Source organism: Culex pipiens, chromosome 3 (genome assembly GCF_016801865.2).
Source record: "Culex pipiens pallens isolate TS chromosome 3, TS_CPP_V2, whole genome shotgun sequence".
Classification (NCBI taxonomy): domain Eukaryota; kingdom Metazoa; phylum Arthropoda; class Insecta; order Diptera; family Culicidae; genus Culex; species Culex pipiens.
Window position 1 is genome coordinate 56,584,539 of NC_068939.1, and position 144,179 is coordinate 56,728,717.

The 144,179-nt window shown below is 39.2% G+C and overlaps 4 protein-coding genes across 7 annotated transcripts; 2 read left to right on the plus strand and 2 right to left on the minus strand.

The window, feature by feature from the left end:
• The first annotated feature begins 16,516 nt into the window (after window positions 1-16,516).
• On the plus strand, window positions 16,517-23,577 carry LOC120423596 (leucine-rich repeat-containing protein 15-like). The gene is made up of 3 exons (XM_039587457.2): window positions 16,517-16,604; window positions 16,700-18,628; window positions 22,814-23,577. Exons 1-3 carry the CDS (start codon window positions 16,591-16,593, stop codon window positions 23,001-23,003), a joined length of 2,133 nt encoding a protein of 710 aa, XP_039443391.1. The 5' UTR covers window positions 16,517-16,590; the 3' UTR covers window positions 23,004-23,577.
• Window positions 23,578-24,129: 552 nt separating this feature from the next.
• LOC120423602 (chaoptin-like) lies at window positions 24,130-28,623 on the minus strand. 2 transcript variants are annotated; one of them, XM_039587466.2, is made up of 3 exons: window positions 28,202-28,220; window positions 28,055-28,141; window positions 24,130-27,993 (listed from the first exon to the last, which is right to left on the minus strand). In XM_039587466.2, exons 2-3 carry the CDS (start codon window positions 28,066-28,068, stop codon window positions 24,393-24,395), a joined length of 3,615 nt encoding a protein of 1,204 aa, XP_039443400.1. In that variant the 5' UTR covers window positions 28,069-28,141; window positions 28,202-28,220; the 3' UTR covers window positions 24,130-24,392. The 2 variants fall into 2 exon arrangements, with proteins under 2 accessions (XP_039443400.1, XP_052566610.1); XM_052710650.1 differs by having other exon boundaries at window positions 28,055-28,623.
• Window positions 28,624-28,808: 185 nt separating this feature from the next.
• Window positions 28,809-31,984, minus strand: LOC120423603 (toll-like receptor 6). 2 transcript variants are annotated; one of them, XM_039587467.2, is made up of 2 exons: window positions 31,937-31,984; window positions 28,809-31,881 (listed from the first exon to the last, which is right to left on the minus strand). In XM_039587467.2, exons 1-2 carry the CDS (start codon window positions 31,951-31,953, stop codon window positions 29,058-29,060), a joined length of 2,841 nt encoding a protein of 946 aa, XP_039443401.1. In that variant the 5' UTR covers window positions 31,954-31,984; the 3' UTR covers window positions 28,809-29,057. The 2 variants fall into 2 exon arrangements, with proteins under 2 accessions (XP_039443401.1, XP_039443402.1); XM_039587468.2 differs by having other exon boundaries at window positions 31,940-31,980.
• An 8,693-nt stretch (window positions 31,985-40,677) lies between these two features.
• Window positions 40,678-117,703, plus strand: LOC120423619 (homeotic protein distal-less). Of its 2 annotated transcripts, none has more exons than XM_052710676.1 (7): window positions 40,678-42,780; window positions 58,195-58,367; window positions 70,528-70,718; window positions 110,324-110,468; window positions 110,916-111,013; window positions 111,200-111,399; window positions 116,639-117,703. In XM_052710676.1, the coding sequence occupies exons 1-7, from the start codon at window positions 42,653-42,655 to the stop codon at window positions 116,658-116,660; spliced, it is 957 nt and encodes a 318-aa protein (XP_052566636.1). In that variant the 5' UTR covers window positions 40,678-42,652; the 3' UTR covers window positions 116,661-117,703. The 2 variants fall into 2 exon arrangements, with proteins under 2 accessions (XP_052566636.1, XP_039443423.1); XM_039587489.2 differs by having other exon boundaries at window positions 40,679-42,780; window positions 110,916-111,014; window positions 111,216-111,399.
• The last annotated feature ends 26,476 nt before the right edge of the window (window positions 117,704-144,179 follow it).

Genomic DNA, 144,179 nt, shown 5'->3' on the forward strand with positions numbered 1-144,179 from the left:
GGTTTGTGGATGGTCCCTTAGCCATACATTATTTTCCAAAAAGGATTTTTCAATAATATTGCTAAAAATATGGAGACGCATTTTGTTTTTTGTTTATATTTTTTGCACTAAAAAGAATTACTTAAAATACGTTATAGAATAAAAAAAGCTTTTGTTTCATAACTACCATGTTATACTAATATCCAAAGATGTTGTACCCTTAAAAGAAAGCACATGACAAATTTAAGTGCAATGAGTTTTACTATGTTTTCCAAAACATTCGTCATAATAATTGCTATATAGCATTGCATAAATTATAGCATCATTACCAAATCCATACCAACGGCATCAAAAGATGTTTGCATCAAGCACAGCCGCTCCCAAATCGAGATTTAAAGCAATTATGTTCCTTTCAACGAGAATTAAGCGCAACTTCTTTCTCCAGCGGAAGGTACTCAACTCAGAATTGCGTACGCGAGTGAAACGAGAGGGGGGAGGGAGGCGGTAAAGATTTAATGGCTTTGGGTACCATTCAATGGCCGCGGGAATTTCATTCATAAATTTGGCCAAACTTTACCCAAGGTAAAATCTACCCTTGAATGGGGATAGTGGGGCCAACGGAGTGCGGAAACTACAACTTTCTATCTAGGGGCTTAAGTATGGCTAGACCCAACGGATAGCCCAAGTAGGATGAGGATCGACTTGAATGAATTACGGCGGTGGAGGTCGTGGTGACGGATTGCGCGAGACAAGCAAGATAATTAATCGCACGTCGTTCAGCTGATGATATATGGTCGGGCGAGTTTAAACGTAACGGCTAGGAGCAAGCATGGAGGGTGGGGGCTTAACCACCATGGGCATTGGGATCTAGGTATTAATGATCGTGGTGAGGTTATCGTAGATCAGCGCACGTTGATTGACTGACTGGAAATAAGTCATTCATCATTTTTTTGGTGGACTTGAGAAATGTGGTTTTGTTTTACTCGTTGTACATTGGGCGATTCGTCTCAAAATGATTGTGTCCAAAAATAAAACTTTTGAACTAAATTTCCTGAGCCCAAAAAAAGAGAGAGAAGTATTTGCTTAATGGATTTACTCAGACGGAATAAGATGCGGTGAAGTTGAAGATGATGATTATGATGCTGTTGCTTCTGGATAGAGACACTCTCGTCTCTTTTGCTCGTACCCCAGAAAAATCGTCCGACTGGATACGGATTTCTCCAGCATCCATTATATAATGGCGGAAGGAAATGGGATGTACTTTGGTATTTTAACTTTTTTTCCCCTTTACACACCACACCATTCGTGATCTTCCCCCTTTTGCCCAAACTTGAGAGTCAGTTTCTTACCCGTTTTCTTCCACCGTTAGAATCAGGTAAGGCATTTTGGACGAATCCAGAAAAAAAAATCTCTAAGAGCTAAGCTAAGAGTCAATAAAAATCTGATAAAAAAGTTTTGTGATGGTGTTCCTCTATCCACCTGGGCTGATGGAGTTGCAAGAAGGAGGCATGATGTTTTCTTTTTGACCATCGGTTGAGTACAATGTAAAAATTTGATGTGTAATGGAACAAGAAATCATGGACTCACTGGTTTTACGTTCTACATGAGTCTGCAAAAGTTACAACAAATTTTTGAAGAAGTTTGAATATTAAAGACTGACAGAGTTTAACTGTTTTTCAAAGATTTCAAACACTATTAAGTACCACCTTTGCCATAGTAGATAAGATGTTGTGTAACATGTTATTAATAATTTGTTATAAACTATTACAGTTTAAAATTGCTTTACACGGACGTTGAGACGGTGTTGAAAAGAGGATTTGTTTTGACTTTAATATTCCATATGTTTTCTTTACGACATTAACACTGGCAATTTAAGTTATTTTTCCAAAAAAATTGAGCACAATTCACATTTATAATAACTTTAAGAAATAATTACACGTAGGGGAGAGTGGGGAGACTTCATTCCCGGGGACACTTGTTCCCAAGCCTGTATCTCGTCAGTATGTGGGTAAAACAATTAATTTTGTTCTAGAAAGTTGTGCGAAATTGACTAAAACTCATTGTAGAAAACAAAGGAAAAAATTAAAAAATCTTTGGATTGAGTTACACACATTTTTCTGAGAAGTGCTGCAAAAAACTTCCAAGAGATCTTTTTTCTTTGTTTTGATAAGTATAGAAAACACTCAAAAATTATTCAAAAAAATATTTTTTATACATGAATTGTTTGATAAACATATGAACTCCAAAACCCTTACGCATTTGACGTTAAATTTATCGTCATACTATTTTTACAATCAATTGTTTAAAAAAGTGCGTTAAGGGAGACTTGATCCCTGCATTTTTACAGTCACTGGAATCAGCCTCAAGATTAAATAATTAGGCTGGGTTTTCGTACATAGTTTCCTTTAATATAGTTGTACATAACTAACTGCAGTTTGAACCATTTTTCAAAAGTTTTGTAATCAAAAATTACCACCTTTTGTAAACATGCTCAATTTTGGTCTAAAAAAGAAAATTTTAAGTTTTTAAATATTTTGCACGCTAAACTTGTTATATTTTGAACACAAACGTACAGGTTTAATGTGAAATTGCTGTATCTTATAGAAAATTAAAAGTTTGGATGAATAAGAAACATTTTGCTTAAGATTTCTTCACAATGTTGAAAGGGGGATCAAATTACCCCAACATTTTGAAAATGCCGGTTTAAAATATTTTTTTAAAAGGCTTGGCATTACTCGAAGAGTTTATCTGATGAAATACCCTTATCAGCCAAACATAGTTGAATGTTTAAGCTTTCAATTCATGTAAAAAGATCATAGTTTTGTGAGAAATTGACAGAGTTATGTGCGATACAAAAAAAGGGGATCAAGTCTCCCCACTCTCCCCTAGTGTTTCAGGAACCTCCTCCCAGCATAAATATTTTACGTAACATGTAAATTCCGCAAAACCTTTTCAAAAGGGCGTAAACTTGCTTGATTTTTTTTTCTAAGGTTGCGATTTCTGGAAAAGTTATTGAGGAATTGTCCCCGATGGACATTGGACAACCAAAGGTTTTAAATTTTAACTTTTTGCACATAAATGTAGTTTAATTTGGCTCAGAACCCAGAAACAAGAACTTTTCACTTGCTGAGTCGAATTGCTCTCCAGGTTATCTCTCACAATACATTGAGAACAATGACTTGAACCTGCACCGAGATGGAAAACGGTTAGATCTCGATAAAATAAAAGTCAAAATCAGCGGCAAAAAATCAAATGCTTTTAAAACCATTTGCACGAGATAATTGAATCTTAGACGCTGGCTGGCTGCTGGAGAACCCAACTGACCGGCAAATGCGGCTTCTGGACCTGCGCCCGCGCCGGTTCTTCTCACAGGCCTGTACATCAACGCCGAGTTGGATGGACATCGACGCCAGACGCCGAGCATCTCGCATAGGACCAGCACAAGGAGCAAGGGGCAGGAAATCGAAAACAGCAGAATCACTCTCTACAATGTACAGCCACAGGGCCTCGGATGGCTAAAAGCTCCCGGGACTCGTCGAGTGGACCTCGTGGAGAGCCTAGATGGACGGCAGGCAATCTCGTTTTGACCGCGTGGTGGCGCGACAAACGTCATCGTCATCATCGTCGTCGTCGCCATGGCCGCTGTAAATGGACACTGCGCCAACCTCCAACCTCTCGTCGTCGTCGTCGTCGGAATCCATTAAGAAAGAAGACCTGAAGCCGTTGTCGCGGCCTGATCGAGCGAGAGATACACATTCATTGAGTTGGAGGAGAGCATCACGGTCCTCCACTCTCATTCACGGTTCCATTCATGGAACTGGATGTGGCTCCAACCCGTCAACCAGCACCCAGTGATGCTTTTTACCGTGGAAAACCCGTACGAAGTGGACACCCTGATAATGATGACGATAACGAATTAACCTTGAAATAAGGATGTACCCAGGCTCCGGTTGGACCACGTTGTATCCCGCCGTAAGTTTCTATGCATATTCTCGAAAGGATTGAGAGGTGGGACGCTTAGAGGTGCACACGCTAATTGACAGAAGCTGGATAATTTTCGAGTTTCTTTCGTCGCGGCGTACCGGGACCGTCCGTGGGGTGACTCGACAGGTTTGGAACTCGTCTAACAAAGCACTCGGAGGCTGGGGACTGCTTAGATTCGGGCAAAAGCAGGTTAAGGCGCTTGGTCATCCTAATGGAGTCTCTTTGATTCGATGATGGGAAGATTGTCGAATCATACTCTGATGGTGAATCTCAGATTAATGACAGATGGATGCTACTGAAGTTGACTACTTTTAAGGTTGGATTAAACTTTGTTTGTGGGAATTGGTTCAGATGATTCAACCATAGTAATTTCTTCGGAAAGCACAACTTTGCCATATTCCGTTACTAAAATTTAAATTTTTTTGAATGTGGCATTTCAAGGGAAATTTAATGTGCTTTTCAACTCTGCAACAACCCAGAAGGGTTATTTTCATTTAGAGTAAAATTTTTCATTTTGCAATTTCATCCCAAGTAACATTTTTTTCCAGGAGTTCTACAAGAGCTCTTCAAGATAGCTACAGCATAGCAGTTTGGACCGCGGTAGGATAAAATTCTCTTCAAAACTTCTTTAGGAGTTTGGAAGAGTACTTGAAGAGAGTTTTATCCTACCGCGGTCCAAACTGCTATGCTGTAGCTATCTTGAAGAGCTCTTGTAGAACTCCTGGAAAAAATGTAACTGGGATGTTTGCAGGGTTATTTTTTAGACTGTAACAATGTTGCAATTACAAAAATTATGATATATAAACATTAGAAGTTGGCTTGTAACCATCACGAGTTATCGCGATTTTACGAAAATAAGTTTTGAAAAAGTTTCTTTTGACATTTCTCTTTGTTTCGCCGTCCATGTCTGTCGCGTCTCGCGAGTGACCATGAACGGCCATGATCAACGACGACTAACTTTTTCAAAACTTTTTCGTGATAACTCGTCATGTTTATAAGCAAACTCTTTAATTTTTTTAATTGTCTTCTCTATAACTTTGAAGAACATTGTTACACTCTAAAAAATAACCCTGCCATGTTAGAAAAATTTCCCTTAAAATTACATGTTCCATATTTTTTTTACAGTTGAATTACGGAAAAAGACAGAGTATTTTATTAAACTTTTCTAGTTTTTTTTTGAAGAAAAATAAGTTTTTTTTTTCTGAATTCTGAAGACGCTATCAAATTTGGCCGTCCAATTTAAAATAAAATGTTCCTATGACACCAAATTTCTATCTCATCACCGTTTCAGGCTGCAAATTATTGAAAAACACCTCTTTTTTCGCATGCTCAAAAATGGAAGGGGTCGTACCACCCTTCCGTCACGAGATTTCAAAAAACGGACCTTGGATTCGTGATCAGGGACAAAAGTTACCCCTTTGGACAAAGTTTCATGCAAATCGCAGAGGGATCGGAGCAACTGCTGTGTGAGTTGGCGGAAAATTATCCAATAACAAGTGGTCAGAGAAAATAAATTTTATGGCGATTCAAACAATACACTCAACCCCCGGTGGTTGGTCACCTTTTCGAGCTGTCGCTTTTTACACGGCGCTCACGAACACTATCAACACAAACGTTTGGTAGTGTGTGTGAACTTAAAAGTGGCCCCGTTTGTTTGACAACAGTTGGTGTCAAACCATCGACGTTTTTAAACCAATCATAACACCACGTTTTTTTTAAACAAATTTAAGCTCGCAGGGAAGCAAAAAAGAGTTATTGGTTTAGTTTTTCAAGGAAAAGTTGTTTGGAGTTCAACAAAAATATTTTTGTTTTTTTAGGTATAACATTTAAACTTGAGAGTATTACATATTTTATTTTTAAATGGTGAAATTTACGTTATGCTTTACACGTTTTAAATACATTGTGCATTTTATTCATTGAAAATTTAAATTTTTAGTTAAAAAATCTTGTTTTGGTTGGATCTTTTTTGTATAATTTTAGAAAATTAGAATTTTTTACTGAAAACACAATTTTAAAAAACCTTTAGGCTCACACGTTTTTAACTGTTTTTAAATGAACTTTGAACAAAAATGTAGAAGATAGTGAAAAAAGATATAAAAGTTTCGACATGTGGATTCGAGTTATGATTCTTTTTCTAAATAAATTATGGGGTTTCAATGTTGTGCGTGAAAACGAAAACAAACGGCAAGAAGGAGCAAAATTGTAATCAAAGATTATTTTCATTTTATCAATGCTGTTAATGTTATTAAAGTGTAAATGATGTAAAGTTTTAAATACTACTGATTATTAATAATAAATTACATTTACTTACACAAATTGACAAAAATGACTGCGCAGGTTCAACTTAAGGGGAAGCATGACTACAAAGATCCCCAGAATCATGTAAACTTTGAATTTTCAAAAATATTTATATAGTGCCGAATGCTATTCCTCTCAACTTTGGAATTTTGTTGGGCGATTCTATTACTATCACAGTAAAAAAATCATGGCCATATTACATCTGGGAAGAAGTCATTTTTCATGACTGAAAAAAAAGTTTTTTTTACCTATTTCACTATTTTTTCGGTGTAATGTTACTTTTTCAGTGTAAATTGAGGTAAAATTACATTATAAAATTCGTAATTTTCGTAAATTTTCCATCAATATGGGGTTCAACGATATCCCACCATTTTACTTTGTTCCAAGGACAAGATGCGATGATGTTTTTTTCCTTCAACTTCCAAATATCCACTGCTCACAGTCGGTTCTTCGTTCGCATCCATCTCTGGTATAGCTCTGCTCTGCAGCAGCAGCAGCAGCAGAAGCTTTGAACGATGCCAAGAGGAAATTGAACTTAAGAACGCACCGGAAGAGAAATGTTTTTGATTCAAAAGCCAAAAAAAAAACGTAAATTTTGAGCCGAAAAGCCGGTCAGGCAAGTTTTGGTCTTAAAATGGAGGGTAGCAAAGATGGGGAAGGGGTGAAAAAGAGTAGGCAAAGACATACACCACAAAAGCATGAACTTGAAAATCGAGAAAATTGACTTTTAATTGAACTCAGCTGAGAATTACGTGGATGTGAATGAATCGATGGGCTTTTTTGTGGTGGTGCTTTATGGATGAGCGAAAGAAAATAAAATAAATCGGAAGAAGGCTTTCCGCTTCCGCAGCTTCAACTAAATATTTCGCCGTTTTTTTAGTCTAATGCTAGGGTAGGCTTAATGTTTTGTGCAAGCCCAGATATTTGAACTGTGTGCTGCTGCTAGCCTAAGGGTCGTGTTTGTGTTACATTTGAGCCAAAAAAATCTGAAGGCATAATTTTGGCAGGAAATTACGAAATAGCCCAGAAATGAACTTGATGCATCCTCTGGCAAGGGCTGAATGAGCAGACACGCGTGTGTAGGCAAGTGTACTAAATGAGCGCAGTGGAACGGCAATGAAGGGAATATTTATCGTAAGTAAAGGTTCGGGTGTATGGAAAATGGGTTGATTTTATATCGATTGGAAAGCATTAATGTAGATCGTGTGAATAAGCCCACTGGAAATGGTGCAAGGAAGTTAGGGTTTGAGATCCATATTTTTAAAATTTTGAAACTCTTTCAGCCTTGTGGATCAGGTTATGAGCTTGACCCAAATATTTTAAGTGGAAACATTAAAATTAACATCCTTTATCAAACCTAAAGCAATATGTTCTACAATTATCAAACAATTAATTTATTAGAAAATAGCCTGCAAAAATCTATTTAAATTGAGATTAATAAACGATGAATGAAAATTCATCGATTTTTCACAAAATTTACCCAAAAGAAAATTTCATAGAATTTAAGTTTGAAAACATATTTAACTACAACTTCTTTTTAATTTTCGGTCTATTATTGTGCGTTGAATTAGATTTTTATGGCAATTATGGAATTTTTTTTTAATTATATATAAAAATGAGGTCAAGAATGAGCACTATGTTAAACGTGATTTTAAAATAACTTGAATATCTGATCTCTGATTCAATAACTCTTTAGACTAAATGTTGTTCAGTTTATCAATTTTCATTTTGCGATCCATACCCACCTAAGGGCGGGGCTTTCATCTGAAAAAATGTCAGAATTCGCCTAAAACCCAATTAAAAAATAGAATAAACCCAAATATATTAAATAAAAAATCAACATTTGCATTTGTATTTGAAATTCTTTACAGTCAATCTTCTTTTGCATTGCTAAATGAAAATTTTTGCAATTCATTTTGTTTTTTTTTTTTTAAGGGAGAAGAATAAAGAATAAAAAAAGATAATTCATGTAAGGGTAATTCTCTACCAAATCACACGAAATCGGAAAAAGTTGCCCCGACTTTCCTTCGATTTTCGTGAAATGTTGCTCTAAGGGGTAACTTTGGGCTCTGATCACGAATCCGAGGTCTTTTTTTCGATATCTCGTGGTGGTGGAGCTGTACGACCCCTTTCATTTTTCTAGATTTTTACAATGACACGATTTTTAGTGATTTGTAGCTTGAAACCGTGAAACATAGAAATTTTGTGTCAAAGGGACTTTAATGCAAAATGGAGTGTCCGATTTGATGGAGGGCTCAAAATTCCTAAAAAATGTATTCTTCATAAAAAAAATAATGATAAAATAGCTGCTATTTCCCGTTACTCAACTATCCAAACTAGGAAGACATGTAATTTTATGGAAAATTTAATGTACTTTACAAATTTGAAATTTTTTACGTGTTTTTTTGTAACATTGCAGGGTTATTGTTTAAAGTAAAGCAATGTTCTACAAAGTAGAGCAGACAAAAACAAAAAAAAATTGTCTGTAAATAAGGGTTTTGCTCGTAATCATCACGAGCTGGTGAGATTTACACTTGTTTTGTTTCGGTGATGTGATGGAAAACAGTTTGCCAACTGTGATGGAAATTATTCCGCAGTACTCTACTGAGGTGAAAAGTGCGCAAAATTGACAGTTCTCAGTCCTGCAAAGCAGTGTGATGAAAAAATGTAGGCCTAGCACGATTGACACAAAACTCTAGAAGTTGCTGTATGTATTTTACACGATTTATCAGAATTTAACAAATAGTTTTTTGAAAAGTGATGGTTTTGACCAGTTTTTCGAAACTCAATCGTGTGCTTTTTAAAATATTTGTTTTTCGAAAAGTTCAGCCAAGTTTTTGACATTGTTACAAAAAAAAAGATGACTATTCTGGGCTATTTCAGATTCGAAAAGTACATTTAATTTCGCATAAAATTACATGCCTCACGAGTTTTGACAGATTTTATGATTATTTTTTTGATGAAAAAAAAAAAAAAAATAATTAAAGAAAGTTGAGTACTCCATCAAATCGGGCGTTCAATTTTACACAAAAGTCCCTTTTACACCAAATTTCTATCTCTTCTTGGTCTAGACCTACAAATCACTAAAAAACGTGGCTTGGTAAATATCTAAAAAAAGAGGAATTTAGCAAATACATTTGAAAATTAGTTTTGTTACATTAAAAAAGTGCAATCGGCTTATTCTCAAAGGCAAAATATATATTTTGACACTCAAAGGCAAAATATATATCAAAATCAACAAAAGTGAATTTACTGCAGAAAATGTAACACTTTGTAACATTTTTTTCAGAAAGCCCATAGATCATTTTTGCCCGTGTGTAAACATGTCAGCGATCTGCAGTTCTCACCAACACATATAATGCTGACGCGTCCCCGAGCAACATTTCAAAGAGGAGGATATGTTGGTGCTCAATCACTAGCCATTCATCAAGCGTTAATGGCGCGGTGGTAGCGTGTCGGACCAAGAACCAAGACGTTGATGATTTAATCCTCGTTCTGTAATTTTTTTTTCAATACCAGCAAACAGCAGTCGGTAATGTCGATAATTGACGGTAACGGGCAAAAATGTCATACCCTTGTATCGCAAAAAAATGCATGAGGACAGATTTTATCCAGATTCTGATATACTTCCATGCATCACAATCATGCGATCGCCATTTGGGTGTAGATATTGGGTTTTGCCTTCCTCACCTTACTGAGGAAAGTCTATAAAATCACTCGAAAAATGAACTTCTTAATACGAGCTCCTAGACCCACATTCACGTAAACATATCGACTAAGAATCTGAACAAATGTCTCTGTGTGTGTTTGGATGTGCATGTGTGCACTGAAATATTCCCACTCAATTATCTCAGTACTGGCTAAACCGATTTGGACCGTTTTGGTCTCATTCGATTCGTCTTGGAGTCCCATAAGTCCCTATTGAAAATTATGAAGTTTAGTAAAGCACTTCAAAAGTTATGCTTAAAAACAGATTTTGAAGAAAGTCCGGAAGATCGTCAAAAGGGTGGTTTTTGTAAGAAAACCCGTTATGTTATACATTTTTAGAACGGTGTATAAAAAGCCTTTCCAACGAGCCCAAAACATTGAAGATCTGATAATCCTTTCTAAAATTGATAGTACTTAAGTGTCATTTATACACTTTTTTTTAGGCCGGATCACAGATATTTTCATGAAAACGTTGTCCGGATCTATCAACGAGTCCAAAACTTTGATGATCTGAGAAACCTATCAAAAGTTATGAGTACTTCCAGATCTTAGATATTTTGATAGTAAAAATAAGCGGATCCATCAAGCGACCCATCGTACGATGTGAAATCAAAAGATCTCTCCATCGAGTCTAAAAGATTGAAGATTTGATAATTCTATCAAATTAATATTAATGCAGGCCTGCCCAACGTCCGGCCCGCGGGCCGGATCCGGCCCTTGAAGCCATTTCATCCGACCCGCGACGGCTTTTCAAATTAATTCTATGACCGGCCCAGGCTGTTCATAAAATATTAAATAAATAAATTGATTGTCTGAATTAATAAAATAATCTTAAGATGAAATTTTATAATATTATAACAACATTCTTCATGTTGAATTTAATTCTTGTAATTTCTACATCAATATATCCAAACTGAAAAATTTTGCAAGAAAACAAAATGATCCATTTCGTAAAATTGTGAAATTTATGAAAAAACTTGGATTGTTGTCCAAAAATGTACAAAAAGACACTAAATTTAAATTTCTTTCGGTTTTTACTGTGTTTACTTCAAATCGAAGTTTTTTTTATTTTCTATATTTTTAAATAAATAAGTAAGCAAAAGCTAATGAATTTTTCCAGAACAACTTTTCAAAGATAAAGTTTTTTAAATGAAGCTTAAAAGGGCAAATTATTCATACTGAGAATAGATCGCGGCCAATATTTTAAAAATATAAAAATAATGTCTCAATGGGGCATGAAATAAGGGAGCAAAAATATATTTTTTCATAAACCTTGAATTTGGAAAATAACGAATTAAAAATGATTTAATACATATTTTTTACACTTTTTAAATTTAGCTTGTGTTTAAAATCATTTTAAAATCTTTTTTAAAATATTTGAATAAAGGTACACAAAAACGCAAAAAGTTTGTTTTTTAAAAGGGATATTCGAATCCAAATTTCGTTTGAATAAATTTTATCATGTCTCATTGATATTTTATATCGTAGTGTTAAGGAAATTAAACATAAAAAATTGCAACGACCACTGAAATTTGAATGTTCTTTTTTTTAAATAAAAATTGCAATCGTTAAAAACAATAACAATTTGCAACACTAGATTTTTTTTATTTATTTTCTTTAGAAGAACCCAATAATAAAAATTGAACAAAAATGTGTTAATTTCTTCAACTTTTATCAAATATTAGTTCCGGCCCGCCACTGCTTCAGAAACATCAGATCTGGCCCGCAGGGCCAAAAGGTTGGGCACCCCTGTATTAATGTGAAGGTATCAACCACCTTAAGATGGATAAAGTAACGTTTTTTAATGGATTTTCTATGTTTTCCTTTTGTCGTGCTAGTTCAAAATGTCAATTACGGCTTGATTTTTTAAATTTATTTTTATTTTTGTCAAAAGATTATTTTAAAATTTGAGCAATGCATAGAAATTCATACACGATTTTGTTTTTTTAATAATCGATATTATGCTTTTGTGTGTTGACTCAAAACTTTTAAGCAACATAATTTAAAGAATATTCAATGGTAGTTTCATCTTCCGGTGGAACAATTGGAAGAAAAATCATACCCTTTCTCCTTTTTCCTCAACGCTGGTGATCACTAGTCATGACCCTGTTTTTGGGCTAACAAAGACTTCTTTTCTCTTATTGAGAAGCACACTCATTAAGGCGAATCTTCTTCACACGAGGCAATGCATTGCAGTCTTCAATCCCAGGTGTGGGACAGCAGCTCAAAATTGAAAGCCCACGGAAAACCTCACCCAATGAAAGAGGAAGAAAAAATCAAGTCAATTCCAATTTCGGATTGCACACCCCACAGCTTCCTCTGTTACTCGTGGGAAAATCGTCGAAGCCAGGCAATAAAAAATAGCATCCAGAAGCTCATGTGAGCTCAAAAAATACAAATTACTAACGCACGCGTACTCTTCCACTCGCCGGAGGAAAGCAGAAAACTGCGCCTTCTCCTAAATACTGATTTCCCTCTAATTGAGCTCCAAACTGAATTTTCCGTTACAACGAGGGGTGTTGGGGGGTTCGTCGCCGGAGTCTACGTCTTCGTCGGGCGGACTCACTCCAGCTTACGGTTGTTTTCGGGGCTTTGGGTGGGGGGGCTTCCAGACGCCCCATCAGCAGGGCCAAGCGACGACGAGAAATAGATCCAGCCTAATTGATTGAATTGGTGCAGAAAATCGCTAATAAATAATTCATGACAATTGCGGATTGGCGCTCACACTTGCGAGGAGGGGCGCTGCTGCTGCTGGTCTTTCGTCTTTGGAGCGTTTAGAGAGGTAGGGGAGACTTGGGCAAACTTCACATAGACTAGTTTTGATCAAAGTTCTGTTTCACTGCTATTCTTTTTGAAATTAGGTCTTGTTTAAATCATTAACAGTTTATACATTCCCCAGACAGAAAAAAAAAAACATTTTTGAGAATTTATTTTCCAATGCATTACAAGAATTTTAGTTACCACCTGGTTCACAAAGTTTAATTTAATGCAAAAAAGTATGGTATAATTTAGAAACATTCTGAAATTCCAATGTTGATTCCTTTGACCTAAATAGAGTTGAAAGACATATAACTGGTAGGAAATTTTCAATATATTCAGCTTTTGCAAAAGTTTTTCAAAGTATAGATTACCTCTATTGAAACGTTCCCCCATCGCTTTAGAAATTGGCCTGTTTGATTTTTCGAGATTAATTTCTAGGATTTGAATCCTTACAAAGTTTTTGGGGATTTTGGGGAAGAATGTCTCATTAGTCGTTGAATCTACAAACAAACAAACAAATTATTCTGATACTTGTTTCGAGGACGTCTCAGGGGAGTCAACCTCCCTTACAGCCTGCAGCGCACCATATATGGAATGGCTACCGGGCTTGCTCTTTTGGGGGGGCATGGGACGGGAAGATTCGAATCATCCGAAACGCCCCAAGAAAGAGAAATGGGTGCGAGCGCGCGTATGAATGGAACGAAAGGCCAACACACAGAAGCCAGAATAAAAATCGCTAATTAAATCAATTTTGAAATTGTAGTGAGGAAAAGTTTCTCACGCAGGTTGCTCGAAATTGTTGTCTGCCTGACCGACTGCCGTGAAGCCGTCCGAAACTGCTACCGGGCCTTCTGGACTTTTGCTGGAGGTATCTAGGAACGAGAGCGCAGAAGAGATGCAAATCGTGGCGACTCCATCCTCCAGCTTGATGCCATCTTCTGCCTGGTCTAACTGGAAAAAGGTCTTCCCAAAGTAACCAAAAAAATCAAATCATATACCAAAAAGCGGGACCAGAAAGGCAAAGTCATCCTTCTCCAGAGGGAGAGAGCCTCGAAGTAAATACACTGATTTTGATTTTTCACACGTTCAACTCCAAAACCCGGCTCCCATCCTTTCCATCTGGCCTTGGCGTCTGGAGTCTTGAGCACGGTAGACACTGCCAGGTTGGCCAGGTCGATAAAGCCGTCCAAGACGCGCCTCTTTGTTATAGACGCAGCAGCAGCAGCAGCAGACTCCAGACACAGTTTTCAGGAATCAGGTTCTTACCGATTGACCATTGTAAGAGTTGGCTGCTCAAGTGGCGCTCTGGCGTAAGTGCACGAGAGTCGTAAGAAAACGGTTTTGCGCCACAATCCTGGGATAGACGGCCGAACCGTGGTCGGTCGGTCATCCACTAGAAATAAGGCTTTGATGGCTTCATTTGTTCACTCTGGAGTGGTGGCATGGCTGTCAGATGATGCGCGCGCTGAGTGGCTTGTTGATGAAACAATCGGAGTGAGCGCACTTGATGCTTCAGACTCAATTTGCGTTGAAAATTTAGGATAGGTATTATAGATTAAGCTGTCTTATTAAGCTGTAATGTGAGTCAAAGGGAAAACATTTTCCTTTTATTTCAGAGGTGTCCCCAAGAGCTGCTCCAGTCAGAAGGTCAGAGAACAACGGGATGACCACAGATTGACATATCTTTTAATTTCATGAAGTTTGATATGCAACATGATGGGGTTTCATAAAAAAGTCGAGTTGGCCGTTCATCGGGTGGTATCCGGGAACCGGTTCCAGGTTATCTGGAACTGGCCAGTGACACTCTAGAGTGGTTCTGACAATCGTGTATTGTGTTTTTAGTAAGTTTTATGTATCAATTTCAACTATCGTGAGTGTAATGGTATCGCTTATACGTGAAAAACAGTAAAACATGAACTTTTCGGATATAGAGAAAATCGTGACGTCAGAAATGAACTCAAATCACTCAAAGTTCATTTTGTGAGTGACTTTAACAACTTTGCCTAGTTTGACAGCTACATTGCCGTTCAAGAGCCAAACGACATACGACATCTAGTGTTGAGTAGCAGAACAGAGCGAAGAATGTCGATTGAAATTTTCGCCCTTTGAGGTTATGTATGCGAATTCTGGTTTGTTAAATTCCAGCGTTCAAAACAACTTTTGAGTAGAATTCGAGCTGATACTTTGTTAACTTTTGATGCTCTATCATTTTAAACAGTATTATTTAAAAAAAAAAATTAAATTTTTTTATTGCGTTAATTTATAGAGGGCAAAAAGTTTACAATCGTACTACTTGAATTTTTTTTCAAAAGTTATTCTAAGAGCTGTAAATTCAATTTTAAGTTTGCATTCCTATGTAACCGAACAGCGAAAATTTGGATCGTCATTCTTCGATGCTTTGCGCCATCTATCGGAATTATGGAGCTTTTAATCGCGAATTGTCCCCAATTTTCTGTGGGAGAGAAAAGGAGGCGAATACTTTATGAATATCATGTCTGTCAAAATTCCTAGCCTCATAATTTTGTTGCGAGTTGCTTTTCTCCTTTATTCCGGATATTTGGAACCGGTAAGTCGTCTGGCCCTGATATTAATATGGATGGTCAAAATACAGGTAAATACCTGTCGAATGAAACATGACGCATCCTGATTGGTTAAAATTTGCCGGAGATACTGGTCGTCAAAGTTGGGGTCTCAAAACGGTCTTTTTTTTCGGTTGTAGCAGATTCCGGATGGCCACAGTGACCAAATCCTGTTTTCCAGGTTTGTTTCCGAAAGAAGATATCCTAAGCTTTCAGTTGAGACTAAGAGAACCGGATTTGGTAAAAAAATGGATTTGTTTTGCGATTTTTTAACACTGGTCCATGGATATATAAAAAAAATCAAATTATTCGCTCTATAGCATTGCCTTGGCGTTCTCGATTGCGAGATTCCTACTCGAAACTAGGTGTCCGAAGGCTTGATTGTTGAGGTAATTGCAAGCCTCTTTTTACACTTAGCTTCCATCCACCCCGGAATTCGAACTGACGATCTTTGGATCGTTAGTCCAACTGCCTACTAGCAACTCCACCGAGACAGGACCCAGGGAGACGACTCCTACACCTGGACTGAGCTAACGACCTAACCCTTTAGGTAAGATCGGGACCAACATTCCATGGGATCGAACCCAAGCCGACTGGGTGAGAGGCAACCACGCTTACCCCTACACCACGGTCCCGTCTTGAGATTGTATTGTATTTCTGGAGATTTTCCCAAATTTCCATTTTTTCTTGACACCCTAGTGTATAGTGGATAATACCCTGAAATTCCCTCAAAATTTTGTAACATCCTGGTCCATAAATCAAAAAATGAATCATGCTAAAAAATAGAACAACTTTTTTTTATTGTGCGATGCACAAAAAATCAGTGAGCTCATCTATAGATAAACAAACCATAAAAATACTCCAGGTGAGGTGCACACAATTTTCCTGCTTAGAAATCAGCTGTAAGCAACTCTTATCTTATCAATAAGGTATAGCTCACATCTCGTGACTTGTTTTCTGTGCATGGGTCAGGGTTAGACATTTATTTTGATTTAGATTTATCATGATTGAATTTTTACTTTAATGCCTCAACACTCAACAGGTTTTTTTCTTCAAAAGGTAAAACATTGAAATTTATTTATTTTAAAATCCCTTATTCTCACAAAAAATTGTTACGCTTCACTACTAAACGTGATATTTACCTTTTGTTATCTTATCATTGCATTTGGTGATAATCATAGCTTTGCTCAAGCTTCGGTTGGTTTTGTCTAGTCTTCAGTCTGATTTTAAAAGTGGCTGAGGTAACAAGTACTGCAAAAATTGTCTGTTTCCATGATTCACCATGTATGAATTGAGGTAGGTGAACTATTGATTTTTTTTCGCGATCATTCAAATATCAAATGAAATAAAAGAGTCAGTTTGAATTCTATCTGTTGTGAATTTGTTTTCAGGCCATTTGCAGCTGTAATTCTCACAGTTGTCAGTTTGCTGAGCTATGATGTCACCGCAGATGATAAGATATCAGCTTGTATACAACGAAGTGCGTATGATCCAGAGCAGATTCAACTCACTACCGCTGGAAATGGCACCACTAGCCTTTTGACAATTTCGGACCTTCACGAATCAACCCTACGCAACCATGTTTTCTACTGCGTTTCCAACGTGGATGAACTAACCATCATAAACAACGAGTTTTCGGCGATTGATAAGGATGCCTTCGCGAAGTATCAGCATTTGACGAGCTTAAATATGAGTCAAAATGCCTTCAACACATTGCTGGACGATGGAAAGCCGGTTCTTAGAACACTAAAACAGTTGCTCCGTTTGGACCTTAGTTACAATCAGTTTCGAGTGATTCTACCAGGCAGTTTTGCAGCTTTAACAAATCTGACGCAGTTGATGCTAACCAACAATCTAATCGAATCTATTCAATCTGGCGCATTAGAAGGTCTGCAAGCGTTGGAAGTTCTGGACTTGTCGCGAAATAAAATCAACTATCTACAGTTTGGTGTTCTACGGCATGTGAAGGGTTTGAAATTTGTCTCATTCAGAGGAAACCAGCTGGTGAACTTCAACCGGAGAGTGTTCCATGGATTGCGTCAACTGGAAGAGCTGGACTTGAGTGCTAATCGGATTGTGATCTTGCAGGAGTCTATATTTGAGTCACTGATAAATTTGAAAGTATTGCTTTTGAATGACAATGCACTTGAGATACTTCCGGACAGGCTGTTTAACTCGCTGGAAAAGTTGGAGTACTTGAGTATTGCAAACAATCAGATAAAAAGTTTGCCAGAGAATCTATTCAGTACTTTGACTAGTGTAAAGTTCATCAATGCTCAGTCGAATAAGGTCTCAACAGTATCAGTGGAGTTGTTCAAGTATAACATAAAATTAGAAGAAGTTAGTGTCAGTGATAATTTGATTAATTTTATCCATGAAGATACCTTCAGATACAACAAACAATTGAAAAATGTTGACATCACAAACAACAGGATAAACTCATCGTTTTCGCTCAAGTTGCCCCAAAATAACAGTGTTAATTTATACCTAAGTGGAAATAACTTTGAAAGTTTCAATATTCAAGGAAATGTGTCCCACCTGGCAATGTGTAACAACAGTATAACAGAGGTAAAGGACAGTGATTTCAAGCTGCAGTCACATTTGAATAGCCTTTTTTTGGACCACAACTGGATTAGGTCGATTGCACGAAATGCATTTTCTGATCTTTCACAGCTGGAAGAGTTAAGTTTAAACTGCAATCCGGTTGGGCAACTGGAATCGTCGACATTTGAAAATTTGCATTCGCTTAAAGTTCTTGACATGACGGACATGGATTTGAGGGTAGTTACGGAAGATTTATTTAAATCCCAGAGTCATCTCAACATTCTTAGACTGGGCAGCAATCTGTTGCATGAGATTCCAGAGGACATTTTTTCGTCTAACGTTGAACTGCAATATCTCAGCTTAGAAAACAACAAAATTATCAATCTAAGCAGGAAGTTATTCAAGAATACGTCAAATCTTTCCAGTTTGTACATTCACGATAATGACTTAGAAAAGTTGGAGGATGGCATATTTGATGGGTTGGACAAACTGACTGTATTGGCATTGCAAAATAATCGACTTTTTGAAATTAACAATCGAGTTTTTTCGGGAGTATCCAATCTGGAACGCATCGGTCTCCACAGTAACAGCATCTATAAAATGTCGGAAAAAGCGTTCCGAGGTTTGCTTTTGCTGAAAGTAATTCATTTGTACGACAACCGCATCAAAGAAATTTCGCCAAATCAATTTGAGGATAATTTGCTGCTCGAGGAAATAGTCTTAAGAGATAATCTAATTGATGAGCTGCCACAGAATACATTCCGATCCTTATCAATGTTACGAATTTTGGATCTTTCTGGAAATAATTTGGATAAAATTGATGCTTTAGTGTTTGAAAACTGCGAGAATTTGAAAGAGCTCTGGCTTGGAGAAAACAAAATCAAAACAATTAACAAAATAGCTTTTAAAACGTTGACGAATCTAGAAATGCTAGATTTGAGTGGAAACATAATAACCGAGTTGAAACCAGGACTCCTTGAAAAATTGAGGTCCCTGAAAAGTTTGTATTTAGGTAGCAATAAAATTTTCAACCTTGGCTCGTTTCAATTAGCACCTTTGGTAAATTTGCGAGTTCTGTCTTTGTTTGATAATTATGTCGAAGGAGTTGAAAATAATACATTTAAAAGTTATCATTTGTTGGAAGAGCTATACTTGGATGAAAACAGAATTGACAAAATTTCGTCCCATGCATTTGTTGGTTTAGATAATTTGAAAATTTTATATCTTTCTAAAAATGATATAAATGAACTACCCAATAACGTGTTTAATTCACTAGAATCTCTCGTGGAATTGAAATTAGATCGAAACAATATTCGAGATCTACCAGAAGATATATTCTCTTGGCAAGCCCAGTTGGGATTTTTGTCTCTTTCTGACAACAAAATAACAAAACTTGAGGAAACTATTTTCAGCGTTTGTACAAAGTTGAAAGTTTTAGAGCTCAACGATAACAAACTTGACTCTATTCCTGACAATTTGCTTCACTCCCTAGAAGAGCTGGAAGAACTTTATTTAGAACATAATCGATTTGAAAGACTCCACGAACACATTTTCAACGACAATTGGCGGCTGAAAATTCTCAACCTAGCTGGGAACAATTTGACCGAGTTTGATGTTCAAAAGGCGTCATTTGCAAATAGCTTGGAGATCTTGGACGTGCAGCATAATCGACTTCAAATAATACAGGTTCCTAAATCTTTACAAAAACTGTTCGCTCAAGATAATGAAATCAACAAAGTTTTTGTTGAACAGGCACCTTTCCATAGACTTGAAGTCTTAAATTTGTCCAACAATAATCTTACTCGCTTGGATAAAATATTTAAGCTAGAACGCTTGCGATCACTAGATGTTTCACGAAATAACATCGATGATTTGAATATTGAGCGATTTTACAAACTTCCAGCTTTAGCAAACATAAACATTTCTGCCTCTGGCGTTACGACACTCAGCGGAGTTCTTCACAAAGAACACACTGCGTTGGAAGTTTTTGACTTGAGTCAAAATAGTATTACACAGTTCGATAATTTCATTTTCATCTTTTTCACATCATTGCAAAAGTTGGGAGTTGCCGGAAATCCATTTGTTGATCAAGAGTTTAGTGACAATATGCTTTTGCTTAAAAGTGTCGGTACGTTTCAGGATAGTTTTGAATTGTTGTAATAATTGAATCGGATATAATTTATATTAAAATCAATTGAAGAAACCTAAATATGTTTTTGGTTAGGTAGTATCGCATTACAAATTGAATAAAGTTATACAAAACTGTAACAAACAACGTTTTTATTTTTGCCTTCCTCACTGAGGTAAGGCTATAATCCTGCTCTAAAAATGAACTTTTTATTAAAAGCTCGAAGACCCACCTTCATGTATACATATCGACTCAGAATCGAAAACTGAACAAATGTCTGTGTGTGTGTGTATGTGTGTGTGTGTGTATGTGTGTGTGTGTGTATGTATGTATGTGTTCAAAAATCTTGCCAAGTTTTCTCAGCACTGGCTGAACCGATTTTGGTCAAACCAGTTGCATTCGACTTGGTTAAGGGTCCCATACATCGCTATTGAATTGTTTGAAGTTTCGATAAGTAGTTCAAAAGTTATGTATAAAAATGTGTTTTCACAATTATCCGGATCTCAATTATATGCATGTACACGATGTCCGGTTCCATCATCCAACCCATCGTTGGTTAGGTAATCAAAAGACCTTTCAAACAAGTCCACAACATCGAAGATCTGGCAACCCTGTCTCGAGTTATGACCACTTAAGTGATATTTATGTACTTTTTTGAAGCCGGATCTTACTTAAATGTATGTTAACGATGTCCGGATCCATAATCCAACCCATCATTGGTTAGGTAATCAAGAGACCTTTCCAACGAGTCCACAACATCGAAGATCTGGCAACCCTGTCTCGAGTTATGACCACTTAAGTGGTATTTATGTACTTTTTTGAAGCCGGATCTCACTTAAATGTATGTAAACGATGTCCGGATCTATAATCCGACCCATCATTGGTTAGGTAATCAAGAGACCTTTCCAACGAGTCCTTATAATTGAAGATCTGGCAACCCTGTCTCGAGTTATGACCACTTAAGTGATATTTATGTACTTTTTTGAAGCCGGATCTTACTTAAATGTATGTAAACGATGTCCGGAACCATCATCCGACCCATCGTTGGTTAGGTAATCAAGAGACCTTTCCAATGAGTCCACAACATCGAAGATCTGGCAATCCTGTCTCGAGTTATGACCACTTAAGTGATATTTATGTACTTTTTTGAAGCCGGATCTTACTTAAATGTATGTTAACGATGTCCGGATCCATAATCCAACCCATCATTGGTTAGGTAATCAAGAGACCTTTCCAACGAGTCCACAACATCGAAGATCTGGCAACCCTGTCTCGAGTTATGACCACTTAAGTGATATTTATGTACTTTTTTGAAGCCGGATCTTACTTAAATGTATGTAAACGATGTCCGGAACCATCATCCGACCCATCGTTGGTTAGGTAATCAAGAGACCTTTCCAATGAGTCCACAACATCGAAGATCTGGCAATCCTGTCTCGAGTTATGACCACTTAAGTGATATTTATGTACTTTTTTGAAGCCGGATCTTACTTAAATGTATGTTAACGATGTCCGGATCCATAATCCAACCCATCATTGGTTAGGTAATCAAGAGACCTTTCCAACGAGTCCACAACATCGAAGATCTGGCAACCCTGTCTCGAGTTATGACCACTTAAGTGATATTTATGTACTTTTTTGAAGCCGGATCTTACTTAAATGTATGTTAACGATGTCCGGATCCATAATCCAACCCATCATTGGTTAGGTAATCAAGAGAACTTTCCAACGAGTCCACAACATCGAAGATCTGGCAACCCTGTCTCGAGTTATGACCACTTAAGTGATATTTATGTACTTTTTTGAAGCCGGATCTTACTTAAATGTATGTTAACGATGTCCGGATCCATAATCCAACCCATCATTGGTTAGGTAATCAAGAGACCTTTCCAACGAGTCCACAACATCGAAGATCTGGCAACCCTGTCTCGAGTTATGACCACTTAAGTGGTATTTATGTACTTTTTTGAAGCCGGATCTCACTTAAATGTATGTAAACGATGTCCGGATCCATAATCCGACCCATCATTGGTTAGGTAATCAAGAGACCTTTCCAACGAATCCACAACATTGAAGATCTGGCAACCCTGTCTCGAGTTATGACCACTTAAGTGATATTTATGTACTTTTTTGAAGCCGGATCTCACTTAAATGTATGTAAACGATGTCCGGAACCACCATCCGACCAATCATTGATTAGGTAATCGAGAGACCTTTCTAACGAGTCTACATAATTGAAAATCTGGCATCCCTGTCTCGAGTTATGGTCTCTTAAGTGATATTTATGTACTTTTTTGAAGCCGGATCTCACTTAAATGCATGTAAACGATGTCCGGATCCATCATCCGACCCATCATTGATTAGATAATTGAAAGACCTTACCAACAAGTCCACAACATCGAAGATCTGGCAACCCTGTCTCGAGTTATGACTACTTAAGTAATAATTATGTACTTTTTTGAAGCCGGATCTCACTTAAATGCATGTAAACGATGTCCAGATCCATCATCCGACCCATCGTTGGCTAGATAATCGAGAGACCTTTCCAACGAGTCCACAACATTAAAAATCTGGCAACCCTGTCTCGAGTTATGACAACTTAAGTTATATCTGTGTACTTATTTTTCTGGACCTAAAAAAATAGCTGAAATATGTGTCCAAACCACTCATATTACCCATTGTTGGTAAAAAGTGAGGAAGGCATCAACCACATAGGTGGATTAAGTTTTTATTTTAAAACAAAATGAACTAAAGGTAATTTCTGTAAATTAGAAATAACCTCAACAGTTCGGTTTAGTCCTCCTGCCGCTTTATGTTAATTACTTTCACGCAGCAAAAACAACCGCCAAGAATCTCGGAAAGCCGAGAACTCCCCAGAGTCCAGCGGTGCTGTAGGCAGATTGGGAACCTGCTGCGGAAAGATGGTGGCGGGGTGGCCACTTCGTGCAGTTAAACCATACCAAACCAGACAGCATCAGCAGACACTTGAGAAAAAAAAGTCAGTCGATAATTGCTTGTGGTAATTCTTCCGCTGCCACCGTTTGAGATCGTTACGCTCGGATCCCGCAAGGCCCCAGGGGGTCCACCTCACCGTTTCGTGAAGGCGCGGATTTAAACAGGATGTTCTGGAACTCCCGGGCATCAGCACGGCTGACTGACGGCTGCTGCTGCTGCTGCTGCTGGATGGCCAAAAACAACCCCGAAAAAAAGAAAAAAGAGAAAATCGATTCTTTGCGATACGGGAGCCAAGGAACGTCTAAAAAATGATCATAATTATCCGTTAATAATCGTATAATAAATAGATGAATTATGATCGAATTTAGCTACGCGAGGAATCCACGGTCCAAAATCTAGGCGCAAAGGAAGAGAAAGATACAGGCGCAGACACAGGGGCCAAAAACGGCCAAACGGCACAAGTGGCCAGTGTGGTTACCGGTTAGGGTGGTACCAAATCGTTTTCGACAGACAAATGAAATTTATTCCTCATTACGGTTGAGGAATGGGAGATTGGGTGTGTATTTGTACTTGGAGTTGGAGTTGGCTTAAATTTAGCAACTTTACTTAGATATTTTTGTTGCAGTTGGATTTGGAAGAGTAATGTTCAATAAAAGAAATACAAGAAACTAAAAAATATGTGAACTCATTTATAATTTTTTTGAGAAGGTCTGTAGAAAGATTCAAAATCGTGAACAACCCTAGAGCGTACCCTGCTGGACGCTGGCCAGGCCCCGTGGTCGTGTAGTTTCAGGCTGGTCAAAATCACAGCAGCACACAAGATTCAATTATTTTTCCGAATGGTGGTGTGTGGTGAGCAAAATTGGCTGCTTCATTCATAAAAATTTGGGTACATGTTGGAAGCAGGCTTGCGGGAAAGAGCCGTGAGGTGGTTCCAAGGTGTTGAATGAACCTCCAAGTACCACCGGACCAAACGAAACCCGGGATCCACCAGCAGATTCGGCCCCCACGGTGAAATTTGTAACGCTGGCTGTCTGCTGCTGGGAGGCCCCAAACAACGAAAAATAATGAACATAATTACCCTCGCGCTCCGGATGGTGGCTTCTAGAGTGTGAAGATTTTTTTTTGATTTCTCCCTTTTTCATATTTTGTGTTTGCTGGGATTTCTTTCTATTTCAGAAAACAAGTGAACCATTGATGAGGAACAAAAAATGTTTCTTTTTTTTACCGATAATAAATCAAAGCTACTGGATAGGATTTTTGTGTTTTTCTCGCGAGGAACAATGAAAAGTGTAACCAATCAATCGGTTAAATGTAGGGATTAGATATATGATCTCTTCTATCAGCAGGTTTTTTTTTATCAACTGTGGAACAGCAACTCTTAAATCAATCATGAAAAACATCATAAATAACTTTCCTTTGTTATTTCCTTTAGGATCGTAAGCCTTTGAAGTGTTCTATTTACAGCAGACTCCATTGAATGCTCTACCGGAGCAAACCACAGGAAGTTCGCCGCTCCAGAATCCAATATCGTTGTCTTCAAATGTTCTCGCAGCTCTTTCCACCAATCCACAGTTCCACTCCGTCCCATCGACACCAACGAGTGCCATATCTTTGAAGTTCTGAATTAATCTATCAGCATCTAGGTCCTCAAATTTGTTTCCGCCAAGCACGAACATTTCCATCTCTGGAAAGTGTTTGAGGACCTCCAGCGGAAGACTTGGTAACTCGTTGTGGGAGAGGTCCAAAACCTTCATCGATTCTTGATTCGCAATGTTGGGATTTCCTAACGAAGAAATGCCACAATGCGAGACATTGAGAACTTCCAGTTCATCCAACGATCCCGTCAGGCGACCGAGATCTAGCTGATTGAAATTATTTCGAGAGATGTTCAAATACTCCAAATCGGTGAACATCAGAATTGTCGATACGTCCGAAAGGCGATTGTTTGCAAGGGATAGCATAGTTAGATCATGCGAAGGTGAAGAAACAGATTCCAAGCCAGTTATTTGATTGTCATTTGCGAACAGCGATTCCAGATCTTCCGTAACAGTTATTGTGGTCAACATGTTGTCTGATATGTCCAAATCCAACAGAGTTTTGGCAAAGCTCATCTGTGGTAGATTGAAGGTGACAAATTTATTGCTAGCGATATCCAACTTTTCAAGATTCAAACAATCCCTGAACACGTGCGTCTCCAAAGTGGTCAACTCATTTCCGCTCAAATCGATCTCGTTTAGATTTCTTAACCCATAAAACAGCTCAGGACTCAACGACTCGATTCCGTTTTCAGCCAGCAGCAGCGTTTCCAGCGAAAATAGATTACGAAAAATGTTGCTGTCCAGCGTTTTCAGCTGATTATGCCCCAGATCAAGTTCTTCCAGATCGGCAAGGTTGTCAAAGATACCGATGGGTAGAGTTGTGAGGGCCATCCCTGCCAACTCCAGTGCTTCTAGCCGGGGCAACTTGGTGAGAAGTTTAACGTCTAATGTACCAACAGGATTATTTGAAAGGAATAAGCTTTCCAGATCTTCAAGGTCATCGAAAACTCCTGGCTGCAGGCTGCTAATGCTGTTATTCATAAGGTTCAGGATTCTAAGGCTTGGCACGTTCTTAAACCATTCACGCTCAATGGAAAGCAACTTTTTGTTTCCATTAATTGAAAGAGTCTTGAGCTTCCGATTGAAGCGGAAGAATCCTGATGGCAATGAAGAAAACTCCAACTCATGAAGGAAAACCTCTTCCAGCTTCAAAGAGTATCGGAATAAATCTTTGTCCAGCGAAGTCAACTCACTTGGACCAATGCTTACAACTTGCAGATTTCCAAGCTGATGGAACGAGTTGCCTCGAACTGATTTGAACGGGATGTGGTTCAGATAGAGATCTTCTACATGTTCCAACCCTCGGAACATGACGTCATTGGCTTCGGTGAACTTGTTCGCGTCTAAATCGAGTTTTTCCAGTGATACTAAGTTTGAAAAGGGACTACCCGGTAACGCTGTCATGCTGGTGTTCTCCAATGCCAACGACTCCAATCGCGAAAGGTCACGGAATGCCCTCTCATCCATTCGTGTAATCGGGTTGTTACTCAGGAATAAATCCTCTAAGTTGTGTAATCCAGAAAATACATTTCCGCTGAGTTCGTCGATTTCGTTCTCACTAATGATAAGCTTCTTCAGGTTTCTGTTCTGAGCAAAGACATTGCCTTCGATGTGTCTGATGTCGTTATCATCCAGGTGAAGTTCTTTCAGCGATCGCAGGTTGTCGAACGCTCCAGACGGAATGGATGATATGAAATTTTGTGATAGGTCCAACTCCTCCAGCCTAGTCAGTGTGCTCAAAATATGTGTATCGATTTGCATGATTCTGTTATCGGCCAGCTCGAGATCATCGAGACTAGTGAGTCCTCGCAGTGCTTCTGGAATAGCTGAAAGCGCGTTATCGTTGAGATTGATCGACTCTAACCGTTTCAAGTGGATGAAGACATCGTTAGGCAAACTTTTGAAGTAGTTGTCGGATAGATCTAAATGTTGCAGGGATCCCAGGTTTAGCACTGCGGCTCGAATTGTAGCGAACTTGTTGTTTGCCAGGTACAGCCTTTCCAATGTGCTGGAAATTGCTTGAAATACAGAATCGTCCAGATCGTCTAGATTGTTATCACTTAGTGATAGTTCCTTAAGTCTTCGCATGTTAGCGAACAAGTTCCTCGGAATCGTTTCGATCCAGTTATCTTCAATAGTTAAACTCTTTAGCTGTGGAACATCGTTGAACACAGACTCGTCTACATGACGGATCAGGTTATCTCGCAGATATAGTTTCTTTAAATTACTCGCACCACGGAACGAAGCTGCCTTTAGATCTCGCAGTAAGTTATTATCTATGAAGAGCTTTTCTAAACCAATCAAGTCGCTAAAGATTCCACCTTCTAGCGTTGCAATGTTGTTGTCATCCATATCCAACACCTGCAATCTTCTTAGGTTGGCGAATGCTCTGGGTGCGATTTTGCTGATGATGTTTCCTTCGAAGTGAAGAGTTTCTAGATTTGGGCAGTTCACGAACAAATTATCATCCAAACTGGACAGTTCGTTGAACTGAACTGACAGTTGTTCCAGGCGGGCAAGTTTGGAGAAAAGAGCTGGATTTAATACTTCAATCGAGTTATTGCTTAAAACCAGATATTGCAGTGCCACATTGTTCTCAAAAGTGCGATCATCGAGATGTTCAATGTAGTTCTCTGTCAAAATGAGTTCCTTTAGGTGTGGTAAGCGAGCAAATGTTTCCGGAGCAATCACTTTCAGGTTGTTTTCTTCTAAGTCGAGCTCAGTAAGACTTGTTAAGTGATCAAACGCATGAGGATCTATCGTAGACAGCTCATTTTCCTTCAGCACCAGTTTTCTCAAGCTTGAGAGACCAGAAAATGTGTTTGGTTTAATGACTTGGATAAAGTTATGACTCAGATATAGTTCACGCAGACGAGACAAATCCTTGAACATATTTTCGGCCAAGTCTTCAACTCGGTTGTGATCCAAGTTCAGATCTTCCAGCTGATATAACCCAGCGAACAGTTGTTCCGGGAAAACCTTTATTCTGTTTCGCGTAAGTCGCAACACTGCCAAATCCCGACACCCTCGGAAGGTGTTTTCTTCTACCTCAGTGATACGATTGCTTCCAAAGTTTGCTCTCACCAGCTTCGTAGCGCTGAACATGTCGTTATATAATTTCGTGAGTGCATTCTTGTGAATCTTGAGATATTTCAGCTCCCGTGCATTCGCAAATGTTCTCGAATCAACGGCTTGAATTTCACATTCTTTCACCGAGAGCATCCGTACATTGTCGTTGTCACGGAACAAGGATGGTGGGATGATTGGGAAGGATGAATCTACGAATTCGATTTCCACGAACGGTCCCGATCCGGCACTGATGGTTATATCTGACACTTCTTCGCGGGTTTCATGGTTTACGTACGCCAACCTACACTCCGTTCTGGACCCGTAGCAGCTGTAAATCGGTCCGATTTCGGCTTTAACAGTGGCTCCGAGAACCAGAAGTGTCAAAATGCTACAGGAAATACACAATTCAATTATTTCATGTTATACTTTGAAAACCAAAAAAAAATCACCTCAATTTGAACATCTTGCACTTTTTTCACCTTAAAAAAACTCAAGAGCACTTATATTTATAATTCCTATCCTATCGAGACAATGTTCTGAAATGAAATGAGGAAAATTTCGGAGGTGCTCAAGTCACATGATCCCAAAAATATCACCGTCATGCGCCTGTAACTTTGTCCGATGCGCCGGCTTTTCTCTGCATGCGAAGAAAAACAAAAACACTTTTTTTGTACCCAAACAGACAGAGGCCCTGGCGTCCCGGCCGGCTTTTCCTTCCTATCTTTGAAGCGAAGTGCTGCCACATTAGGGTGGTCAAATTTTCTTTCATACCAGTAGAATTTGCCAAGGAATTTGCTGTATTTTTTGTATCGAATTATTCAATAACAATAAATCGCCACTAACGCTTTTTAAAATTGATTTCTTATCACCCTACTGTGACATATTGAAGAGCCAGTTCATCGGACTCGCATAAAACGAATCAGCACTAGCGGTAACATAATCAGTCTGTCCTCTACGTCTAACGGCAGGTTGAGAAAGTCATGCAAAGGTTCGCCTGATAACGCATGCGCAATCAGCTGACGCGAGCGTGCCTCCCGCGAACGCAAAACAGATGATTTTATTTTTAGTACTATAATTTGTTTTTGTGCGTTTCTTTTTCGTGCACCACCAAGCAACGATGCAACGACGCGCGGACAGTGGAAGTATCAGGTTTAGAAAAAAATATTGTCACGTTATTAGTTTTGATCAAGAATCAAGAAATAGTTTTATTTTATTTCAATTGGATTTATTTTTCACCTACTCTTTCGCAACAATTAGCTATTATTCTGTGTACAATTTTACTTAATTTTATATGGCAGTGTTGGTTCCAAAATATTTCTAGGGTAGATTGTTGGGTGTTTGGTAGTTTATAGATTTGGTTCTGTTTTCATTGAGTTCGTCGATTTTCACTCATCACACAACTTATTTTGCTATAACTTCTTAGTGACTGATATGCCAACACTAGGTGGATTCCTAATCAGAACTCAAGTTTACCAGGTGTTGCAAATCTTTTTGTACTTCCTCAATGCTGTTTTTAGTTAATTTATTACCATGCAAGTACAGATCGGTCAACCTTGGAAAACTTTTAATAAATTGGCCTGAAATGAAGCTCAAGCCGTTGTTGGACAAGTCAAGTTCAAGTAGATTTGAAGGAACAGTACGATCTGCAGGCAGTTTGATACTCGGAATTGATGAAGCATTAAATGAGATGAGATTTTTCAGTTTATACAATTGTGTGAAATCAACCGCAATGTCATTTTGAGATATATCAAGGAAATTTAGTTTTGAAAGCTTCAAAAGATCACTTCCGTTCCTAATTTGATTGTTTCTAATAAATAGAGTGTGCATACTGAACTTTCCAAATGTATCAAATTTGAGTACTGTGATTTGATTTTCAGAAGCATACAGTGTCTGCAATTTTTTCGAAATGAAGCATTCAGTGAGTTTGTTACCAGAGATGTCTAAATCGTGAAGATGCGGATTGTTTTCAACAAATTGATTTAACTCTGTCAATTGATTCCAAGATACGTTCATAGATGTAAGAGATGGAAGCACAAAGTTGGGGGGAATGATTTTGATGTAATTCTCTGCCAAGTTTAGACTTTTTAGTGATTTGAGTGAAATGAGAACACTAGAGGGAAAACTTGTAATTTGATTTCGTTCTAATGAAAGTTGAACTAATTTGTGTAACGAGATAAACCAGGACTTTTCTACGGTTGGCAACTTGTTTGTGGATAGATCTAAGACACTCAAGTTTGTACAATTTTCGAAAAATGTCGAGGGAATGAGAGATAATGAGTTGTTACTGAACGTTATGTGCTCAAGCTTAGAAGCCCCGAGAATTAATTTGTCTGAAATTTGTGGAAGGTATGTGTTCGTTATTTTGAGCTCCAATAAGTTCGAGAACGTTTTAATGCTTTCAAGAAATTTGTGTTCTGTTCCGGAATCAATGTGCAATGATTTTAGCTGATGAAGAGTATATGTTGATAAAATTTTGCTATCACTTGTTTCTAGTGTTTCCAATTCAGAAAGACCAGAATGTTCCATATTTTTTGACGGGGAATCATTTTCATGTATTTTAAAATTTTCTAGTCCAGTGTATCGGTGTAAGGTAAAGTCGAATAAATGATTGTGTGACATTTTTAATGTCTTAAGAGATACCAAATCGTTAAGGTTTGGTAATGAAGTCAAATAATTGCTTGAAAAATCTAGCTCCGCAAGTTTTCCTTGCATAGAAAAAGTATTGTCTTCAATGTTATGTAAATTGTTATTATTGAGATATATTGTTTCTAGCTTTGGTTGCCCAACAAATGCATCACTTTCAATCCGGCTCAATAAGTTATCGGCCAAATTCAAGTATAACAGTTTGAGTCCGTAAAATGTTCTGGATCCAATTGTTTCTAATTGATTACTTTGTAGATTAAGATAAGTTATTGCAGAGCCAACAAATGCACCTTCCTGAATATCGGAAATCTTGTTTGAAGACAAATCAATTGAATACAGAGAATCTAGTCCTGCAAATGTGTTTGTATTGATGGTTGTGAGCAGATTGTGTGTCAATGTTAAATGAACTAGCTTGGGATTTGATTTAAAAAGAATACTTGGAATGTTTGTAAGATTGTTATAGTCAAGATACAATTCCCTAAGGTTTTTGAGCATGTCAAAAGCCTCATCGTGAAGGTCAACAATTTTGTTTCCATATAACATGATTACTGATATGTCAGATGCCTCAGAAAATGTGTTATCTTTTACATTTGTGATTCGATTATTGTGAAGCTTCACAGAGCTTCCTATAAGTGGTAACATTGTTTTAGGTATTTCCGAAATCTGATTTTGATTAAGTTCTATGGTTTTCAAGGTTGTTTGGTTATTTAAAATGTTTGGTGAAATATGTTTCAAGTTATTGACACTCAACAACAAAGTCTCTAAAAGCGGAGAACTCTCAAATGTAGGTTCTTTCAATAACTGTAACTCATTACCTTGTAATTGCACCTCACGTAAATGTTTCAAATTACTAAAAATACCACTAGGAAGATACTGAAGAAAATTTCCTGAAAGCACTATCATTCGTAAGTTAAGTGTTGTTTGAAAAATTCCTGGGCTCACCGTATCAATGAGATTATTTGATAAATCTAAAATTTCTAAGGAATTCAACCCTTGAAACGCATCGTGCCTTAGCTCTCTTATGTAATTATCACCCAGACCAAGCGTAGTTAGATTTTCCAGGAGGTGAAATATGGCGCCGTTTAGATGTTCGATCTGATTATCACCCAGACTCAAGTATTGCAGCTCTCGTGGAATCCGGAAGTGTTCACGGGTCATTTGCTTGATGGTATTTCCATGCAGTTCCAAGCGTGCTAGCTCGGGGCAATTTTCGAAAATATTTTCTCGTAAAAGCTCCAAATTATTGTTGGATAGATCCAGCAGCTTCAATTGTACCGTACTGGCAAAGACACTTTCTGGCAGAGATTTCAACGAGTTTCCCGATAGGTCAATAACGGTCAAGTTAGGGCAAACGTCAAATGCATCCTGCACGATATCACGAACTTGTGTGCTGCTTATGAACAATGATGTAATTTCTTCAAAGTTACGTAACCACTCCTGGGCTATAACGGGAACAGATGAATCGATGAACTTGATTTCCGTTGTTGTAGTTGTAGAGTTTGGCAATCGCAATTGAAGCGATTTTTCCTCGTCAATATTCCAAAAGATGCAAACGCCATATTCATCTTCAACGCATTGGATATTTTGGCACAAAGTAACTGTACTTTGCAACACTATAACTACTGCAATTACACTGAAAGTAATTTCTTATTAGCAAACTTGATCACATTTCAAAACGATTCACTCACAACTGTATTTTAAACATCTTCAAGGAAGAACCTTCCTGGTCGAAGTCTCGGTTGATAATGGTAAATGCAGTGCGTTCAATTGAACGTTTGGCATTATCAGTAGCTCATTATCAATAAATTTTGTTTACAAACATTTTAAATTGTTTTTTTTTCATGTTATGGTGCAGGGATTGTTTTATTTCGACTCTCTTTCTTCAGATCAGTTGAGACAAATTCGTCATCAATGAGATAATAGCTTTCTGATTTGTTTATAGAATTATCATTGCTTTGTCATAAGCATTAAATTGTCATATCATTATAAATAAAATTCAGTTTGATGAAAATTAAAAAAAAAGCAAAGAAAAATGTTCTTTTATAAAGCGATTGATTTAGGCTATTATGATTGAATAAAAAAGTTCTGGTTACATTTTGCCCGTTACATTTTACCCGTAAATATTTTTATGGGGTGGGTGGCAACAAAAATGATAAAAGGTGATCCATAGATTTTTGTATTTCAAAGAATTTAAAACAATTTAAATTGTATCCCAAAGGCATCCCCCCAAATGATCATATTAAAACTCAAAAGAAAAGCCCGCTCGGAAGATTCTCTTGAAATCTTTCGGGGATCACCTTATTTTTGTGTCTTTCGGTGGCGTTCTTATATTTAGGAAGATAAAGTTGTAATTAATTTTGCTGGAAAATCTTTTTCATTCGCAAGAAGAAGCATTTTTTTCCTTAGTGAAATTTTATGACCGTCTGGTTTGATGTTTTGAACTCCGGAACGAATTGATATCCCGGATTGTGTGATAAATAGGAAGAATCCGTGGAAAATGTTTATTGCAAGTAGTAAAAATCGGCACACGTTGCTACCGAATTTTGTGTGACTTGGCTAGGTCGGCCGGCGTGGACAAACCTGTTTGGTGCGAATGGCCACCGGGTATGGTTGGGAATTTTGTGTATGTTTTTTTTTCGAGGGAACCTCCTGCGCGATCAATCGAATCGACTGCGTGTGTGCTTTCGGTTGCGTGCCTCTTCGCATGAGGTTAAGCCGGGCTTCGAACCGGGGGCCTTCCACACACCGAGGATGGATAACCTTGATTCCACATTCACCTTTACCGAAACTACTGGCGCAGTTCAAAGAGCTTGCACAGGCAGACGGATGGACGGACGAAACTGGTGGAATCGGAATCTGAAGGAGAGATCTTCGCCGAAATAAAAACATGAATGAACCCGGAAGGTATAATAACAATGTTTCATCTGCGGCCAGAGATCGAAAACCTAGCCTCGATATTTTTTGTTGCTCTTATAGACAAATCTGAAAAAAACAAATCGAAGGAAAAATAAGAAAACCAATCCGAAAAAAAGAACCGCATGGAGAGAAGAAGTGATGTCTGTGTGGATAGCCTTGAATCAACAACACACGATTTGTACGCTGAAACACACACGCACAGTAGTGGAACCCAAATCAAGCGGTCAAAGAAACAGAAAAGAAATCACTTTCGGCGATATTGACCCTTCGAAAATTATATCAGAGATCCCCCTCAAAATGAATGAAGAAACCCCTTTGGGAGCTTCGCCGGGAAAGTAGGGAACCGATAGGTGCTCTAATTTGATTAATATTATGAGATAAAAGCGCGATCCAACGGCAACAGCAGCAGCATCCAGCAGCAGATCTTCGTCAGTTCCATCGTGTCTTCTGTCTTTGCCTGCCTGCCTGAATCTTTGAGCTTTGTTTTGTTGCGTGTCCGACACAGTGCGTCTCCATTGGGGTTCTTCCTCTAGGAACGCCTCCTGAAATGGATTGTGTTTTTTCAACTGCTTGCTGCTTCTTAGGTCTCATGGTTGGATTTGGGTACGATCGAGTAGTTTAAAAATACTGTGAACACAAGCTCACAAGCAACAGTTTTAATGTTTTTCTTGGTCACTGTATTGTTTTTTTAAACATTTTTTTGATAATGGTTATTTTTTTATGTTTGTTATCGCAATCACAACAATTTGTATTTGTTTACATTTATACCTTCTAATTTGCAAAAGTTAAAGTTGGTAAACTCACCAAGAACCAAGTTTTTATAACGTTGAATTAATTGAACCTGCCCATAATTGACAAAATTGCTTTTATCCAAAACTTAATTTTCAACAATTTTTTATTTAAAAAAACATTTGATAGAGGACATATTTCTTTAAAATAAAAAACAAGAGGATGATGATTTTTCTCCCCCAAAATATTAACCCTTTCTCTTGGCGAGATAGGCTGCAACCTCATGTGCCCCCCCAAATGCCAATTCATACTCTGTCAGAAATCGGCGCTCTGAAGTCTCTGAGTCTGAACAGATTTTTTGAAACTCTGGAGCTAGTTATATAAAATTGATGCATAAAATGTGAGAACACTATAAAACTGATAAAGTAACAATAAAATACAAAATAAGAACAGAAAATTAATAAAAATAGTTTTTGTCTAAACTTAAGTTGTTTAATTTATTCTCCTTAAAACGGAAAAATCATAGTAGATTCAAAAAAATCCCTGAAATTTGATTTCAACAAAAAATATGGCCTTTTGTAATACTCAATGTTCTTTTTATTTACCATTTTTCTATCATTTTTGATATTTTGGAAACCACTCAATTGAAATTGAAATCGAATTAAAATCTTCAAACAATAAAACTTATTATTATCTGAGTTTGGATGTATTTTCAGTATTCATGAAATTATTTTGAAATATTTAGAATATGGGTCGTTCTCCGCCATCTCACATGGTAGTTGCTCCGACCCCTCTCCAATTTGCGCAAAACTTTGCTCTAAGGGGTAATTTTGGTCCTTGGTTACCAGTCTGAGATCAATTTTTCGAAATCTCGTGACGGCGTGGCGGTACGACCTCTTCCATTTCTGAACTTGGCAAAGACGTGTTAATGTTAATAATTTACTGTCAAAATGGTGATGATTTGGTTTCAAACATTGTTTTAGGGCAGACAATAACAACAAATTTTTGCTAACAATTTCACAAAAAATTACCTGTTACTATTTGCGTTGCTTTTTGTTTCGTCGTGACTGCCTTTTTGAACATTTTTTTCCATAAAATTACGATAACTCGTGATGGTTTCAAGCAAATTCCTTATCATGTTTTTGTAATTTTTCTGCTCTTGTAGAACATTGTATAATATTCTTTCATTTGAAAAGTAAGGGCAAAGTTACTAATAACATGAAATTCAAATATGAGGAAAAAATCTAAAATCTAAAAAAATCTAAATGACCTATCTGGGTTATTGCAGATTGGAAAAGTACAGTACCTCATAATATGACATGTTCCGAAATTGTACAGTTGAGTTCGAATACTGGTATATGATAAGTTGGCAACCACCGCGCTGTTTGTTTATTCCGGCCTCTCTAAAACCTTTTATTATACGTTTTAAAACTATTTTTGATCAATTTGTTCGATGAAAATACGTTTTTTCTGAATGCTGAGTACGTCATAAAATTTTACATGAAAGTATTTTTGACACCAAACAAATTGATAGCACCATTTCAAATGACAGCAAATTAGGTACACTTACTGCGTCCATCTCGGGAATTCCCGGGACAAAAATTCCGGGATTTTTCCTAAACCGGGAATTCCCGAATCCCGGATTTTTTTTATATTTTGCCCCGGAATTCCCGAGATTGAAAACAAATCAAATTTTGGTCTAAAAATTCAGATTTGGCTGTGGAAATATATAAACACTTGAAAACTTTGTAATCGTTAAGAACTTTAATGTTTTAAAATTTGTTTTCGGCATATAGGGGAAATATACTCATTTAAATAACTCTAAGCCGTTCGACCAATTCTCATCACTTTTGCTGTTTTCCGCTATTAAATCAACATTTTCAGATGTATCAACAATGGAGAGTTGCTTGCTCACTTTTTTTTGAGCTATTTATTACTTTGGAACAGTCAAAAACACTCCATGAAAACTGTAATTCATTATCAAAGTGCTGATTGGCCGATAATAGAAATAGGCTGAGAAAGGGTATAGTTCCCCTATCAGTATTGATTTGGCTTATAAGGGAAAATTGTTAAAATTTGGGTCTACAAATCCGCAAAGTGCTATACGCCTCAAATATTTTCTATGAAATTTTATTTATTTAAAATAGTAGTTTATGCAACAAGTTGCAAAAAGAGGATTTTTTCAGCACGTCTCGTACATTTATCCAACCAGGTTCACCGAGTTGGATAAATACGAAGAGTGCTGAAAAAATCAAGTTTTGCAACGAGTTTCATACAACATTTTTCACAATGTTAAGTCAAATTTTCATGTATTTTGTCAATAACTTGTTTAAATAAAAAAAAATGATGAAAAGTGTTACTTTTCGAAACAAGTGCTAAAAATTTCAACTTTTCAGCACCCATTTGAGTGCTGAAAAGTAGAACTTTTCAGCATTTATTTTGAAAAGTGTTGCTATTCGATTCTGTTATTTTTGGTACAGAAAAGTAGGCTATTTCGTCGTTCAAGAATGACAGGAAAAGTAAGTAGTTTCACAACGGAATTGCAAAAAAGACTTTTTTTATTTTGAAAATTATTTCACGTATATTTATGACTTTAAACCTGAAAAAAATATAACTTTAAAACAAATATTTAATTTTTCAACAAAAACCGGCATCTGGAGCAAATAAGGACAAAAGTTACAAATTTAGACAGCTGTTCAAGCTATTTTTTGCATAATGTTCTGATTGTTTTGGTTGATTTCGGCTTCAACAGGAATAAAACAATACAATCAGTACACCGATTTCCAAACTTATTGCTCTAAATTTTCCTGTACCTATTCAGACTGCAGTCCCGTTTATCTTCAGTTGGCGATAGCGACTTAAAGATAATTTTTAGAACTTGTTTTTAATATAAAACATAAAATTCTAAATTTATTCAGAGTGTTACATGGTCTGGTATAATTTTATTTGTTTTTGTTTCTTGTTTTTTAGACAGTGAAATTGTTTAAGCTTTTGTATTCATGTTATATAAATAAATAAAAATATATTAAAAAATGTTTCGTTAAAATTCTAAAGCACATCAAAGAACAATAACATTTTTTTAATGTGTTCTAAACTATCTAAAGACTGGTGTCCTTGTTTTAGATTGAAATGTAGCTTATCACCAAATAACAGTATTGAGCTAATTTTGAAAAACATAATAAATATAATGAAAACATAGATTTTATTTCTCTTTCAAAAATTTCCCGGGAACCCCGGGGTTCCCGGGATTCAAAAAATGTTTTCCCGTTTTCCGGGAAGTTCAAAACCCGGGAAAATTGGACGTCCTAGGTCAGGCCTACCCAACGTCCGCCCGCGGGTTGGATTCGGCCCTTGTGGCCATTTCATCCGGATGGCATGTTGAAAATAGTTCTATGACCGGCCCTAAAGGCTGTTCATGAAATACTCAATAAATAAATTGAGTGTCGAAATTAGAAAAATAATCTTGAGAATAAATTTTTAGATATAAGAAAACATTTATTTGTTATGTTTTGCTTTTACATAAAATTTGGCTAATTTATCGTTTTGTTTGGATTTTGCCTTTGTATTTTTTAATTATTTTATTCTACTTTAAAGATTCTTCTAGTTTAAATTTAATTTTTATCATTAGTATATAAATTTTTCTGAATCAATTATTTAAGTTGAAAACTTTGCAAAAAGACTGAAAGACACTAAAAAAAATTGTTTCAACTTTTGGCTTTTTGCCTTCTTCACCTTACTGAGGAAAGGCTATAAAATCACTCGAAAAATGAACTTCTTAATTCGACCTCGTAGACCTACCTTCACGTATACCTATCGACTCAGAATCAAATTCATAGGTAATCAAAAGACCTTTCCAACAAGCCCAAAAGATTGAAGATCTGATAACCCTATCAAAAGTTATGAGCACTTTAGTGTCATTTGTACACCTTTTTGGAGGCCGGATCTCAAATATGTTGATGAAAAAGTTGTCCGGAACTATCATGCGACCCATCGTTGGATAGATAATCAAAATACCTTTCCAACAAACCCAAAAGATTGAAGATCTGATAAACCTTTCAAAAGTTATGAGCACCTAAGTGTCATCTGTACACATTTCAGAGGCCGGATCTTAAATATTTTGATGAAAAAGTTGTTCGGATCTATCCGGAGATCTGGCTCCCGGGATATTGTTGATTTGAAACTCCCGGGAAAAATGAACAGATATATTTTTTTACTGCCTTATGGTTTAAAAAACTTTAAAGTAATATTACTATTGAAAGTGAACAATTTTCATGAAACAGCCCCGTAGGTGTTGTTCTAATATTACGTCCAATGATTTTTGGGATTCTAGACCCCATACTCCATGTAGATATGTTGTAAGAAGTAAATTTTAGATAAAATTTGTAGGTTTGACTTTCTTACTACAGAAACAAATATGTACATAATTGTGAGGAAGGCACCAACCACCATTGGTGGATTAAGTAACGTTTTTACTTCTGATTCATATATTTTTTTATTTTTCACAAGCAAAAATAATGTTTTTTCAGAAAAACTTTTCAATGATCAAGTTTTGCTTAAAAAAAGCTTTAAAAAATCAAATGAATCATGTCGAAAATAAAGATCGCTGCATTTTGTTTTGCAAATACTAAAAAATCTTCAACATACGACAAGAAATCCAATAGATTTTATTTTCATAAATTTCAATCATAAATTTGAAGAAACACGAATATAAAACTACCAGAAATTTCGTGTCTTAAAAATCATTTTGAAATGTATTGAAAAATATTTGAATAAAGGTGCACAACAACGCAACTTTTGTTTTTTGTTTACTATTCAGATTTTTTTTTGTGAGAATTACCCATTTAATTTTTGTGATATTATGATTTATTGGACGTCCCACAAGATAGCTTTAAAGATAGTTTTCAAGATATCTTTTTTCGCCTATCAGCTGTGATTCATTAATTCTTTTAACTGTAAAAAACTGCAGCTGCTAAAAGGAGAAGTGACAAGTGGTTGACCAAACTCAATAAGTTTTTGTTTTTGATGATAAAATGAAAATTCGTGTAGTGAGGCAATGACATTGAATAAATTAATATGTTTAAATCAAGCGCGTAAGTAGAACAAAACATTGTTTAAAACTCTAGTGCAAATGGGAGCTTTGTTTGCAAACTTGACAAAACATACAGAATGATGTTTCCACATGTTTTTAAGCAAGGTTTTGAGTGCTTCTTAGAAATATGTCATAAAATTTGGAAAGTTGAAAACTAAAAAAACGGAATCGACGTAACACCTTATGGGAGCGTTCTTTTATTACGTAACGCAGTAGGGGGGGAGGGGGGGTCGGAGGCCGTGTTACGCTCCATACAAATTTTTTAAAATTTGTATGGAAATTTTGTTACGAGGGGGGGGGGAGGGGGTCTAAACGTCCGATTTTTCGCGTTACGTAATAAAAGAACGCTCCCATTATAATGTGGCCCTCTCAAACCTTCAGGTTTCGTTAACGGATCCATAGGCGTGTATTGTTCTTTTTGCGACAAGACTCCGCCTCCGGGGTCTCCTAAGTGTAAAGGTATGGCACGTGAAGAGGCACCGAATACCTATATTAGTACTTAGAATTTTTGCGTCTGCCTCGAGATTCGAACCGGCGACCTCTGGATTGTGAGTCCAGTGCGCGGTCCGATTGATCCACACAGGCTGAAAACTACGAAAACTACAGCAACTGATGGAAATTTCACAAGTTCTTGATGTAAAACTATACTTTTGTTTACACAAAATATGTCATCATTGCAAGAAATCAATAAATTAGCGATTCCAGTTAATTTTCTGCAACTTTTTCGCTTTCTGCCAGAAAATCAGACCTAGTGACAGAAGAATTGAAATGTTACGCATTTGCCGTTTATATTTTCATATCTTGCGTAAAACCTTTTCTATCCCATCACCGCGTCGTCAACCGGAACTTCCCGGTGATGCACTACGCACGTGAAACGTGCGCGCCAATCGCTTCGCTACAGCGCGCGTTTGGTGAGCTTTCGGGATCCCCACACGATGCACACGCGACACCCAGCAACAGATTATAAACAACAGCAAAGCTCTCGTTCCCGAAACCAGTCCGCTTGAACACCCGACCGCAACGCACACTTTGCCAGAGTGGATGCAAGCGATGCTACACCACCACACCCAAAACGCCCAAGCTTTTGCTGGGGGGCGCGAGTGGTGAGGGGGTCTCTTGGTGGGCAAAGGGCTGCTGGGGTCGTATCGCACTACTACACGCAGCGAAGGAGGCGCGAACGGTGTGCAAATGTGCCGTAACGCACGTGGGTATTGGTGCGAGGAGCGCGCGCGCGTACTTCTGGTACGCTGGTGTGCGTAACGGAGTTGTTGCAGAACTTGTTTTGCTTGGTCCCGCGTTATGGTGGTGTGCGGGTGCACCAATACTGACGTGCGGTTGACGGCAAGATGTGCAACACCGCCTACGAGGGCGCGAGCGTGTTGCAAGCGCCCCACAGGGGCGTCCAGGGGTGTTGTGGGGGTTTGGGCCGAAATTGGAGTTAGGGAATCGGGTTAAAATGGGTTTTTATTAGGTTGGGGTGGTTTGAGGGAGCCCCGGGAGGGCGGATGGCGCGCTACGCCCCTGGCCGGGGCTCATGGTGAATAAATTACGTGCGAAGAGGAATACGGAAAAGGGGGCGGCGCCTGCACACTAGCGCGCAGCCAATCGGCGACGCCGGGCGTACATAATGATAGTGCCCCGCTGTGTGTTTAACGATCGAGAGAAGTTCGGGGCCCGTTTCCCAAGTGTGCTCACAGTCACTAGTCTTTAACGCACTTTGTTCGTGGTTGGTCGCGCAACGAGCGTTGCTATTTTTAATAATTCCCTTGGCGCAAAACCCGACGTCGGCGGCGTGACGCACCGAAAAAAAGGGACGACGACGCAGGCGACGCTAGCGACGTCGGCGGTGAAAAGTGGAAGATAACGAGTAATAATAATCATATCGTCGGCGCGGCGGCGGTTTTCGAGAGCGGAAAAGAGCGCGAGTGAGTGATTGGAAGTGTGGTGCGAAAGGAAGAGCGACGAGAGTCCACTAATCACAAGAAAGGCGCGCACCATTTTTCATGTTATTAATGAAAATAGTTTTAAACATTAAGGCACGATCAAGAGTACGCGTACCGGTGCAACGTGGAGGAGTACCACAAAAACAAAAACAAGCAAACGGCAAACAAAAACTAGCAGAACCATAAATACATACATCTTCGCGTCCAGATTACATGCAATTTGGAAAACTAATATTATATGCCATTAAAAACTTGGCGATTTAGTTCGGGACTTCGATTATATCATTACCGCGAGGAAGGCATGTAATTTGGCCACTTGGCAGCGTTTTTTGACAACGAATCGGTTCGCTAATCGGCCTGAGCAGCGACAATTAGTGACAATTGTTTTTCGAAGCGCCACCACAAACGCAAGCAAACACACACACAGTCAATCGTACACATAATAATAATCATAATAATCAATTGTGTGATAGCTGCGATTAGTAGTGATCGTTTACGCGCTCGCGCATTTATGTGGCTGTGTGAGTGAGTGAGAGAGAGTGATAATTTTCACGATTACGTGAAGACAGTGTCAAAACAATAATTAGTTTAAATTGAAGCGATAAATTAGTGATGTTTATGTGCAGTTTTTGCCCGGTACTACTACGGCGGTGGCAAGTGGCCACTACTGGGGCACCGTGTGACTTGTACTAGCGCCGCACACCAATACCACGAGGCCGGGGCAGGTTGTGGTGTGACCTATCATTACCGAAAATTAGGATTAGTGTAATTAATTCTTGGACACCCCACGGCGGGCAGGGGTCCCTGGCGCTTTATGAATGAAACGGTCGCGCGTTTTGTGAATGAAAATTAATTTTAATTATAACAACAATTCCCGAGCGAGACAGCAAGCACTTGGAGGATCATCGTGATCATAGCAAAACGGAATCACTGCTAATGTCCCGCTAATTGATCCGCGCTAAGCAAGTGGTGCGACCCCGTGTGTTCCTAATTAATTAGTTGTTATTGTTGAGTGCTTGTGTTTGTGTGATATTACCCATAATTTAAACCAAAAGCGAAACCATCCGTCGGTAGTCGGTTGTTCCCGTTGACAGATATTAGCAGCACCATCAACGCATCTAACGCCACACCGGTGAATCGAAGAATCGTTCGAGATCAGGAACCCAAAAATCGCCCAGCAGGGAGTCTTGCACCATCGGGAGTGTGTGAAAACATCAACAAAACTCAGGAAGAAACACAACACGACGAAAAGAAGACAGTGTGCAGGAAGAACAAACGTAAGGATAACACGTTGCAGGGATAGAAACGGATCCCGAAAAGTTCGGATCAGTGATCGAGAAGAAGGAAGACAAGAAACACGTCTCCCGTACGAGCGTCGGAATCTCTTTTGCTGAAAGAAAAAAAAAAAACGACGAGCGTGAGCAACTTCCTCCGGATGGTGCAGCAGCAGTGTGCAACAGTGTGAAACCGAATCCAGGAAGAACCCGGTAGTGCGCGCGTTCAGTGTGTGACGACATCTGATCCGAAGATCTGACCGGTGCCGAAATCCGGCCGTCGGGACAAGTGATACTGCGTGTGTGAGTTCGGCGGGAAGTGAGCCCTTCCCACCTCCCAACGGCCTTACGATTCATTTCGAAAAAGTGGCCTCGATCGGCCCCAACACGCTCAACTTTACGGATCTCGGGGGGAGCCCCTACGAGGGTCCCCCCAGCACGCCCCAGTCCGGGATGGACGCGCCCGACGCGCCCCACACGCCCAAGTACATCGACGGCGGTGTGACCGGGGGTGGAGGCGGCGGCGGCGGCGGTGGCGGCATCCCGGGCAAGTCGGCCTTTGTGGAGCTGCAGCAGCACGGGTTAGTGGTTGAGCAAGAGTTTTTTTTAATAGTTTTAAGGAAGTTTGTATACTCGAGAGTTGAAGTTTTGTTTTGTGCGGAAAGTGGAAAAATATGATGAAAATGGGCAAAAATTCAATTCTTTGAAATTCAATAGTGCTCAAAAGTTTCGCTCCCGACGCAAATCTTAGTGCTTAAAATCTTTTTCAGTAAAAAGTGATTAAATAAGCTTCATTCATGATTTTTCAAAAGTAATTTGCAGCTCATTAGAGTTTCAACGCTAACATCAACATTGTTCAAAGTGTTTTAATTGTTTAGCTCTTATTAAGGTTGTTATATATAAATGTTTCGGTCACGACAGGATGGTTGATGTCTACGAGATGTATCGTTGACAAATCTTTAATAGTCAAAAGTGATCCAAAAGATGGCTAGTAGATGTCACGGAAAAATTTGGTTAGAATGTTCTGTGTAGTTAAAATTTTGACTGAGTTTTTCGTTCAAAATTTGTGTGAAGAATGCCTAAAATGCTGCAAAATGCATCTCGAAAAATTCTGGAAAAAATACAAAAATCATTTATTAAAACTGTTTAATATTTCTCTAAGGCTGGTACAAATATTTTTAAAAGTTTTTGTCACCCCCCCTTAAAAATTGGCCCGAAAAATCAGGGGGCAAAAAAAATATTTTTACAATAAACTTCAAAATTTCAATGAAAATTCAAGTGCAACGAACTCAAATTAAAATACATTCTTCTGCATTTAAAACCATTTTTAGCATGTTTGGGTTTATTAAAAAATATTAAGATTTTTTGAAAATTTTCGATGCAATTTTTGTTTTTGTCAGGTCTTAGATTTTTTGAAAACTAATGATTGCAAAACAACTGAACTAGTGTAAAATGCATTTTAAAACACTTTTTTCATTTAATTGTGAAGACTATGGCTTGTTATTTAAATTTTTATATTTTTTTGTTTTTTTGCTCCCCCCCTTGACCTCGGTCAGGGCCGAGGGACAAAAACTTTTTTAAATATTTGCATCGACCTAATCGTAAAAAAAATTTCAACTGAAAGAGAAAAACGATTTTCCAGACAATTTTACATAAAAGTCTCCATATTGATTATTGTCTTGAATCCAAAATTCTTCAAAATTTTCAAAATAAAATTTTGAAAAAGCAGGTATTTTTGTCATTTTATGTGGTTTTTGACCATTACATTATGTGAGACTAGATTTTTCAGTTTCGATATTATTTTCACCGGAAAGCTCGTCCAACTTCACATAAGTGTGCCTTTGACAGCATTTTTTTCTCTATATTATATTCTAAACTTTCTATCGAAAACCGTTTGTGTTGCAAATTGAATCAAGAAAAAATGCAATATTGCTCAAAAGAACGTATTTCAAAGTTCGTATACTTTCTCGCACCTTTTTCTTGAAACGAAGCTTTAGGAATGTTTTTGGTATAAATAGGAGTCAAAATAGGTCAACTTTGGTAACAAATTTATTATCTTTTCAAAAGGCTGTAACTATCAAATCAACTAAACAGGTCGACTACCCAAGTCACCATCAGGCTTGGGTAAAGCAACTTTATTGGGCAATGTAGTTTTATTTTACAATTCAGTGCTTTTGGATTCTTAGGTAAATGTTTTTTTTTTATTAAACTTCATCAATTTGTTGATTGCATTTTCGAGCGCTTATCGTAATGCAAAGTAAAGCGAATTTGTTTAAAAGTGTAAGGTTACTAGTCCAAAAATGTCAAAGGTTTAGTTGAGTTTCAGGAATCTAAAATCGATATTCATCATTCTAAAGTTGCATGCATGGTGTTAAGAAGAAAATTAACCAAAAGTATTTCGTTGTTCTCTATATTGTTTTCACTATTGCAAATCTTAATATTTTAATATTTTGAAATTCGTAAATCAGTCAAATATTTCAAGTAATACCATTCCATATTCGTTCAAATTTGTTCTTCTTTAGTTTCTACTCAGCTTTTCTATGGAGCACATTTTTTTATTATCAAATGCCTTAAAAAAGGCTCTCAAAATGGCTGAGTTTGGTTTAAAATTGACGTTTAATGTTGAAAAATACATATTTATTCCCAATTACTAGCAAATAATTTGCTAAAACTTTACAAATCAAGTCAAGCAAGTTTGTTCTATGAATCGTTTTATTCCTAATCAAAATTTTCCTGCATAATTTCTTTGTATTTTTGTCATTAATTTTTTTTATAAGAATACAAGTGCAGAAAATATAACAGTTATGAACATTGATGCTGGAAATTATTTTCCATAAGTTTGAATTAAACTGACTTTTGTTTTTTGAACTGATGTGTCAATCATGAGAATAAATTAGACGTTTAGAACTTTAATAAGTTTTTTTTTAAAGATTTAGTTTTTCATGTAATAGGTACGAAATCAAACATTTCTACTCAAATAAAACTGTAACTTAATTGAGCAATACTCTACAAAAACGGCTATAAATTTTCATAAAAGTCAGCATTTGACCCGTGTAGCAATTCAATCCATCGCGTAAGGCTCGTTAAAACAGTTCAAATAAATAAATCAAGCCCAATAAAAAGCACTCTCCTTCGACTGCCCTAGCAATCGCACAGAAAACATACAAAAAGCCCATAAAAGAAGCCAATTGTGCACGATTAAGAAACTATACGTGCTGCAACAAACACACACGTGGGGTATTGTGGAAGAATCCTCCGGGCCACGTGGATGGAAGGGTTAAGCGAAAGTGAGCATAAATCAATCAAGGCGCGCGAAGGGAAATTGTTTGCCGGGGTTCGTCTTGATTGGAAGTTTTTGACTCACGCACCTTTGTTTAGTTGGCGAAATTGCGTGTGCTTCATGCGTTGGATTTTCGGTGCGTGTGTTCAGTTCCAAAACGCACCAATGATAGAGAGCCTGCTTGGGCGCTGAAATGGCAACAATGTTTCACTTTTGCTGCTACTGGTTGGGGATTTGTGTTTGCCTTCTGTATAACCAAATAGCAAACAAACAAACAATAAACACAGAAAATCACTGCTCTCGGGTGAGCTAGGAGCAATCAAACAAATCAGTCGAAAGCACTTATTAAGACACTTATCCCTGGAACCTCTGGACGAGGTGTACACGTGGAGGCTCATGGGAAACAGAAGTAGCGAAGGGAGAAAAATTCTCTTTGGAATCTGTTTATTTTTTCTCAATTTGGAATTCAAACTTTGCGATTTTTTAAACAGGTTTAGAAACTGTTTCAGGTTGAATCTGAATTTTGATAATGTTGAACTTATTTTGTGTTGTTTCGATTGATCGAATAGCTAGCTGTACCTTTTTCACTGTATTTTTTTTTTATAAATTTGATACAAATTCATTTCAATTCAGACTTTTTTGTTTATCGACTAATATGTGTATTTTTTGCTATACAGTACTTGGTACATGTTTACAAATTGATTTTGATACTTATTTATAAGCAGGTATTTTGAAAAGGCTTAGCAAAATCTTTCTTAAAAATAGGCGAGAGGCCTTAACGTTGATAAACTCAAAATTAAAATGCCAACTTTGCAGAGAACTCGAATACGCAAGTTGCTAGCAAATATTTACCTGGATCATCGCCGGATTTCCTACACATCCCAAATGTGTCTGCGAAGGTGTACGTACACCCTGGCGGTAAGACGAAACCCGTCCGAGATCAGGTTTCATGTTTGCTTTTGTTCGAAATTAGACATCATAAAATCGGGCGTAATGATGCTATTGGAACAACATTTTGAGCTGTGGAGAGGCAAATAAAACACGAAACGCGGCGAGCCAAAAAAAAATCGTAGTAAATAAATATATGAAATAAGTACGAGCGTGCTATTGCTTGCTGCTGCTGATGCTATTGAGGGGTAGTAAAAATGTTTCATCTTGATCTTGAAAATATTAATTCGCCGCCACCCCCCTGGACACCCCCTCGCACCACCATCATGAATGCGATTTTTTATGAGCCTCGAGGGAGGAAGATCGTTAAAAAGCAGAGCATTGTCGATCACGCTCCAAGAAGGCAGGGAAGGGGGGGGGGGGTTCCCTTATAAATATGCTACTCTTTTTGCTTTTGTTAGCTGCGGCGAAATGCTCGGATCTATCGTTTTCTTGGCTTAGGCTTTGGGGCATCAGCCAGCGTCATACAGCGATGAGCAACTAGTTTTATCTCCTCGCCGCGCGTTAAGTAGTCTCTCGATCGGGAGCTTAACATACCCTTAAGGTACCTCTGACTACAATGACGCGAGTGTTGCATGGTTTACGTGTTTGTTGTTTGGTGATAATCGCTTTTTACACCTCAACTTGGCACAAGTCTACGCCGAATGTGATGATGTTTTCTCTGCCACTGAGATTGATCTGGGCGAGGATGATCGGCATCACGGTGGGGTGAACATTGTGCGGGAAAAATAATTGAAATGGTAGTGAGTATTGAAAGTGTTGTTATTTTTAACATAGTATGTAAAGCTTTGAGGTTAATACCAGGAATTACACATTGCTTTTTAAATCAGCAATGATATCTATAATTTTCAATATGGTAAACCCTTTAAATTTGGGTCAAACAGCGACAGTATTTTGTTTAATCTTCAAATACTTCGATCAATGCAGAAGATTTATCAACTATCAAGGAACTAAGATTATTTTTCTTGTCTTGTTTGTTAACGTCACTAACCGCCCTGGTTGGACATTTGGATTATTGAAAGGTTAAAAATACATAATTTGAAATAATTGTCTTCTTCTCCCATTTAAAAACGAAGTTTAAAAACGAGTATTTTTTGGAAACTTGTGATCAATTGTAAAACCGGTAAGAAAATTGTTTCCAGCTTTTGTTCTTAAATGTTGAATCAAATTGAATTTACTGATTTTTTATTCAATAAATAGCTGCTCTAAATCAAATTTCGTTTCATTTTTATCAATTTATTTTCAGAAATGGTTTGTTAACATTTTTGAATCATAATATCTGAAAAAAAAAAAAATCATAGCTTCCTCGGTCGCTTAAAATTGTTTGCTACACATTACAGCTCAAAATTATGATTTAAAAAAAAACTCTGAAATAGAAACTAAAAGGGACTTTATTTAGAAAAGTTTTAAAAAATGTTAAACTTTATCAGCACTTTTTTTATTGAAAGTTTCCAAAATTGCACGAAGAAATTGTTTATGCTTAATGCTAGAATGTAAAATTTGATATAATTATGTCAATTCTAGTGAAAATGTAAAACGTGTAAAAATCAATTTTGCTCTGGGCGAGAAGGTTGAAATCTACTTAAGCATACACAATTTTTTTAAAAATGTTTTGTCTTAAATCGCAAGCAAAAATGTGGTTATTAAAAAGAAATGCGGTTATTAAAAAAGTGTCCACGTGGTTTGTGGATGGTCCCATAAATATAAATGAAGTTAAGTCTAGGAAGTCAAATTAAAAATTTAATTTTTTGAGTGATTTTATAGCCTTTCCTGATTGGCAAGGAAAAACTAATGTAACACTTTTCATTTTAAAATAATGAATTTAAAGTTCGAGAAAATATATAAACCTTAAAAACAATTTTATATAAACGAAGTCTTAGATATTTGATTTTTTTTAGCGGATGCATATCTTTTAAAAAGGCCTTTACTACCCATATTCGCATAAATGTCCCATATGCAAAAAACAGCAAGCTGGAGAAAAACGCATTTGAAGTTTGTCCAGATTTCTAGAACAAAGTGCTGGATGTTATAGGCTTTTCTTAAAGATCCCACGATTTTGAACAAAACTGCATCAATAGCTCAAAAACGACGAAAATGCATATGGGACATTTATGCGATCAGGGGCTGCTTAACACTTTATAACAATTTTTGTCTGTATAATTATAAAAATGATCTTTTGTCTCGAAATTTTATTGTTTCGCCCTTGAAATAACATTTTAATAGCCCAATCTCAATTAGACCAGCTTAAATTTTGTGCATGTTTGTCACATTTTGCATACCTTATTTAATTAGGTCATATTGAAACTTTATTTTGGGCAACATTTCAGTACTTTACATAACAAGTTGTGCAATAAAAGAAGTTAAAATAATTTTATGTTATTCTTTCGTGTAACTACTTAAATTTCCTGTAACGTCACGAAACGGTCTTCTTTTCATCGTCTAAAAAGTAGTACTTTTTGGCATTCACTTGAGCTCTTAAATAGTAATTTATGCAACAAGTTGCAAAAAGCAGATTTTTTCAGCACGAGTCGTACATTGGTCCAACGAGGTTTATCGAGTTGGATAAATACGACGAAAAATCATGTTTTGCAACAAGTTGATAACAACTTTTTTTGCAATTCCAAAAAACGCCTTTTGAATGAAATGTTATGTCAATCATCCATGTGTTAAGTAAATATGCCGTTCAAAACAAAAAAATATTGAAAAATGTTACTTTTAGATATAAGGGTTTAAAAAGTTCCACTTTTCAGCACCCAGTTCAGTGCTGGTATTGAAAGGTATTAATTTTCTATTCTGTTATTGGTTATTGGTAGGGAAAAGTAGGTCGTTTTGTTTCTCCAAAAGGACAGAAAAAGTTGACAGTTTCACAGTGGATATAATAAAAAAACTTGAATTTTTCGGCATCCAACTTGGTAAACCTTCTTGGATAAATGTACGAATGCTCCTCTTTTTTTTCTTTTTGCAACATGTTGCATACATTTTTAAATGTTTATTGCGTAGTTAAAAGCTGAGTCATATTGTTCTAAACAAAACAATTATGTCATACCTTGAATAAAATATTCATAACATTGTTAACATTCAAAAAATTTATTCTCGTGTATTTAATGCATTGAAAAGCTTCCAAATAATCAGTTAAGTTGAGATTGTCTTAAACGGTAATCGTATGTGATATAATATTAAAAAAATGAAAATAACATTTAATAAAGAGAATAATCGGTAAAAAAAATTGTTTTGATTCAGAGTGAATTGATAAACATCTGATCAAAATATTGTCGAGTTCATAAAAAACATGCTGCGCCGATTCCATTCCAAGATTCCGACTGCGTCGGCGGTCGTAAATCGCAAACGTTGCGCCGTCGGCACATAAAAATAACAATAAAGCACTACCAACAAACAAATCTACCACTACCACTAGTGGCTCTGCTCCGGCACCAGTGTTGCCTGGCAGTAGCTAGTAGTGGTGTTGCTAGTAATTATTATCATTAGCCGTATTAATTATTAGGAAAATGGCTATGAATAAATATTAGTTTTTTTCTTCTCTCTATCTTTTTGCCGTTTAAAACGATGCTTCGTATTTGTGAGTGTGAGTGTGTTTTTCGCGATCGCAAAAGATCGTGATCGGAAACTTTATCGGTCTAGCTGACGAGCGTGTTTTTTTGTGTGAGTGAGTGATTAGTTTCCGAGCTGATTCACGCGTCAAATTTCGCTTGACTAGAAGGTGGCGGATGGATGTGGTGGTTCCAAGTAGCTTGTCCGGCGACCATTGATTGTCAGTTCAGAATTTGTGGAATGTTTTGAGTGTCCTATTGAACACAATTCTAATCATTGCCCGGCGGTCACTGCTGAAAGCAATTTGCTACTGAATTTCAGATGAAATCATTTGCGACGACGACGACGTTGTCATCGTGAAGGAATCTGTGTGTGACGACGGTGTTTGTGATTCGTGCAAAATTGATTCGTCATCTTGGCCACCACAACTGGCTAGGCAAGCAACAATGTCGTTGCGCATTTTTTGTGCAACCACCTTCGTTTGGGTGTAGCATAATTGAACTAACTTGGTTGTGGACTTTGGTCTGAGAATGTGATGCAAAAAATTGTACTGAAGTGAGAAAACAGTTACACCGAGAGAAATCTTTTTCCAAATTTGAAATCTGGAAAAAAAAATTGCTTTAAAAAATCAATTTTGTCATAATTTTTAACAAAACAAAAAATCTATCAAAAACAGTCTCCAAACCGTGTGCCCCATTGATCACCGACCGCAGAATGCCGGATTTCATTACACCTTTAATTTGCAGCCCATGGCGCGCAGCAGATGTATAATTTGCAGGCCGGACTAGACCGCATGCGCCATGCGCATTAGCACCAGCATAGATCGTGATCCGCGCTAGTGCTACGAAACCCCCCAAGGAATGCGTCTATGGCCAATTCGAGGAGCATAGTTTGCACACCTCGAGATTGGCCACAATCAGCCCCACCCTGGCGAAGGCCTGACCGACGGCGGCGGCGTTGTCTGTTTTTGCACATGCACACACATACATATTTCCAGCGAGAGACACATCGAGAAACATACCGATTTGGTGTTAATTACCCTCAAACCGTATAATTAATTGCTTAATTGGATCGAGCATCGATTTTTCAATGAATGATACAATTTTGTGCGTTTGCGTTGAACGCGTTGGATGCGTTGCGAACACGTTTGTTGCTGGTGACTGAAGGAGCGTGGTATCAGTTGGTAGCGCTGGCCAGTACACTGTTTTGAATGAAGTTATCTTGTTTAAATTGATTGATGTTAACATAATACGTCTAATATCTAGTTTAACATGTAACTTACTTAAGTTCTTCCGATCTTTTCATGATTGAACAAACTTATTTATGTTTTTAAAATAATTTAGTGTTTTCTTTTTTAACTGTTAATAGGGACCCATTGCTTAAGAAATTTTAGAACTATTCGATTCGTTAATGGACTTGTGACGTTTAATTAAAGTTTTAGAAGAAAAAAACGCTGATTTTTGAAATCCACAAATTCGAAAAACTTTCTTCTACAGATGTATACATTAGCCTGTCCCATTTTGAGGTCATGTCGAGGAATTTCAGGTGCTCACTTCTTAAATGGTAGATTATGATGTTAGGAACAATGTTTTCTTAGACAAGAAAAAATAATAAAATACTTTCTCGCACCCCCTAGTCGATTTACTGAAAAAAGTCACTTTTTTGAACAAATTTTCTAAAATCGCTTGAAATCAATACAAAAACTGTTTCGATCAGGTGTGTATTATCTTCAAACGATAGGTTTTTGTCCATAGATTAAGATGCACTATCAATATTGGACCAAAATTTAAGTTTTTGGACTCTCCCAGGCGGATTTGTGTCGAAAAAATCGCATTTTTTCGAAACTTTTTTCAGAAATGTTCATTTAATTTAGGGTAGCCTATTTTTCCCAGTAAAACCAATACATGCAACTTGTAGGAAATTTTATGGCGAACATTTTTTCCTCTGAGAAAATGCAATTTCGACACTCCAGAGCCGAGATATTTGAGTTTTAGTGAGGAAAAAAGTGCCAATTTTCAAAATTTCTCAGAATTCAGAAGCAAGGCCTACTAATTACACGATGTAGCAAGCATATGTCTCAAAGGTCAGGATATGCTTTTTTATAGTAATTTTGGCCGCTGAATCCGAATCTGAAATCAAATTTCGTGTAAACAGTGATGTTTTGGAGCTACACCCTTTTGGAATGTTATTTGCGTGTTTAAGAGGCAGTTTTTGTAAATATTGCTCCGTTTGTTCTAGAGGTCGTATCGAGGTGCTCCGATTTGGATGAAACTTTGTGCGTTTGTTTGTCTATACATGAGATGAACTCATGCCAAATATGAGCCCTCTACGACAAAGGGAAGCGGGGTAAAAAACATAATAAATCTTAAAATTAAATTGCTCGCATTTTAGTAAAACTTCATCAATTCCCACTCTCTTAGATGCATTCGAAAGGTCTTTTGAAGCACTTCAAAATGAGCCATAGACATCCAGGATTGGTTTAATTTATTCTCATAGCTTTTGCAAATTACTGTTAATTTTTTTTGCAGCAACCTCCAACACCCATACTCTTTTAGTTCAAAAGTTAGGGAATTTCATGGACTATAAGCCTACGGTAATAACTTTTTGGCCAATCGCAGTTTTTCTCATAGTTTTTCGATTTTTCTATAACAAACATTTTACAACGTTAGTTATAGTCCTGTAGGCATCCATAGCGGCTCTTTTTAGTCCCACTTTTGTCATATTCGAAATCCTTGGAAAATTCAAACTTCAATGTTTTACCCCGCTTCCCTTTGTCATAGAGGGCTCATATTTGGCATGAGTTCATCTCATGTATAGACAAACAAACGCTAAAAGTTTCAATCAAATCGGAGCACCTCGATACGACCTCTAGAACAAACGGAGCAATATTTACAAAAACTGCCTCTTAAACACGCAAATAACATTCCAAAAGGGTGTAGCTCCAAAACATCACTGTTTACACGAAATTTGATTTCAGATTCGGATTCAGCGGCCAAAATTACTATAAAAAAGCATATCCTGACCTTTGAGACATATGCTTGCCATATGCTCGTGTAATTAGTAGGCCTTGCTTCTGAATTCTGAGAAATTTTGAAAATTGGCACTTTTTTCCTCACTAAAACTCAAATATCTCGGCTCTGGAGTGTCAAAATTGCATTTTCTCAGAGGAAAAAATGTTCGCCATAAAATTTCCTACAAGTTGCATGTATTGGTTTTACTGGGAAAAATAGGCTACCCTAAATTAAATGAACATTTCTGAAAAAAGTTTCGAAAAAATGCGATTATTTCGACACAAATCCGCCTGGGAGAGTCCAAAAACTTAAATTTTGGTCCAATATTGATAGTGCATCTTAATCTATGGACAAAAACCTATCGTTTGAAGATAATACACACCTGATCGAAACAGTTTTTGTATTGATTCCAAGCGATTTTAGAAAATTTGTTCAAAAAAGTGACTTTTTTCAGTAAATCGACTAGGGGGTGCGAGAAAGTATTTTATTATTTTTTCTTGTCTAAGAAAACATTGTTCCTAACATCATAATCTACCATTTAAGAAGTGAGCACCTGAAATTCCTCGACATGACCTCAAAATGGGACAGGCTAGTATACATTCTTTGGTTCTTTCAAGGAATGCAATTTTTTTAATGACTTCAAGCGGTAAATCAGTAAAATTCAGGTGTTCCACAATTGTGGGAGGCAAAAAAAAACATCTTAAAATTATTGAAGAGGTAATTTGGAGGTAGTATTTTGCCGCTTTTGATAAAATGGTCTTGAAATGTAGTATTTGGTCAAAAAAAGAACTACTTTGACTAGTGAAATAGCATGAGAATAACCCAAACAAGGTCCTGAAAATAGAAGGGTCAAAAGAAAAGTTGCATTCTCGTCCTGTCGATAAATTGCTATAAAAGTGATCGGAGCCTCTGGCAGTTTGACTACCGTAATCTGGGGTGAATCGGGACTGCAGTCTGAATAGGGACAGCAGTTTTTAGAGCACTTAAAGCTTTTAAATTTGGAAATGGATGTACACATTTTGTTGGCCTGAATCTGTTCTAACCGAAACCAACCAGAAAAATCCAAATATTGTGCTTCAACATGATTAAAACTGCTGTCCCAATTCGCCCCATGTGTCCCGATTGACCCCAGTTTACGGTACCTTGAAAATAGATCTTTTGGGACAAATTAAAAAAAAATATTACGATTTCAATTTGTTGTTGTTTTTTTTAATTGAAATTAAAATTGTAGTGAATTAAAAAAAATCAAATCAATAAGAAAAAACACTGTTATGTTAATGTTGAAACCATTTTCTTTTGCTAAAATATTTTTTTGATGTTTTGGACTTCAATTTATGACTGTGTGCTTGAAAAAAGCTCGCTCATGCACTCCACGAAAATTTTACTTTAAATTGAAATTTCTCGAGAACTTTTAAAGAATTTTTCATTTTTTTAAGTTGATTTGTTCTAGAGTTGTTAAAGCCAACACCAGGTTAATGTCGTTAACTAAAACATAATAAACAATCAATTTATTGAGATATGTGAGGATAAATGTTAAAACGAGATTTGGGAATTTATCAGTCGTTTGCTTAGGATAAAGATCAACAAAAGAAGTCTTCGAAATTATGTAGAATTTTTTAGTTTGTTTTACAACTATAGTATATCAAAGATCATATAATATTCTAATTTTCAAAAACGTTTCTTTATCCACCATAAGGTGGTTGGTGCCTTCCTCACATTTACAAAGTAATAATGAAAATAAGTTTATGAACAAAAATATATACCTGATACAGACTTGTCCAGAAAACATGCAGACTCTCATTTGAAGCAATGTGACAACCGGGCGTTTCGCATCTGGCGCGACTCTTTCACGTTAACAAAAAGACCCGGCCTTTTGAGGTTATGCAAAAAATCACCTTTTTTTGTAGATACAAAAATCTTTTTTTTAGCATAACTTTTTGAATACTTTGCTAAACAGAATAAATTTTAATAGGGTCTTAGGGGACCCTAAAGCAAACAGAATAAGGCGGATCCGACCAAAATTGGTTCAGTCAGGTCTGAGAAAATCGTGTGGAAAAAAATCATGTCTACACACATTCCCACAGTCATTTGCTCAGAATTTGATTCTGAGTCGATATGTATACGTGAAGGTATATCTAGAAGGTATATTTAAGAAGTTCAATTTTCGAGTGATTTTATAGCCTGCGGTGACGAAGGCAAAAAGATTAATTTAATTAAATTCGTGTTTTTTTATTTGACAGTTCTGCTCAATGATGTAAGATTTGCAATTCTGAGATTTGAGAGAACCTTCTACCTTTGCAGGGCGGGTTTATAAAACAATGTTTATATTTTCCGCCGATTTTTTTTGATCTCTCATGCTCATGTTTTTTTAGGAAACAACCCTGGATCTAGTTAAATTTTAATCTACACTCATAGTGGTCCGAAACCGAAATCTAGCGTGACAAAATTGATAGCGGCCACACGTTAAGATTTAGAGCTTTGGTGGCTTCGGGACAAATGATCAGGGTCAAAAGGGGCATCTTTTGGTATGGTGGACATTAGGGTGGTCCACATTTTAGGGTGGTTCAGAACTTTAATTTTGGCGGGATGACGAGATAGCGACGAAAAAGATTTCAGAAATAATGTGTATTAATTTGGTTGATTCCTGATATAACTCAGTTAAAACTTGTTTCTTCTTTTACAACCACTAGATCAATTTTTACATTTTTGGGCCCTTCTAGACAATTGTAGAGCTTGTCAAAATGAACATTTTTGTTCAAGAAAAACTAATTTTGGTCAATTCTATCAAAAGTTATGGGCAAAAAACGATTTAAAAAAATGCTAATTTTTGAATTGAGATAAAATGAGTTAAACAAGAAAGACCTCCGAGATAGTTTCAGCAAATGTACTCTAGAATGTGTACTTTTAGATGCTTTTAAGAGCGAGGTCAAACTCCACCACCTTCTCAAGTTATTCACATTTCAAAATCTTTTTCGTCGTATTTTGGCTATAACTTTGGTTTAAAAGGTCCGATTTTCGCTCTCTTGGAAGATAAATGTGTGTTTTGATAAGCTTTACAAATGTCTAGAAGACACCATCTCGCTACGACATAAGCCTGAGTTGATAAATTCAAAAAACTTATTTTTTCGTTAGCACCTCAACATTATTTACAAAAATGGTTCTAGAAACTTCCCGTTTGAAGATAGAGCTTTGTGTTTTTCAGCAAAGTTGCTCAGAATTGTATTCCCTACAACTTTTCTGAAGCCACCAAAGCGCTATCTCGTCATCCCGACAAAATAAAAATTCTGAATCACCCTAAAATTTGGACCACCCTAATGTCCACCATACCAAAAGATGCCCCTATTGACCCTGATCATTTGTCCCCAAGACACCAAAACTTTAAATTTTAACGTGACTTAATTGGGTGACAAGGAAAATTGTTTTTTTTGGAAAATCTTAAGAGATAAAGCAACAATTTCAAAATTTCACCAAAAGGTGACGTAAAATGTGTCGGATCATAGTCAAGTGTGAGAATTTTATGTGAAAGATTATGACCAATAACTTTATCGAATACCGCAAACGAGCCGAGTTAATCCTGACTAGTTATTTGAGGCTTAAAGAAGACGTTTTTGCATAAAAAGACTTTTTTTTCACAAATTTTAACGGTCTATAGCAACCCTCAAACCTCAACTGATTTGGCACAAAATTGGCACAGTTACTTATTTTTACCTAAAAAATCGAGTCAGAGGGTATCACTGAGGTAGATTTTTTTTTTATTGTCACCTTACACATACTAAAAATGGTTCCAAATTCAGCAAAACTAATTGCTAGATGTTTTAAGTTGATTTCAGGTCCATTTCCATTGAAATTTTTAAGTTTTTTGAAAAATAATATCATATTTTTGCCTCGCTAAAATACTTTGTATAAATACGTTTTTCAAGCGTTTAAAAAAGTTGTGTGTTCGATGTGTAACAAATCCTTATTTGTACAATGTTATTGTACCTCCCTCAATAAATAAAATAACATTAGAAACCTTTACCGATAATAATCAATTCAACCAAAATAATTGGTTTATGCGATTGGGATATCTTTAATATTAAAACGTTAAATTTGTAGATTTCAAGTGTTAATAAAACAAAAAGTTTTATTTGTTAAAAAAAAACTTTTTGTTTTATTAACACCTGAAATCTTCGATTAGTAAAACAGTCATTCAAAACATTAAAATTAACTGTACGCCGATGAAAAATCAACAGATCACTTAAAAAGCAATTTGCAGTGCTCTCAAACTATGTCTCCATCTTTGAATTTATCAGCTATTAAAGGTTGGCAATATCTCAACTTTTGTTAGTAACTATTCATAAGAAATACAAAAAGCACCAAATGGAATAACATAAATTGATTAAAAAGGAAAAATCACAAAAAAACCCAAATTAATTTTCGATCGATTATCATTCCTCCAAAATTTCCCACCACCATGCATTTTCCCACCGGCGTGCCGGTCAGTTTTCCTCACTCGATTCCCATGCGCGCCAAATCTCGGTCGCGCATGGTTTTCCGAAGCGCCCCCCCCCACTTGCGCACTCGCGCGCCTCCCAGACGCGCCAACCGATTTTCCAATTTGGACATTCGGAACGGATGAAATTATTTTCGATAATTGTGGTGCCTACACACGTGTGTGTGTGTTTTGAGCGCCAACATCGGTTGATTTACTACGCAGTGGGTTTTTTTCGCGCGCGCTCTCAAGATGGTTGCATTTTTCCTAGCGTACACAACAACAACAACAACAACAAAAACACAAGAAAATACGCCAAAAAATCACAAGGCCTAGTTTCTCCTTCCTTGGTGGCCGATCGGCCGGTTGGTAGTTTTTCTTCGGATGCTGTCTAGAGGCAATCGCCAATGATCTTCGAAGCCAGCAGCAGATTTTCGATGCTTGAAAATTGAAGGCTTTATTTCGAAATTAAATTATTACGGCAGGGAAATTATTCATTTTTCTGCCCGGGAGGAAAATAGTTTCGCCGGAAAATTATGCCTAATTTGGATTTTTTTCCCCGCCATCATCTCTCGCGCCATGTCCAAGTCAAAACAAAACTCTGCAAGCAATTTTTGAGTTTTGCAGCACCACCAAAAACTTCCCCCCTCAGTGAAATAACATAACCTTAATTTTGAACTAATTTGTGACGACGCCGATGAAAACCAAACAATTTTCTCCTCTCTATCTTTCACAGCTATGGTGGCATCCGGAGTGGGTACCAGCATTTCAGTCAGGGTGGCCAGGATTCGGGGTTTCCGAGTCCACGGGGCGCCCTCGGCTATCCCTTCCCGCCCATGCACCAAAACTCGTACTCCGGTTATCACTTAGGCAGTTACGCACCTCCCTGCGCTAGTCCACCAAAAGATGGTAAGTTACTGATGAATAACATGTTAGCATTAAAATTACTTAGATTTAAGCGGATTTGATTTGGAAAAATATTGATCGTTTTATCCTAATGTTTTACAGAAAAGTTTCATTTAATTTCGTTTTTTTTTAATTTTTGTTTTTTCGCTAATTGTTTTTGAACATTCATTCAATTTTCCTTAAACTTTTCTTTATTGATTTTTTTTCATTCAGATCTAATTGATTTAAAAAGTTACAAAACAAGTTTTTATATGACATTTATGTGCATTGAATGATTAATACTGCTTATATTAATACTTATGTGCATTGAATACTGTACTGCCCAATTTTTTTTCGAATTTTTTTTCCCGTTTTCAGGAGGTCATTTTAAGCAACTTTTGTTCAATGAAAAACTTTTCTTCTCTTGTTTTATGTTTTTGTTGTTTCGTTTTTAGTATTTTAATTTGCAGTTATTTTTTTAGTTCATGTTTGTTTTTGGTAGTATTTGGCTTACTCTACCACCTCCTTTCTTTATATTTTTCCTATCTAATTTTTTAATATTTTTAAGTAACTTTTTCAATTTTTTGCACGTTTTTCACATTTTTGCTTTAAAATGGCACCATTATCATTTAAATTGTAAAACAATGCGTAGAGGCATAGTCTGGAGCACTAGAAAAAATACTGCATACTTCTTTCTACTTAAAATATGAGAAATGTTAGTAAAGAACACTGCCGAAGCTGACCTCTTAAAAAAATGTCATTTTTAAAAACATTGGCAAAGTCACATAAAACAAGTGAAACTTAAAACCCATAAATGTTCTAAAATTTTAAAAGTTCTTCTTTCCAATGATTTTGAAAGATCAAAAATTGGCCGAAAAAAATATTTTTGGCGATTTTCTAAATCGAAGCCCGTCTAAAGGCGGAGCTGGGTTGTGAAGGGTTAACTTTTTAAACTTTTATTTCACAAACTGTGCATTCGCTCATTTTTTTCTTGTTCTTGTTGAACGCAAACACTTTTTCAAATTTTGATATTTTTTTTTAGATATACAATTCCCCACGAAAACAGCATGATTCGAAAAAAAGTTCTCCGATCGGGCTCAAAATTTTTCTGGGGGTTCCTTGGCCAAAATAATAGACCCGTATTTTTTTGTTTGGCCATTAGGGTAACCGACGCCGTGTAAGGGTGGTCCGAAATATGGCAATTTTCGTAAATTTTCGCAAAAACCACTTTTTTCAAAAAATCATATCTTCGCGCCAGTTCATCCGATTTTAGCTGTCTTAGGCGCAAAAAAAGGTTTGACTATTTGGGAAAAATCGTAAGAAGTTCCAAAAATCTAGCTTAACATTTGAAAAGGTCGTATGTAATTTAAACTGCTGTTTTGAAGGTCTCGGGACCAAAGAGCCTATGTCTGAAAATATTTTTATCAGATTCCTCGGAAAGTTTTACATTATGTATCAAAAATTGGTGAAGTTATGTTTTCAATACTCTGAGATACAATTTTTTGAAAATAAAAACTGGATTTTTCGACGCGCCACGCGCAAAAATGGGAAAATTACGAAAACGGGGAAAAATCTACTTTTTCACTAAAACTTCGATAACTTCGAAATTTCAGCGATGACCTATACATGTTAGGGTACCAAAAAAAGTTTTGAAAAAGTTGGTCGTCATCGATCATGGCCGTTCATGGTCACCCGCGACAGACCTGGACGACGAAACAAAGTGTAACGCAAAAAGTAACTTTTTCAAAACTTTTTTTTCGTAAAATGGCGATAACTCGTGATGTTTCCAAGCAAACCCCTTATGTCTGTATATCATTTTTTTGTAATTGTCTGCTCTACAACTTTGTAGAACATTGTTACACTCTAAAAATTAACCCTGCAAAGTTAGAAAAAACACGAAATTTTAAAATGAAAAATTTTGTTCTAAATGAAAAAATGACCCTTCTGGGTCAATGTAGATTCGAAAAGTACATTAAATTTCCCATAAAATGACATGTTCCAAAATTTTTTACAGTTGAGTAACGGAAAATGGGAGAATTTTTAAAACTTTTTAAGTGTTTTTTTCGATGAAAAATACGTTTTTTCGGAATTCTGAGTACGCCATCAGGGCGTCTAATTTTACATAAAAGTCCCTTTGACACCAAATTTCTATCTCATCACCGTTTCAGGCTGCAAATTATTGAAAAACACCTCTTTTTTCGCATGTTCAAAAATGGAAGAGGTCATACCGCCCCTCCGTCACGAGATATCAAAAAACGGACCTCGGATTCGTGATCAGGGACAAAAGTTACTCCTTAGGACAAAGTTTCACGCAAATCGAAGAGGGGTCGGGGCAACTTTTCCCGATTTCGTGTGAGTTGGTAGAGAATTACCCATTTATTTTAAATTATTAATTGCCTAATTTATAGGAGAAAATTGTGCTTAAGTTTTGAAAAATATGGTAATGTAAAAAAAAGATGTATTTAAATCTGGCCACATTTGTTTCAGTTTTGAAACATAAAAATATTACATTGACGTCCCAAATTGGCAAAACGATGTTTTTGCATATTTATTACCCCGAAAATTTCTTTTCACGACTCACAATTGGAAAATTAAAGCAAAAATCAAATTTTAATTAATAAAAAAAATATTTAGAAAAATATATTTGTTAAAAATGGAAAGGATCTGTTCCAACATTATTTTCTACATTCAGCTTCAAAGAATATTTGAAAAATCTGTGAACACTGCAAATTTATGATATTTGCTACATTTAAACTTCCTCGCTTTTTTGAGAAGAAGATATAATTCGTGTTTTTATAACTCATATAACTGTAGTTTTTTTTGAAACTCTTCACCGATATATTTTTTATTATTAAGTTAAAAATGTAAAAGATTGTTTATATTCTCTTGAATACTCCAAAGTGCCTTAACATATTGAATTAAATAGCTTGACTTGTTAAATGTTGATATTTTTTGTTCATTTTAGAGTTTTCCAGACCGATTTATCTTAGCAAACAATCTAACATTAATCCAAATTGCATGCAAAATCAACCAACTTCATCATCACATTCAATTCCCCAGCAAACCACAACTCAATTGTGGACGTTCCGCTGGCCGATGCAGAACTCCGTCGGAACCGTACCGATATTGACAGTTCTTTCCAAAAATAAAACCAACCTCAATTTGTTTGCAATTATTTTTCACACCTTTATGCATATTGTACCAGGGGCCAGGGGGTCGTTGATAAACGTGCCTACTCAACAAGGGAGGGCCATGGAAACGTGGAAGGGCGGATGGTGGGGGGATAAAGACCGGTTCCGGGCCGGAGGAAAACTGGTGCGGTAAATTAAGTTGATTGATTTTCATTAAAATCGATTGACTAGTCGTGTGCCCCCAGTTTGTGATACTCGGATGGCCAGCTGACCCTAATATTGTGCTACGGATGGACTTCTTTTTTTTCGGGTTTATTTCCATGCTTCTGCCATCTGTTGCTGGATGAGCAAGGGCTTGTAGTTGGCCAATAATTGAACACTTGAATTTATTGCTATTAATTTATAAGTACATCACGAGTTTCTTTCAATTTGTAGTTTTATCAATTTGAACATTTCTTTTCCGCGTTATGGGAAACAAATTACTGCGTAACAATTAGTCTGCTATAAAGTGCTACACTGTTTAACAGTGTAGTGCTAGTTGGTTGCCAGTGAAGATCCACCATCAAGCTTACCCATTTGTGGTTGACGATTTCACGGCCCGATGCCGTGAGCCGCGAACGTGTGGCAAATCTCTCAATCGAATTAAAATATGCAGACAAATTTAAATTTTTAATGCAACACGACAAAAATGACACAACCGAATGCAGACAACGCGTTGCGTTCGAGGCCCCTTGGTCATGGTCCTTTGAGTCGGTGTCAGTCGTAGGTCGGTGTTCTGGATGCGGTGTTGCCGGAAGGCTATGGCTCGCTGCCTGACAATACTATTTTGGGTGTTTTCCACGTTTTTTTTGCGCTGTGAACGCAAATCCTTTGTTGGTGCCTGCTTGCATGATGCAGCTCTGAAGCTTAAGCTTTGCTGAAGAGATGCACACCGACGAGGACGAACTGCAACCTTCGTTGGAACTGTCGACACACGGTGTGGTGACAGTTGGGTTGAGCCAGGTCCGTCGGTCATGGTTGAGGAAAGTCTCTCGTTTGGATTGTGAAGAATACTCCTAGCAGATTGGAGAGGTATTTTTGGTCTACTTTTGGAAACTTTGAGGTTATTTTTTTAGATGATAAATCATAACATGGGCAAACATATCAAACGAAATGTTTCATGGGTTTTAAAATTAGTTTTGAACAATTTTGTGTTGTTAAACAAGCAAACATACATTTTGATTCATAAAAAAATGTTAGTAAATTTCAAACGGCCAAAATTTTTATTAACCTTCGATGACTTTTTGAATAAAAAAGAAAACAAAAACTGATTTTTTTTATCCATAAAAACAATATGATACACAGTCAAAGTATTGCTACTATTTATGGAGGAAATATTTAAGTTTAATTCTTTTGATAAACATTTTTTTAAACGATGAAGGAATCTTGATTTATTTTTTAAAAATGATCCAGAATATCGCAATTTATGGCTAGAAAAAGTTAAAAGTTTGTATTGTACAAATTGACTTAAAACTTTCTAAAAAACATTGTAAAACGTTATTTTTTACCTTTTTAATCAAAAGGAACATTTTAAAGTTTTGTGGACCACAGATCAGAAAAAATAGTAAGAAAGGCAAAACGTTAAACTTAAGGGGTTACATACATGTAAATCGGCATAAATTTCAGAGGTTGGTTTGAGTACACGCTTGATTTTTTTTCCAAATCTGTTTTCAAGGCATTAAAATATACATTTTCATCTATCAATGAAATAAATTTGAACACATTTGGTTGTGTCTTCGCCGAGATATAGCTATTTGAAGTTTGCAGTTTTAAAAAACGGGTGAAACGATATATCATCACTGCTTTGACCAAATCGGCTATTGGTGAAGACTCGTTAAACTGGTTCCGTGTGCATGACGAAGGCCGATTTTCTAAAAGTTTATTTTTTAAAAAGATAAAAATACTTTTATGTTTTTCACATCAAAAATCGTTAGTTCATGTTTTTTGTATTTTTTCAAAAAGCATAATTTCAAAATCGGGCTTCGTCATGCACACGGGATATTCCTGAGAGTCTTCACCCAAAATTTTAGCAAATTTTGTCCATCTCATCTCAAGATATCGTGGCATCCGTAAATTAACTCGGTGTTTAGAGGAAAACGCTCACAAAGTTTGACACTTCGCTTTACGTATGGCAAAATTATGAGCTTAAATCGTCTCTTACTCAGTTTAGTCATGAAACTTTCAGGAAGGTTTTAGTGGATTTAATAAATTTTCTGTAATATGAAATTTTGCGATTTTCTAAATGTATGTAATCCCTTGAACAACTTTCCATTCTTCATTATTTTTTTATAGTATTTTTCTTTTTCCAAAACTTTTAATATTCAAATTTTATTTTTTTAAATATATTTAAAGTTGTCATTCCTCGATTCTCGACTTATGCCATCACAAAAATTGAACTAATAGTTTAGTATAAATTCTATACATTCAATTACCAGGTTTCGTACCCTCTTTGTATTAAGAGGCAGTATTTGTAAATATTGCTCGGTTTGTTCTAGAGGTCGTATCGAGGTGCTCCGATTTGGATGAAACTTTCAGCGTTTGTTTGTCTATACATGAGATGAACTCATGCCAAATATGAGCCCTCTACGACAAAGGGAAGTGGGGTAAAACGGGCTTTGAAGTTTGATGTCAAAAAAACCTAAAAAATCTTAAAATTGCTCGCATTTCCGTAAAACTTCATCAATTCCAACTCTCTTAGATGCATTCGAATGGTCTTTCGAAGCACTTCAAAATGTGCCATAGACATCCAGGATTGGTTTGAATTTTTCTCTTAGCTTTTGCAAATTACTGTCAAAAATAGATTTTTTTAAAACCTTAATATCTTTTTCCAACAGCCTCCAACACCCATACTCCCACAGGTCAAAAGATAGGTAATTTCATGGACTATAAGCCTACGGTATTAACTTTTTGGCCAATCACAGTTTTTCTCACAGTTTTTCGATTTTTCTACAACAAACATTTTACAACGTTAGTTTTTGCCCTGTAGGCCTCCATAGTGGCACTTATTGGTCTCAATTTTGTCATATTCGGAATCCTCGGACAATTTCACGTAAGTTAGAAGTATTGGAATTGTAATTTTGATTTAAAAAATAATTAAATAAAACATTTTTGAAAAATGAAATAGATTTTATTTACCCTATGATCAATACGTCAAATGCTGTATCAAGTAGGCGAAAACCTGTTTTACCCCTAATCCAACAAATTGTTAAAAAAAATTTTGATTAATTTTAAATGGCAATTTTTCCAATCAAATTTACAACTCCAATACTTCTAATTTACGTGAAATTGTCCGAGGATTCCGAATATGACAAAATTGAGACCAAAAAAGTGCCGCTATGACGGCCTACAGGGCAAAAACTAACGTTGTAAAATGTTTGTTGTAGAAAAATCGAAAAACTATGAGAAAAACTGTGATTGGCCAAAAAGTTAATACCGTAGGCTTATAGTCCATGAAATTACCTATCTTTTGACCTGTGGGAGTATGGGTGTTGGAGGCTGTTGGAAAAAGATATTAAGGTTTTAAAAAAATCTATTTTTGACAGTAATTTGCAAAAGCTAAGAGAAAAATTCAAACCAATCCTGGATGTCTATGGCACATTTTGAAGTGCTTCGAAAGACCATTCGAATGCATCTAAGAGAGTTGGAATTGATGAAGTTTTACGGAAATGCGAGCAATTTTAAGATTTTTTAGGTTTTTTTTACCTCAAACTTCAAAGCCCGTTTTATCCCACTTCCCTTTGTCGTAGAGGGCTCATATTTGGCATGAGTTCATCTCATGTATAGATAAACAAACGCTGAAAGTTTCATCCAAATCGGAGCACCTCGATACGACCTGTTACACATTGGTGAAAAACTCGCTCTTAAGTTAAATGAATTCATAAAAAAATGTTATATTTATATTAATATATTTTATATTAATGTAATATTAATATATAAGTATAAGACGATAAGAATCCAACTTATTACTTAAAATAATGCACGACGTGTTTTCTAAAACAATCTTTTTAGGATTTTTTTTCGCAGTTTTTCGTTGGTTCAAAGAGCAAAAATTTATTTGAGAAGTTGCTGTGATTTTTTTTTGAAGTTTTTTGTTTAAAATTCTTTTCTTTATTGGAAACTTTTGAATAACTGTTCAGGAAACTTGTCAAATGATTTGTATTATGTGTCAATTACTCATCAAAATGTGAAAAATAAGACAAGAAACAACCTTTGTAGTAAGTGGCAAATCGCTAAACATTATGAACATCTAGTTTTAACTGAGTTGTTTAATTTGTGGGATTTGTATAGAAATGCAAATCATAAAATTTTAGCAAAACATTATTTTAACAAGAATACATTTTTTTGTGTACAAATATCACCGGTGTGCTCTGATTTTGCAAATAAAACCAAAAATATAGTAAATTTGAGGTTTTTATGAGTATTGCTTGATTTGTTAAAATTATGTTTTAATACGGTTTTATGATTATAATTTCTGAATAAATCCCGCATATTCAAAAACTCAGTTAAAATTCAATTTTCAAAATTGTTTCTTGTTTTGTTTTATACATTTTAATGAGTAACTGACGCATAAGACACATCATTGGACAAGTTTCCTGAACTGTTAATAGAAAAGTCGTTATCTTCATCATGTTCACTGTGTTTATATATTTTTCAAAATGCTTTTCAAAAAGAGAATGATACAGGCAAAGTGCCATTCTCATCTACCTGCAGCTTTGGCAACTCTAATTGATTGTCCAGATAGAGCTTTTTCCATTCTGAGCTCATGTTCCAAGCTTTTTGAAACTGCCACTTGACCATCCAACTCGAAGGTATTCCTTCATATCATACCATTAGGAAACTCACTCAAATGACCCGATCACTTGCTCCGTCCGAAAACTCGTGTCTTGCTACTCGAGGCCACAATCACTATCGAGGGCGCGAATCTCGCGACACCCGCGCGACCAAAATGGTGGTCTTCAACCGTCCTCGACGGAAACCACCCTCTCCTTTCCCGGGGGGAACGCCGCGCGCCGCCGTTTCGCGTGTGCGTCGTCCTGCATTATTATTATTCAAATGTAAATTCAATTTTCCATTTCAACGCCAGTCAGCGCTCAAAAGCGGGAGGGTAGCGCACACGAGAAACGCCCCGTTGACGGGGGTGTCCCCGAAAAGCGGGCGCCCCTTTTGTCATTCTTTCGTCCGCTTTCCCGGCTGCTTCCGGTGGCGCGGGATTTCGACGGGGATTTCCGACGCGAGGTCGACGTCGGAGACTAAAAGCATGCGATTGTTGCTAGATATTGGGCGCATTGTTCCATTTTCTCCTGATGGTAAAAGGGGGAAATGTCACCCAGTGCAGCCGTCGCCGCGCGTGTACGCACTGTGTTATTAGAGGGAGAGCGATTTCCGATCCTCCTCCCAGCATAACAGTATTTTTGGGTTGAAATCGGCAGCATATGCTAGAGGTGTGACCCGCCTGCCGGCTTTGATCGGAGGGTATTTTGCGGATTAGACGCTGCAGGGGTCCCTCGCAAAGAGGCCAGCGGCGAAATTCGTAACTGAACATTATCAGCTGGGGTTCTACAAAGTTCTGCAGTCTGATATCTGAAAAAGAAATAACCTCACATCAGATAACCAAACCGTTGACAGAAGCTGCGTCCAAGCCCTTGTTACCTGTTATCTCTCGCTCGGCAGCTCACATCACATCCTCCGTACAAACTCCACTGCCATGGACGCTCAAAGGTCGCGCTACGGGACCCTGAAACCGCCACCGTTGACCATATTTATGATCTTGGTCAGGCAGCCCTACACGCGGCCCTCCTCAAGGGTAATTATATTCACCTAATGATAACGATGCCGTTGATGCTGCTGACAACGACGGTGACGCACTTTGTTGCAGACCTTATTTCAGAGGTCTCCGCGCGCTACACGCCCAAGCCGTCATACTTGAGCTAGACTTGGGCTTCGGCGCAACCCGCTCGATGAAAGTTTACAGATAAAATCTTACACACACACAGTAGCTACCGTGAAGCACGAGAGTAGCCAAGTACAGAAGCGCAGAGAAGAAAAAAAAATCACCAACTCCGGGGCCCCGATTGTCTTAATGAATAAAATGCATAAACGCAGCATATTTAATCAAAAATGTTAATTTATGTGCAACATACAGCCACTTTTTTCCAGTGCTGGTGGTGCGTGGCGTTGCTACCGGTTCGCAGCTTTTCGCATGCGGCACACAAAGTCTCGGTGTACAGCACCCTCTGCGCAGCAGCAACAACATGAGTAACGCATAATCTTGGAGTACCCCCTTGGGTCCTCCTCCCCGCCGGTGTCCAGTTCTCCACCCCCGCGCCGACGACTGGAAGCTGTCGGACAGCCGAACGCGTGATGTTTTGGTTTTTTTTTGCAGAACATCGCGCGCGTCACTCGTTTGGAGACAACGCTGAAGAGTGTCTTCTCCGTACTCATGATGGGATCAACGCGTGGGGTTTGTAGTGTGAGCGCGTTACGTTGCTGATGTGTTGGTTTGTTTTTGCGTTTTTGTTAACGTTTGAGATTTGGCGTGACGTGTTCAATGCTCGGATGAACCACTGCGAATAAATTAAGTTCTTTTTGCGCTCGTCGATGTTGATCCCGTGGAGAGCAAGGTGATGTGAACTTGGTCGTTAGTCATGTAAATAAATTCGTGTTTTTGTACAGGAAGAGAAGAACGCTGAATTCTTTCACAAGTTTTGCAGGACTTTTGACATCGACATGTCATAAAACGACGCTCTGACAACGAAGGAGTTGTTCCCTGTTTAAGTAATTGAAATTGAGGCAGTGAAATCAGCTATATTTTTTACACCTTCAACTCCAACTTAGACTTCTTAACCCAACAAAGCCCTACAAAGTTATTGAAAGCGCTGATGTGTTGATCAAGAGGTACTAAGCACTCTCAGAGATAAGTCAAAAGGAAAACTGATTCTCAATGCCTTTACTTGCAATCCTGCTCCAGTTCTGCCGGACGTAATCTCTCAATCTGAAACTGATACCAATCTACCCAACAGCTGATCCAAGTTCTAGGCAGCTCCCACCGCCACCCACTCCAGTGCATAAAATTCAAATAAATCAAACATAAATTATACGGTATTAACACCTCATTAGTTATTAAATTTAGCATGAAGAATTTGTACAAAAACAAGCCTAATGGCCGATCCCACCATAAATTGCGGCATCACTACTAGGCTCCGGACAGCTGTGGGGATCGTAGACGAGTGAGTGCCCAGATTCTGTGAGCAAGCCCACAATGGCCCACGGACAGCGATAATAAACAGAACCAACAAAACGCTTCTTCGCACAACATCCACCATCAGAGCGGGAGGAGGAGGTGGGCAAGACTCATCTGTTCCAGACTAATGATAGACCTCGGAGTCGTCGGCAGCGCAACAATAACTAGCTCAATACGGACGGTGTCCAGCGTATTCTCCCAGGGTACTCCGGGGCCCCATTCCGTTGGACAAATATGTTTTTCCTTGGGTTTGTTTTAGCTTCTGCAGCTGGTGCTGCCGACTGTGCTGGGTGGACTCGCGAAAGGGCCAGTAAATAAGCAATGAAGTATTGTGCAAGTTCCGAAAAAGCTGCGAAGCAATAGAACGCGCCGGTCACGAAACGTTCGAGGAAGTCGCAAGAATCTCCTCATTTTTGCGCCACCGAGGGCAATTAATTAGCGATATTCTAGATTGACTAGCGTAGCCAATGTGTCGGTTTTGCCGTGGCTGTTGAGTTCTTTTTTTTCGACTAGGAAATGTCAGACTCGAACGTGAATGAGTGACGGACGGACGGACTAACTGGCTCTGAGGTTGACCGGCTACGGCGGCGTGTGCCGCGGCCGAACGATGAATGGGCCGTGTGAGGTGAAGAGGAACAAGTGCAACTCCGCCGCGAAGAAGGCTTCAAGACGACACGGCGTGCATGCGAAAATGAGTTATGGCTCGGCGGTCGTAAGGTCGCGGCGGTTTGGTTGGTTCAGCAGGACACTCGTTTCTGACGTGATTAAGAACGGAACATTTGTTTCAAAATTTTATCTTTTTAGTCAGATTTTGAGTCAATAAAGATCTTTTAGATGGTAAACCCAAAATTGATTGCTTCAGTTTTGTCAAGGTATGATAGATTTGGGCTCCCTGAACCGGCTACAATCGACAGATCTGATTTTCGGCCTACAAATAAAATTGTTAATAGCTTCACCAGACATCACAGAATGAATGAAGATAGAGCAATGCAATGCAAGAGCATGCAAGATCACAAAACCGTCCAACACCAAACGAAACCTATTTGAGGATAACGTTGAAAGAGTCTTTATCTTTAAAGAAGCATCGAAATTTGTCGTCCTCCAAATCCAAATAAACGTCAATCTCGACCTTCTCAAGAATGAATTGTTGATGAAAAGTTGAAATGTTGTCGCTTCTGATCAAATTTATTACTTTTGATACAAATTATTATTATTTCCATTAAAATAATGTGGTAATAAAAGATTCATGAGGACTTCTTCAAACAAAATTATATGGTTAACCTGGAAATTGTTTCATTCTACATCCAATTCCATTCCCCGTAAAACCGCGTAACAAACTTCCCAAACCACAAACCACCTTCACCGACCGATTGCATCATTTGACCTGATTGACACGCAAACGGATTCCCTATCAATCAATAACGCACCGCACTCACAGCACCAGGGAGTTCCAGCCTTCCGCCAAGTCAACTGCAGCAGGTGGCTTTCACACGGTTCTCCACAACTGCCTCCCCCGGTAGGCTCCACCGTGTATGATATTTATGTTTCATTTCTAAGAAATTCACTTTAAAGATTCGCGCCAGGCTCTACAAACTGGGTCAGCTCCGAGCTAGGACACAACGCTGTGTTTGATCGATAGCGGCCACACGCACCCCGATAGTGTCTGCTCGAGCTACAATGTTGCATGACTTGAAGAGTTCCCCCCGTCGATTAATAGCTTGACCCCACCACGAGATGCACTTGTCTAATTTGCTGATTTTTTTTTTCGTTGCAGATTTCCTCTCGGACAAAATCGAGGACACCGGCCTGCGGGTGAACGGCAAGGGCAAGAAAATGCGCAAACCCCGCACCATCTACAGTTCCCTGCAGCTGCAGCAGCTCAACCGAAGATTTCAACGAACGCAGTACCTCGCGCTCCCGGAGCGGGCGGAACTGGCGGCCAGCCTCGGGCTGACGCAAACGCAAGTAAGTGTGCCCTCAATCCTACAGTTTTGGAAGTGTTCCGGGAAATCATGGGCGTGTGACAGCCAGGCCGGATATTGGACCGGCCACGGTCCTGACAAGTGCGAGGGGTTCGTCGCTTGTGTCTACCTTTTTTCGGGGGTTGCGCCAAATTTGGCCTTTATTGAATTTATTATGGCAAATCAAAATCGACATAATACGGCTAATTTGTTTTGACTGCCACCGGGGGACGCTCGCCGCCCGGAGTGAAGATCCCGTAGGGTGACGACCGAAACTCCACGACCAACATTGGTTCGAAAGTTTTTCCTCCGGGGGCATTTTCCTCGATTAGCTTTTTGAAACCCTGCTGCCGCCTGCAGGGCTGTGTGTGGCTCTCTTGCCTATATCACTCAATCAATGTCGTCCTGGCGTCGGCGGTGGCGTGACGGTTGGGGGTCGTCGGTTTCTCCAGTGCTGGCTGGTGGTGCCAGCCTGCCAGTCAGTGTTTGTGTGGTAAACAACTGTTTTTCCCCCGGTCCGGGGGTTTCCACTCGAGGCTTTTCCCGGCATGGAAAACAGACAAAAAACTTGACTTTTATATGAATTTAACATGACATTGGATGGCTGGCGGAGCCGAAAGGGGAAGGTGTGGTTCCGCAGGGACGAAGGCCTTGGTTTGGTATTGTGTGGAAGTTCCTCTGCTAAATAGCACCATTTTTTGGGCTTTCGAGGGGTCATATCGTTCGGGTAGGGGTGGGCTAACCAAATTCATGCTAATGACAATTGAATTAGCCAAATTTTGGAGGGGTAGTACGAAGAGTTGGGTATTGTTTGGAGGGTTGGATGATTGTCGGAATTGTTTGATGGTTTCGATTCTGCTAAATTGAATTATTTCTATTGTTGTTGGTTGTGGCTACTAAGAGTTTAAATTGAAGTCATGATTCCTGTAGTAGACTCTATTAATCTATCAACTATGGAGTCAATAGTTCTAATACAAGGTCTTCAGATCCAAAATAGTTGTATTATTGAGATCAAGCTGATAAGCTGACCCAACCGGAATACACCAAGTAGGACAAGCCGTGCTCATTTGTAGCCCTCTCCAGTTAACAAAGTTATCCGCATCGAACTCACCCAGCTTCGGCTATCACATCAAACAGCTATTCAACACACACAATCAACCCGGAGCCGAACCGGCTCCAGCTGTCCGAAGCTGTCAGTTTTCATCGGCGCGCGTCGTCATCTTGGCCGTCGTCCACAAGCAAAGCAAATTGAATTAACGAAACTCCCGCCCACCGTCAATAAATTCAAATTAAAAACAAAAGAGGAAACGAGGAAACCCAGCGCCGATATGGCCGCGATAGTCCCGGGCAACACGTTCGGGGGAGAGATTCGAAATTTGAATAACCATCAACCGCGCGTTCATCTTCACGGATTCAAGAATTCAATTGATTTCGACTGTCCGCGAGGGTACGCCCCCGTTCGTCACATCCCGCAAGTCTCGCCCGACGTCGTAAAACATTAATCCGATGATAAATGTACTGTTGTGGCAGTGCACCCTCGAGTTATTTACGAGCTGCGCTTAATCTGCTCGAATCTCACCAGACACTGTGGTAGACCCTCCAGGTGTGGGTGGGGGTCTTAATGTTTGTTTTTACTCGCCACGTCCTTACACCCCCTACTCTCTGCTGTGTGCCGTATAGGTTTGATTTCGACGCAACAGAGCCACTTAATTCAATTTAACCCAATAAAGGCGAGATACAATGTTCAGCGCCCGCTCGCGCGCTCGCCATTGCTAACAAATGAGACTGATCATTGTCTCTCGCTCGCCGTGGACAGAACGTGGGGTTAAATTAATTTAAATTAATGATCGATACCCCACAACTGAGCGCTACTGCGCTACCAGCAGCCTCCGCCAATCGCCTTCAAGCCAGCTCGGAATGACACAAGTTTTATTTATCTCCGCTACTGCCATCTTTCCCGCGGGCCCCAGCCATATTCGTTGAACGACTTTGGCGTTTTAGCGTGAGAAAAGCCCATTCATTTCGAGCCCGGCGGGGGGCGCTACCAACACAGGCTACTTCTGTGAATCAAGATCTCCAGAACGGTGGAAAGTGGTTGTGGCCAGCTCGGAAAAAGTGGGTGAAATGTGCTGCAGCAGGTCGGAGAAAGGGCGTTTTCCGCGGGCGTAACTGTTTGCATTAGGATTAGGAAGTAACAGCAGTGAGGAACTGCGGTGTATTAGCATTGTTGATGGGCCCGCTGCATAATCGTCCGCGTTACAACGGCAGCCCCGTTTGATTCAATTCAGCGTAATGGTGGTCGTAACGGTGGTGTGATGTAGTTTGGGTTTGATGTTGGGAAGACTGTATAAATCGCTTTGGAACATGAAAGTGTTGAATCGAAGTGGATCATTGCAGCTATCAAAAGTAATACCAGTAATATTCAAAATAAAATTGAACCTTATATTTCAAGAAGATATACGGCCAAGCAAAGAAAAACTTCAGAATGCGGTCAAAACTACAAAATTATAGAAAATTGATTGTTTCTTGTGAAAGTTGGGTTAGCATAGTTCACATGAAGTTGTAGCGTACATGATTTCTTTGAACAAGGCTACCGTTGACCTTGTTGACCTCCGGGTCTTCAAAGCTATCATCAAACATCTTTCAGACTGTACACTGTCAAGATTTACGTGGATACAACCCATTGTTACGCTCTTCGATATCACCAAACCCAAAACCTCGAACCAAATTTGACCGCCAAAAACGGATCCCGCCTGTCCGTCATCGACTGCTTCCAAATCTGGTCCGAATTGGCTACTGGCTGCTTTCGAAACATGATCCAAATCTATCGACACCGAGCTACCATCCAAGCCCGCACGGTGCATGATTAATGTTTTCAAGACAAATAAAAATGAATAATTGTGCTACCTCGGAAACTACTGTCCTGTTTAAGGTCTCTAGCTGCTGACCCCATCGATTCATCACCGACCTCCAAACGGGGGTCCCGGGATCGGTGTGAGGTTAGGTTCGATCCCGTTTTGGTGCCCCCAGCAGCAGCAGGGGACTACTCTTCGGGGGATAAGTTACAGTATCCATCAGTCTGTAAGAACATTAAAGGAGGGTGAGCTGATCTCATGCTTCGAACCTCCACACTACGTACACAAGCTCCGTGGAAGTGGAGGTACGAAGCCGAACAGCAGCATAGCTCTATAATTGAAGCAATTATATTCGATGATAAATTGATTTCTCGGCAACAACAGACTCGGGTTGGGGCCGGGCTCCGTCGATTTGTTCTTCGAGGCGCGCGCTTCGGTAGCAAAAGTGACAGCCTCGGCGAGCGCTAACAATAGGCTGTTGGGGCGAATATTGGTGACGTCACCGTGACTTGGCGATGAATGGATCTCTGACCACCATGTCATTGTGGTGAACTAGGTGCGATTGACAGCTGCTTTAAAGGATCTACAATTTGAACACTGCTTACCGTAGGGTGTGTTACGGATACAGCTTTCATCGAGTGCTCGAGCTTAAATTTCGTACCACCTGGAGTCGCGCACTTTCACCGACGCCAACTCAACGAGCGATTAATTGGATCACCGAGCAGGGAATACAAATGATTCGCGCCCCAACAATTGACAGGTACGCCGCTCATTACACGGAGTTTAAGTCACTTCATTTCGCGCGCCCCAAAACGCGCCGTCGACCAATCATCCAGAAGGCCCGGTTAATTGGGCCGATAATAGCGGCTGGCAATTAATTTCACTACCTCCAGGTAATAGCAGTGCATTTATCATCATCCACTTTGAAGTCGTTGCTGTCGTCGCAGGTTCACCGCGACGTATTGTCACTCGACAATTACCCCAAAAGTGTGTAGTAGTACGACGACGACGTGGTCTTGCATCTTTCCAGCGGTTCTGGGGTGATGTCGAGCTCACCGACACCCTCGGCGCAAATTGAATTATAATTTTCGCCAAGCAGTACACAAACCATAACTAGTCAGTCTATTATTCAACAAATTGATGACTATATGGGTGTAAAGGTGGGGGCTAACCTCACCTACTAGGCTAGCACTACCGAGCTACTAGTAGCACAGACATTAGGCGATAATTTACCACCCAAAGACCACTGGAAACCACAACACACTCCTGGCCTGGCCGCACATCCATCATCGATGAGGAACCACCGCGCGGAGTCTCCGAAGTGTTGCCAGTCCGCGCAAATTGTGCTGCGGTTCGGTAGTAATTGGGTAATTGTAATAATCATAATTTGAGAGTAATTTTTGTTTACCAATCTTGCGAGCGACGGCGACGCTGTTGACACATGGTGGAGCAGGGCGTGGGCCACGTGGCCGTCGTGAGACGTTGGTCCTGAGTTCGAAGGGTTGTTATGGTTGGTGAAAGTGTTGCCCTAATTGTGTAATTTTTAGACCCAAAGCAGTGCAGTACCCTATTGAGAGAAAGACGATCTAGCGCATCATTCGCATTTTTGCAGATTCACGTTAAAAAAGTTGAAATCAACATCGGAAATTGATCCCAAGACCTGTGGATCTCCAGTGTCGTGCCTTTACAGTTTCGGCCACCACAGCTCATTGCATGCTTCTCAGTTATGTGAAAAGTATTTAATAGTTATACATATAAATTCTTACCCACAAAAAGTTATAAATCTATCCAGTTATTATACTAAACTCAGCCAGACCCCTCGAAACCATCCCTCCAACTCGGCATGACTCCAGGATCAAAAGATCTGCGGCCGCCTTTGCGCGGACTTTATCAGGAAATGCCCCGCTGGGAGACGGTCCATTAAGAACACCCCCGGCACTAATCACAATCAACGCGGCCACTTTCTTCGGAGGCAGTTTGTTTTAACCTGTTTCTCCAAATCCCCCCACCAGCTTTTCCAACTTTGCATTACCAAATCTAGGCGAGAGCAAAAGAAGAAAAAAAATCACTCAGCGTGATTGATTTTCTCACCTTTCGTGGAGTGCAACCACGTGGAGTTCGGGGGCAATTAAATCTGGTTTCACCCTAACGCAAGCCTCCCCGGTTTTCCCCCTCCCTCCATTTTGGGGTGGGATCATCCGAAACATCATTAAACCCTGAGCTCGCGCTGCGCACGATCATTAAACAGAAGTTACAATCATCGTCCTCGCGTCAAGATCAGACGCGGGGAAGGGGGTCTCAACCACAAAACCAACAACGTCAAACCGGCGGCCAAACACATGGGAAAGACACGGCCTGGAGGTAGTCTTCCTCCCCGATGAAGTTCCTCCGACCTCCGAAGAAAAGATTTTAATAATAGCAACAAAAATATAATTATTATTGACAGTCGATTATAAATTCAATATTTTTATTCAAAGTCAGTGCTTCTTCCTGCCAATCTCGACGGGGTTCGTCCGTACCTTTCGAGCTGGGATTGCGTGCAGCTGGTGGGAGTTGGAGGGTCGAGTAGTACAAAAACCACAAGCAGCAGCAATCAAAAAAGAACATCAAGAAGAGGTAGAACCTCCCAGTGCCGAGTCTCCCCCCGCGATGTGGCGTGGCCCGGGACACAAGAACCACCAGTCACGGAAACGGGGGGAGTTGTCAAAAGAAGCGAAAGACAACCTGAGAGCATGTACGCTGCTGCCGAGCTGAATTAAACCAACGCGGAGTAGAAGAAGAAGAACAGGTTGAAGAAGTGTACCCGGAGAATGGAGTAACAACACACAAAAAAGCAGTGTATAAAGTGAAAAAATAAAGTAATAAACAGTTGCTGTGTCATTCGAGAGGCTCTCTATGGCCGGTCTCCGGTGGCTATACGAAGTTACGACGTCCAGCGTCGATGTACATAGCGCAAAGAAGGAGGAAGAAGACTCACGGCAACTTGGCGCGTACAAGGGAACATGAAGCTTCTTATTTGATATGATTGGGAATCGAGTGTGGGGAGTCAAAGTTGGGCGGGATGACGAAAGAAAGAAGAAGAACTTGGCTTGTGTAGAGTAACAAGTTTTTAGCTGCAGGGATCACGTGGGACGTAGGTCGTTCTAGTTGCTCTTTTGGGAAGCTTCTGTACGCAGACTACCCAGAAGAGAGGGATGTTATACAGAAGGGTGGTCCTTGAACACAAGTCATTACTTGCTTATCTATGGAACTTGTGGCATGTATCCGAAAATTGTTCAGCGTGTATCTTACAAGATATTTAAACTGATAAAAACAGGACAACCCTAATTCTACTCAAAGTTCAGCAGATCCCCATCTTAGTGGACGAAAACAATGTCCGAGTCTGGACAACTTTAAATTATAGCCACGGATAATTCCAATCATTCAGCCGTGCTCCAGCTCCAAACTTCATTCATGAAGAAAGCCTTACTCACGGTCCATCGGATTCGAAGACGTGTTGATGAAATTTCTTCTTTCAAGACTGTGCTGATCTCGAAGACGCAACCGATTTGTGCCAAGTCAACCCGGTAGCGCGGACTTATCTTCCATTAATGATTTTAGCCTAACTCCCCCTCCCTTCGAAAAGCCTTTTACGCAGCTCACTGCCTTCCCCACAGCAGCTATTGGAGACCAGATTGAGTCAGAGCACCCCCCAACCCCCGGTCGACTGGTTTATATATTTATTAATGCCCTATTGAACGGCAGGGCAGCTTCGGCAGCGTCCCGGCGCAACATTAACACTGGAACTAATGACCATGAAAAATGGACAAAAGCACATGGGCCGAACCCAATGAGCTGCTGCGGGCGGTTCGGTCGGTCAGTTTTAAAGTCCAGTAGTCGCGTTACGTCGCCCGCCAACTCCGAGAGGGGTTCTTCAATTTCAGAGGATCAAATGTGTGCAGTAATTGGATTGCCAAACCGGGGTACTCTTAATTACGATTTAACCCTAAACCAATTAGCGAGTGCAGGGATTTAGTCCTGTCGGATTGCGGGAAATGAGTTGGCTGGAGGGGCGAGAATTTGCAACGAGGATGACACTTGATGCCTTAAATTAGAACGGAATCGTTCTGGACTGGAATTGGAGCAGCGTTCTGATACTAGATTCCCGGGCAACAAGTAATAAGTCATTCCCGTCATTCCGATTTATTTCAGGCCTTTTAACCAGGGTTGCCAGATAAATCTGGGAATGGCAGATAGTTTTGAACAACTTTTTGATTAAAATAAATGATTTTCATATCCGGGACCGTGGTGTAGGGGTAAGCGTGGTTGCCTCTCACCCAGTCGGCTTGGGTTCAATCCCAGACGGTCCCGGTTAAAGTGCCTAAAAGTGGGGACACGAGAATCTGAGATCCCAGCGAATTTCTGTCAAAAATTGAGCACCTCCAAGATCTTACACACAAGGTGATTACAATCTCCACTTCGTCCATAAGATTAGTCAAAAAAATGCGCTCCTTTCATTTAAACTCTTGGTAAAATTTGAGTGACCAACTATGAGTGGCATTGCATTTTGAGTGTCTTGTCTCCACTTTCTATAAGGCACTTTAGATTAAATAGCCTATATGGAGAGGAGAAATGTTACTCTCGAGGTTCCAATCGAGCGAAAGCCCATGTAAGAACAAGGTTGGAGTCACCTTGACATATTTTTGAGCCAAAAACAAGACATATTTTTGAGCCAAAAACAAGCATCATAAATAAAATTGAACTATTGTTTTTAATAATTTTTATTATAACCAAGAGTTTCATAAAACTTGGAAAGTTTGAAATCGTGTTTTTTTTTGCTCAAAAATATTTTAAGGTGATTCCAACCTTGTTCTTGCAAGGGCTTATCACTCGATTGGAACCCAGAGTTGACAGCTCGATTGGGCCTCCTATTTCAGATGATTTAATTACCAGGGAGTGGGTGAGTTTTGAGTTTTTTTTTAACCCTTGTTAATGAAAATCATTTAAAAAAATCAAATTATTCGCTCTACAGCATTGCCTTGGCGTTCTCGATTGCGAGATTCCTACTCGAAACTAAGTGTCCGAAGGCTTGATTGTTGAGGCAATTGCAAACCTCTTTTTACACCTTAGCTTCCATCCACCCCGGGATTCGAACTGACGACCTTTGGATTGTGAGTTTAACTGCCTACCAACGACTCCACCGAGACAGGACCCAGGAAGACGACTCCTACACCTGGACTGAGCTATCGACCTAACCCTTTAGGTTAGACCGGGGCCAACATTTACTTCCCCATCCGACGGAAGGCGTGGTTAGACAAATCTCGTCTCGAAAAATGGGGGACTAAAGTGCCTTATAGAAAGTGGAGACAAGGCACTCAAAATGCAATGCCACTCATAGTTGGTCACTCAAATTTTACCAAGAGTTCAAATGGAAGGTGCGCATTTTTTTGACTAATCTTATGGACGAATTGGAGATTGTAAGCACCTTGTGTGTAAGATCTTGGAGGAGCTCATTTTTTTTGACAGAAATTCGCTGGGTTCTCAGATTCTCGTGTCCCCACTTTTTATTAGGCACTTTAATCTTGATTGCTGGATAAAAGTTGTGCAAAAAATGCTTGAAAAAATGTCATAGAAAATGTAATAGTGATGAGACCGGTTCAATGCCCATTGTTGGTTGGTGATGATATCTGGTAATGGTTCAAAGAGCACGCGCATTTAGAGTAGTCAGCAAAAGGTACAGCTTACAACGGAAAGGATTCGAGTGTGAATCTCAACGTGAGCAACTTTGTAAGACTTTTGGAAGTCACATTCTTGAATAAATTTGTTTTTGAAAGCACATTCTTGATTTGAGGTAGAACCCATCAAACGCTTCCCGCCGATTCCTCGGTCGTAAAGGGACACCAGGTTCAAACCCCTCGGAATGGGTGCCCGAGGGCGCACGCTTGCACTCCCGAAAGGATAATGAAAACAAATTAGTAAATTTTTACTGACCACCTGCCTTCCGGGACGGCCTCGGCCATCAAACTGGCCAATATAATCCTTTTTTTACTGCTGCTGTCCGCTCGTCAACGCTCGGCTCGGATGACGAGGAATGTGACGCTGACCGTATGTTTCACCTTTCCCGGAGGAAGAAGCGAACAGAGACAGCGGCACAAATGAAAATAAGCAACATGATGGCACAAATGTTTCAATTATATGAAGAGAGCGAGGCAAAAAAAAAGTACGACGGACCAACTTCAAGAAATGTATCAAAAACGAAACTAGAAGCGCTGTGGCGAAGCAAAAAAAATAAAATTTAATTACCAGAAAAGTGTTAATCATTACAGTTATTGTTTCCAGCGGCGTCAGCCGCGACTTCGGTAGCTCCGACAGATATAATCGGTAGTAAAATTAAATTAACGCGCGGAATTGTAATTAATATATTATATCGAATTCGAGGGGACAACGGGGATCGATCGGATCAATCGAAAAGTGTGCCCCGCGAACGAGTTCAGGGCAAAGGGTTCCTCCTCCGAAAGCACATTTAAATTCATGCATTCCACGGCAATAACCGTATCAAGTCCGGGCCCGGCGTACAATTGAGTTGTATTAAATTTAATTAGTTTTGTTATGATTTATGGTCGTTCATCAAAGGCAGTTTAGTTTATGGGTTTCCCTTCTTCGAGGGTCGTCGTCGCCGCTAGGCGCAGCGTCCGATGTGTTCTAAATCGACCGAATCTCTGCGCGTTGACGGTGGCAACGGCGGCGGCTATTTTAATTGCGAAACCGGAAGTGGTGACATCTTTTTCAATTCTGTGGGCTACTCACAACGGTACACGGCTCGTACATACTGGTCGATGCGGTTATTGTCGTTGCCGTTATGGTTATAATTGAAGGGCCCTTTCATGTGGTTGTCGCAGCGGGCATTGTTCCGCATGGACCAGCTGGTGAGTCTTTGCTTGTGAAAATATGGCTCAATTGGAGGCAATCGACGAAAAAACAATAACAGAACAACTAGTTTGCTGTGCAGTGTGCCTATTGTCGAGCCCTGGTTACAGGCTATTGACATTTTTCTGATGTGCTGTGCTTTTTGTCGAACCTTGGAGGGATACATTTCTCAGCCTAAGTGCGATGGTCAGTAAACATTTGGAGCTACTTAAGCTAGGAATTCTCAACGACGAAAGCGTCTCATCAAACACGGCGTCTCGCGTCTTGTGAACATCTTCAAAGAATTTAAATCTCTCAACTAAATTTAAAGATTTTCGGAAAGTATCATAAAAATATCGTTTACTCTTTGATAGTCTTTTGAGAGTCAGAAGAGATTTTCATGTTTGTCCATATCTCATTTTAGTTGATAAATAATTTAATTTTTAGATGATTCCGTAGAAGACATGTTTCCAGCACCCACTTTATCAAGTTTGAAAAATGTGCCTTTAATGCACCTCTTTTGACACCTCATCGCAACCTGTCACGGAACGGAGCCCCGGTTACACCTCAAACTTCAAGCAAAACGAAACGTGCATCTTTTAACACTGCATAAGCGCTCCCAAGTGTTCCATAACTCATCCTCTATGGCCCCCGAGCACGCACCTCCCCGATAAGACCCTGGGGAGGACTCATCCGTGGCGGTTCACACTTGCCCGGTTCGACCTACAAGCACAATGGGTGACAGCGTCAGGTTTTGACGTGTTGTCAGGGGGGTCGGATGTTTTGTCAACCAAAAAGTACAATTCGTAATTACCACGCGTTCGCTCATATCGCACCTGAAGCGCTGGCAATGAAAACACGTATTATATTTTCGGCAGGAAACCCCAATTACAACCATGTGTGAAGCCCGAAACTCACTGATTTGGTTCGGCGAGACACGAAATTATGAGCAATTATAGTTTCACGGCGCGAAGCGTTTTTCGTTTTTTTGTTTACCTCTCTTTGAATGACTTTTGATGCCAGAGATCGGCGAGGAAAAGCAAATAGTTTTGTTTATTCGGTTGATAATTTTGAATAATAGCTACCATATCTAGGGAGCACCATCGTGAGAGTTGCACACAATGTGCCTCTTTAGGTTTAGTTTGGGAAAATTTGTCACTTTTCGTCGATTTCCCTTCGGCACCAAGAAGAATAATGCCACATTGTACAGTTTTAAAGCCATTTTTCTCGTAAAAGTCCGGGAAAAGCCCGGAAAACTCTCTCACACGCAAATGTGTGTGCGCGCGCGTTCGGGAGACAAAGCGGAGACACAATCCAATTGATGTCAAAAGTATTACGTTATCGGATCGAGCCCGCGGGCCACCTTTCGATCAATAATTTATCGCTCCCCCTAGTTTGTGGCTGATGAGCCAACTATGACGACATGCAGCAACTACAATTGTTCTCCCCTCCCAACCCCGCAACCAAACTCACACACAATACACACAGTTCACGTGTCATTTTTTATTGAACTTTCTTCTTTTTTCTGTACGCGCGGACGATGAATTATGAATGGCCGGAAAAGTGACCCGATTTTTCCGAGGGGGCGCCCTAATGGTGAATGGTGGTCTATTGAAAGTACATTGTTGTATCGCGGGGATGATCCATAAATGACGCAAGCCGAGTTTTCAATCGTTTTGTTCACACGCGTGAATATGCTCGCTGTGAAAAGTAACGAAATGGTTCGGGAGGGTGACAATTGAAGAAAAGCGCTAATTTGATGGAATTGTTCAGTGTGAGGTACGATGCACGTGGTGACAATCAAATGGTACAACATTCAATGGGCATTGTTCTCTTCATGTGCGAGTTTTGAACTAATCCTTCATTTGGGATAACAAATGAACCTTTCGTCAGCGTCGTTTCACTCAGAAATAAAACAAATCATCGTGTGATGTTTCACACTTTAACATCAGAAGTTTTCACTTATGATCAGCGATTACATTATTTCTTTCATTTTCTCTTCACTTGAGAATTTTTCTTCTGACGTTTCACAAGAGAGATCGAAAACGAATTATCTTCCGGAAATATCAAAAGAGAGCAGCGATCATTAAGAGAAAATATCGGAAGTGAACATGGCTCTCCTCTCTCACGCACGAAAGATCGGTAAAAGGAATCTTAAAAAATCACAATCTTGATAATTCGGCGGAGCATCTATTTCAATACACTTACAGATGTAAAGTCACACGTCGCAAAATAACCTGTCACTTTTTGTAGTAGCAACGTGTGTAAACAAAGCGAAATAATTAATCTTAAGCGGTGTTAACATGGAAATTCATCAAAAATCTTCATTTTCTTTTCTTCAAGAAGTTGAGTGATTATTAGGGTGGGTACGTTTTTCAAAAAGTTCTCGAATCAAGTTTTAGTATGGTTCCCCTTGTAGGGCATGCCTATAGGGACTTTCATGCCAAATATCAGCTCATTTGGTTGTAAACTGGCTGCGCGCATCAGGGTTAAAGTTTACATGGGAAGTACTATGGGAAATTGGAACTTTTTGTTCAAGTGCTTCTACAGTTCTAGGAAAATAACGCGCCAACTTCTGGTATGGTCAGGCCTATGGGGAATGGTCTGGAGAACACTTTTCCCGAAGAGAGCATATGGATTCGTTGTCCCTAGACTTGGCGCATCGGCAAACAATCCGATGTCTCCGGAATCAACGGTTTTCCCTGAAAAAGCATCAAATTTTCCTTAGCATGCTATGAAAGTTTGATGATCACCGCGATGCCATATATCAGACAGCTACCACGTGGGTGAGAAACGGCTGGAATATTCAATTGCAAACCTTCATTTAACTAGAAAATGATCATTTCGAGCAATACTTTTATTATTTAGTCGAATTCAGAATCTTTGCATAGCAAATTTGTATTTTTTTGCAAATATTTCAACCACGTGGTAGCTGTCTGACATATGGCGTCGCGGTGTTCATCAAACTTTCATAGCATGCTAAGGAAAATTTGATGCTTTTTCAGGGAAAACCGTTGATTCCGGAGACATCGGATTGTTTGCCGATGCGCCAGGTCTAGGGACAACGAATCCATATGCTCTCTTCGGGAAAAGTGTTCTCCAGACCATTCCCCATAGGCCTGACCATACCAGAAGTTGGCGCGTTATTTTCGCAGACCTGTAGGAGCGCTTGAACAAAAAGTTCCAATTTCCCATAGTAATTCCCATGTAAACTTTAACCCTGATGCGCGCAGCCAGTTTACAACCAAATGAGCTAATATTTGGCATGAAAGTACCTATGGGCATGCCCTACAAGGGGAACCAAACTAAAACCTGATTCGAGAACTTTTTGAAAAACGTACCCACCCTAGTGATTATCTTTTGCGTGATTCGCTTTCTCTCTTTTTTTTGCGATTACTCCATCCCTGAAAGAGAGCAAAGAGCAGATTGCTCTCTCGAATTTTCCCTCAACAAGTACAAAGTGAAAATCGTTTAATGAAGATTCTTTCACCGCTTCCAGTGATACCATAAATCACCCTTGTGCTATCGAGTATTTAATTTCATGAGACATTTTCATGACTGATAGCTCGATTTTGTTATTATTTATTTGCTGAAGTTGAACTCCTTTTTTAAATCTTAAATGAAGAACTCAAAAAATAAATTTTAAACTTTCCAGAAGCCAAATCTTGGCCAGACTTTCACTACACCCTTACCAAAAATCATGATTTTATGAGTTCCAAATCCCACTTTTCATACGATTTTTTCAGTTCAACCCATATAACCATTTTTATGGTTGTAGTACCTGAACTCAAAAAATCGTATGAAAAGTGGGATTTGGAACTCAAAAAATCATGATTTTTGGTAAGGGTGTAACGAAGATCGCTTCTCCCAAAACAACTCATTCCTGATTGATCTCCACTCTCAAAACAGCTCAGACCCCCTTCCCTTCCCCCTCCACCCTACTCACGCTGATACAGCACACACACCAGAGTGAGGCGTTGTTGATAGGAACATTTTCAGCTCATTTCAAGGTTAAGACCACCCCGTCCCGTGGACCCTCACGCGAGCGTTTCCGCGAGACTCCAAGCCGAAGGTTTCGTTTTTTTCGGGAGGAGGGCACTTGCTATATTTGCCCGCTAGCCAGCTTCGCCGCCCCAAACTCCGGGAAGATTTTATTTTTCGTAGATATGTGTTTTCCAAAGAACTCCGAGGCCATAAACGAAGCTTCGTTTGCTTTTCCTCGGAGGAGGTTTTTGGTGGGTGCACGGAGAAAAATTCGCAAGATAAGTTTAAAGTTTCTTCCATTGATTCATATTTTCAACAATATCTCGCGGAAGTGAGATGAGAGGCATATTCTCTTTCGATTTTCTCTCTTAATAAATAAACAATAAATTCTCTTGTTGAAGATTCTTGCATCCATGATCGATATTGAATATTCACGATTCTTTCCGTGCAGATCTTCGAAAATGTGCGCTTTCGAGAGTCTGCCGTGCTCGCTGAATTTGGTATTTATTTTTTCACTGCCAAAAAAGACCGTCCAAAATGGGCTACACGTTGCGATGAAAGTGCCCAATTTGACACTCGGCTAGTTTGCGTCAAACCTGATCGAACCGTCATGGGAGTTGGTTCGCTGAGTACACACCATCATGGGAAGGCTTTTAATTACCGCTTGTAACAATGGGGTGTTTATTAATTTGTATTTCGTTTATCGATTAAATGCTCACTGGTTTCGCAAATTGATTAGGCCCCGTAAACCGGTCCGTCCGGGGCTGTGGACTGTTTGCGAGGTGTTTACAAATTGAGTGATATGCGATTCTTCGGGAGTGTTGATTACATGTTTGTACCATGCGCTGAACGTCGCTGTTGCACGCGAGTGTTTTCACAACCGCTGTTGGTAGCGGCGTGGTGCCCTCGAAATTGACAGTGTAACGCGTCACCTCACCCCGGGTCGGCCGCGATAAGATCCCTCAGCCATTTCCCGGGCCCAGGTTGGGCGCGCTGACTTCCTTGCCAACCTCTTCGATTTTTATAAGTAAAAATAATCATAAAATAATAATAAAAAATCGGGAAATAAAAAAACGCGAGCAGGCCCCCTTTATGCATACACACATGCGGTATACGAAAGCGTCCACGCCCTTGGCTGTGCTTGAATTGTTCTGCAACTGTTTATACGCGGGCCGTTTCGGGTCTTGAGCCGCCGTTGCCCGAGCCCCGAGGGATAGATGCGTCTTCTAACGCACACCGTCGTCGTCGGGTAGACGTCCCCTTTCGCCGGGGTCTAGACTCAAGGCGAGTGGAATGTTTAAGGTTGGAAGAAATTAGAGAAACTCCACACTACTCTACTCTTCACACAGAAGTTGCTCACAGTTTCTTGGCAAGATCAAACCCAACGCCAACCTTCCCCTACAGTACCTTGGTCCAACCCGACCTGGTCCGTGGTGTGGCGGAGTATGTTGTACACCCGAGGCTCACCGGGTCGGTATTATGTTTTCAGCGTCTTGTTGTTCCCGTTGTGTGGAACCTTTCGCGCCCCCAGATCGTAGTGGCGGAACACGGCGGGGTTTTATGGCCCCGCGCGCGGTCTTTTTTCACTACCGCCGCCGCCGTCGCCGACGACTTTTTTTTCGTGGATCAGTTGGCAAGATGTGGTCCGCGGCATGCTGGCCGCTACTCGCCGGGGCATCGATGCGCAGCTCCGGTATGTGCTGTGATTATACTCTTTAAAATTTAATAATAATAATCAGGCTTTAGCCCGGTAATAATAGTAATAAAAATATTGATTTTACTTTAATAATATTATCACCTCTTCAGGTAAATGATGTATTGCGAATTAATACGCGGGGTGGGAGGATACTTCCGAAAGGGGGCGCCGTGTGTTTACTCACGTGGTCAGGCCACACCACTACTGGGTGTCGTGTGGGCCTGGTAACGAGATCATTGAGAAAGTGAGGCCCTGCGTTGGACGTGTTATGGTAGGATCTATTGGATGGGATATTGAGGAGTTTGAACTAATTCGTTGGTAGATTGAAACAGTAGGTTGTAGAATTCACTCAGTCTCCGGCTTCTGAAGATTTGGTGAGATTTAGTGAATCCCACTTTATATATAGAAACTGATGGCTCTATCAACAACACCGATACAAAGCTGTTGACAATAAGCCAGCTTCGTCTTGACTCCGGCTTCTGAAGATTTGGCGACACTGACTTCGACTGCAACTCCGGGGGTCATACATCAAACTCTGCAGCTGAGCTTGTTTGATGCAAATACTGACAAGAAGACTGACAATTCGACGTAATTGTGCTATCTTGTCGCACGTCGCTTTTTGACGATCCGAGAAAAACGCGTTTCAATGTTTGAATAAACAATGTTTGAATAAACAAAAAATAGAGCAAGCAATGTAAACAATAAAAACACTTATTGTTTGGCTGACCATTCTGTCCATTGTCCCGAAGTAAGGTTTAATTTGGTTTCCGGAGTCCAGAGTTATAATGAAAAATGTTTCCAGTAGTCGGGCATGCACGTGTGTCAAACGCGTTTTGAATAAAATACCTTTGCCCAGTTGTCGCATTAACAGCAATGCAGGGTGTATCAAGATAGGATGATCAGATTGAAACTTCTTTCATATGACGAGTGAAAACAATGCACGGAATTCTTCCAATTTTTGTCGAATATTTCAGGATTGAAATGGAATTTTGGGGATCTATTAAGTTCAACGTATGACATGATAGCACGATCATGACAAATTGATGTATTGTGGATGCTATAAAAGTAAAAGTAAGTAGTAAATCTTTCCCAGAACACCCTTGAAGAGTATCGGGGCCGGCATTTACAAAGCGGATTCAGTGGCAGTTGTAAACTCAACTAATGTTAACATGTTAAGGCGAATGTTAACATTCCATAGGTCGCCTTCCTAAGGTGTCGTTGAAAAGGTTCAGCTTGTGACGATGCACAACCTTCCCTTTACTAAGCAATCGAATCTAGAAGAGAAACGATCACCAGTTGTGTTGGTCCGAGCCGGGATTTGAACCCCGATCTACCGCTTACGAGGCGGAAGCATTACCACTAGGCTACATGACTCGGTCTATAAAAGCTATAAAAAAAATCAAAACTTTAATAATTTTTTATCGAAAGTTCTTTAAGTCTTATTAAAACAGAAACCAGTATGTGAAAAACAACAAATATTGCATTTGAAATGATAATCTGACAACCGAAATTGTTTATACACAAACCGTTTAACCTGTCCAGCCGCAGCTCACCATACTATTATGTCGCCTTATCACACCATTTACCATTATTCAATCCCGGTAAAAAAGCGCAGCCCCAGAATATAATGAGATCATAATAAAGTGTTAAAAGACGCCAGGCATATAATTCGCGCTCGCGAGAAGACCCCGTTTTCCCATATCGAGTCCGTTCGCAAAACAAGAGGCACGTAAAGTCGGACCTCATAATGAACACACGAAGACGCGCGTTACCACCCTTTGATGAAAAACAATTAAAATCATATCTTCTCATTTTCGGTCTTTCGGCACTCCAACATGTGCATACGCGCGCCCGGTAGGGTGGTGCGAAATGTTTTACGATTTGAAGACCCACAGCAGACGGTTGAGAGTACAATGGTCTCGATTTTGATTGTGAGAATTATGGTTTTCACGAGATGCTTTCAGAGTCAGAGTAGACAGAAAAAAAATAACAATTCCCAAAATCAAGGGTCCTGGTTTTCAGTTCAAAGATCAGAAATCACTCACTCATCACCGAACGAATCTTCAACGACCGGAGCGCGCAAACATTCGCGAGCGAACACGACCGGCTGGCGGCCAGCGGTTTGCTCAATCGCTTCACTCAGCGAAACAAGTACTTCGTGAAATTCTTTTCTTACTCCCTCCGTCAACCCGAGTCATACACGAGTATGCTCAGAGAGGAGAGAGCCAAACAAATACTAGCGCGGTGCTCATTTGGCCTGCACTACCACAGTTTGCCTTCAATTAGATTTTGGTATGATGGAATTTGCCGCCAAATGTATTTTTTATGCTGTGTAAACAACAAAATTGCAAAATATTATTGATATCATTGATTTTAAGAAATTTCTAAATTGATCTGAGCAAAGCCGATCGCAAACAATTCTCAGTCAGCTTTGAGCGACTTATCGAAATCGGTCTCTCTGAACCATTCGCTGTACTACCCGATTGGAGTGAGAGGGAGAGTAGAGAGAGAGTGTTCAGTAGCGATTGGTGTGGAAGTGACAAACGGTAGGAATACATCAGAGAAGTTTTCCTCCGCTCTAGATTTGTGCTCGCGAGTGACTGAGTCTTTTTGGAGCAATCAGTACCCTTGTCCAAAATCGTGAACATGCGTTCACAACATTGGGAACCACGAACAATGTGTTCAAATTTCAAGGTACGTTTTTAAAATCGTACCATGGAATTTGAATACTTTGTTTGTTGTTCCTGATTTCGTGAACGCTTGTTCACTATTTTGGGAACTGATTTTTCTCCGTGTATCGATCACGAACACTAACATAAAATCAAAGAGTATTTCTTTTCTGTACGACGAAATTGTTTCATATGTTGACTCATGATCGAAACTGTAAAGGCATTACAAATTCAGAGGTATTGGGATTGATTCCCGTTGTCATCACACGGAGAAAAATGAGTTCCGAAAATCGTTAACAAGCGTCCAGAAAATGGTTATCAATTTCATGAACGCTTGTTCACGATTTTGGGAACTCCTTTTTCTTCGTGCACTTGTTTTTGGATTGTAAAATTCTTTGGGAAGAAACCTGAGCCGGAATCAATAGTTTCTGCCATTTTCGTAACTTTTCCCGTAGAAGCAATGCTTCTTACAATCGCAGAACCACCCTAGAACCCTGCCAAAAACGTGCGCTACGGCGGCTTGGCCCCATCGGGTCAGTTATCGATGCCGAGGCGCCTGCCCCCTTAAAAAAAGCGCAGAAAGAGATCTTTAATTCCCATTCATTTAGCCCATCGACGGCCCCCTGTCTGATGTCCCGAGATGCGGTGCGGAGGAGGTTTATGGCGTTCTCCGAAAAAGCCCCGGCCGTTGTGATGAGCGAGTCCGACTGATGTTTGCGTGAAGATTATTTTTTTTGCGTGCTTTCGCTACGTTTCTGGGATGTCCGTCCTCCCGGAGAATCCAGAACTCGGGGTTGATAGATTTTCGAGAATTCCATTTAGACTTTCCTTCCTTCTTTTTTTGGTGCGCGCGTTGCACGGAGGGAAATCTGCTGGGAAGAAAGAACCTTCTTAGTAGGATGAAGATCCACCAAACTTTCCTGGGTGTCCTCCAAGATCTGCACCCGGAGCAATGGTCGAGACGGATACCTTACTAATCCCGCGCGTTTACTGTTAGAAGTTAATCACGCCGAGTCCGGTAGATCTTGCCAAATAGGGCCCCATGTGTTCGTATTGGCACCTAGCTGTCACAACTTCTAATCATCGCGTTGACGTCTTCATCCTGCATGCAGCTGCTGGGGCAGGTTGACCTTGTCGCAGATTATCGCCATAAAACCTTCCACCGCTGGGATGGGGATCCCTCGGTGACGATAAAAACTGCCGCATCGCGAAGCCCATTGAAAAAGGCGATCTCCAAATAAGCCGGTGAGGGGCCGGTTTTTGTCGTTTTACGGTTCGCACAGCGAATTCCGCATCAGTCGTCGGCTTGACCATACTGAACGTGCCCGGTACGGAATTCCGCAGCGTTTGTTGGCGGATGTGTCAACGACGTTTGCACGGTTGACGTTCTAGTAGTGCTACCGTTTCGCCAACTCGTCCAGATCATCGGTGTAAGCGACCTCGCGGTCGTTCGAAACTTGTGAATGAGCGCTAAATTTCTGCTTGTAATCAAATTTAATTAATTCACTTTTACGCTCTTTTGAGGCTCTGTTGAAGAAGGCAGTGATGCCAAACGTTTCTCCCGAATAACTGCTCAAAAAAGGGAGAGTAGCATAAATTACTGGCAACACTGTCGCTGCTCGGCAAGGTAGAAACGGAAAAAATATGTTTTATGTCTTGGCGCCAATAACAGTTTTTGCTGCTACCTTTAAACCAGCGAATGTGTACCAAGGAGAAAAGCGAGCTCTTTTCTTATTCTAATTTATGTATGCATATAGACTCCGAGCCAAGCCTCCAAAGGCTGTTGTAGAGAAAAACGCGGTCTTCAGGAAGGGGTTGGCCACGGAAAGAACTCGCCGGATGACGCCCATGGTTTTTTGGGCTTGCTTGCGTTGAGGCGGCGGCGGCGAAGAACCCGAAAAGAACCCGCAGTTGCTGCTCCTCGCCAACCGAGGCGGCTCATTAGAGATTTGGTGCCGATTTTTTTTTCTTCCGCCGGCTCTGACCAGGGGGCGAATAGACCGGGTTTTTGGGAGGGCACTGATGAACTCTGCCTGTGGGCTGATATGCGGGAGTGCTTGGAAGATTACGAATCTGGATTTGGCGGTGGGTTTGGTGAACTTAGTTGTGTTAGGAGAAAAACATATTTCTAAAATTCTAAGTATAGGAAACAGTCGTTTTTAAGAGTTCTTAAATATCCTTTAAAATTAAAAATTATAAATTTAATGAGTGTGATGTTTCAGAAACTTTTCCAGGTCTGGATTTTGAAAAAATAAAATATTTTGTTTTTCAGTTGACCATGATAAAATGATTTTTGGAACATACGAAAACTATTGTCTATTTTAGAAATTTTGTTTTTTGGGTCAAATCACCCATCAGGCCAAATATAAATCTCAATTTCACAAACATTGGCAAACTTTATCAACTCGAATTTTACGAGAGAGTGGCCATGAATTTCTCCAAATTATAATTACTGCACTGAGCAAGACAGTAACTCTCGTTCCTCTCGATGCCTCTCACTTAAATTGGGTTGCTCAAGAGTGAGAGTGCAAAGCGGAAAAAGGAGAAAGAGAGTTACTCGCTTGCTCACTGTCTTGATCTATTTCTTGATACAAGATTTCGATTACGCTTAAGCGGACTGACTCATACGCTTCAAAAAGTGATCGGATGACACTTCGAACACGTTGGAGGGATAAATGTCAATAAATAGAAGTGCTTTCTGCTCTCTGCCGATTTATTTCGTGAATTTTACAGAACTTCCCAAGTTCAAATTGTGTTCTTCAAATGTAACAAAACCAAGCACTTTGGAGGACAAATACCTGTCAGCGAGTGCAACTGTACTTTCCCGCTACTCGACCGGCATCATCAGCTGCGCATCACACACAGCTCGCAATTTGTAGCGGCCGCATGTTCGCTAATCGTCGCGGACCCGCGAGAACTTCACCGATTGTGTAACCATTTTTACATTGTATTTCATCAATCATGAAACTCGCGAACTTTGAGCGGCAGCGCGCAGTGTTCCCATGGTGGTGGTCCAAAGGGGAAAGAGGGCGCAGCGGAGCGAAATAACTCATGTGCATTATTTGTTTACTTTTCTTGGATAATAATATTGAAAAGAGCAGGGCGGCGACGGGCAAAGGGAACAACATCAACAAAAAATGACTAAACGCAAAACAATGCATAATTCATCGGCCTGTTCGCCAGGCGCGCGTGTTTGTGTGCGCGCGTTTCGCTCTTTGTATGCAGCGCAGAACAAAGCTCTCCCGCTCGTTTGAGAGCGGGCACGAGAGAAAGAGTGAGAGCGCGCGAGCAGCAGATGCAGCTGATTGCTGCAAATTTATAAGCGGTCGCGCCGGAGAACTCATCTTCCGAAGGGGGGTTTTGAAATATTGCCAAGAACCGTACCGTTGGACGAAAGGCCATCAGGAAGGTTGTTTGCTGCTGCGGAACCCGCACGACTCACGCGTGATTAATTTCTCCCATTTTCAGCTGAAAGCTGAATTGGAAGTGAAAAGAAGCAATTGTCATCATTATTCTTGCTTAATTGCTTTTTGTTTCCAGTGAAAAGGTGTTATTACTTGGAGCACGGCGCTGTCAGCACCCCGCGCGCTGGACACAATGTACAAGAGTTGCGCGATGTTGATCGAGTGATGCTCCAAGTCTTTCTTCGACCTCCTCGGCAGCCGGTTATTACCGCGAAGAAATTGGAAGTCAAGGCCACTTCAAGGAATCCACACGCATCAACCTGAAGGAAGGAACAACGCGGTTTAATATCCGCTGAGTCACCTTCAACACCGGCCCAAAACATCCAACAACGGAGGACGAGCTTGGTTGATGATGTTATCAACCGCGTAGATAAAGAAGAAGCGTTCCTAGGCCCAACCGGCCAAACAACTCTCGGAATAATGAAATTAAGACTCCGGGTGCGAGCGCGCGATTATGATTGACATCCAAATCAAAATTCGAGCCACATCAAAAGACTTCCTCCTCCGTCATCGACGCTCATGGAAACCGGAGATTTAATTACCACAGATTAACAACCGCGCCTGGGTTTCTGCTCACGTTAACGCGTGACGTTCCGGACTAACTCAACAACAACGCGCGCGCGGACTGTGATCGATTCATTCACAACAAGTGGTCCCGGGATGCTGGCTTTTGTTGTGACTAGCAGCAGCTCCTAACGGAGCGTCTTTTGTACTGCGCGAGAGTCTTCTCTATTTTCGGGGGGAGCATGAGTTTTTGAGAAATTATCTCCCAATTTGACAGGTTCGATTAGTTTCGCGCCTGGAAGAAGCGCGGTCGTGGTACGGTCTGTGGGAATTTTCGGGGTTTTTGGCAGCAGCAGGAACCACGGTTCGGTTGGGCACCTCATTTATCATCGTCCCAAGGGGGATGAAGATTGTTTCAAGTGCTTCTGGATAAGTGGATATCCTACCTGAGGGTACAATGGGACGGGATGGGTGCGATTGGGACTGATAAATACGTCAGGTTGCGTCCGCGTTGCTTTGTTCAAGTGCTCTCTCTAACGGAGGCTGTCGAATTCAGGCCTTAATCCGGACCCTTGACAAAACCATGTTGTGACCACTGAATTTGATTCGAGTGTTTTGGGGAACTTCTGTTACTTCTTTGTGCTCGGTTGGTAAACATCAGCTGATCAGATTTGCGGTGCCAAGTTCTTGATCTAAATTTAATGCATTTTACTTCCTAAAGTCGGTTATATCTGTACTAGAATAAGCACTTGACATGTAGAATCAACTAAGTCTCCACAAATCATGAATGAACTCTTCGTCTCAGAGTAAACATCAACTTTATGTTTATTAATTGCCGGGATTTTCACATGACTCATTATTACTCTGAAATTCGTACAATCTAACATCCGAACGATATTATAATACCCCAGCATCCGTCATAGTTCCATCTAGTAATTCATTAGACAAGACCTTCCCCCCGACTGCTACAATGTACCACCCGAACCGATCTCCCAGCCCAGCCGTGATCTCCCGTGGATCCGTACCCGCGGCGATGCCCCGCGAGCTCGCTCTTATTGAAGAAACGCACAAAAATGTCTACATTTCTGGTTGTAGCCGTGAAAATCGTAATGAAATCCTGCGCGGCGGCCGCAGCATCTTTGATGCGAGCCGACAAAACTTCTGGTTCAATTGTTTTTGCTGCCTGATGTCTCTCAGTGCCGTCCGAGTTCCTCCGGAGTTCTCCGCGCGCCCGGCCAAAAGGCCAATATCGGCATATTTTCCCTCGGCAGAACGTTTTTTTCCTGCTGCTGCTCCATCTCTGCGTCTTCTCGATTCCACGGATAGTTTTCTTTCCGGTTTTGGCGGTCGTGTCTCCGTGCGTTGAAGTCTCGACGACGACGACGTAGAGAGATCAAGTGCGCGCAATCCTCCGCGCGCGCCCTGGACCAGAAGGCTCGGCTTTTTATCTCGTGCCGAACTATGTCCTATCGGAATTCGGTCGTTGCCTTATATATCACATTGTGCGGAGAGAGTCGGGAGGGATGGGGGGGGGACAGCTTGAAGACCACAACGAGTTCAGCGCGCGATGTCTTCAGGGATTGCTGTAAATATTATTTTTTGCATGCCACGGGATCTGGCGCGGCAGTGGAGGGTGCTCCCGGGAGGTGAAGAAATCCTGCGTGGAAACAATTTTATTTCTTGCTGCGTCCTTCGGAATCTGCTCCGTTTTACGGCGTTGGCAATTTTTTTTTTGCGGGACTCCGGAGGCTGAGAACCACGCAATGTCCTTTATTATGTGAGTGGAATTTAATTGAGAATAGTTTTGTTTTTGTTTCGTTCGCTCGATCAGCATTGTTCGCGGGAAGTCAGCATTTGATAAGGTTACCGCTGGAAGGGTTCGAGCGAACAGGTTGGTCCTCGGAAAGCCGGAATGCTTCGCCGTATCTAAGGCGTTACGTAAGCCGTTACGATCGCGCGCAATTCCGACGAAAGTGAACGGAAAATGTTCATGTTCTGTTCGCTAATCTACACAAGCCGGCAAAATGCCACCATCTAAACCGGTCTAGTTCATCAAGTAGGCAATAAATAATCGAGCAGTCCATCCACGATCCCCAATCGCACTCATCAATATTAATCAGTGCCGATCGACGATCAACGCTCTTGGCGAGTCAGGTGCATTGATTGAATGTCGCACGTACTGGAGACCTTCTGGATTGACACACATCCATCAGCTCACATCCAAGAGAAGACCTGACTCAGCATCCTACACGCCAACGTGACTTATGTTTCAAATCTAATCCAACCTTCCGCCAACATTGGCATTAACCTTAAGGACAACCCTTCGCCTCAAATCAATCATCATCGCGCGAGGGCCAGGCAAAAGTCACACACGTCGGAAAAGCCTTGACTCCCGACGACCAACAGCGGTATCAACATTGCAAATGCTCACTCCAACAACGTATCTAACGTTTGCAACTACTTAAGGTGAGCTATGCAGCGGCGCATTTTCCACCGCCGTCGCCATCGGCATCGTTCGTCATTCCAATCTAACGCTTTTTGCCGCGCTTTTTTCCTTGCATTGAGCCCTGTCGGCCATAGAGTTGGGGACCCGATCGTTGCCGGTGTGGTTACTTGTCACATTTGGCGTTGAATGTCCAAAATCGGGATGTTTTTTGAGTTTTTGCCTTCCTCACCTTAGGGACCATCCATAAACCACGTGGACACTTTAGGGGGGGGGGGGGGTATGGCGATTGTCCACGATCCATACAAAAAAGATTTTTTTTGTATGGACAATTGTCCACGAAGGGGGGGGGGGGGGTAAAAGATTCCCAAAAAAGTGTCCACGTGGTTTATGGATGGTCCCTTACTGAGGAAAGGCTATAAAATCACTCGAAAAACGAAATTCTCAATTTGACCTCCTAGACCCACCTTCATGTATACATATCGACTCAGAATCAAATTCTGAGCAAATGTCTGTGTGTGTGGTGGGATGTTGATCAACAAAATTTGCACTGGATTATCTCGGCACTGGCTGAACCGATTTGGACCGTTTTGGTCTCATTCGATCCGTCTTGGGGTCCCATAAGTCGCTATTGAAAATTATAAAGTTTAGTTAAGTACTTCAAAAGTTATGCTAAAAAAACGATTTTAACAAAAGTCCGGAAGATTGTAAAAAGGGTGGTTTTTGTAAGAAACCCCATCATGTTATACATTTTTAGAAAGGTATTCAAAAGACCTTTCCAACGAGTTCAAAAGATTGAAGATCTGACAACCCTATCAAAAGTTATAAGCACTTAAGTGTTATTTATGCACTTTTTAGAGGCCGGATCTCAGATATTTTGATGAAAACGTTGTCCGGATCTATCATGCGACCTGTCGTTGGATAGGTAATTAAAAGACCTTTCCAACGAGTTCAAAAGATTGAAGATCTGACAACCCTATCAAAAGTTATAAGCACTTAAGTGTTATTTATGAACTTTTTAGAGGCCGGATCTCAGATATTTTGATGAAAACGTTGTCCGGATCTATCATGCGACCTGTCGTTGGATAGGTAATCAAAAGACCTTTCCAACGAGTTCAAAAGATTGAAGATCTGACAACCCTATCAAAAGTTATAAGCACTTAAGTGTTATTTATGCGCTTTTTAGAGGCCGGATCTCAGATATTTTGATGAAAACTTTTCCCTTTTGTATCTATTTTGGATAGCATTACCCTCTAAATGTGAGGAAGGCACCAACCACCTAAGGGTGGATTAAGTCACGTTTTTTCTTTCTAATTAATATTGTGAATTTAGCTGATAGCTTGAATTTCTAACATCTTCTCACGGTCGTGGATAGGCCTAGGGGTGCCCAATTGGTTAGAAAAAATATTTCAATGTAAATATATGACTGACAAAATCTTTGCAAAATATTTTTTTCTTGAAAAAAGTTTCAACTTTTATCATATGATCATCCCTAGTTCTGGATCGATGCCACCATCAAGCGATCAGGTGCTCTGTTTGTTTGTCAACAAAGCTGCAGCAGGATGGGGGGAGTGAGGGGGAGAGATTTTGACATTTGTAATCCCGCATTTGACCCGCGTCTATTTCGACGGTCGTTTCCAACGACCGAGTTCAGTAAGGAACTGACCGTACAATAAAAAGCTATGTAAAGACTCAAATATTCCCTCGTAGACCCACCTTCACAAATACAAAGTTTAAAATTTGGCCAACTTCAAGGTGTGTGTCGTCGGAACATGCTTAGGACTTGGAGCAAGAGTCGGCAAATCCTGAGAATTTCACCTTCCCAGCACTGCAAAAACTTTTCGGATAAGGTGATGTTAAAAATCTGGCAACCCTGATTATTGTTATGGGCTCTAATCGGGAAATTTCAAATTTTTCAACTGTGGTTTTCGGATTCATCGTTCTAAACATGACAAGATATCACGACGGCTACCAAATATTGATTAATGTGGTTCGGAATCTCGGTGCAGATTAAAAAAACATATTCCTCCCTACCCGATCGCCGCGATTGATGGAAAAACAAGCAATTTTTCCCGTCACCACTGCTGGTAACCCCCGAGACAGGTATTGCAAGTTGTGTACCCCAGAGGCAGAGAAAAAAAAAACACGCTGTTCGATCCAATGAATAAGTAATGTGGGAGAAAATAAAGTTATCTGGCGAATATATTTCACACTGAAAAGAGCGAGCGGGGAGTACGGTGGTATGCGTTTTTCTTCCCCCCAAGATCGCGCGATCGTCGAAGGTTCGAACTCGCGGGGTTTCACTTTCGCCTCCCTCGGCAGATCCCTATCGCTGAAGGGGTGCAATTTTCCACTCGTTAGCATCGTTAGCAAACGGGTGGAAATCCAACCCGCTTCTAATCAACCATCAACGGCAGCGATAAGGACCGATTTGTAAATAGAACGTCAATTAGCCATGAAAATTGACACGACTTGGCCAAACCGGTTCGGCGGGCTCCGGAAATCGTGATCGTGAGGCGCAGAATTTGCATCTCCCAGCAAGATCGGGGAAGGGGCTGCTGCGCGAGAGATTCGCTTGTCATTGCGGGCAATTGACGGAACGGTTTTGACGACCTGTGTGTGGACTTCAGGGCGAGGGGATAAATATGAGCAGCAGCTCTGTACACGTCAGTCAGATATTGATGTCGGGTTGGCTGGAAATCACGCACGCGCGAGACTACATCACGCAACGGCAGCGTTTTTTGCCGAGTTGAGGTGTCCCGCGGACGTCGTTCAATGTCACCCGGATGTGGGATAAAATGCGGTATGCGTTATCTGGACAACAAACAAGTTCCAGTTTGTCCAAGAACTGACGATGTCTCTGAAAACTCTGGACGCCACTGTGCGATCCCTCATCGATCGTTACCCTTTGTCATGTTTCAATTAAAACGAAAGTGAATCGACCCTGTCAATTTCTGACCACGTCGGCAATAAATTTCACAATTTCCAGCGAAGTTCTCACTGCCCACTCCTGCGTCCATCCGTCCGATTATTGTTTTATTGCAACATTTCGACGTCGTCGTGCTATCTTGTCGCACCCGCCATTTCGAAGTTCCGAGAAAAACGCGTTTTAATGTTTGACCTTGAATAAACAAAAACCAGAGCACGCAATGTAAACAATAATAAACACGTTTTGTTTGGCTGACCATTTTGTGCATTGTCCCTAAGTTTGGTTGAAGTTGGTTGCTGAAGTCCCGAGTTATAATTACAAATGTTTAAGGTAGTCTAACTTGTACTTGCGTCAAACGCATTCTGACCTGAAATCCCTTTGCGCTTTGTCGCATTTACATCAATTTTCAGGGAGTGACAACATAGCACGACAGGATTGAAACTTCTTTTATATGAAAAGTGACAAAAATTTTCGGAGATTTTTTGGTTTTCATTGAATATCTCAGGATTGAAATCGAATTTTGGGGATCTGTGAAGGTCAAAAGAAGAGGCATTGTGAGCTGCACAAAATGTCGTTCTCAACTCAATTTGGCCCAAAATGCACGTACGACAAGTTAGCACGACGGCGACGATTTGAGCACGCTTGACTGCGCGCACCGAACCCCTTTCGCCTCGTGACAGCCGTTCCACATGACTTGCGTCGCGGTTCGGCTTGTCTAGCGGATTCCCGTTCTATGCACCGAGTGCCGTGGGTAACCCCAAAGTTTTTGCTGCTGCTGCTGCAACGACTCACTCACCGGATGATCTTGCTCACCTACATCTTCTGCGGGCGAGTTTGTTTAGGGTTGATCTGATCAAGCGCGCTGGACGTAAACAAGAGCCGGCTCTTGGACGGGTTTTCCTTGGGGGCAAGTTTTCCCGCGACTTGGTATTGCACGCAGTGCACTGAAGGCTGCAGCCGGCTCATTTGTATTCAACATCAGTCAATATCTGGTTGGAACGGGGTCCGGCCGATATCGCGAAGTACAAGACCAATATTACGACATCCAGTTGGTCGCTCGGCGGTTCCTGCCGGTTATCTACACGACGATCATCGTCGGGGCAGCTGGTCGTATGCTGGCAGGGATTCCGACAAAAAGGCATTGAGTTCACCGCGCGTTGACAGCTGGTGGGACCCCGAAAGGGTGTGAGACATTTTTATTAGAGAGTCACGCGACACTCGTAAACCCCAAAGTCACACCAATTGTGTGAGCGGTTCTTCAAACGAACGAAAAAAAAACGTCGACGACAAGAAACAAGTCGAATTTACAACTTCTCCGGAAGATCAAGGCGAGCTCTCGCGAGCAACACGAAGATCAATAGCGCAAAAATTTATCATGTGAATTGATACATTTTATTTATCTTCTCCTTTTCGAGCGCGACCGTTCTCCGGTGGAAGCTCCGAGCCCGAAACAATCGAGACATAAATCTAACCTTGTTTTGCCGTTTCCCCCCATGCCCGTGTGGATCGTTGAACCAACGGGGAAGACACATGATGCGCGAAGATGCTTTCTCGATCTCTCGCGTTTGCCAATTATGGACAAGGGGGGACCTTTATCTTTGCCTTTATCGATACCGACACCGGATTCCAGAAACACGCCGGGAGAGGAAACGTCGACGCGCGCGCTCAGCGGGACCGTTGGAATTGGCTACTGGTTTTCCGATGTCGGAATGACCGGCGAACAGCGTGCGGTGTTCCCTCTAGGTCTCGCCGCGGCACAAAAAGGGACATATGATTTATGGTTATGTCAGTTTTATTGATTTTAAATTAGTTAATGTTTTCATCTCTTCGCAATGTCCATTCCGGTTGACAGTCGGGAGGGATGCGGCGCGACATGAACTTGTGACGCTTATCTTGCCACGATCTTGTCACTTCGAGTTCAGTTGTCATCGACGACGGAGACGACTGCGTGCCGCGTCTGGTTCTCAATTTAATTTATCAACGCGGGTCGATGAAATAAATTTGTATTACTGTAAGCGATAGTGATCGATCTCCACGGGGGAGCCGGGAAATGATTGATTATGTGGGACTTGTTTGGATGATCGGACCGTATTTTTTTTGCTTACTCCAGGATCGCGTGCGGATCTCCGAACCGGGTGAACGCACGAACCAGAACCGACGACGAAACCATGAGAAATGCCGTAGCCGTAAAAGAAATAATAGTGATTGTGACATCGCGGCGGTGTGTCTTCCTGTGCTTTCCGCTTACAAATCATTGTCTTTCGAGAATCCCCCGCCGTCGTAGTCACATTCAACGGGGGGAACCATGTTTATAATGTTATTATTGTCGTTTGTTGTTTTTTCTTGCTGGATGCTCTCGAATTCCCCGGGAATCCTCCTCCGCCTTCGTTACGCTCCGCGGAACACCTAACGCGTTCTCAAGTATACACTTGCCCCTCTCGGGCTCCTTCGCCACGCCACGCTGCACAATGTGATACGTAAACGTCAATTTCGGGCCGGGCTAGTCTCCCACGGGCATCATCTGTCGAAGTTGACCGATTTTCCTGCGACCGTACGTCTTCTTCTGGGTCGCTTTCGTTGACCCGGTCGCGCAACGGTCACCCGGAAGCACCTGAGTGTGCAATCCCTCTGAGCTGTAATTACTTCCTACGGGTTTGATCAGCGATTTCCCCGGGCTGGGTTTGCAACTCTGTGTTCGCGGCCTAGTCAACGCCGAATCGGATCGCGTACGATCTGTTTTCATCGCATGCGGCACGGACTGGCAAAACACTCAATTTTCCCCGCAATCTCACGTGGGCTCGGCACCTAATTGAAATCGAAGGTACAATTAGTGCGTAGCTTGCGCGAGCACCTCATCAATTGCTGGTTATCGGGAAGCTCCGGTAGGGGTGGCCGAGTTGCGATGACAGCTGTTGCGATGATCTTGGTTTGCATATTGCTTTGGTAAACGGTTTGAAGACTGCAGATCATCGATCAATGCAGTGTAGAACTTGGTTGTTTGTCTATGAGACTCGCTGGATTGTAGACAGTTGAAATCTGGATTCTGAGCCACTAGAGGATGTCTTAAGCTAGTCGGAAGTTCGGCATCCACCCTACCTGATGCAACCATCGATGTTCAATCAGGCAAAAACCAAGCTCTACATCGTTCACAACGCTGTAAAATCTGGCAAATCAACATCTTGAGCCGCGCACTGATGAATGAACACACTCTGCACACAGCGCGAGCAAAAACTCGCTCGGAAACTAGTTGTAGGCCGTGTGTACAACATCATCTACATCGCTCGCCGGTACTCTACCCGTGACGTACACGTTCGCGGATGTCTCGAGCTGGCAAAATTCATGCTCGTGCTCACATCGATGACGCCGACACCGTCGGCGTCTCAGCTGTGGAAGCATCAACGGCAGCAAGAAGAAGATAATTTATAGCAATTAAGTTTTACGCGTTTAGGAAGAAACTGTTTTAGCTCGCGAGCGCGCGCGACCGCTGAGGTTTCAATATCTGCAAACAAAACGACCTCCATCATCATCCATCTGCCCCCTGACGTGGCGGCTGCGGCGACGGATGTGGCGTTCCGAGACCGGCGGCGGCAGTGAGATAAAACAAAGCACACGCTAAGGTTAAGGTCAAACATAACCTTACTTTTTTTTCGCGCGCGCAGCGCTCGCGTCCCCCGGAGAAGTCCGTCCGGATTAGGGGCGCGGGCATCCATCGGAACCTGTGTTGGTTTTTTTTCTTGCGCCTCTCTCCGTACTACCTTTCTACCCGGTAAATAGACAATTAATTACGGATTGTTGTCACGTCAGGTGCTGCAGCAACAATGCCACAATGTGTACCCCCATCCATCTACCAACCGGTCGGTGAAGTGCCCTCGTGGGTCATGTCGGGCCATCATCTTAGCAGCGCTGTGGTGTGGTGTACCCCGTTAATCACAACAGAATAGACCCCGTCCACGGCAAGTTCTCTCCGCGCATAGAAAGTGCTTCCCTATTCTCCTTTTGATTAGTTTTTCAAAAAAACATCCACAATGGGCTTTGTTTTCGCGCCGTCGCTCTCCCGGAGTTGTCAAACCGTTGCGTTGTGTAGTGTGGGGGCGGAACCACACCTGAAAAGTGCAAACGTCACTCCAAACAGCCCATCCATCCATCGCCGTTCGTCAAGCGAGCGAGAGCGCGCGCGAGCGCTTTCCTCTGCCGCGGTGGTGTGTACAATAGGGTGACTCTTCAAGGGTTCCTTGGTCATCTCCGGACGCGCGGCTGGCAAGCTGCTGTCAGTCAGAAATCTGTCAAGTGTCCGTGCGGGGTTGGGAACTCGTTGGAGGTTTTGTGCTGTATAGCGAGAACAATGTTTTTTGTTGACTTTGGGACTTTTTGTTTGGGACGGGAATTGATGCGCAGCGATTTTTTTTGTGAGCTCGGACAGGTGGTTTAGGGCTGATGTGTATGAGATTTGTTTGGGGTTTGATGAAAGCTAGCAACAACCAGTTTGAAGGTTTATGAAATCGTGTTCGCTAATGATTCGTTCAGCTTTGAGTGAAACAGGTATTAGACTATGACAAACAAACTTGCACTTTTTCGTGTTTGACAGTTTGCCAAACTCGCAAACAAGGCAAAATGTATGCAGGTTAGATTGGCAAACTGTCAAAAAGTGTGAGTTTGTTTGTTTGTTTGTTGTAGTCTAATATCCCTTGAGTGATCAGTACTCATGTAATTTTAAATTCAAATTCCGTAATTTCTAAAATTTAATAATTCTGAATCACACGATTTTTACGGTTTTAATTTTTTTTTCAAATCATTTAAAAGAAAAAAAAAACAAAATGACAAAGAAGCTTTCCCAACCCAAAAACGAATTAATCATTAAACAGGCTCGCCCGACAACGACAGTTTTCGTGGAAAATTTACGACCAACTAATCAACTTCTTCACAACTTCGACGTAACGATGACAATCTTTTTTTTCCCGAATCCAACTAACGCTAAAAAATGCATCGATATGCAGCAGTTGCATCGCGTCCCCCAAGTGGTCATGCTAGATTTGTCAAGCGTAAAATATGCATACGCTTGGAGGAAGAGAGTCGTCCCAGGTTACGACGTGAACCCCAGGAATGACGAAACGGAAGAAGCGGTTTCGAGCTTTTCCGATCGAGGGGAAAAAGTTTCACAGTTCGACGACGATTGATCGACCAACTTCGAGGAAGAGTGGTGGCGGGGAGCGGGCCGTAAACCGAACAACTTGAGAAGTGACTTTAATTTCTTATAGCTCCGCTTAATTGCTCGAAATTAATTCAAAACTTTTTTTTACTTCTTTTGCGGTTTTTGACGGCTGCTCGACGTAGTGGTTTTTGTGTAGCTTGCGTTTATTTTTAATAAAGTGGTTTTTCTCGAGTTGCGGAATGCAGGAACATCTTTTGCGGTCATATTTTTTTCTCATAATTTAATAACTTTTAATTGAATTGTGTGTGTTCTTCGAGTATGGTTTCATCTGACAAGAGGAGGGGGAAAAAGGCGCGAACGGTTCCATCCGTCATGATATGCTGTAGTGAAATGTGCGCCGTTTTTTTGTTTTGTTTCTTCATCTGATCCATTGTTTAACGAGCATAATTGGAACGTGCATAATTGTTTAGTTGGGGAATGAGAATGTTGAGGCCATAAATTGTTGCACTACCTTGCTGTTGTAACTTTGGCTGAGGCAATAAAAGGGACATCGAGCTTTGAAATATTTTAAAAGCTTCATGCTTAGGCTTTTAGTATCGTAAATGGGTTGACTTAGTTAATTCATTTCATATACTATATAGTTGCTCCATATAATACTAAGATAAAGGTTAAACATGTTTTAGATATTTTCTGTTAAATTGACTGTTAAATTTCTATTTAAATTTTCATTATTCATTACAAAGCTCTAATGAATTTTGTTTGGAATAAATATTTGACAGAAAATGAACAAAAGGCAAATCTTTTAGCAAAAATTGAAAAAAAGTTCAGAATTCCGCAGTAAAATATCAAAGAGTAAAATTTGAGAAAATTCAGCCAACATATTTCATAAGTTTGTTAGAAAAACAATTAAAAAAATCAATTTGTGTGAATTTGCCAAAAATCTCAATAAAATGGTTTAATATTAAAAACTTGAAATAAATACGGAAAACATAAAAGAATTCTATGAAAATGGGACAACATTCATGTTTTTTGTTTTTATCATTTGGGTAAAACTTTGTGTGCACCTTTATATGACCAAAGAAGTCATTGTGCATCATTAGTTCAACATTTACCCATTGATACTCAAAGGTGAAGTTTGTTTGGAAAAAAATAAAAAAATGTATGAAAAACGCAATTTTCTTACGCTATTGCATCCAAATATTCTCATCTCATTTTCATTCAAAATTTAATGCCCTGCAACTTTGTAGAACTTACCAAAGCTGTAAAACTCGATCCCGAAAAGTTATTGGCGATTTAAAAAAGTATTTTTTTTAATGAAAAACATTTTTTTCACCAACGTTACGATCGGGTATCAATAGTTTAATATCGAACAATTTCGCTAAAAATTGGTACTAATGCTTAAAATTACCCAATTAAACATCCGCTTGTGGAACAGGGCTTTTTTTCTGGGCACCCTACTGTCCATCAAAATATTGAAATTAAAATATTAACAAATCTGTATCTTGAGAGCAGATTTTTTAAATGTAATTTTAATGATTGATTTAATGTCTTCAATATAGTTGACTTCTCATTAAAAATAAAAACTCAAAAAAATAACATTGTCTTTCAAATTCGACTTTTCAAACAAAAAAATAATAATTCGACTTTTCACACACAAAATTGGAGTGCACAATAAATAATTTTAAAAAAATCTTATTTATAGATATGTTTCAGATAATAAAAATGCCTTCTTTTGAGTGTTGGCACCAAATGGTCAAAAAACTAATTTTTCTAAAAAACATGATTTTTGAAAAAACGTGTAAAAAACTTCGAAAAAATCATTTTATTGTTTTAAGATGTAAAATGAAGAGGCAATGGGTCTCTACTGTAAACTATATTGTATCGATCCCAAGCCTGTATCTCGTCAGCATGTGGTTAAATAATGCTATGTTATAGAAAGTATAGAAAACATTTAAAACTTATTTAATATATTATAATTATGCATTTATGTAATGTTAACAAAATAGATTAGCTTTTAAAAACCAGCTTAATTTTGTTTTTAATATGAATATTTTATGTTTTAAATATATTTCAAACCAAACTTGTTTAATTTTGAACACAATTATTCATAATTTAGTTAAAATTGCTGTAATTTACAGAAAAAAAAATAATTTTGATGAATAAGAAACATTTTGCTTAAGATTTTCTCAAAATGTTGAAGGGAGATGGAGTTACACTAATATTTGGAAATATATTAGCTGGTTTCAAATATTTTTTACAAGTTAAAAAAAAAACGTTTGTTATACATTGAGAGAGCTATGTGCGATACAGAAAAGTGGATTAAGTGTCCCCACCCTCCCCTACTGGTTGTAGGCGCTTTGTGATGCATTTAAAAATTGTATTTTTTGCCTATTCTTGGTTTTAAAATGATCTGATTCTTCAAACTGCTACTAGTACAATCCCTCCTACCTCTCAATCCCTGACTGACTTCAACACTGGCTGGTTCTGCGCGGTAATATTTTATTCTGCATAAAATATTTAGCTTCTGGGCTCATGTTTTCTTTCTCACCACGCGGAGGAAACCCTCCAAAACCCCTCCCCTTCCCACAGCCGAGGGAGTCTCAAATGCTGTGCCCCCCCCCCCGGAGAAACAACATGTTGATCAATGTTTTACTGACGTTTTATGCTGATGTCCGTTTTGTTTCGCGGGGTTGGGGCGCAGCAAACAGAACAAAAAAAAAAACCCTCTGCTGGTAATGTTTCCCCCCGAGTTTTGGCTTCCGTGCTCCCCGGTTAACTGCGGACCCTTCTCAAAAGTTTCGCAGATTTATTTTGGCGCAACATTTATCGTGAAACCGCTTCTGGCGCTGACTGGCTCTGGTTGGGGGAAGATAACGAAGCGTACACCGTGGAATATTTGGCAAAATTGATGGGTCACCATTACCACCTTATTTTAATTTAATAAGTCAACTGGAGCACTTCTTAAACTAGAAAGGTTATGAAAACAAAAAATTGTTGTTTTGAACATTGAAGAGAATACTTATATTTTGTCAGCAGTCTCCGTACTATTCAAATCGTGCTAACAAAGGTAGACACTTATCTAATCTGTATCAATTAAATCCGTTGCAAAGCTCGATTATTATAGCACTTGACGTATGTATCCAACTTGCAAAGGCTCGATAAATGAACGACTTGGGCTGAAAAATTCCAATGTTGTAACACGTTTTTTTTGTCATTGTATTACAATCAAATGTCAATTTCTATTTTTGAACTAAAGAAACCACGAAATTTTACATTTCGAAGACATGCTCTTCGCCTGACCTCTTTTCAACGGCGCCGGCTGACATTGTCGTTTGAACTTCCCAAAAAAATGGGGGGTTTTGAGAGCAGACGCACGTGGGCGTAACGTGTGCAGCAGCAGCACCCCCTTTTTCCACAGAAGACTTGAGCAGAACCAACCAAAGTTTCTCAGCCCTCAGCCCTGGCGTCTGTAATGTTGTCGTTCTTTTTTTTTTGCGTGGGTCTCTCTCTCTCGTGTACCACTATATTATTCGGCATGTTCCTAGAATTGCGTGACTGTCATCGTGTGACGACTGATTATAATCGCGACCAGGCTGACTGACTGACTGGCTTGGGCGTTAGAGTGACCCAACATTTCTTTTGAAAATTTCCTTGTTGTTGGTTTATGAGCTTCAAGACTTGTTTTTAATTTTTTATTAGTAAATAATTTTTGATGGAGTCATAAAAAAATCAATTTGGACCACCCTAGCCGTCACCTCCCCCAAACTGTGGAATGTGCGCCCTGTTGTCTTTGCTGGTGAGTGTGTAGCAACATTAACCAGCAGTGTGGTGCTCGAAACAAAAATGTCAAAGCGAAGGGGGTGGCTTCAAAATGATGAATTAGATGGTGGCTCCAAGCAGCACCGGGTTGCCCCGTCATTCACCCAAAGATGGCAACGATGGAGGTCGTCACAAAAAATGGGCTGAGAAGTAGAGGTGAAGTTTGACAAAAAAAAACATGACAGGTCAAAAAGTTAATTTGTTGAAGGTTTTTGAAATTTTGACAGCTTTAGTTAATTTTTATTACAATTTTTCTTTTGATTAATTTATACATAGAAAAAAAAATTTTATTTTGGAAGGTTGAAATTTGGGTTGGTTAAATATAACCAATTTTTTTTAGAAATTTTACCTAAAAAATGTGTAAAATTGTGATCCTAATGAAAATTCATCCAAAACTGATGAATATTCACAAATTCCTGATGTAATATTTCACATTTTTTATAATTCAAAATGTTTCACCAATCCCTGATGAATATTACCATCATTATTTTTCTGTGTAGTGACTTACATACACAGCAAAAAATCCGATGGTAAAATCGCATGCAAAAGCATGCACATCACCTTCGTCAAAATAAACACTTAATATTACACACTGCATGTACATTTTTTGTAAACACAAAAAAAAGTTGCAACCGACGGGATTCAAACCCAGCACCAACAGTAAGGACTGGCGCTTTAGCCCACTCGGCCATCAGACCGATGAATAACTGTAAGGATAAACGCATATATGAGCTTGACATTTCGGTCAAGTAGGTTTCCCATACTGATGGACTACATATTTCAGGGTGTAAAATCACATAAAATTGCATAAAATAATGCAAAATTTATTTTACACCCAGGCCTTTTACACGCAGCTGGATTACTACTTTTTTAGCTGTGTACCTTGAAAATAAATTATCAAAAATTTGGTCGAAAACAGCATTATTTTGCGAGATTCGTACGAGGCTCAGTGACAAAATCTAATATCTGGAAAACTAGGTGTAAATTAGGGTGATGATAGAAAAAAGTCGTCCTCAGGGATTCCTCAAGCAAAAATAGGTAACTTTGAAAACTTACAGTAAAATCGGTTAAAGTTTAAGCACTGAACTGGGTACTGAAAATTTGGTTGGTTGAATATTACCTCTTTTTTGGGTAATATTACTCAAAAAATGTGTAAAAATGTGAACCTGATAAAATGATGAAAATTCACCAATACCTGATGCAATATTTCACTTTTTTTTACACAAAATCTGTCCTAATTTCCTGATGAATATTACCAACATTTTTTTCTGTGTATAAATCTTTAAAATTGCTGAGAATAAATCTATTCACACAAAACCGTCTTGTTTAAATCGCTAATAATTCAGATCGTTTTGCGGACTTCAACAATGTGAACCTGATGAATATTCATCAAAAACTGATGAAAATTCATCATTTTCTGGGGTAAAATTAATCATTTTTTTGCCACTAAATCTGTCACCATTTCCTGATAAATATGACCATCATTTTCTTTTCTGTGTGGTTTAGTTCAAAATAGGCACGGTAACTTGTTTTTCCCTAAAGAATCGAGCCAGAGTATATCTCTTAAGATTTTCAAAAAATTTCATTTTTTTGTCACCCTAGTGTAGATCCTTCATTGTTTACACGGAGAAAAATGAGTTCCGAAAATCGTGAACAAGCACGAAAAATGGAAACAACGCACAATGTGTTTAAATTCCATGTTAGAAGATGCCAAGTTTAGAACCCAGAACACAAGGACATAACACTGATGAAGTCTGCAAGTATGAAGTAGACGAAAGAAGTACCTATCTGTCAAGATATTAAAATATATAGTGGAATTAAATGGAACAAGTCTAGACTTTTTTTTGATTAGGTCCTATAAACAAATGTAAACATTGAGTGTATCCCGCTTACTCCGATGGGCTTTGACATATGGTGTGAAAGGGTTACACTCAATGCAACGGACCTAATCAAAAAAAAAGTCTAGAAGTCTTCTCTTTGTAGTCACATGATAGAAGTAGTTTGCGAGTTCAAGTCAAATTGTTGTTTATGTTTTCAACTTAGAGAAATGTGCAATTTTTTTGCGACAACGCATGCAGTCTTCAACATTACTCTATGAACAAATACCTACAGCGCTCGAACTGTGTCGAATAAATTTATCATTTTAATTGAAATATTATTAAAATTAGGCAAAAGTGCGATCCAGCTATGACACCAACCGCCGATCCAGTCACTCTCGCCCGATATTGGTAGCCATTTTAAAATTCATTATTTTATGCTAATACACGTCGTCAACGCCAGAGAGTTGACTGGATCTATGCGACTCGCGCGGTGATTGATGCTGTCGCAAATCTGCGTGGCCTCCCGCGCCATAACCTCAAATAAATTAGTCCTGGCCTGGCGCGTTTATTAAAATTGATTCGAGTTCCATCTGCGTGCGAACTCTCGGCCGCGCAAACCTCTTGAGACCTCTCGGGCAGGGAATTCTCCCACAGCAGCTGGGCCTGATTGGACGGGGCCTCGTTAGTGTCAATTTAGTGGCCCAGTCTTTGTTTTGGCTTCTGTGCTGGAGAAGATGAAAATCACTCTTAATCTGGGCCCCGCGACTTTGTCCCAAGTGTGTAAACAAAAACGGGTCCGGAGATTCGAGCGGTCAAACCGTGGAGCTGATGAATTTATGATGGTGCTCCGCGATTTAGTACGTCCAGGTCCAGATTTGGTCGACTACGGCCGGGCTGGGGACGCATAAATACAAATTAAAACTGATAAAGAGCGATTAATGAAACACTTCCGGCGCAGTAAATACGCGCTGCTGGTTGTGAAGTGGCCGCACACGATCGGAGATCTAGGGGGAAGCACTGGAACAGATTTCAGCGATTCACTGCATCAGCGTTTCTGGAAACGCGTGTTGTTGTTCTTAGAGATGTCATTGATTTCAACAGTTCGAAAACGAAGACACTGTTTCCAGATTGGTCAATGTGCGTCAACGTTTTCGTGACGTTTCAGCCGTTTTTGCGAGCAACATAATTACGACCGTGTCGCAGAGCACACATTGCAACATCGCTCGTCTCTTTCCCTCCCGTAGCTGTCACACGTGATTCCCCGTTTGTTTGCAGCGGTACGCTGCGTGTCGCGCAACACCAATAAAACACATAACCAAAACAAGCATGTCGCATCGCACTAACGTGTCGTCTCTTTCTCCTTCTTTCTCTCTCCCGCTCTCTCTCTCACAGGTGAAGATTTGGTTTCAGAACCGACGGTCAAAGTACAAGAAAATGATGAAGGCAGCGCAGGCACCGGGCGTCGGGGGAGGACTTCCATTGGGCGCGCCGAACCAGGGTGGTCACAGTCCGTCGCAGCATCAAAACATGCACCAAGGTGAGTGTCTCCTCCTATTCCGTGTAGCTGTTTGTTTGCTTGTAGTTGCACGCCACGGCAGAGTGTGCGTGCGTGTGGTGCAGTAGACGCGACAGATTCGGTGCTCCGCCGTTACCGCGCACCCTTCTCCGGTTCATTCCGGCGGCCGCATGCTCGTCTAGGATGGTCTTTAATAACTTTTATTGCCTGCCACGCCGCGCCGTCCGGCGCTTCCTGAAACGCCAGCCCTTGAACCGTGAATATCGATAGACTACTGTCTAAAATAGAAATAAATTAGGATATAATTAGGGGTTTGCGCGAAACCCGCGGAATAATGATCGGTTCTCGGGGGGATCACGTGCAGCTTGCCGGTCGGCCGGCAGTGGCATTTGTTTGCAGACGGACAGCTGCTGTTGACCACGCACTAACTCCCTGTTTTTTGTTCGGTTTGTTTCGTTTCCATTCCAGCACCCGGCGGAGGCTCCAGCAGTGGATCGCCGTCGCACTTTCTACCTCCCGGACACAGTCCCACGCCGTCGAGTACGCCGGTCTCGGAGCTGTCACCTGGTAAGTGTGCAAAACCAGCGTACCGCTAGGAAAGAACTGCTGTCAGCCCGCGTTACGAAGCTTTTCGCCAACACTGTTGACGTTTTCTGGAGGAGTTCTTTCCAAGCGGTTCTTGCCGAAATCCCACCATCCCATCTCCAATGAATGCGATGATCACTAATAGCGTTCTCACCTTTGACCTTACCGCTGATCGAATTCCAGGCCTCAGTCCGCCCTCGCAAGCGCCCTGGGAGCAGAAACCCCCGCCGCACTGGGTCGACCACAAACCGCCGCAGATGGCCCCGCAGACGAACCACGCACCCCCGCAGCCGACCCACGCGCCCCAGATGGGCGGTTACGTACCTCAGTACTGGTATCAACCGGAAACGAATCCATCACTATTAACGTAGGTATTTTTGCTGTGTGTAGTCCCTCTCTCTCCCTTTTTCAGGTGTATTTGTTTGTTTCGTGTGCTTTGGAAGGTTTTTATTTTAGCTTGTTCATTTTTTGTTGTGGGATGCTTTTCCTGTTTTGGGGTTCTTGGGAGATTTTTTTTTTGGGTGCCTGTTTCGTAACTCGTTACTCAGCGAAAAATTGAGAGACTCATACAACATCTGTGATAACCTTTTGCTGACCTGTGAAGAGTTTTGCGTAGATGCTACTGAAAAAAAATATTTGAAGCGGCAGCAAACAATACTTAGCTTTTTTTTGTTTATCACAGATATTTTAATCAAAATTATGTTATATCCTTAGATGGATGTCTTATTATTAATATTTTATTACCTTTTATCTAAATTTCTATTTGATCATCATCATTTTTTTCTTATTAATGAGCAATCTTCTGAAATTATTAGGTTGTAGTTGTGACTTTTGAGGATTTATACTATACAAGCCTTACCCGACAAACTTCGTTCTGCCTATTTTCCTTTGTTGACGTTTTTAGCTTGTTTGCTTATTCAGCCTCCTGTGATCAAAATTTGATTTTACGTAAATTTTCCCATACAATCTGCAGTTGCTCCGGAATCGGTCCCAGAGTGGCCAAAGTGGCATTTTTTTAGCATATAAACCTTCTTTGGGCTTACACGAACCTAACGCAACAAAAAGCGCCTCGATCCGACGTTCCGCGTTCAACTGATTCGCGTTCGAACAAAACCGGCGAAATTTTTTATATATATAGATTAATGTAATTTTATCGTGACCATATTTTTGAACGTTTACCATTTTTTATCAACTTTACTCTGGATTTTTTTTTGGATTCTTTCCAACATTAACATTAGGCTGGGTTATTGAAGACTTGAAAAGTGTGTTCATTGAATCTTCCCTAAAATGGAATGTTTCTCGATTTTCGGCAACATATTCTCATATTTGTTTTACTTTCAGCTCATTTTATCTTCTATGGACTTGAAACTTTTGATTTTGTTGTTATATCAAATTTATAACATTAATTGATCTTCTCTTTTGTGATTATTTTCTCATTTAAAATGATCGCCTAAAACAAGTGTTTCTAATTTTCTATATTTAATAGATGATTTTTATAGTTTATGATTTATTAAGATTTTATTTGAGTTTTTGTATTATTAAAATTTGAGCAGTAAAAAAAGTTTTAATTTTTTAATTGATCGTTATTCATGAGCTATCTTATGATACGTCTACTGTAGATTGACAAGGCGTATCAAAATATAGCACACAAATGACAGAATGTTAAGCAGTTCTTCTTCCGATTTCATACTTTTAAAATAGGGGGAGAGGGGGTAATATGCACCCCCTAAGGGAAAACTGTGATTTCTCAACCATTACGGCATTACTGTGGAAGAATTATGTTCGATGTTCTAAAACAACTATTATTCTTCGTCATCCATGTGAAAAAAGTCTTAAAAAACCTCCAAATTGTTCGAAAATATCAAATTCCTAAAAACATTTTTGATTCATTTCAAACAACCATGCGGGGCAATATGCACCGCAACATTGGGGCAAAATGCACTACAACAACGGGGCAAAATGCACCACAACATGGGGCAAAATGCACCGGGTAAAATCAGTTTTCACTAGTCACCACTAGATGACACCGCTGTTTTTACTAAGGAGCTTCACAGCGGTGCATTTTGCCCCGACCACGCTTTTTGCAAAAAAAATAATTAAAAATGCATTTTTTGATGTTTTTGGACTCATCTATCTACAGAATAATGAAGATTATGGCAAAAACTATTAACCTTAACACTTACAATATCAATAAATGCTTTTTAGATTGTCCAAAAATCATAATGAAAGTGCAAAGAAAATTAGATGAAAACACAACATTTTAAAGTTTTGCAAATAACTTGAGCTGTTTTTATATTGCGATGCTCAAATTTTTCCAGCATGGTTTAGCAATGTTAAGCTTCCAATTTTTATGGTTTTTCCCCGGAAAATTCTTCCAAATACCGAGAAAAGCAGGGGGTGCATTTTGCCCCGGGGGTGCATATTACCCCCTCTCCCCCTAAGTAGTCTTCACAACATTGATCTTACTTGTTCGTAGCTTTTTTTTTGACCAAATTTTCCCTGAAACCCGGTTATTGTTATTTTTCAACTATCGAAAATTTGGGTTTTCCCTTCCTATTTCACATCACAAGTCTCCACTAAATTTATCGGTTGGTCATACATAAATTGCTTCCAAATATTCGATAACTGTATCTTGAGAAGGAATTTTGTGATAAAGACACCAAGTCTTCGACGAAGTTGTAGGTATTCAGAAAAATGCTTTTCTCTAAAAATAACTTACCACATTAATTTTGTCTCTGAAAATTACAATACATCTTCCCAAAATCCGTAATTAAATTTCCAAGGTGATATTCCGAGCAAATATTTTGGGTAAATATCGAAAAATTACCCAAAAATTAACTATTTGATTGTTCAGTAGATTTTGAAAAATATTTTTTCAATAACAAAAACATAGTTTGAAACATTTGAGTTGATTAAAATTGTGATTGTGATTGTAAGATTTTTAAAATATATCAAGCAAAAAAAAATCTAAGTACACAGGTCGTATCGAGGTGCTCCGATTTGGATGAAACTTTCAGCGTTTGTTTGTCTATACACGAGAAGAATCATGCCAAATATAAGCCCTCTAAGACAAAGAGAAGAAGGGTAAAACGGGCTTTGAAGTTTGAGGTCCAAAAAACATAAAAAATCTTAAAATTGCTCGTATTTCCGTAAAACTTCATCAATTCCAACTCTCTTAGATGCATTCGGAAGGTCTTTTGAAGCACTTCAAAATGAGCCATAGACATTGGTTTGGACAGGATTGGTTCAACTTTTTTTCATAGCTTTTACAAATTACTGTTAAAAATGGATTTTTTTAAAACCTTAATATCTTTTTGCAACAGCCTCCAACACCCATACTCCTGTAGGTCAAAAGTTAGGGAATTTCATGGACTATAAGCCTACGGTAATAACTTTTTGGCCAATCGCAGTTTTCTCATAGTTTTTCGATTTTTCTATAACAAACATTTTACATGGTTAGTTTTTGCCCTGTAGGCTTCCATAGCGGCACTATTTGGGCTCAATTTTTACATATTCGGAATCCTCGCGGAAATTGCACGTAAGCTAGAAGTATTGGAGTTGTAAATTTGATTGAAAAAATAATAAATTAAAACATTTTTGAAAAAAAAAAAATAGATCCTATTTACCCTGTGATCAATACGTTAAATGCTATATCAAGTAGGCGAAAACCTGTTTTACCCCTAGTCCAACAAATTGTTAAAAAATATTTTAATTCATTCTAAATGGCATTTTTTCCAATCAAATTTAAAACTCCAATACTTCTAACTTATGTGGAATTTTCCGAGGATTCCGAATATGTCAAAATTAAGACAAAAAAAAGTGCCGCTATGGAAGCCTACAGAGCAAAAACTAACGTTGTAAAATGTTTGCTATAGAAAAATGGAAAAACTATGAGAAAACCTGCGATTGGCCAAAAAGTTAATACCGTAGGCTTATAGTCCATGAAATTCCATAACTTTTGACCTACAGGAGTATGGGTGTTGGAGGCTGTTGCAAAAAGATATTAAGGTTTAAAAAAAAATCCATTTTTAACAGTAATTTGCAAAAGCTATGAGAAAAAGTTGAACCAATCCTGGATGTCTATGGCTCATTTTGAAGTGCTTCAAAAGACCTTTCGAATGCATCTAAGAGAGTTGGAGTTGATTACGGAAATACGAGAAATTTTAAGTTTTATTTAGGCCGTTGCAAATATTAAAAAAAGTTTTTGTCCCTCGGCCCTGGCCGAGGTCAAGGGGGGGGCAAAAAAATAAAAAAATATAAAAATTTAAATAACAAGCCATAGTCTTCACATTTAAATGAAAAAAGTGTTTTAAAATGCATTTTACACTAGTTCAGTTGTTTTGCAATCATTAGTTTTCAAAAAATCTAAGATCTGACAATAACAAAAATTGTATCGAAAAAAAAGATTTTGCATCGAAAATTTTCAAAAAAACTTAAGATTTTTTAATAAACCCAAACATGCTAAAAATAATTTTAAACGCAGGAGAATGTATTTTAATTTGATTTCAGCTGGTTGCACTTGAATTTTCATTGAAATTTTGAAGTTTATTGTAAAAATATTTTTTTTGCCCCCTGATTTTTCACGCCAATTTTGAAGGGGGGGGCGACAAAAACTTTTAAAAATATTTGTACCAGCCTTATGTTTTTTGGACCTCAAACTTCAAAGCCCGTTTTACCCCACTTCCCTTCGTCGTAGAGGGCTCATATTTGGCATGAGTTCATCTCATGTATAGACAAACAAACGCTGAAAGTTTCATCCAAATCGGAGCACCTCGATACGACCTCTAGAACAAACCGAGCAATATTTACAAAAACAGCCTCTTAAGCTAGGCTCAAGTAACAGTAGATGAGTTTCAATGTTTTTTTTTTCAATTTCATCATGATTAAAAAATCTTTAGAAACTACGAAATGGGCAAAATTCTGCAATTTCTACAAAAATGCATTTTCGGCGAAATTGTTATTACGGCGATAGGGCATCAAGCAAAATCCATGATTTAAATAAAAATAAATAAAGAAATACAGCCCAGGTTCGATTATCTTAAGCGTCTATTATTCAAAAATTCTATTATCTGAAGTTCCGACTGTTCGAAGTTTGGATTATCCGAAGATTTGGATAATTGTTAAAGTGGAATGGTGAATTGCCTGTTACATAACCAAATAAATTGTCCTGATAGAATAACCCATATCATTAAGGTTATTATTTTATGTCAAATTTGAGCTCATTGACCCAAAGAACAAAAAAAGAAAACATTTGTTTCCATGATTCGATTATCCGAAGTCAAATTTAGACAAATTTTGGATAATCGAGTCTAGACTGTGTATCATGTATATCTAAGATGCGAAATTTATCATCAAGACGTGACATTTCTAAACCAAATTGAATTTAAATGTTCTCTTATTCTATATCTTACCTATTAGCTATTTCGAAGGAGATTTTTAACATTTGGTCGGAATTATGGTGAATTTAACCGAAATGTTACCAAGAAATTAAGGAAATGAATACAATTCCTTGTATAATGACAAGATTGACTCTAACTTTTCTAAAATTAACACCCATTTCTTAAAAAATATTAAACCCACTTTTCTTTCTCTTTTCATCCTTACAGAGTGTGGCCGGGGACCGTTTAACAAAACGAGAATGTAAATTATAATTTTAATTATACATAGTGTGTACTAGAGCAAAGTTTAGCTAGATACAGAGTTCGCAGCAGCAGCAGCCGTGGTAGTGCAGGGGAAATTGTAGGTGAGGAATTAAGACAAACAAACAAACAAAAAAGCTTAACAGTGATCTGATTAACCGGTAGTTTTTATTAGTAAAATTTGCAACAACAACAAAAAAATAAGAATTCCCGACGGCAACACTGTGCGAGGTGCCCACGGTGTTCGTCGTGCAGTTCCTGAAATTGTGCAAACCGCAACCATTTCCAGCGGAAAATTCAAGCAACTTCCCCTCTCTCTCTCCCTGAAGAGACGGGGGTGGATTGAAAATTTTATAAATGTACCCAGTTTATTTTCTCTTTCGTTGGTTTGAACCAAACTGCTAAACTCGTTTCTATGTGCGCGATGAACTGAGCGAAAAGTTCTGCAGGACTGTGGTGGGTGGGGTTGAGAAACGTGTAAAAGCTTTGTGCAATATTCGTAAGTGTTAAACGTGTAATGTAAACCTTTCTTTATTTTGTTGTACTTCTTTTTTTTGTTTGAATTTCACCGGGAAGCGAAAAACTAATGGGGGAAAGTGTCTCAATTTACTTAAAGCAAAACACAAATTAATCCTTGTTGTATTTGGAGAAACAAAATGATATGAAACATTCCTTTATAGATTGTGATTGTGAGCAACAAAAACATTCCAATGGTCTTGGCATTTTAGAATTCCTAAAACCTTTCTTTTCTCTAGAATCCATTTTTGCTGCCATTGAAACGGAGATATAGCTTTGAATGCAATACTAGTGAGACAGAATAATTTAACATTCCAACCGAATAGAAAGAGCACAGCACATGAAAAAAGATAAAAAAAACAAAGACACTACAAAACAACAGCAAAACCGTTAGAGAATCGAGTTAGTAGAAATTTCAAAAAAAGTGGACAAGTTTTAAGTATCAAATAAAGTGTACATACAAAATACAGTTTAGAGTGAGTGCACACAGTTTCGTAACGCGCGCGCGCAAGAGGTTTAATTTTCAGATCCAAAAATTGTGGGCAAATTACCAGCGAGAGCTGGCGAAATTCTGTTTGACAGTGCATTGATCGAATTTAGGCGACGTCTCGAAAATTATAAAAAAGCTCTTGCCGAGTGAGTGGGGATGAATGAATGCGAAGGTCTGTGAGAGCACACGAGTTCCGATGGGGTTTGCTCTGTAAAAGTACTAATAAGGTAGATGGACACGAAAGTGACGATTGTGATTAGCCGGTAATTTAATTAAATGCGACGCAGACATTTAAAGCAAATTTGTAAATAGAGAAGCAAAAAAAAAAACTACAACACTAAACGATAATGAGCAGAAACAATACAAGGATACAAGTAAGTTAAAAATTGTAATAAAATATTTAAAATGACTACGCGAGTAAGCAGACTTGGAAAATTCAGTTGATTGAATTGGACGAATGATTTTAACATTTTAATAAAGGAAAATAATAAAGAAAAAAAAGCAGAAAACAAAGAGTAAACAATATGCAGGGCTGATGCAACCGGAAATGGCAACAAAATAAGTAAAAGTAATTCAAAAATTGGAAAACAACTCGCGAGTGAAATTTGCATCCTTTCCGCCGGCATCTTGGTCGTGACTCTAGGTGTTAAGAATTGTTTATTATTATATTGTAACGATATAATGAAATGCAAATTATATTATAAAAAGCTCTGTAATGATTGTGAATGTAAATTTCAAAATTCGAAAGACGGTATTAAAATATTATTATAAAAATTGAAAACAAATTGTCTTGCTTTAAAAAATTCCGAAAAAAATCCCCAACTAGTCTTCAATTGGTAACAAGTGAAAAAGGTTCTTCAGCAGCGCAAACAAAACAAGCCTGTAATTACGACGGCGTTTCTTGGTCCGTCCTTCTACATTGTTGTTGCCGCAGCAGCAATGTACCTTGCATCAACGCTTCCGGTTTGGTGCTGCTGCTGCTGGAGGTCAACATGGTGGACGACAATTCTTTGCCCTCTGCTGGTTTCCTGGCGTTCTCCTCGTCATATTCGGCGGCGGCGGCGGTGGCATGTCAATTCGGGACAGATGTCTTTTCGGGTTAACGGGAACTCGTTGTTAATAAATGTCATGTACTCTATAATTATATCTTCATACGTCGGGGCGTCTGAAATGTGAACGGGTGAGTGTTGTGTTTTCTGTGTGTCGAACATGTGTGTGCCTTCAGTTTTACAAGCTGAAGTAGTGATAGTGATCCATTTTTAAAAATAGATTTGACATGTTTCATTAAAATCATTCAGGACATTTCTCTAAATTGAGAAAAGAAAAAAAACTCAATGCAATACCAAATCTTTGTATAAACCAGTTCAAAAAGAATAACTCTTGAAACCAACATCTAATGTGCTTTCCCAGCCAAGACCACCCGCTGCTACAGTTCCATTACATTTCAAAAGTTTCAATGGATATTGTCAAACAAAAAAAATAAGAGAGGCTTTTAAGCCATTTACAAACCGCCTGGTGATGAATTAATGGATTATGAGAGGCCAGCCTCCAGTAGCAGCTATTGGCGGTTCTTCCCATTGTGTGTTTGTGCTGGACTGATTCAGCAACGAAAGCGACGGGATTTCCCACGTGTGTGTCATCATGGGGTGGTGGTTTGACACACGGGGTGGGACGGGCAGAATGCATACGAGATTAAAGGAACAAAAATTGAGACAAATGGATAATGTTGAAGTGTCATTTTGGTTGGAAGGATAATGAGATGAGTGAGTTCAAAGAATTTTGAACACTCTCATTATTAAGTGTAGTGTGAATTAAAAGTCTCTGGTTAATATATGTTTTGAAACTAGTCAGTTATTACGTAAAATATTAATAAAAATCAACAAAATATGTATATATTTTACAAAAGTTTGAAAAACCGAAAGCACTGTTTCAAAAACAATTTAATGAAAAAATTGTAACATATTTAGGTTTAAATGATTCTGGAACGAATAATTATTAGTTTCAGTTTAGTCAAACTATACTGACTCTTAGTTATCAGAGCAACGAACAAATTTTTATTGAGAATTTATTAACACTTAAACTACCAAGTTTCAAATAAAAACTGAGTTTACTGTGCGCTTGGTAGTTTAAGTGTTAATCTTTAATGCTTAATAATATAATTCAATTATAAAAAATACACATCTTGATTGTTAAAATTGGTGAAAAAAAAAAAGATTTTTTTTTAATACAAAGAACAATTAACATTATCAAACAATTAGGCTTATAATATTTTCTATATTAAGCCCTCTGACGCCCAGGGTGGTTTTTGATTCCATAAATGATAGATTTGATCAAATCGAGCTTTGTAAAATATTAGTATCATCTAGACATCCGTACAAATCACAAAAAAAAGAATAGTCCCGATTGATTGAGTTATGCCCGAGATCCAGCAAAATGAATTTACCGTTCCAACTAAGCTTCCAGCTTAGCTTAAAAAATAAAATTTTATTTTCATTCCATAATATCGAAAAAGCTGTCCATTCAGTCCAGGAATACCCAGGAAAATAATTCATATTTTCTTTTCCATAATAAATAAGCAAAATCTGTTATGAGTTTTGAAGAATTTACATCAGTGGTCTCAGCCAGATTAACCTTGCGGGCCGTTTTTTTCAATTTGCCGTAGGCCGTAGGATGTTTAATAAAAAGATATTGAAACTTTAAATAGCTTGAAAGTTGAACAATAATTTAGTTCATTTTTGCACATGTTTACCAATTTTCCAGAACTTCCATATCAATCTCTTATTAAAAAAATCCTGCACAAACATTGAATTTTCATTTAATTCGATATACTTTAAATTCACACTTCACCAAGATTAAAAATTTCTGGAAAGTAATCTTTTTAAGTTCATTATAGCTTCGATTTTCGTGTTTTTTTTTAATAATTTGAATGAATTTTGAAACGAACATTTTCAGAATAAGATATTTTTCAGGCACAAAATTTTCCAATTGTATTGTAAGTTACACCAGAGAAATTTATTGTTTTGCTGAATAATGATGATCTTGATTTATGTAAGAATAAAATATTATTTTCTCAATCATTACGGCTTGGATAATTCAAAAGAATAATAAATCTTCATTAGGAAGCAGTGTGAAGAAAAAACCTATCATTACAATAACTTAAGCAAATTAAATTATTAGTAATGTTTTATTAGAAACATTAAAAAATGAAATTTAATTCTCAATTGAAAAAATATTCATAGTTCGACTAATCTGCACCAAATTTTAACTGTAAATTATTCTTTTTAAAATGTTGTGAATACAGATAAAACAGTAAAATTTAAATAAATTAATTTAAGTCATTTTCAATTGCTTTCAGTTGATTGTGTGTCTATTAGAGTGTAACAAAAATTAATTTTGGCGGGGATTCAGCGGTTTGTTCTGGTGGGCGTACAGAGCTCAAATATGAGCTTGATTGGACGTTACAGGAGCTGACGCTTTACATTTGATTTAAATGGGATTTAACCCGCAAAAGATTTTTTTTTTCAAAAATCTAAATTTTTGAGGCACTTTGGTCACTAAAGCGTCTTCTTCATTGGCGTGTAGACCAGATCCTTGCGCAAGTTTTGGCAGTTTTGATCCCTGAACTTCCTGCTTTCGAGGCAGAAGCCACAACCATTAGGCCACGAAGCCTAATTGAACTTTTCCTCGATGCTTAAATTTAACCCAGGTTTTATGATTTTATTTGAATTTAATTTTTAAAATTTGGCGGAAAATCTGAAGTGGTTCACAGAATCCAACTGATTTTTTGAACTATTGGGCATTTTTCTGCTACTAACGGCATTTTGGTTTTGAAATCAATAAAAGTTTCTTTTTGAAACACAACTATATGTGCAGAATTTAAGATTAAACAGAGGAAAAAAGTTATAATATTTTTAACTTTGAATTCTATTTAGAAAATGGGATAACACTTATTTCATACTTCACTTATCTTTTAAACAAAGTTTGTGTTAAAATTGAATTGCAATTCCCTTTTTCAAATAAATATTTAATATTAATCATTTTTCTTTAAAACAGAAAACTTGTTCTTCGTTTTTCTAGAGAACTTAACACAAGGGCTTCTTAGATAGCCGGAGTCCATAATATTTTCAAAACCAGCTAGCGAGCCGCACAGAAGACCTTGGTGGGCATTATTTTGTTAACCTCTGATTTAGACAATATGATTATCTAAATTTCTGTAATTTTGAAAAGATTAGTTATTTTTTTTACTATGGTACTTGCACAAAAAACTCCGAAAAGGATCTATTTTTTTGTCAATTTAAAAATGCGTTTAGATTCTCTTATCCAACTGTTTCAATTTTGTTTTAAAATTATCAAGAGCACCGTCAGTCGGGGTAAGTATGGGTTAAAAAACAATACACCTCTTGTACTGAATAACTAAACCAATTTAAATTATAACAAAAAAAACTATTTACGTTAGATTGTTTTAAGTAAGTAAGTAAGCAGAATATAGTGGAATTTAATGTACTCTACCTTACTCGATGGCACACGGTAATCCGAAATTCGATTCCAATCAAACATCGTTTTTTACTGACTTCACCAACCCACGATTAAATCCACCGACTGGCACTTGATTCATCCCTCAACCAATTCTGCCAATGCGTTAAAAACCGGTGGTGTCGTTAAACGCATGAGTGCAATTAGACAATCTTCACGCAATTTGGCCAAGTATTGTGATTGAAATCATCGTCGTGAAAATCGCTCTCCCTTCGGGTTTTTTTTTCTTCCCTCGCTTCATCAGCACCCAACAGCTGAGTGTCTCAAGTTGCTTCCTCCGGAGTGTGCTCCTCGCAGGAGACACGACGACTTCCTTCTTCCTGCGAAATCAGTGAGCCAGTATTGGGCAATTCTGGTCCCTTTCTAGGAGCGCACAAAGGAATCCAAGTACAAACATTTAAATGTACATAAAATCGTTTTTTATTTCAATCGAGAACAAAACACTTCGTTTTTTTTCTGGTGCTTGATTTTCAATGCCCGTTCTCGCCCACCTTCGACGGTGAAAAACTTTTTTTCTTTCTTTTTTTTCACAATGCTCTATGCTGCCGGTTCGCCCTCTCCCGAGAGTTTTCTTTTGTTTTGCGCATTGTTCCTAATGTAACGGAATACGATGACGACGACGACGGCGGATTCGAGAGCTGGTTGAAAACCTAGACGTCACGAGGAAGCGGAAACTGGGAGCGAACAAGGAGAGGAGAGTCAAAAGCGAGTTGGAGAAAATGTTTGAAAACAACGACGCGCGCGATAAAAAATGGAATTTTACGGGGAAGAATTTTGTTCTAACTGCATCATACTGGCGTAATGCAGCAGAAGCAGCCGCGCGTAAGGACCCTTTTGCGATGTAATCGAGGGCGTCATCGACGGTCTCGTTTGCAGAAAAAAGGTCTTTGGGATGTGAGCTAGTAACAAAAAAATCATGGTTTGAATGGGGTACAGTGAGGAGTTGATTGTACGTTGAAAATACGTGTAGAAATTGAATACAGATATCATATTAAAAATAAAGGAGTTTATGTCATCCCCCCTTCAAACAGCCCGTAAAATCAGGGGGCCAAAAATATTATTTCAGAAAAATAAAAAATAAAATAATTGGGAATAGAAATCTAAACAAGTGAATGCAATTTGGAATGCATTTTCCTGCGTTTATCATCATATTTAGCATGTTTGAGGTACTTACATTTTTAAAAGAGCGAGTCTACGAGCAAAGGATGCTCTACCCTGCATTTTGTTGCATTTTTCAAGCCCTTTCAGATACATTTAGAATTTTGAAATTGAATTGAATTTTGCCTAAGTTACAGCATTTTAAAGATTTTTGACGTTTTTGAACCTTCAAACTTTGTGTCCCGATTTGCCTCACTTCCCGTTGACCTAGAGTGCTCATATTTTGGCGAAATGCTAGTTTTATATGTACAAAAAATCTTGAAAATTTCAGGCAGATTGGTGAGGTTCAAACGACGTCCCATACAAAAGGGTATGCCCTGTTCATGGACTCGCTCTTAACAATTTAAATCAGAGCATGGTCATGATTTCCACTATTTTAAAAAGTGACTTTTCATACAAAATTATTATGATTACAGTCAAGGCTCGATTATCTTTAGCCTCGATTATCCGAAGTTTCGTTTATCCGAAGTTTGATTATCCGAAGGTTTGTATGGGACTTCGGAAAATCGAATCATGACAATAAAAAAAATATTCTGGTGTTTTTTTTATTTTCTTTCTTTTAACGTCCAATTCGAGTTCTGCGATCTAATTTTAGTAAAATTTAAATGTTTGATTGCCTTTTAAATTTAATAATACATTTTTTTAATCTGTAATCGCTGCCATTTTGGCTGCCATTTTGGATTTTAAAATTTTAAATCATTTTAGAGTAGATTATTAGTCATACCTGGGTAATTCTCTACCAACTCACACGAAATCGGGAAAAGTTGCCCCGACCCCTCTTCGATTTGCGTGAAACTTTGTCTTAAGGGGTAATTTTTGTCCCTCATCACGAATCCGAGGTCCGTTTTTTGATATCTCGTGACGGAGGGGCGGTACGACCCCTTCCATTTTTGAACATGCGAAAAAAAGGTGTTTTTCAATAATTTGCAGCCTGAAACGGTGATGAGATAGAAATTTGGTGTCAAAGGGACTTTTATGTTAAATTAGACGCCCGATTTAATGGCGTACTCAGAATTCCGAAAAAACGTATTTTTCATCGAAAAAACACTTAAATAAGTTTTAATAATTCTCCCATTTTCCGTTACTCGACTGTAAATTTTTTTGGAACTTGTCATTTTAAGGGAAATTTAGTGTACTTTTCGAATCTACATTGACCCAGAAGGGTAATTTTTTCATTTAGAACAAAATTTTTCATTTTAAAATTTCGTATTTTTTCTAACTTTGCAGGGTTATTTTTTAGAGTGTAACAATGTTCTACAAAGTTGCAGAGCAGACAATTACAAAAAATTTGATATATAGACATAAGGGGTTTGCTTATAAACATCACGAGTTATCGCGATTTTTGAAAAAAGTTTTGAAAAAGTTACTTTTTGCGTTTCTCTTTGTTTCGTCGTCCGTGTCTGTCGCGGGTAACCATGAACGGCCATGATCAACGACGACCAACATTTTCAAAACTTTTTTTTCGTAAAATCGCAATAACTCGTGATGTTTATGAGCAAACTCCTTATGTCTATATATAATTTTTTTTGCAATTGTCTGCTCTACAACTTTGTAGAAAATTGTTACACTCTAAAAAATAACCCTGCAAAGTTAGAAAAAAACACGAAATTTTAAAATGAAAAATTTTGTTCTAAATGAAAAAATAACCCTTCTGGGTCAATGTAGTTTCGAAAAGTACATTAAATTTCCCATAAAATGACATGTTCCAAAAAATTTTACCGTCGAGTAACGGAAAATGGGAGAATTTCTAAAACATTTTAGTGTTTTTTTCGATGAAAAATACGTTTTTTCGGAATTCTGAGTACGCCATGAAATCGGGCGTCTAATTTAACATAAAAGTCCCTTTGACACCAAATTTCTATCTCATCACCGTTTCAGGCTGCAAATGATTGAAAAACACCTCTTTTTTCGCATGTTCAAAAATGGAAGGGGTCGTACCGCCCCTCCGACACGAGATATCAAAAAACGGACCTCGGATTCGTGATCAGGGACAAAAGTTACCCATTAGGACAAAGTTTTACGCAAATCGAAGAGGGGTCGGGGCAACTGCTGTGTGAGTTGGCGGAGAATTACCCACCTAAGCTTGACCATCAAAAATAAGACATCAAAAAAGAATTTCTCATGATTCGATTAACCAAAGTTTCGATTATCCGAAGTGAAACTTTTCTGAGCCCTTTGGATCTGGACTGTACTACAGTCCAGACTCGATTATCCGAAGGCCTCGGAAAAATTTCACTTCGTATAACCGAATCATGAAAAAAACATTTTTTTTATTGTCGAGCTTCAGCACACACTAAAGTGATTTAGAATGTTAAAATTCAAGATGGTGGCCAAAATTTCGGTTATGATATATTTTAAAAACGCATGTGGTAATTTAAATGGCAATCAACCATTTCAATTTGCCGAAAAGGTTACAAAATTCAATTTGATGTCAAAATAAGAAAATAAAAAAAATAAAAAAAAACTATTTTCGTTCGAAGTCTCATACAAACCATCGGATAATCGAGTCTGGACTGTATAACATGAAAAAAAATGAATACAATGTATTTTTTAACATGAAAAAGATGAATTTTACTTGAAAAATTGCAGTACATTCTGTTTACTTTATTTTCAATGTAGATTAAAAATTAAATCTTTGTAGATATTATCAACATTTGCGTCGCAACCAATTTTTGTCTGGTCACTTAAAAAAATGGATGATTTTTTATGTACAAGCTACAGTTGAAAAATTATCTTTTGGAATTAAGAATAAATCTTCAAAGTTTTAGCCTGACCACAAAATAACAAAAAATTTTGCTCCTCAGATATTTTCACCAGCAAAAAAAAAAAGAAATTTTCCCCAGAATCTTGGAAAATGTTCTGAAACCTCGCTCCACAAGATGAATATTGTTCCTTGAGGTATTTAAGGCCTCTGATCCAAGAAGAACCAAAAAGAGCTCATTAACCCATCTCGAGTATCTCGAGTGTGAAATTTGTATGGGAAAATGAACAATATTTCTCAGCAAGTGGTGCTACTTCCATTCATCATTCACAATTTATTCTGACCTCCTCACAATTTGCACCAACAAATCTGTAGCAACACAAGTAAAGGGGCGGCATTAAGCATTTTTACAGTTTGAACTGTGTTGGTAATGCTAACGCTAATATTTTTTTTCACAAAGCTTGAAGTGTTAAATAATATCTTGCTTCTCTAGCTTACGTTCAACACTGCGGTTTTTGTTAAATAGTTACTTGTTGTCTCAGAATTTTCAAAATAGTTCCAGCTGTCAAAATGCTTTTGCGCCTTCTTCAAATGTTGTTCCAGAAATAATGCTTTACTGTAATAAACCGGTGGTGTATTTTTTTTATAAAAAAAAAACAAATTTTGGTGTTGAAAAATCAGTGTTCTACTGTAAAGTATATCACCCTTCACTGCCACTCGCTCTTTTAATCGCATTTCCGTATCCTATACACACCCATTCATTCATTCACGAAGAGCATGGCGCGAGCCTGCAACAAAAAAGTGAATGATTTCATTCGAGGGTCCTTTCGAGCGGCAGAGTTATGGAATGATATTGAAATTAAATACACTTCTTGCTGCAGCAGCAGCATTGCAACGCCCGATTACGCAATGAAACGAAACGAAATATAAGGAGTATTTCCTCGTTCAAACGAGGAGGTGTTGCAGTGCCATTGATGCTGTTGAGTTGGTTGATATGCTTGATTTGAGCCTTTGAGTGCATAACCGCGTTGAGAGTCTGTTGTTGCTGGTCCTCGGCAGAATGTTACGATTTTTCCCCTTTCAAGGTATTCACCTATTCACGGTTCTGGATGCAGCCTCGTCACGGCTCTGCGGCCCCTTATCTGGAGTGGTTTTTATTGGTTTTGTCCCGAGTTTAATCGAGCCTCACCGGGAATTACCTATTTAGAACCGGTGCTTTCCGCTGCGTTCTGTGCGGCTAATCAATTAAGGACCCATCGAAGCAGCAAAAACACACTTTACAGAAGTCACGACCGGTCGGCTTTCGAGAGCCACTCGAAATGCTAATTTAGAAATGGTTCAATTTGCATCCCTGCTGAAAATGGAGCCACATAGGAATGCGCGGTTGTCGCGCGGAGGGTGTGACCGATACCAACCAGCGTGTAGTTGGACCATGCGTGTTCTACGTTTGGTGCGTGCGTACTCCACGTGGGCTAATTATGCCAATTATACCTGTTTTGGCGGTGAAGCGTGAATACCGAATGATTTGAATCGAAGTGACGGCGGCAATTGTGACCGCGGTTCTTTGATGGAATCTGAGTGAAAGTGGGGAGTGGATATCAAGAATCGATTGTAGAAAGATGACAATTTTTTAGACAATATTAAGTACGTTATATTTTGGATTTTGTTGTAAGTTCTCAACAGCGTTCTTATAAAGATGATTCAACTGTTAGTGTTTTTCGCAAATAAAGAAAATCGTACGATCCTCACACCAATCACTCAGAGGAAACATTTTCTGCATTGATACAACGGCAAGACAATTCCGAGACTTTTGTTTGCCAGCAAGCATCACTCTCGTTGATCTTTGATATTAGTTTTATAATCCCAAATTATAGGTCTGCCAAGCGTCGGCAGTCGTCGTCGTCGAAGGAGAACACCAGAACATCAACAGTGCTGAGGGGACCTTGGAGAATCGTGTCATTTCATGAGAACCATCGAAAACATCACCCAGAAGGGCGCAACACACAGCCCGGACACGATCAGATGCATCGCAGCCAGTGTAATTCGTAGGGAATCAAGTCGGATCTGCTGGCCTGCTCCACGTCAAAGTCGTTCTCGCTGATCACGCGATCTGTGGTGCGTTTCCCAAGTCCAAGAATCCAAGACCTCGTTCGGAAGGTTTGTTTTCTCTTTTAACATTTTTTTTTCGGTTCAAACACAACAAAGAAATTTCTGCTCTTTGTGCGCGGCGCGGGATAGAGTTGTAAAATTTCCTTGAAAAATTTCTCAGAATTGGACGTGAGACTTTGTTTTTCCCCTCGGGTTGCGGCCGCGGACGCCAACCATTCTGCCCCTGCAGCAGGTTGTCGATGCTGACCCCTTCGAAGATCGTCCTGGATCGCTGCGAAATGCGTTTCACCGTGCGTGAATCTCATTACATTGTATGCACGGACGGACACACATCGCGTACATATGCGCATGATGCACTGTTTAGCATAAGGTTGTACTACTTTTTTGCAGCAGTTCGTTTTGATATGGAAATGCACCTACTTGCAATATTTCTCTCTTCTTTTGCTTTGGTTTAACATACTGGGTTGAGTTTGTTCCATATGAGATGTAATGACTAACTCATAACAAATTTGTTTCTTGTGTTCCTGAGTATTAGATTTGGTAATTAAATTGATTTTTTGCTTTTTAAATCCTACACAGCAAAAAATCCAATGGTGAAATTGCATGCAAAGATCAAAAAAGACACCTAATATTACAAACTGCATGTAAAATTTGTATAAACACAAAAAAAAAGTTGCAACCGATGGGATTCAAACCCAGAACCAACAGTAAGGACTGGCGCCTTTTCCCACTCGGCCATCAGACACATATATGAGCTTGGCATTTCGGTCAATTTGGCTTCCCATACTGATGGGTTACATATTTCTGGGTGTAATATTACATAACATTTCATAAACTAATGCAACAATTATTTTACACCCAGGCCTTTTACACGTAGGTGGATTATTTTTTTTTGCTGTGATGGTTAGTTATTATTTGTTTGTAGTATGAAAATAAATAATTTTTTTAAGTTGCTTTACATTTTCGATACACTATGTTAAATATTGCACCGGAAGTCAAAATTGAAAGCCCCACTAAGACCGAGTCACAACTCTAACCCAGAATTCAGCAACACTTTCCGTATCCCATCAATCATACTTGTCAAAAGAAGAAAACAGGAGAGCCGCAGGTCAGCACGGAACAACAACAGGAATGAAGAAAACAAAAAATCCAACCAAGCCATTTTCGAATCTTGGCCAGACACCTACTTTGTCCAGACCGCGATCTAAGAACATCTAAAATATGACATTAAAATTACCACCTTGGTGACCACCTTTCCCTCCTCCTCCGAGTGCGTGCGTGTGTGTGTTTCGATTCCATTTCCTCCGTCCCTTTTCTGTCCGTGTCGTTTGTTCATTTGACTTCTTTTGTCTTTATGCCGGCGAATGTGTCCAAGGGACGGAGGGAGAAGAAAAGGTCCGAAAGAAAACGAAACCGTCGTCGAACCCACCGACTTCTTGATTGAGAAAACGAGCGACCGGCCGCTGACGGAGTCCAGGACAGACTCTCTGGGTCATTCATAAAAATTAGAATGATATTTGTGTTTTCGGAGGCCCCCGGTATCATTAATGAAACACAAACCACTTTGTCCGCGCATGTTGTAGGGACCAGCGCAATCATTCGAGGCCAGTGGTGAACTCAGGAGAAAATCTGTTCCTAAACTATATTTACTTTGTTTTTTGAAGATTATCCTTAATAATTTACCCAAAATTACAAGGAACTTCACTACAGTGACTTAACTTCACGACAGAGACTTAACTTCACGGTCTCTTGAAATTTTCACGGATTTTGTTTAAAATTACTAGCCCTTAAGATGATCAAAATTCATCTCTTAATCTCAAAGATCACCATGAGTAAACGATATTTTCATTCATCTTTTTTCTTTCGACGCTGTGATGCTAAGTTGTCGCACGTCGCTTTTTGACGTTTCGAGAAAAACGCGTTTTAATGTTTGACCTTGAATAAACAAAACAAGAGTACGCAATGTAAACAATAACAAACACGTTTTGTTTGACTGACTATTCTGTGTATTGTCCCGAAGTTTGGTTGAATTTGGTTGCCAGAGTCCCGAGTTATAAACACAATTGTTTACAGTAGTCGGGCTTGTACGTGTGTCAAACGCGTTCTGACCTGAAATCGTTTTGGCCGGTTGTCGCGGTTACAGCAATCAGGGTGCGTCAAGATAGCACGACAAGATTGAAACTTCTTTCATATGAAATGTGACAACAATGCACAGAGTTTTTTTTTATTTTTATTGAATATCTTTGGTTTTAAGTCGAATTTTGGGGATCTGTGAAGGTCAAAATGCACGTGCGACAAGTCAGTGACAAATTTGATGAAATCAACCTTGTTTACAAACATTGGTCACCTGAAGTTTAGTAAAGGTTTCATAGTTATATATAACTGAACATAAATTAAACTTCAAATAGTTGATCCAGTCTCAATAGCTCCCTAGCAACGACCCTGCCCCTTAACATTCGGCCAAAGTGCCACCGGCCAAAGGCCTCGAAGGTAAGCTTGGTGGCGGCAACTCTCTTGAGAGCTCGGGGCCGGTCATCAGCATCATTCTTCCTTTCCTGGCCGGCCCAAGCACTGAGAGTCCCATTTTTGATCAGCCGCGGAACTGGGCTGGGTAGTCGAGGAGGTGTCCGCCTTCCCAGTCCCATTCGTCAAGTCCGCCCGGGCTGTCGTCCCTTTTCCGGTTGGCCGTGGTCACCGAAGACGAATTCTGCCGCACGGGTCAGCCGGAGCGCCGGGTGATTGATGATGACAACGTCTCTTTTTTTGGGTCACTCGGTGGCGTTAGGTCCTCGCGGGGTCTTATCGATCTCGAGATTGGACGCGATTCGCCGATGGGGTGAAACTGTAGCGGAAATGACGATTGTTTGGTTTACTTAAGGTTGTGAGGTGGTAAAGTGAAGATAAGTGTTGTTTCACGAAATGTTTATTGTATTCTGCTCTTTAAAAGTTCACAAATACAAAAAAAATCTACCTAGTTTTGTCCATTTTATTTCTACAGTGTGTAAAAATTCTCACACACTCAATCGATGCTGATTAAAAGGCAGGGCCAGCGGGATGGTTTCCTCACGTAAAATTGATCGGAATGAATGAATAAAAGTGCACTGAACAAAAAGGGTAACAATAATACAAATTAGTACTTTTCCCCGAGGCAGGCAGAACTCCTGCATGTATAAAGTCAACTTGTTTTTACATACATAGGTGGACAGTACATTAGACGGACAGGTTTGTACATTCATGCGTGAGCGCTGGCTGCTCTTGATCGTATTACAACTCATCTACATAAGTAATTACTATTTTCGAGCCAGCCAGCCCACAACGTTTGGAACGGGAAACCGCCAGCGTCTGACGAACTGACTCGATGCAGATTCCAGTTTACCTGTTTTATACTTGGCAGCCCACTTACAGTGCGACACACACACACAGGACCCGCTGAACCGGCAATCGAAAACGTACGATTGCATGTCACTATTAGTACCACACGTATACAACACGTGTGGGGTTCATATTTATGCGTTCCGTGAAATGGAAGTGACACCATCGTTGCAGATACATTGTATGCTGTGCCACAGCAGTGTGCAGGATAAATCTTTGTGTGAAAGTAGTGTTATATTTTTTGATATTTGCTTGTAAAACAAATTAGGCGGTCAAGATCGAGTTTTTCACCAGATGGTCCAGATCGCAAAATTAAATGGAAAATAATTTTTTCAAAGAATTGTGAATTTTTGGAGCTTTGGTGTCGTCAGAAAAGTTGTTGCAAATAGAAAGAGGCATCTTTTAGATTGGTTGAAAATTAGGGTTGGTGTGTTCACGATTAGGGGGATTATGAAAATCTAACTTCTCAAGAAATTTGTTGGGCTTGCCAATTCAAGCAACTTTGTCGAAGACTTCACCTTCTATGAACAGTTTTAGAGAAAGCATCTGAGCAACCCTTCAAAAATCAGTTACAATTCAGGGTTAAGTTTTGTAGAAAAGTGTTGTTCAATGCTCTTTTAGAATTTTAAACCAAACATTTTTATTTTTTGACATGCCATTTTGAACTAAAAGGTCAAAAGTTAAGGAAAAAAAGATGCAAATTTAAAACTTAAATATCTCGAAAAGGCGAAGGCCAAATTTTAAGCGACAGGTTGCATGTAAAGAGGAGATCTAGCACTATAACCGTTGAAAAAATCTCAGAGGTTTATTTGTTTAAACTCGAGGTATCTTCGTTTGAAAACGTCTAGTTTTCTTCTAATAATTCTAAAATTTACCAAATATATGGTTTTCCATGTAATTTTGCCCACTGAATCTGAATCGATTTTTGGACATATTTTGGGTTTATATCAAGGGTGCTCAAAGTTTTCGAATGGCGGGCCAAATTTGAAGCTCACATGAGCTTGCGGGCCAAACGTGAAAAATTGTTTATTTCTAGATTATTTTTTGATAAGGTCCTATACTGCCGCTCTAAGCGAGTCCGTCCCATATGTAAAAACAGCAAGCCGAGAAAAACGTAAGTCAAATTTGTACCGTCCATAAGGTTACATGTTAGAATTTCCCGAAAAAGTGAATTTTCTACGGTTTTCTGGAACAAAGTACTGAAGTTTATTAGTTTTGCCTTCCTCACCTTACTGAGGAAAGGCTATAAAATCACTCGAAAAACGAAATTCTTAATTTGACCACCTAGACCCACCTTCATGTATACATATCGACTCGGAATCAAATTCTCAGCAAATGTCTGTGTGTGTGGTGGGATGTGATAAAAAAATAGCACTGTATTATCTCGGCACTGGCTAAACCGATATGGACCGTTTTGTCTCATTCGATCCGTCTTGGGGTCCCATAAGTCGTTATTGAAAATTATAAAGTTTAGTTAAGTACTTCAAAAGTTATGCTAAAAAAACGATTTAACAAAAGTCCGGAAGATTGTAAAAAGGGTGGTTTTTGTAAGAAACCCCGTCATGCTATACATTTTTAGAAAGGTTTTAAAAGACCTTTCCAACGAGGACAAAAGATTGAAGATCTGACAACCCTATCAAAAGTTATACGCACCTAAGTGTAATTTAAACACCTTTTAGAGGCCGAATCTCATACATTTCGATGAAAACGTTGTCCGGATCTATCATACGACTTGTCGTTGGATAGGTCAAAAAGACCTTTCCAATGCGTCCAAGACATTGAAGATCTGACAACCCTATCAAAAGTTATAAGCACTTAAGTGTTATTTATGCACTTTTTGGAGGCCGGATCTCAGATATTTTGATGAAAACGTTGTCCGGATCTCTCATGAAACGTATCGTTGGATAGGTAAGCAAAAGACCTTTCCAACGCGTCTAAGACATTGAAGATCTGACTACCCTATCAAAAGTTATGAGCACTTAAGTGTTATTTATGCACTTTTTATAAGCCGGATCTCAGATTTTTTGAAACATAACACAGCAAAAAATCCGATGGTAATCGAAGTCATGTAAACTATCACAAAACGTTACTTAATCCACCCTTATGTGGTTGGTGCCTTCCTCACATTTAGGGAGTAAAGTAAATCTTTCCCTGTTCCTGAGGGGAACACCCGTGAACATTTAAGGAGTGCTATCCAAAATAGATACAAAAGGGCGGTGTTTTTCAGTGTTTTATCAATTTGACTCATCATTCATACCACTAGACTGAGTAGTCAGATCTTAATATTGCAGGGCACTTCACAGTAAAAAAATTCTGTGTAAAATCGCATGCAAAAGCATGCACATCACCTTTGTGAGCAAAAGCATGTAATATTTTATGAGAAAACGTGTACACAAAAAGCATGTACAAAGGAAAAATAAATAAATTTTGCACATCCCAAAAATAACATCAATCTGGTGAGAGTCATATCCAGATTACCAAGTCCGCGCCCCAACCGTCTCGGCTATCTCGACGTCTTGTAAATATTGTGTTCAACGCCGATGTAGGTTTCCCGTACGTCGTATACTGAATTAACTGTATACGATGTATGGGGAACGTACAGCTACATCGGTGTTGAACCTGCTAAATTCACAGCGGCGAGATAGCCGAGATGGTTGGGGCGCGGACTTGGTAATTTGGATATGACTCTCACCAGATTGATGTTATTTTTGGGGTGTGCAAAATATATTTATTTTTCTTTTGTACATGTTTTTTGTGTACACGTTTTCTCATACAATATTACATGCTTTTTCACAAAGGTGATGTGCATGCTTTTGCATGCGATTTTACACAGAATTTTTTTACTGTGAAGTGCCCTGCAATATTAAGATCTGACTACCCAGTCTAGTGGTATGAATGATGAGTCAAATTGATAAAACACTGAAAAACACCGCCCTTTTGTATCTATTTTGGATAGCACTCCTTAAATGTTCACGGGTGTTCCCCTCAGGAACAGGGAAAGATTTACTTTACTCCCTAAATGTGAGGAAGGCACCAACCACATAAGGGTGGATTAAGTAACGTTTTCTGATAGTTTACATGATTTCGAACCAAACTGCATCATTAATTCAATATTGACAAAATTACATATGTGACGGACTTGATTTGAGCGGCAGTATACGCATATGAAACACAATAGCTTATAGGACCTTTAAAAAAAAACTCTAGATTTCAATCTATCTATACATTTACAGGCGGTTTTTTTTTAAATTTCAGGTGATTTTTTCCACATTTTCGTATACCACGGTGCAAAAGTTTTTGTCAAATATAAAAGAACAAAAACTGTCATTTTTCCAACAGTTTTGTTTTAAAAACTTCCATTCAATTAGTTAAAATTAGTTTAAATCTGCAAACCCAAAAGAAGCCAAAAATATTATTCACAGGGCTGAGCTGTAGGTTAGTCGAGGTTAGTCGTCGACTAACAAGTTCTTTAACAAAAATGTCGCCCTCCTTAAATCATTTGGCGCCCTTAGCAGGGCCCAAGAAAAACTTTGCATTTTGCAAATTTGCCAAGTTGCCGATTTGTGCTGCGCCTTCTTGAAAAAGATAAAGCGCCCCCTCAGGAAGCCCCAGGGCGCCCAAAATGACATTTTCGCAAATTAAAAAAAAAGAGCCTAAGGGAGATCAGGGCTGAGCTGTAGGTTAGTCGAGGTTAGTCGTCGACTAACAAGTTCTTTAACAAAAATGTCGCCCTCCTTAAACCATTTGGCGCCCTTAGCAGGGCCCAAGAAAAACTTTGCATTTTGCAAATTTGCCAAGTTGCCGATTTGTGCTGCGCCTTCTTGAAAAAGATAAAGCGCCCCCTCAGGAAGCCCCAGGGCGCCCAAAATGACATTTTCGCAAATTAAAAAAAAAGAGCCTAAGGGAGATCAGGGCTGAGCTGTAGGTTAGTCGAGGTTAGTCGTCGACTAACAAGTTCTTTAACAAAAATGTCGCCCTCCTTAAACCATTTGGCGCCCTTAGCAGGGCCCAAGAAAAACTTTGCATTTTGCAAATTTGCCAAGTTGCCGATTTGTGCTGCGCCTTCTTGAAAAAGATAAAGCGCCCCCTCAGGAAGCCCCAGGGCGCCCAAAATGACATTTTCGCAAATTAAAAAAAAAGAGCCTAAGGGAGATCAGGGCTGAGCTGTAGGTTAGTCGAGGTTAGTCGTCGACTAACAAGTTCTTTAACAAAAATGTCGCCCTCCTTAAACCATTTGGCGCCCTTAGCAGGGCCCAAGAAAAACTTTGCAGGGCGCCCAAAATGACATTTTCGCAAATTAAAAAAAAGAGCCTAAGGGAGATCAGGGCTGAGCTGTAGGTTAGTCGAGGTTAGTCGTCGACTAACAAGTTCTTTAACAAAAATGTCGCCCTCCTTAAACCATTTGGCGCCCTTAGCAGGGCCCAAGAAAAACTTTGCATTTTGCAAATTTGCCAAGTTGCCGATTTGTGCTGCGCCTTCTTGAAAAAGATAAAGCGCCCCCTCGGGAAGCCCCAGGGCGCCCAAAATGACATTTTCGCAAATTAAAAAAAAAGAGCCTAAGGGAGATCAGGGCTGAGCTGTAGGTTAGTCGAGGTTAGTCGTCGACTAACAAGTTCTTTAACAAAAATGTCGCCCTCCTTAAACCATTTGGCGCCCTTAGCAGGGCCCAAGAAAAACTTTGCATTTTGCAAATTTGCCAAGTTGCCGATTTGTGCTGCGCCTTCTTGAAAAAGATAAAGCGCCCCCTCAGGAAGCCCCAGGGCGCCCAAAATGACATTTTCGCAAATTAAAAAAAAAGAGCCTAAGGGAGATCAGGGCTGAGCTGTAGGTTAGTCGAGGTTAGTCGTCGACTAACAAGTTCTTTAACAAAAATGTCGCCCTCCTTAAACCATTTGGCGCCCTTAGCAGGGCCCAAGAAAAACTTTGCATTTTGCAAATTTGCCAAGTTGCCGATTTGTGCTGCGCCTTCTTGAAAAAGATAAAGCGCCCCCTCAGGAAGCCCCAGGGCGCCCAAAATGACATTTTCGCAAATTAAAAAAAAAGAGCCTAAGGGAGATCAGGGCTGAGCTGTAGGTTAGTCGAGGTTAGTCGTCGACTAACAAGTTCTTTAACAAAAATGTCGCCCTCCTTAAACCATTTGGCGCCCTTAGCAGGGCCCAAGAAAAACTTTGCATTTTGCAAATTTGCCAAGTTGCCGATTTGTGCTGCGCCTTCTTGAAAAAGATAAAGCGCCCCCTCAGGAAGCCCCAGGGCGCCCAAAATGACATTTTCGCAAATTAAAAAAAAAGAGCCTAAGGGAGATCAGGGCTGAGCTGTAGGTTAGTCGAGGTTAGTCGTCGACTAACAAGTTCTTTAACAAAAATGTCGCCCTCCTTAAACCATTTGGCGCCCTTAGCAGGGCCCAAGAAAAACTTTGCAGGGCGCCCAAAATGACATTTTCGCAAATTAAAAAAAAGAGCCTAAGGGAGATCAGGGCTGAGCTGTAGGTTAGTCGAGGTTAGTCGTCGACTAACAAGTTCTTTAACAAAAATGTCGCCCTCCTTAAACCATTTGGCGCCCTTAGCAGGGCCCAAGAAAAACTTTGCATTTTGCAAATTTGCCAAGTTGCCGATTTGTGCTGCGCCTTCTTGAAAAAGATAAAGCGCCCCCTCGGGAAGCCCCAGGGCGCCCAAAATGACATTTTCGCAAATTAAAAAAAAAGAGCCTAAGGGAGATCAGGGCTGAGCTGTAGGTTAGTCGAGGTTAGTCGTCGACTAACAAGTTCTTTAACAAAAATGTCGCCCTCCTTAAACCATTTGGCGCCCTTAGCAGGGCCCAAGAAAAACTTTGCATTTTGCAAATTTGCCAAGTTGCCGATTTGTGCTGCGCCTTCTTGAAAAAGATAAAGCGCCCCCTCAGGAAGCCCCAGGGCGCCCAAAATGACATTTTCGCAAATTAAAAAAAAAGAGCCTAAGGGAGATCAGGGCTGAGCTGTAGGTTAGTCGAGGTTAGTCGTCGACTAACAAGTTCTTTAACAAAAATGTCGCCCTCCTTAAACCATTTGGCGCCCTTAGCAGGGCCCAAGAAAAACTTTGCATTTTGCAAATTTGCCAAGTTGCCGATTTGTGCTGCGCCTTCTTGAAAAAGATAAAGCGCCCCCTCAGGAAGCCCCAGGGCGCCCAAAATGACATTTTCGCAAATTAAAAAAAAAGAGCCTAAGGGAGATCAGGGCTGAGCTGTAGGTTAGTCGAGGTTAGTCGTCGACTAACAAGTTCTTTAACAAAAATGTCGCCCTCCTTAAACCATTTGGCGCCCTTAGCAGGGCCCAAGAAAAACTTTGCATTTTGCAAATTTGCTAAGTTGCCAAGTTGCGCCGCGAAACGCTGCCGCGTTTGTTTGGAATCAACTAGCAGTGCTCTTCAACTTGTTCCGTTTTGATGATTCTTTCCTTTTTCTAGATGCTGCTGAGCAATTCTCTACGAAATCGGTATTTTTTCTTCAATTTTAATTTTTGTATTTTTTAATCCGACTGAAACTTTTTTGGTGCCTTCGGTATGCCCAAAGAAGCCATTTTGCATCATTAGTTTGTCCATATAATTTTCCATACAAATTTGGCAGCTGGCCATACAAAAATGATGTATGAAAATTCAAAAATCTGTATCTTTTGAAGGAATTTTATGATCGATTTGGTGTCTTCGGCAAAGTTGTAGGTATGGATATGGACTACACTAGAAAAAAATAATACACGGTAAAAAAAATTTGGTGATTTTTTTATTTAACTTTTTATCACTAAAACTTGATTTACAAAAAATACTAGTTTTATTTTTTTTTATTTTTTTATATGTTTTAGAGGACATAAAATGCCAACTTTTCAGAAATTTCCAGGTTGTGCAAAAAATCATTGACCGAGTTATGAATTTTTTAATCAATACTGATTTTTTCAAAAAATCGAAATTTTGGTCGCAAAAATTTTTCAACTTCATTTTTCGATGTAAAACCTTTGCATGGCAATTTCTCAGCAGCTAAGGGTCGTATCAACAAAGTCTGAAAAAGCAAAATATAGAGAATTATCTCAGCTTTTCAAAAATATTTTTTTCAAAACTGGGCAAACATGTGCACTAATTATAAAAAATGAAAAACTGTGACTATTTTTAAAAAAGTCACTTAAATATGGCTATAACTTGAAAACGGTGCACTTTATCAAAATTTCACTAAAGTACTTTTTGATTGCAAATTTGATTTTACATCGAAAAATGAAGTTGAAAAATTTTTACGACCAAAATTACGATTTTTTGAAAAAATCAGTATTGATTAAAAAAATCATAACTCGGTCAATGATTTTTTGCACAACCTGAAAATTTCTGAAAAGTTGGCATTTTATGTCCTCTAAAACATATAAAAAAATAAAAAAAATTAAAAATAGTGTTTTTTTGTAAATCAAGTTTTAGTGATAAAAAGTTAAATAAAAAAATCACCAATTTTTTTTTACCGTCTATTATTTTTTTCCAGTGTAGTCTGTATCCATACCTACAACTTTGCCCAAGACACCAAATCGATCAAAAAATTCCTTCAAAAGATACAGATTTTTGAATTTTCATACATCATTTTTGTATGGACAGCTGCCAAATTTGTAGGGAAAATTATATGGACAAACTAATGATGCAAAATGGCTTCTTTGGGCATACCGAAGGCACCAAAAAAGTTTCAGTCGGATTAAAAAATACAAAAAAAAAATCGAATGACCGAAATCCTAGAGAACTGCTCTGCTACGTTGCTTGGGTCGCTGTTCGTTTTATGCATCGCTAGCATACAATGACCGGTGTTATGGTATAACTGGGTCTGGCCTGTCTTTGAAATATACTTTTTTGTTCGCTGCGATGATTATTTATTGCGGCTGGAGTGGCTAGTTTTTGCCAAATCATTCAAAAAACTTACCTTTAGTAGGGGTGAAATTGGGTCAAAATGTTTTTTTTTGTATGGGATTTGCAATATCTCAGGCTTTTCAGTGAAACTTAATTCTGTTAAAGGTTTGTGTAGGAGACATTCTAAATACGTTTGCTGAAAATCTCATATTCCAAGAACAAAACCTGTGTTTGTAGCAGCTATATTTGTTAGGGGTACGTATTTCACCAACAAAGATTTTTCAAAAATTCAACCTTGAGTATACTCTTTTAAAAGGGTCGATTCCTTTGAAAGAGTAACAGTGCTGAGTGACTTGTTTTGATTATTTCTTAGTATTAGAGCATTATTTCAGTTTCAATTTTAAAACGATCCATCAAATTTAAATATATTTTTGGGAAATGTTGGTAAGCTATCTGAAATTTTTCGTATTTTTTTTCAGGTTTTGTGCGGTAGAAGTATTTTTTGTGTAATCCAAAAACGAATAACATATTTCACCCCCCCGCTCATCACTTGGCGCCCCTTGTACAAATATAGGCGCCCTCGCCAGGAACATTGGCGCCCTGAACCCGCCAACAGCGACTAACTAGTTCAAAATCGTACAGCTCAGCCCTGATTATTCATAAGCTTTTCATGTCAATTTTTATGCGTTAACAAACAATAAATTCAAGTCAAGCCACTGCAAATATTGTTGAAAGAAGTTTATTTGAAACGCTCTGGTCAAGGTAGAGAGTTAGTTGAAGATTTTGTGGCTTCAAACACTCGTTATTTCACAAATGTAATGAAAATGAAAAAAATCTTATTGCACTTGTATTTAAACAGATTTTTTTAAATATTGTTTTTTTGCAACGGTGACACAATCTTAAACATGGCGTAATTTTATGTTTAAATAAAGTGTCACGATAATCTTTGCAAAAGTATTTTTCAACAGTTATTCCTCCTATTTCAATAAAAAGTAAATAATTTTTTGTCTGCATGAACCAGATGCTAGTCACTAAGATTCGTAACGCAAATGTCTTGAGTTCGAATCCCGAGGTGGAAGGATTCTAAATGCAAAATAAGTTTGAGGGCCAGCCTATAGAAGAAAGATAGCAAAAATCTAGGTTTACCAAATTAATTCAAAAGACATAACTTTGAATTAATTTGGTAAACCTAGATTTTTGCTATCTTAACAGTTTTCTACTTAAGTAAAATTTGAAAGGTTATATAACTCATTTCCAAAAATGTTTGATGGAAATTTCAATTTTTCAACAAAAAATTTGTTTCGTATAATCGGGATCAAAGCATGGATTTTTTTTAGATTGATAAAATCAATTTACAGATGGTCAAAGGGCCATTACATGTTCATCAAAAATGGGTCTGTTGGCCATAAAAAACACCATACTTTGGTCACCCCTGGTTTGTATAATAATTTTACATAGAAACTATTTTTTTACATAGAAACATTTTTGTTTACTAATGGCAAAAGTGCGAGGAACCCACGCGACCTTTAAAAGTATATTATTGCATATCGACGCAGTTGTGCTAACTTGTCGTACGTCGTTTTTTGACGTTTCGAGAAAAAACGCGTTTCAATGTTTGACCTTGAATAAACAAAAACGACAGCACGAAATGAAAACAATAACAAACACGTTTTGTGTGGTTGATCATTATGTGCATCGTCCTGAAGTTTGGTAGAATTTGGTTGCTGGAGTCCCGAGTTGTTTACGGTAGTCGAGCTTGTTCCTGTGTCAAACGCGTTCTGACCTGAAATGCCTTTGACCAATTGTCGCACTTACATCAATTTTCAGGCTGACTGATGTATATGAAAAGTGACAACAAAGCACGGAGTTATTTTTCGGTTTTTATTGAATATCTCAGGATTGAAATCGATTTTTCGGGATCTGTGAAGGTCAAACGGCAAATTTGGCCCAAAATGCAAGTACGACAACTTATCACGAAAGCGACGATAGATTAATGAATTATTAAGACTCAGGTCAATTCACATTTTTCAAAGTATGTCTAAAATCTCCTCACTCCGCAGGAACAATCAAATTGAATTCAAACATCACCCACCGAATGACAATGAATGGCGAAATAATAGAGTCTCAATTACAATTATGTTTGATTTGGACTCGTCGTCACCAAAACGACAGAAAGAACCAAGTCACCACCCTCTCTCTCTCTCGTCCCTTTCGTTGCTGCTGCTGGGCGCCCTGGGATATGTTTTATGTTGGTCACACGTCATGTCGACGACGACGCTTCAGAGCAGCAGCAAATTTAGGCACGAGCCGGCCCAGCCTTGCCCTAAATGGGTGATTACGTAATTGCAAACGTCTGCTAGCAATCAATAAAATGTATGTAATGAGACTGTTGTTGGGCTCGGCGGGGCCCTGCCGAGTGGAATAAAAATAATATGAATAAAATAATCGACTCGAGGGGTGGGTGGGGAAGGGGTTGCAATGGAAGGTTGTTAAGGGTTCGCTTGTGTGCGGCTGGATGCTGCGAGAAATCATACCCTCCATTGTTGAACACTTTGGGGTGGCTCTGCACGCGCTTCGAAGGGGTGAATTTTGCAACGTTCTAAAGTCATGGAAGGGTGAAGGTTGCGGATTAAACCCAGGTTTCGATTTACGGCGAAATTTTCAAACGCATGATAGCTGATCCTCATTAGCGTTGTAATTCAATTTGATACAATGCTCGAAACTGGATCAAATAAATGGATGTTTGATAAAAGGGGCCCTTGGACATTCTGAACACAATTTATTTTAAAATTTCTCAACTTACTAAACCATTGTCCAAGGAAACAATATCTCACACCCTAGAGAAAGGGGGACAAAATCTTCCCGCGGCACTTAACGCCATGCTCCTTAGTAACACAGACAAAGGCACTGCGGCAGATGAGCATTAGGGCGGCACAAGAACGATCTGGCCATGTGATCTCTAAAAATCAACTCGTAAATATAATAAATTGCTTGAGTTGGGCATGGTTTTTTGTTAAAAATATTTGTGTAGTTAGCAAAATCATGTCAACTTCAACTTAGTTTCTAATGAAAATAATGGTGGCATTTGGTTGAACAGCCTGATCCTAGAAGAAATTCAATCGTCACCCTAATGCAAATGCACTTTACTTCTCAGAAAGAGAGATAGAGACAACACGGTCTTGCTAAATGGTTTAATACGATCAGAGACAATAAAACTTAATAAATGTTTATTGCCCATCCTTATAAAGCGCGCGCACGCGGGGACAGAAGCTCAGAGGTCCCATCGCTGAAACGCGTACTTGGCCGATTTTTGCCGACTCGGATTTGATTTTATGCGCGAGGTTGAATGACAAACTCATCCAACGGTCGGTCACATTAATTCGTGGCAGAGGTTACGAGCAGTGCGAACAAGCAAATTTATTATTTGGGGACAATTTAAAGTTGCGAGGGCTAATTGAAATCAAGGAAACGCATGTTAATTAAACATTTATGCTCAATTTGTACACATTGTTTTGGAAGTTTGCAATTAGTTATTGCACGAAGTATAAATTTCATGTTTTTATTTCAAATATATGTTCTAAATTTCTCACAATCCTCGAAATTTTCGATGCCATCATCAGGGGTGACACCGGGTCATATAAATTTCAGCATTTTTGTATGACCCAATAATCTTACTCTCAAAAGTTAGCCCTGATGACGGTTTTCATTCATATGCAATTTATTCAATTATCAATTATTTCGATGGTTTTGTTCGAACGCGAATCAGTTAAATACGGAGCGTCGGATCGAGGAGATATTTGTTGCGTTGGGTTCGTATAAGCCCAAGGTTCTTACGCCAAAAAGTTACAACCAGGCCTGCAAAAAGTTTCCAACCCAGCGTACCCATGAAGCAAACCAAAATGGCAGTTGACTGCTAGCATGTGACTGTAAGCCTACTGTGTCCGTTCAACCACTGCCGCCTGACTCGTGCTGGTCGGCTGCTGGAGAATGCGAGACGTGAAAAAATGAGCTACACTCACTCAATTCGTGTCATATGACTGACTCGTAAAATCCTCTTTAAACACTATTTTGACTATTTTTAAACAATTGAATGGTTCAGACTGTGCAAAACACTTCAAACAACCAAAACTTATATTCAAAAATACATTTCCACGCATAAATACAAACTTTTTGTGTAAAAACTTGTTTCTTTATGTGTGTGCGTGCAACGTCGAATGAGCGTTGGTCGACTACTACCTCGCATTGCAGCTGCTCAATGAACTAGGGCACTCACGACTGCGCCGGGTTTGTTTATGTCACGGTTTTGCGGTTCAGTGACTGGATCTGAAAAATTCGTGTCAGCGTCGCCGATTTTCGCGTCAAGACCCCTGACATTTTCAGCACTGGTTACAACTTTGGCCACTCTGGAACCGACTCCGGAAAATCTGCAGATTGTATGGAGTGTATGGAGCCAGTTGCATCCGAATATGACATTGAGAAGGGCGTAAGTTTTTGAAGTATTTTTATAATTCGTTATTCAAATATTGTTATTTCTTTAACCGTTGCAACGTATCAAACAGTGCTCAGTGCTTAACTGAAGCTCAGAGCTTATGGGATTTTGGCTATATGGGAGACATTGGCTGAAATTCTATGAAATATCATCCAAACTTAAAAAATATGGTGTTTGGAATCGGGATGATAACAGCTTGTCATTGCAGTTATAATTACATGACAATTTTCACAAAAATACGTATTTTTCCTGTAATTTTAAAAAAGCAAATTTAAGGGTGCACAGCAACCAATACAACT

Excerpts from the sequence above, each read along its gene's own strand:
- LOC120423596 (XM_039587457.2), top strand. Across the intron at positions 18,629-22,813 it reads ACATTCCGATCCTTATCAAT|CAAAAACAACCGCCAAGAAT; the intron begins GTTACGAATTTT and ends ACTTTCACGCAG.
- LOC120423619 (XM_052710676.1), top strand. The coding sequence starts at position 42,653 with ATGGACGCGCCCGACGCGCCCCACACGCCCAAGTACATCGACGGCGGT. Across the intron at positions 70,719-110,323 it reads TCGGGCTGACGCAAACGCAA|GTGAAGATTTGGTTTCAGAA; the intron begins GTAAGTGTGCCC and ends TCTCTCTCACAG. Across the intron at positions 111,400-116,638 it reads ACGAATCCATCACTATTAAC|AGTGTGGCCGGGGACCGTTT; the intron begins GTAGGTATTTTT and ends TCATCCTTACAG.